Source organism: Paramormyrops kingsleyae, chromosome 25, assembly GCF_048594095.1.
Source record: "Paramormyrops kingsleyae isolate MSU_618 chromosome 25, PKINGS_0.4, whole genome shotgun sequence".
Classification (NCBI taxonomy): domain Eukaryota; kingdom Metazoa; phylum Chordata; class Actinopteri; order Osteoglossiformes; family Mormyridae; genus Paramormyrops; species Paramormyrops kingsleyae.
Window position 1 is genome coordinate 23,610,493 of NC_132821.1, and position 140,529 is coordinate 23,751,021.

General features: G+C 47.8%; 7 protein-coding genes across 22 annotated transcripts in view; 4 read left to right on the forward strand and 3 right to left on the reverse strand.

Moving 5' to 3' along the window:
- The first annotated feature begins 378 nt into the window (after positions 1 to 378).
- Positions 379 to 49,606, forward strand: cntln (centlein, centrosomal protein). Of its 5 annotated transcripts, none has more exons than XM_023799512.2 (27): positions 379 to 642; positions 1,236 to 1,323; positions 4,734 to 4,822; positions 7,420 to 7,504; positions 8,858 to 8,971; positions 9,576 to 9,755; positions 10,344 to 10,477; positions 11,671 to 11,833; positions 11,920 to 12,102; positions 17,215 to 17,310; positions 20,357 to 20,467; positions 22,084 to 22,187; positions 23,074 to 23,190; positions 26,940 to 27,040; positions 29,028 to 29,140; positions 29,990 to 30,480; positions 32,758 to 32,821; positions 33,326 to 33,389; positions 33,767 to 33,996; positions 36,306 to 36,446; positions 38,310 to 38,407; positions 41,024 to 41,150; positions 41,812 to 41,949; positions 42,033 to 42,218; positions 43,778 to 43,969; positions 44,375 to 44,455; positions 48,938 to 49,606. In XM_023799512.2, exons 2-27 carry the CDS (start codon positions 1,243 to 1,245, stop codon positions 49,046 to 49,048), a joined length of 3,594 nt encoding a protein of 1,197 aa, XP_023655280.2. In that variant the 5' UTR covers positions 379 to 642; positions 1,236 to 1,242; the 3' UTR covers positions 49,049 to 49,606. The 5 variants fall into 5 exon arrangements, with proteins under 5 accessions (XP_023655280.2, XP_023655279.2, XP_023655278.2 ...); XM_023799511.2 differs by having other exon boundaries at positions 379 to 638; positions 36,303 to 36,446; XM_023799510.2 differs by having other exon boundaries at positions 380 to 642; positions 36,303 to 36,446.
- A 4,692-nt stretch (positions 49,607 to 54,298) lies between these two features.
- On the forward strand, positions 54,299 to 73,265 carry sh3gl2a (SH3 domain containing GRB2 like 2a, endophilin A1). The gene is made up of 9 exons (XM_023799456.2): positions 54,299 to 54,504; positions 66,651 to 66,719; positions 67,371 to 67,443; positions 67,559 to 67,702; positions 68,011 to 68,144; positions 68,994 to 69,152; positions 69,638 to 69,744; positions 70,433 to 70,569; positions 70,933 to 73,265. The coding sequence occupies exons 1-9, from the start codon at positions 54,460 to 54,462 to the stop codon at positions 71,127 to 71,129; spliced, it is 1,065 nt and encodes a 354-aa protein (XP_023655224.1). The 5' UTR covers positions 54,299 to 54,459; the 3' UTR covers positions 71,130 to 73,265.
- Positions 73,266 to 87,660: 14,395 nt separating this feature from the next.
- foxe1 (forkhead box E1) lies at positions 87,661 to 89,817 on the forward strand. The gene has a single exon (XM_023799175.2). The coding sequence runs from the start codon at positions 88,268 to 88,270 to the stop codon at positions 89,336 to 89,338; it is 1,071 nt and encodes a 356-aa protein (XP_023654943.1). The 5' UTR covers positions 87,661 to 88,267; the 3' UTR covers positions 89,339 to 89,817.
- A 2,509-nt stretch (positions 89,818 to 92,326) lies between these two features.
- Positions 92,327 to 105,246, reverse strand: spag5 (sperm associated antigen 5). 5 transcript variants are annotated; one of them, XM_023799472.2, is made up of 26 exons: positions 103,241 to 105,246; positions 102,872 to 102,944; positions 102,645 to 102,747; positions 100,963 to 102,554; positions 100,589 to 100,778; positions 100,355 to 100,471; positions 100,122 to 100,214; positions 99,811 to 99,945; positions 99,269 to 99,388; positions 99,089 to 99,181; positions 98,836 to 98,970; positions 96,936 to 97,029; positions 96,273 to 96,420; positions 96,086 to 96,136; positions 95,675 to 95,849; positions 95,326 to 95,459; positions 94,882 to 95,050; positions 94,157 to 94,274; positions 93,954 to 94,043; positions 93,738 to 93,864; positions 93,488 to 93,620; positions 93,256 to 93,336; positions 93,001 to 93,150; positions 92,838 to 92,912; positions 92,652 to 92,732; positions 92,327 to 92,504 (listed from the first exon to the last, which is right to left on the reverse strand). In XM_023799472.2, exons 3-26 carry the CDS (start codon positions 102,744 to 102,746, stop codon positions 92,433 to 92,435), a joined length of 4,275 nt encoding a protein of 1,424 aa, XP_023655240.1. In that variant the 5' UTR covers position 102,747; positions 102,872 to 102,944; positions 103,241 to 105,246; the 3' UTR covers positions 92,327 to 92,432. The 5 variants fall into 5 exon arrangements, with proteins under 5 accessions (XP_023655240.1, XP_023655241.1, XP_023655237.1 ...); XM_023799473.2 differs by having other exon boundaries at positions 93,738 to 93,861; positions 94,157 to 94,277; XM_023799469.2 differs by having other exon boundaries at positions 94,157 to 94,277.
- Positions 105,247 to 105,573: 327 nt separating this feature from the next.
- On the reverse strand, positions 105,574 to 114,436 carry trmo (tRNA methyltransferase O). Of its 4 annotated transcripts, none has more exons than XM_023799282.2 (9): positions 114,232 to 114,436; positions 113,011 to 113,089; positions 110,501 to 110,904; positions 109,192 to 110,415; positions 108,624 to 108,772; positions 108,190 to 108,364; positions 107,348 to 107,505; positions 106,583 to 107,194; positions 105,574 to 106,270 (listed from the first exon to the last, which is right to left on the reverse strand). In XM_023799282.2, the coding sequence occupies exons 4-9, from the start codon at positions 109,275 to 109,277 to the stop codon at positions 106,056 to 106,058; spliced, it is 1,395 nt and encodes a 464-aa protein (XP_023655050.1). In that variant the 5' UTR covers positions 109,278 to 110,415; positions 110,501 to 110,904; positions 113,011 to 113,089; positions 114,232 to 114,436; the 3' UTR covers positions 105,574 to 106,055. The 4 variants fall into 4 exon arrangements, with proteins under 4 accessions (XP_023655050.1, XP_023655051.1, XP_023655049.1 ...); XM_023799283.2 differs by having other exon boundaries at positions 109,351 to 110,415; positions 112,999 to 113,089; XM_023799281.2 differs by having other exon boundaries at positions 112,999 to 113,089.
- Positions 114,437 to 118,990: 4,554 nt separating this feature from the next.
- anp32b (acidic (leucine-rich) nuclear phosphoprotein 32 family, member B) lies at positions 118,991 to 124,752 on the forward strand. Of its 4 annotated transcripts, none has more exons than XM_023799287.2 (7): positions 118,991 to 119,226; positions 122,110 to 122,259; positions 122,995 to 123,117; positions 123,465 to 123,663; positions 123,776 to 123,888; positions 124,010 to 124,076; positions 124,168 to 124,752. In XM_023799287.2, the coding sequence occupies exons 1-7, from the start codon at positions 119,173 to 119,175 to the stop codon at positions 124,245 to 124,247; spliced, it is 786 nt and encodes a 261-aa protein (XP_023655055.1). In that variant the 5' UTR covers positions 118,991 to 119,172; the 3' UTR covers positions 124,248 to 124,752. The 4 variants fall into 4 exon arrangements, with proteins under 4 accessions (XP_023655055.1, XP_023655056.1, XP_023655053.1 ...); XM_023799288.2 differs by having other exon boundaries at positions 118,993 to 119,226; positions 124,171 to 124,752; XM_023799285.2 differs by having other exon boundaries at positions 118,995 to 119,226; positions 123,776 to 123,906.
- Positions 124,753 to 127,522: 2,770 nt separating this feature from the next.
- Positions 127,523 to 140,529, reverse strand: part of coro2aa (coronin 2Aa) — a 24,505-nt gene continuing 11,498 nt past the window's right edge. For both annotated transcript variants that reach the window (XM_023799463.2, XM_023799465.2), the window contains exons 2-12: positions 136,456 to 136,656; positions 134,440 to 134,556; positions 133,974 to 134,123; positions 133,388 to 133,567; positions 131,721 to 131,837; positions 130,929 to 131,033; positions 130,720 to 130,816; positions 130,382 to 130,494; positions 129,727 to 129,817; positions 128,795 to 129,087; positions 127,523 to 128,262 (exon numbers count right to left, since the gene is read on the reverse strand). In XM_023799463.2, the coding sequence (XP_023655231.1) occupies positions 128,131 to 128,262; positions 128,795 to 129,087; positions 129,727 to 129,817; positions 130,382 to 130,494; positions 130,720 to 130,816; positions 130,929 to 131,033; positions 131,721 to 131,837; positions 133,388 to 133,567; positions 133,974 to 134,123; positions 134,440 to 134,556; positions 136,456 to 136,656 (1,596 nt within the window). In that variant the 3' untranslated portion in view covers positions 127,523 to 128,130. The remainder of the gene's footprint in view (positions 128,263 to 128,794; positions 129,088 to 129,726; positions 129,818 to 130,381; positions 130,495 to 130,719; positions 130,817 to 130,928; positions 131,034 to 131,720; positions 131,838 to 133,387; positions 133,568 to 133,973; positions 134,124 to 134,439; positions 134,557 to 136,455; positions 136,657 to 140,529) is intronic.

Genomic DNA, 140,529 nt, shown 5'->3' on the forward strand with positions numbered 1-140,529 from the left:
CATTTTATACAAAACATTCAACTGCACATAACTTAGAAATGAACGAACAAATGTATAATTAAGACACAAGAATGCAAATATGAACATATCAGTTTAGTTCTAAGTTCCTGTTTATTTTGTGGGCAGCGCGACTTCATATGCAATCCTTCTTTTTAATGAATTCATTATTTTTAGAACGACATTCTATAGGCCTACTAGCGGAAAGTATTTTTCTTTGCTATTGCAAACTCCTATGAGATTATTGGGACAACAACTTGAGTTTGTTTTACTAGCCAATTATTTTTAAGCAGCTTTTATTGGCATCTCAGCATTCGCCAATTCATCTAATGCCTCGCGCGCAGTAGCCTACAACAAATCACCGACATTCGCGAGCAACGCGTAGTTGCTACGCAGTCCGTCACTAGGGCCGTATGCCAGCTGGGCCGTAGTAAAATGTCGTGAAGTCGAACATATGTGAAAGGAAACGTTTTGCGGTAGAAACCAGCGCGCTGTTTAAAAAATACAGCGCGTACAGTTTATTATATAGCAACAAGCTAAACTGTAAAGTACGGTATGGGTTCCCTTTCACTGATACAACTTTGGAATAAGGTGGAAATCTTTAAGAATACCTATAGGTCTCTGTAAGGAGTTTCCAGCGTGTAGGTAATGCTACTGTTGATTGTCGTGAACGTTAAATCCACAATATATTTCCGTTTCTAAGGAAGCTAAGATGCTAGGTAGCTGGCTAACGAAAGTTGTATATGATATTTAAAATCACCAGCTACTCTTGAAGTATAAACGTACAGTTGCAACTAGTTGTAAGCCGGTTTACTGATATGACTTTCATGCGGACAAATTGTTTTCATTAGCTTTAACTGCAAATGTCGATCAGACACGGATTTATGGCATGCTGAAGGCAATTTGGCTATTATTTTACAACGAATGTTTTTTAAAAATATATAATTAGTAACATGAGCACCATATTTAAAAATACTTTTTTGTACAGTATAGATGAATTCCTGACTTTGTTTAATACAGCATAGAAATTGGAGCCAGATATAAAGAATTTTTCAAGCGCCTCTGTAGTACTTGGAGCTAGAGTTAGCTGGTTCTTTTATAAATCATCTAACTACCGGCGCTACCTAATATTAAATATATCTTATTTGGCTAATGGGGTGTAACAAGTGGTGTGACGTCACGTAAGGTATCAGTCTGTGTCAAAGTGAGCACTGTGTTCGGGCTCCCTGTATCCGCAGCGGCACCATGGCTGCGCAGGACAGCAGCCGTGTTTTCCTCCTGGAAGAGGAGATCCGGAGTCTCACCGAGGAGCTGGTGCAGTGTCAGGTAACCGCTCAGGTCTTAATGCCGGGATATGTGGGTGGGTTTGTGGGAACTTTGTTCACCGATCAGTGTGATGCCTGTATCCATGGTATCTGGTTGGGTTCTCTGACCACTTCATAATGTTCAATCTTACTTTTTGTGCCTCATGTGCAGGTAGCTCTTCACAAGCTGGTCAGTGGTCTCCAATCTTTTTTTTTTTTTACAGTGAGTTAATACCTTAATAATCTGGGGATCTACCTAGTGGTGGGGGTGGGGAGGGGTCCCGTCCCCCTCCCCCTCTTCCTCTTCAGTATATATTGCTAACAGTAAACTACTGCTGCAGGTCAGGGTTATTCGAATCACGGTCTTCGAGCCCTGCTGATTTTCCAGCCTTCTTTTGCCTGTGAGCCAGGTGGCCAATCAGAATAAGTAATTATTAAACTAACTACCTGGGAGAACTGAAAACAAGACCTGAATTTGGAATCAAGGTCCAAAGTTGAAGAGCCCTCCTCTACGTGCACTTGTATGTTGCTCCTCCTAAATTTTGGCTTGTTGTTTCTGGGGCCAGTCTTCCACCCCCCGCCCCCCCCACTGTAGTGACTTATGTTGGCCAGCAAACCTTGGAGCCCCACTTCAAAGTGGTTTGAGTTGTGGTGAACAACCACTGCTGGCCACGTCGCTTGCAGTGTTTCCAGGAGTTTTTCTATAATAGAGAGTGAGGTGCTGTGAATATAGCACGGCCTTACAGCAAAACCTAAAGCTGAGAGTCTTCCCAGACAAGAGCAACGGGCAGGGGACCACCTCCCACATTTGGCTGGAGCAGTCCGGGTGCCCAAGCCCTGAGTCGGTAAAGCCTGTCCCCCAGCGGTTGATCGAATCCAGGCTGGTAGAGTTGTGACCTCGGGTGTCCACTGGCTCCTCCTGGGTGGTGACTGAAAGCTCAGAAGTCGTCAGAATATTACCTCGTTTATCCCTCATCATCCAGTAGTTCTATTTGATAAGAGTCTTGGACTGATGTTAGGCGGACAGAGTCATTATTTCTGAAGAGATTATGGCATGTGCAGTAATTTTAGACAGTGTCACTTACAAACTGAAGTCAGTCATTTTTCTGGCACCACTGGAGTACTTTCAAGCACCTGGAGCCCAGCAGAGAGATAATGACTCTGCCAAGTGCAGAATTTGAACTGGTCACCTACTGGGCACGAGCACAGACTGCTGACTCAGTGAGCCACATATCGCTGTGTCACTTGTCAGTGTTTAACGTCATGTCTTGGTTTAATGTAATGCAGTATGACGTGGTGTGTGGCTCAGCGGGTGAGGACTCTGTGCCTGTGATCAGAAGGTCGCCGGTTCAAATCCCAGGGTCAGCTGAGTGATGTCACTGTTGGGCCCTTGAGCGAGGCCCTTAACCCCCCAATTGATCCAGGGACTGTCTGGACTCGATTTCTCTAAACGTATATTGCTTTGGGTAAAGGCATCATCTAAGTAAATAAAATATGAATAATTTAATATTAATGGTTAGATAGCAACACCTGAGTTTGGGTAAATGATTTAGTTGCAGTGTGTTGTACAGTCCTAAAGAGGGGACAGCGCTTTTTGTCCTGCGTATGATCCTGGGTGTAGCGGAAAGCTTTATGCCAGTGTGCCGTTTCTGATCCCAGTTCAATCCACAGCTTCGGAAGATGCTGGTTGCTGTGGGGAGGCAGTCTTCTCCGTATCCCGTGTGGTCGAGCTGGATCTGCCTCTTCCAGGAATGAATATTAATGAATTAATTATACCAATGAATCACTGATCTGACACTTTCTGAATAAATAGTTCAAAACGCGTGGGTTAATTTGTCGGCCTTGGAGTAAAGTGTGGGGTGGTGACTCATTATGTTAAAAAGGGGGTTTCTTGTCATTAAAAAGGTCCGCTGTACCTGGCCTGGGTCTGACAAGGTGTCACACTGTAGATACACAGCAGTTTTAGACTGCGTGTGTGAGTGCTGTGAAAAACACGAACGCGGTCGCTGGGAGCGAACACTGAGGTCTGCTGTTTCCTAAGTCGTCGCTAATGGCCATGTTTAGGCCTCACGAACGCGATTCTGAAATCTTCATTTCAGCCTATCTGCTCTCCGCTTTGTATGTTCAGCCCCTGTCCTGTCATCGTCTGCCTCAGCAATTTAGTAAATAATTGATTAGACACTTTTGAATGGGGCTTAGGATTCCTGCGCTAATTGGCGACCAGTAGGTCCCTATGGGACTGATGACTTTTATCTTATGATGAGGCGAACATAATTTAGCAGATGATTTAAAATTAAGTCGATTTGATATATTTCTCCTTTTGATTGCAGAAGCTGTAGCTTCAGATGTGTCTCATTAAATGCGATGCATCTTAAACATGTTTGAAAGACAATTTGAATTTGAAATGGGCAGAATTTCTCTGTCTCTCTAACAAAACGGGACCCATAAGTCCCATGTTACTGGCAAAGTCCTCGGATTCTTTTCTTTAAAAATTAGAATAGCTCATAAAAATTTCCACTAGTTCCTATCCAATAACTTTATTAACCAGGTAAATTTGAAATGTTCAAATTTTATTTTATCCACTATAGTGAGACATTTAAATTTATTCCATTGATTATTTTATGACATTGTACATTTGAAGACTATCTGAAGACTTTTTCTTTTTTTAAAAAAAGAAAAAAAAAAGCTTAAGTCTTGGGTCAAAGGTCATCTATGACTGTCATAGGAATCAGGAACAGGGGTGCCTGTTGACCTCATAATGTAAGAGGTTTGCCTGTAAAAACCTTAATGGGGCATTTCACCCCAAAACTGAAAAAAAGCTTTGTTTTAGAGACGCTTTGGTACTATCTATCCATCTAGGTTGTTCTGGTGGGAGTTGCCTAGTTTTGGAGATATCAGCCGTAGAAATATCGGGCTTCTTGAGTATAATGGGACTGAATGGCTTTCTCTCTGTGGTGATTAAAGCACCAAAGTGCAATTAAAGCACAAGCACGTAGTGATATGATTGATGTGTAGAATTTGCTAGAAGAAAGTAGTTCCTGCATTATACTGCTTACCACAAAGTCTGTGGATCATCTTGAGTAACTGGGTCGTGATTTTTGGTAAGAGATGTTGCTGTTGGATTTTTCAAATGTATTTTCTTGGTGCTTTAATCACCACAGAAAGAATGGCCATTCATTACCGTTTTAGTGGATAGAAGACAACTTTTCTACAGCCGATGTCTCCAAAACAGCAGAACAACTTAGATGTATAGATAGCACTAAAACCCCCCTAAAGCATATTTTTTTTCAGTTTTGGGGTGATCTGGCCCTTTAAGTCTGGTGAAAGTCTCATCTAAGACAAAATTTTGTAAATATTGGCCCAGAACTTTTTGCGGCCAGCTTAACTCGGGAATCAGGGAGGGTTTTAACTCATCTCTTCTTCCCTGTTCAGGCCGACAAAGACTTTGTGTGGTCTTTGTGGAAACGCCTCCAAGTCGCCAACCCAGAGCTGACGGAGGCGGTGAGCTTGGTGGTGGAGAGGTGAGTTTTACGCTAAATCCGCTGGAACGTTGCTTCAGAAGCTGTACTGTGCAGTAAAAGTAAAGTTAAATTCTGCTGACAAAAAAATTCATTTGCTATAGTGGCTCTTCCTTTCATCCGGTAACTTTTCCAATATTTGCCAACTATTATTGGTAGAATTTTGCAAACAAAATTTGTTTCACATTCTTATTTATAGCACATAAAATCAAATTGTGTTTCAGTGCTGGACTATTCCGCCAACAAATGGCCGACTGTAGCGTCTCAGTGAGCGAGGTGCTATGTATGGAGGCTGGGACGCATTTTTATCAAACACTTCTTGATAGATTGATCATTAGTGACAGCTAATGTGGATAAATGATCTGGCTTGCTCCCCTTAGCATCCCAGGTTAGCGGTAGCGCTTTAACGAAATCGCTACGGGATCAAGGCTGTGTGAAAACACATAACCTTCTGTTGGGGTTAAATGAGTTTAGCTGCCGACTGTAAATGTAATTATCTAGCGCTCGGCTCTTGTTTGTACTAGCCAGAGAGAGCGTATGCATTTTTAATCATCGCTCACGGAGGCACTGAAAGAGTGATGTACCACTCTACCTCCCCCGGAGCTGACAGGGCCCCTTCCAGCGCACGGCGATCCGCGGGGAGCCGTTTCGCGTCATGCCTGTAAAACGGAGCACCCGGCGACGTCAATAACACTTAGAGACCGGTGCGCATTTCAAGTGCCGCGGCAAACGTTTGCGAGGCCATGCGAGAGCAGTTAATTAGTCTTGCCTTATATTGCCAGACGTGGCAGTCGTTTGGGTTTAGAGTCGCATAAATTTGCCGGGAACTTGGTGAAATCGTGGGGGTTTTCTCCTCAGCCCTAGATGATGCACTGCAAGCCTTCCTCCAACTCAATGGTCCCATCAACTCTCAAACCATAAAAGGCTGCTAGATGTACCTTCAGATACACAAAATATAAGCACAGTGATGCCACCGACAGACATTTGTGTTTTTATACAGCCTAACTGCTGCCTTAAAGGGACGTGCAGTGCAGAGTGCACCTTTAAGATGTTTATTTTAACATGGGTGACATATCCAATTGGAGATTTTTGCAAACTGGGTGTGTTATGCTGATACCTGCAGCTGGTGGAACACAAAACCTCTTTTGTGATCCTCTATTAAGCTTAAAAGTCCATCTGGTAATTAAAAAAAAAAAAAAAACGTTGGTGTAATCTTCACTACAACAGAGGAGTTCCCTGTGAAAATGGCTTAAACGCTGCAGAGTCAGCGCGTGGCACTTACGAATTTTGTGGGGTTAAGGAAGAATCCGAGGCCGATGGAGACGCAAAGCCTCCTGATCCTCAGTCGAGGCATCCGGCCGTGGAAGGACTTTAATAAGAACTTTACCTTCTGCCGAGAAGCCAGTGATATCCTTGGTAGTGTCTTACTTAATGGGACAGTGTGTTCAGTTGAGGGCGACCTTTGACACAGGCGGGTGGTTTGGACGCCCGTAGAGGGAAGACACGTCGGCAAGTGGGGGATCTTGATCTGAGGCTTCCGAGATCCACGGCATCGCAACGGCGGTTTGCTGAACCTCATCGGACGTTTGTTACGATCGATTCCATATAAGACGCTAAAGCGATCCGCGGATTGATCTCCACTCAGTCGATCTCTATTGATCGCTTGTTATACGTCGTATTTAACGACGAGTCGCCTCCAATTAACCCAAAGCCTCAAGCCCTGACTAGTATAACGACTCCCTGTTCTGGCCGCCGCCAAAGTCTTTTAATTTTGATGCTTGTAAGTTCATAGGTGCTCTAGCTTGTGTGTTTTGTTTACAACGCTGTCTGCGGTTAAAAAAACAATAGTCTTTTTTTTAAAAAAAAAAAAAAACGCTTTTAAAGCATTCATTCCTGCATTCAAGCCTGAGCTTTTGCCTCAGGGAAAGGCTTCAGGGCAGGTCAGGGAACCTTAATCTGACTCACAAAACCGGCGTTGACGCAGTAACACTGAGCGGCCACCGGGGAACTCGAATGCGAGGCTGCATCAGCGTGTCAGAGCGCGAGACACTGACACGATAATTGCGGCCGTTCCAGCCAGAGAACAGACCTTAAGGAATCCTGATGATACTTGGGCCGATTGGAGCCCAGGTCGCCATTTTACACGACGGGGTGTGGAGCAGTGTTTGGGTTCAGGGAGACATTTGTGCGCTTTTTTCTGCTGGGATGACAAGGGCGGGGCCGGGGGGGTTCAGCTGACGTAAACAAAAACCGACGTAGTGCACTGGAGGGCAGATGTAGAGGATGAACTGTCGAAACATCATTTTGTGCAGAGATATGGAAATCCGGAAGCAGCCGCTAAGTCCGTTGGCGCGCGAATTCGTCGTGGGAAACTTTCGCTGTGCACCTGCTGAATGGGCTCCTCATCTCGCGTCTCGCCTGATGAGTTAATTCACTGTCGTCCGCCATATGCTCGATTATTCAGCGGCGTGCCTGTCAATGAGCTGCGATGTTAATACCTCAGAACGATGCCGGTCGTTAGACAATGCCAGCCCTCATTACGGGGCACTAATCACGCTCACCGAGGATCTCTCATTGTCTGTTTTTTTTTTTTATACTAGGGAGAAACAAAAAGCAGAAATGAAGGACCAGAAAGTCCTGCGCATCCTTCAGGTGAAAGACGCTAAGATACAGCAGCTGGAGGAGGTACGGTTCCGTTGGTGTGATGTCATACTCCGGTATTTTATTTTGCATACTGTTGAAGTATTATCAGTTTTCCATCAGGGGTGTATCCAGAGGGCGGGGCCACAGGTGTACTGTCTGAAAGCTGATTGGCCTGCAGTGTCCACTCCCTTGTCACTCACCAATTCAAAACATATCATTGGCTAAAAATTAGATTGGCTCCTCTGTATGAATTATGGCCCTTCTCATGCTCCCCACCTTAAAAGACTCTTGTAATCTCCCCTGGTTCTTCACAGTACAGATTCCCATTTAACTTGCGAGGATTCTGGGTCATTAATGGTGCCATCTGAACGGACCGTGTCAAGAACCTGGTCTGAATCTTGTTAACGTTCTCGATTCTCCATCGGGTCCTGTGCGCTGATATCTCGTACAGACGTTATCCAAACCAACACAAACGGGCATTAACTAGTTTCCCGGTTCTTCTGGGATATGGCGGTCCACCAGGTCTCGTCTCTCGTTCCCGTACTAACTTTTTCCCAGCCTTACTCTTTTGCCTTTTTCGTTATATAATTAGCTTTCATATTTCGAACTGCACAGGGAACACGTTACGCTAATTTTTCCATCCAGGATTGCATAGATTCTTCAGACCTTCTCTTACACTTCTGAGGTTTAAATTGTTCTTGCCTACCTCATTATCAGCGTTTGAATCCCCCCCCGGCCCCCCTACCTCCTGTATAAATCTTTATTAAAGCCACTTTTGCATGTTGAACGGAAACAGGAATAAATCCCATATCTGGAAGATTCGAGTGGTTTTTCTCCCCGTGTGGCAATTAATGTCGTTTCAGGGCTCAGTCTTCTTACTAAAGTATCAGTCTGGGTGGCGGAGAAGCCCAAAGTGCTGCCAATGTGAGCTTCTGCAGGTCGGTCGGCGCGGACAGCGCCCCCTACATGGCATGCGTGGAGCAGCTTTCAGGGGGCAAACTTTTTCCCCGTTTATATCAAGCTACTATAATATGAAAATGTATACTTTCCTACTTTACAAAAATAAAAATGATTTTATCTCGGAATCGATCCTTCAGGTGATGGTGCAATACTGAGGTCTCACATGGGCCCCTGCCGTAAGGTCATGTGACTTAATTCGCGCTTAGGTAGTCATGTGCCCATTTCAGCAGCATCTTGCTTGGAGTGGACATACTGGACTGGGCAGGGCCCTAAAGCCCTCCCAGTTCTCTCTCCCCCCCGCACCTTATTGATGACTTACCAGCGCCCCCTACAGTGACCCCGGGAGTTTACAGCGTTACGTTGAGAAACTGATAAAGCCAATCGTCCACTTGTGTTGACAGACGTCTGGCTAAACATCGCCCCTTCCCTCCCCAGCAAGCGAGCCGCCAGCAGCGCATGATCGACGACATCGCCCAGAGGAAGGTGTCCGCGGACCAGGAGCTGGGCGAGATCCGTCGGAAGCTCGGGGAGGCGACCCGGGAGCTCAAGGTCGGTGTCCAACTCCCAGCGATTCCACTCTGCCTTTAAGCAGCCGGCGGGGGAGGGATGACAGATCCCACAGGAAGATTAGGCCTCAGAGTCCGTGTAGGGGGCGGGGGAGGGGGGGGTTGTGCAGGGGGGGGGGGGACGTGGTTTGTTCTTGGCAGATTCGCGGAGAAACCTACATAAAAGCAGGGGACGGGGGCCGCGCAGCTCGCCGATGAATAGTTAATGACTGCGATGGAGGGGGGGGGCGCTCTGCGTGGATGTGGCCCCCGCTAATTACATTCTGATGGGACTCGCATTATTAATTGATAAAGGCGAGGACGGCTCGGAAGTGTCTTTGCGGGACGTGGCAAAATAACAGAGGACAGCATCAAAGGGGAAGATGGCTCTAATGGGCTCGTAGCGCGTGCCATCTCATTAGAGACGCCGCGAAGACCGGGACCAGACCTTTGGCCTGTATGGGTGGGGTGGGGGGGGGGGGGGCTTTGAGAGAACGGGGGTCACCTTGGCCATCGGGGGCCCGTCCAAAGGCCGCCGACGGTAAGCCACGTGAACACGGCCACTCGCGTTTCCCTTTGGACCCTGTGATCTCTATCGCCCCCTACAGGAGCTGAAGGAGGAGCGGGAGAAGGGCGACGAGGAGCAGCGGCGCACCATCAGGCTCCTGGAGGAGGCGAGGGGAGGTCTGGACACGCACTGCTCCGAGCTCTCAGCCGACCTGGACAGGCTGCGGCAAAAGGCGGCCCAGCGAGAGGAGGAGAAGTCTAGTGTGGAGTCCCGAGTCCAGGTGGGGGGTGGGGGGTGCACTGGGGGCAGTCAGCATTCACTGCAGGCCACACGGAAGCAGACAGCCCCCCCCTCCTCCCAGTCCCCGAACATCCTTAACAAACATTATCTAAATTGACTCACTTTTCAGAGCTCTTTTTAAAAATTAATCGTCTCTTTTGTAAAAGTGGGGCCATAATTGCTTTTTAACTTTGGTGCGAGTCCAGTTAATTTGCGCCGTGTGGGCTTACGGCCTGCGCGCGCTCACAGCCATTAACATCGCTAATTTGAGGGTCACGCAAGCGCTTCTTTTCACCGGCGGCTTGTCGTTTAAACCCACCTCCTCCTGCCGTCCATTTAGCGGATTCCACGTAGCCGGTTTGCTGAGGGGACTTTTCTCTTTCCTTCCTCGAAAATGCCCTGTGCCATCTGAACACCCGGGTCATTTCTGATTGGTTGATCACAGGATACATGTTCCCTGACACGTGTGAGCCATGTGTCTGTATCCCCGGCGTGTTTGTATATGCGTGTCCATGTCTCCAGTGTGTTTGGACGCGCGTGCGTGTCTGTGTCCCCGGTCTGTCTGGACGTGTGTTTGCCTTTTCTGCAGAGTCTGGAGCATGACCTCAGTGAGGCCAAGCTGCAGGCCGCAGACGCGCGGAGCCGTTGCGCAGAGCTGGCAGCGCGGCTCTCTGTCAGAGATGGCGACCTGGAGGAAAGAGACCGGCGCCTCCTACAGCTCGGGTGAGTGCGCTGCACCCCCTGTAGATAACAGTAACTGCACATTGTAGATTAAGACACTACAGCACAATTTTTTGTTTCACTCATTTCTTAATTTATAGATGTGCATCTGTAAATAATATATTTTTTGGCTCTTCCCTGCTTCTCATTAATGAAGAGCTTCTTCCTCGCTTTATGAGACTTCAGTCCTGCTTCTAGGAGCCTGATACAAACTGTCCTAGCAGTGCACTTCACACCTGCACTTAATGCTTCCCATTCCTTCTGAAGGTCACTTGATGTCATCCTATGATTCATGAGAAACTGTCAGATAAGTTAACGGTCAGTCGCTTCCACCCCCTACCTGGCTGGTTTCTGGTCGTTCCCAGAGTCTCCTGCTTCACCTTATTCTTCTGTGCTGCTGTCTTAGAAACTTTGAGGCCCGAAGCAACCTGCTGCTCAGCGTAGCCTCCTGCCAGCAGAACCAGGATCAAACCAGGATTTAAAAATGCAGATTTGTTTAAAAATGCTCTCAACTTATTATGTACCTAAAGTTAAGGAATTAAAAAACAGAAAAGTGTTAATAGTGGTTGTTAAATATATTAGATACTTTCCTCCAAATAGCCAGAAATCAGGATTCCTTTGCTTTATCATCTCCTGGCAGGTGAGTTTAGAGGCTGCTAACGTTGCCCAATTAGATACTCCGGCCTTGTGTAAATCTCCATGGAGATAAAGCCACCAGATGAGGCCGGTCTTTCTAAAGCGCTCAGGAGAGACCTCGAAAGTGCCGCCCGTGTGATAAGAATCCGCAAAGCGGAGCCTCTGGTCCAATCCACGGTTTTGGCGGTTGCCTGATTAAAGACGGTACCTATGGAGTGCATGATCTCGCATGTTGGTCATGTGACTCTGGCCTACGGTGATAGGAGTGGGGTCTGTTTGGGCCATTTCTGCATGTTGTTCTGGGGTGACTGTCTCCTATAGACACCCACCCTGTGATCAGGGACTACCTACGCCATACAGTACAGTGCTGTGTATATGAGGAAAACAGTCAGCAGGGGGCGTAGCGGTTAAAATGCTTTACACAGTTGGATCCTGCCATCAGAAGGCTATGCTATGGCTAAAATTATGCTACCGACAACAGGCTATATTAAATGAAAATGGAGATGGGGGGGGGGGAGGGTAGCCAGGCAGGATCTAAGGTCGCACCCCCGTGTGTGCAGGCGGGAGCTGCAGGAGGTGCAGGAGCTGTACCGGCAGAGCGAGGCCCACGCCACTGAGCAGGCCCAGCTCATCACGCAGCTGGAGGGGCTCCACCGCGACGCCCAGCGGCTGCTGAGGAGCCAGGAGGAGGCGCACGCCACCGACAGCGCCGCCCAGCGCAAGGTGACCCGCCGGGGCGGAGACGCTTGCTGTAAATAACACCATGGTTTGCTTTAGCCCGAAAGGCCTAAGTCTGTGTGTGTGCGCAGCTGTACGCCGAGCTGAGCTCCTGCTTCGAGGCGCTGAAGGCCAGCGAGGCGCAGCTGCGGCAGAGCCACGCCTCCTCAGCCGCGCAGCTGCGCCGCAGGGAGCAGGCGATCCGGCAGCTGCAGGCCCGGCTCTCCGCCGCCTCCGGGGGCCCCACCCGGCAGACCAACTCCCAGCTCCTCCAGGTCAGATCTGCCTCCCTGTCAATCCCAGCCTATTCTCCCCCCCCCCCCCCCCCCGGTTTGTATCTCTGTTCCATAACCGAATGGGTGCTGTTTCTAGTCCTCTGTTCTGCAGTAGAACTTTTTCGGAATCTCAGCCAACTCTGAAAATCGGACCCATCAGGGTGTAAAGGCTCTGCCTCATCGCTCCCCGCCCCCTCTCCTCCCCCCCACCCCCCCGCTTTAACTCAGTGGGTTTCCAAGCATGAAAAATTCATTTAAGGTGAAGGACAGCGTGCATGCCGGCACCTCCCGCGGTCACGCCGCGGCCCCCAGCAGGACGGCCCAAACACGGGCGGATCAACAATAAGCAGCTGCTCCTTTCAGGCCCTTTAGCTGCTGTTTGCCGCCATCGGCTGCGACGCAAAACACTCTGCGCGCAGGGCGCGTGTAGCGGGAAGCCGGACTTTCCTTCCTGAATTTTCTCTTGCACCGATTTCATGCATATTCTGCAATGACGTGTCATTTCGTCAGAGGCGAATTAAATAAAATAGCTTAATAGCCCGAATTCGGGAAGTGCCGGTCCAAACATGCCGAAAGAGTCGTTATGGTCACATGATCCATCAAGGAAATACCAAGTGGTCTGGTGATCTGTAAATGTCTGTTTCTTCGCCGTGAAGGATGACTACCTCTTAGCTGGTCGGAGCGGGAGACGCTTGGAGGCCTCATTTTGGCAGGGGGGGGGGCAGGGGGGTGTCGGCGAGCCTGTTGCTGCCTTAATATTAAATCCTGTTTATCGAACACGCGTATTCGTTCTCCCGCCTGCTTTGTTTCCTAACTTCCCCGTCCGCTGACATCAAAGCTGACATATCGGGTATCCCGAGGAACGGCGAGGTCACCGGAGCCCCCACGTCCATAATTGGGCGTCATGCAATTTTGGCATCATCTGCAATTCCGTATCAACCCCCCACGCCGCAGCACCTGCTAAATTCTAATGCCGTCTTGGCCGGGAAGGTTTATTTTAATTTTAAATGTCCGCAAGTTACCGGCAGCGATGATCAAAGCGGGTCCCAGGCTGGAAGAGCGCAGCGCCTCGCCTTCGAGTTTGAATACGAGGTAGAGGCGGCTTTGAACGCGCCGAGGTGCATCAAGGCCCACAACCGGTGTTTGCCGCGGTTCCACGCGGTGCGTCGACGTACATTCCGCCCGCCTTCTGCCAAGAGGAGCCGGGCTTTAACTCTTTACCGGAGGAGGCGTGAGGATCAGTGCTGTCTGATCCCTGCTGGATTTTTTCAAATTATTATTTTGAAAATAAAAGTTTAATGACTCAGTGTTCCTGCTTTTATCCTGCCGTTGTTGACATGTCTCCCATCTTGATCCCCCGCGGTAACCGTGCTGACAGGTAAGAGCCTCAGATCCGCGGCCCTTTAAGATCGCTCCTCTCGCGCCACATGTTGTGCCGCCGTCGGTCGTCCGGCATCCGCCAGCGATGTGTCACGGCTCTCTCGTGTTGCGATGCCCTTCGGAGGTCAGCAGCAGCAACGCCACCCCCGTATCGGTCGGCGGACTCAGCCGGGAACCAGGCCGAATCGGAGCCGTGAACTTCCTGAGTCCGTCCCGTGGAGGGATCCGCAAACAGAAGCCCTGATAATGATGTAACTGATGTAACCGTGAGATATTGAGGATCCAGAGACGAAGGGCTCTGGGTAGAGAAGGGAATCGATAAATAATGCAGGAGCTTTGCCGACATGATGCTGGGGCGCGATCTCCACCGGAGGGCCTTTTTCCACCCGCTAGCCGGCCCCTCGCTGAGAGGTCAGGGGTCCGACCCGGGTAGCTGAATCGTGCACACATATACACCGCCCCCCCCCCCCACCTCCCCCACGCACTCCTGCCTGCAGGCCGCCGCTTGGCGTGAAGCTAGCTGTCACGGCCTGGCGATAATGACACTCCTGAAGCCCGTTAGCATATCAGTGCGTCTTTAATCCTTGTTCTGGTTCGTCAACAAACTGAGGGGCGTCACTGTGGATTATTGCGTGGATTTGGTGCAGAAGTACATGGAGCATTTTAATGTAATTGTTTAGGAATGTTATTGATATATGGTGAAATAAGAAGAGATTGAATTGCAAAATGTGGAGTCCTCAAGCTTTTTATGATCAGTTTGAGGAGGGGATTGAAAATATATAGTTTATTTTTGGCAATTAATCAGTCCCTCCCCAGGGGAACCCCTGATTTAGGGAGGAGAAGAGACACCATAATAGCCTTAGTAAAACCCCCAGGTGTTAAAGTTTCTGTGTGTCAGGACAGGATGAACAGAACCAGGAATCGGATCTCCCCGCAGCTGCAGTCCACTTTGTCACATCGCCCCCCCCACAGCCCGTTATTAGTGTCAGCGAATCAGAAGCTGTCAGATGTATAATTGAGGTGACAGCTCCCTGCACGCTGCCTGTTACACGGCATTGGGGCTGTACGGCTGAGCGCATCCGTCAGACTCAGGACGGAACCTTCCGGAATATCGGAATCCAAGCGGCATTTCCGACACAGATGTCTCTTTGGCTTGAAACTTCTCTAGCAGCAGGTTTTGCACATTACTGAAAACTATCGGCAAATAGCAAAAATTTAACTTTAAAATGTAGGTAAATGTTTTTCCCATATTGTATTGTTTACATGTTTTTTCTATAGTATGTTGTTTACCTGTGTTTTCCCCCCATAGTATGTTGTTTGCATGTGATTTTTTCCCCTTAGCGTGTTGTTTTCATGTATGTTTTTCCATGGTCCGTTCTTTGTGCTTGTGTTTTTTTTCCCTAGTGTGTGAGGTTTGTAATCTCAATACAGTTGCACCTGTGCAAGTCACTATCTCACCCCTTGTTGATCACTGCTTGTTCCCTGCTAAAAAAATGTCTTATTGTGTATCATCTGTTGTGTCAAATGTTACAACTGTTATGTGTGTGCACTGCTCCTCTATGCTTTTTCAATTGCCCCTCGGGGACAAATAAAGTTTTTTGAATTTGAATTAGCTTTTCCCATTCGTGTCCGGGCCCCTGTAAGGATCGTACCATGCTGGCTCGTGCTTCTGATGCCCACGTCGAACTTTTTGGGAACGTCTTCCTTCCCCATTGGCTGGCAGTATTGATGACGGCTTTTTTTCCAAGTCAAATCGGCAAATCTGAACTAATCGGCCTGCAGTCATCCTTGAAAGAGGTCTCCGGCGTTTGGGATTTTTAACATTCTCTCAGGCTGCCTCATAAACGCAAGGCGTGTGACGCTGTATCCCGCCAAGAGGCAGGCTGCCTGCAACAACATTAATATTGTCTTAACTAACGCTCTATCTTCTGCGTGACCTTAAAATGTGTTTATTCGTAGTGGAAAGGCCTCGAACCCCACAGTGGGTTCTGTTGACGAGTGTTTTCCTTCATGTCATTCAGCCACTTGGGGGGGGGGGGGGGGGGGGCGTTCTCGTTAAATCACAGCTCTGCATGTGGTGTTTCATTGATACGGCCCATCCGTGTGCTGGTGGGACTCCGGGTCGACCGGACCAGCCCACACTACTGAACCGCTCCCGTTCCCTACTCCCCGAATCCAGGGGCCTTTCGCCTGGGGTGGGGGGTGGTTCCTGATACATACACATTAGCCACAGCGCACTCATTGACATTCAGCTGCAGGGTTCTGCAGCAGGCCCCACGGGCCTCTGGGGGGCGCCATCGCGGCCTCTGCCATATGTTCCCGCCACATATGCGCGTGTCTCTCTGCGCGTCTACAGGCCGCGAGATAAGCTCCCCGAAGAGCCTAATCGCGTTCAGTAATTACGGCATGGCTTTTTGCCTCCTCGGAAGAAGGGAGGGGATGAAACGCCCACCCCCCCATCAGATAATTTGTAAATTGCTTTACGTGGCAAATGCCGAACACTGGTCTGTTTTCGGGCCTCCAAAAATTATAAATAATTGTAACAGATGTGGCAATATGGCCGAGCTCCAGAAAACGAGGCCCCTGATAATTTGCCCCACCCCTTTGACAGGCCAATTTAATAAAATGTGAACAAAATCTTTCTGCTAATAATTTATCATCCCCTCTCCCCATTGGTTAAACTTAATTACCCTAGCAGTTAACAAGGTCACGCCCAGATGCCGGGGCGGGTTCGGGGACCGCGAGGTGATGACGGCCTGCCAGAGCCCAGGTGCAGCCGCCGGCTCGTCATGAGCTGATACTTTGCACCCCCAGCGTTTCCCGCGCCGCACCCGCCTGACTGGACCCCCCCCCCCCCCACCCCTGGGTTTGGGTGTCTGCACTTTACTATAGTACTTTTCTTGTTCTTCCATTTTTTCCTGGCTGTACATATGACCTTTACACTAATACAGTTACTGTGTTCATTTTTTATGAAGCTTCATTTGCCATTTGTACAAGAATGAGAACAGGTACATTGGAATATGTTACTTTTCACATATCCCATCTAGCTCTCCTTTTTCTTTATATATATATATGTGAGAGTTAAGCTTGGGGTTTAAACGCAGGGTTAACTGTGCATCCAGCGACCGAGAGCCATTTTTCAGGTAGTTAAGGATCTCATTCAGGCACCCAACAGAGATGCAGCTACTCTGCCGACCATGGGATTTAACCCGATCATAGACACATCCATGGGGTAGTCTGGCTGTAATTTCATATCCCTCTTGTTTATGTGATTTGTGTGGCCAGGGTCTAAAATAAAATGATCACCCCTCATTTGACCACTGATTCAGTTAAACAACAAAACTGATTCGAAAGTATTGAACCAAAAACCTTTCAGGTTTGTATTCAGAGGTTTCACTCTGTTTGTAGCGGGTGAAAGATCCACCATGTTTCTGGGACAGTGTTCTCTGCTGTGGATTCATCCTGATCCGAATCAGTCGGTCTTGGCATTGCCAAGAATCTGCTCCTCGATTGTGCTTGATGTTTTTTTTTCCATGCCTAATTTTTAATTACCTTTGAGTGAATTACCTATGATTATTCCCTGGAAGTCTTAATAAACCTCACTTAATAAGAACCTTTTACTGTTTGTAATAATTAATTAGCTGGAAGGTTTATAACGATGCGGTTACTGACTTGTGCATGATTTGATGAAGTACACTATGTGCGTGAAACAGGCTGGGTTCTGCCTTTCAGGAACTGCCAAAGGACCCACCTGCTCCCAGCAACCCAATGTCGTCCGCCAGCCCCAACCGGAACCAGGACACGCGGCCCCTCCCACAGAGACGCGAGGTGAGCCCGACTCGAGCACACCGTCGATCCTTAAGCATTGCCGATAACCTGAAAAAGTGAAGTGGAAAGAAATGGCATCACATGACCTACACCTGCGGCTGTGATTGGTGCAGTTTATGCTGAGGTCGTCAATCTTGGATTTGAGATTAGTTGTTACAGGAAGCTGAGTCAGTGTGCCAGTCGATAAAGTACCATCTCGTCTCATGTGGCGCATACATATGCATATTTTAAAATGTTGTTCCATAAGAACATCAGCTATCCTAATACCAGAGAGGTTCCTGGTTGGCCTATGAGGTGTGCAGAAGTCTTGTGTTCAGATGAGATGGGACTCTGTGTAGGGCTCTGGCAGGAAGTTGCCCAGTAATGGTGCCTCAGTGAGCTGGACCTTTCCACTGGAACCTGGAGCACGTGTGTGAACGGGACCTCAGCCAGCTCTAGCGAGCGTGGTCACCATGAACCCCGGCAGAACTCCAGGCTTGGACGACTCTCCTGCGGCTGACCGGTTTCTGAGCTTAACGTTCAGGGCTCAGCCCCAATGTGAGTGTGTCACGCGCTCCAATTCCGCCTCCTTGCTGGGGGCCAGTCCTGGTGCTGGCAGGGGTGACAGACCGAGCTGCCGGAATCTGCTGTTTTCGTAACCCTGTGCTGGGCAGTGGCCACAGATGCATCTGTGAACATTTCTGCTCATGGGGGGGGGGTATGGACAGCTTGCCCGACCTCCTGTTTATTTCATAATGTCCACGCTCACCTGGGATTCCCGCTCACGGCGGGTTCGCTGGTTCTGGATGGATGGACGTGTGCTTGGGTGTTTCTGGGAGCCGGCCCAGTATGTGTATTCACAAATTGACCGCAAAGGGCTGGGAGAGGCTGAGCCTGACACTCTCTGGCCCGGTCAGTGAGTCCAGTTCGTTCTGCAGGCAGGGTGCGCTCATTTTCGCCACACACTCACCCGGGACACTGACTGTGTCGGGTCTCTGTTATGAAGAGGCCCTTTGATGACAGGGTGACCACCTCCCCCTCCCCGGGGCAGGGCAGACCATTCTCCCTTAAATGGCTTTCTGTGGCGGCCTTTCAGATGCGGCAGCCTGCCGGGTTCAGGTCACCGCTCACCAGCTGCCAGGCCATGGCCCTGCATGGCCACACAGAACATGAAATAGCAGCAGCACCCCCCACCCCCCCAACGCATGCTCATGGATCGCTCAGCGGCCACCCGCTGCTGCGTCAGCATTTAACTCTCTCCCTCTGTTTTTTAAGGAACCTTCGCTTAGTCCTTCCGGCTTTCCCGCTCTTGATTTATGCTTTCCCCCTGTGCTGCGGCTCGGAAGTATTACCGAGCCTTCTGACACCCCCCCCCCAGTTTCATTTCCAAAAACATGTCTGTCAGAATATACAGCTACTCGGAGAGGGGGTTTATCATTGATTAAAGTTCTTCCGCTTTGTGACTACCCCCCCTCCTGTTCCCGTTTTTCAGTGTTCTTCCATGTGGGTTGGTAAAGGCTCCACCCTCATGTGCTGCTCTGTACTTCCCAGGTATGCTAAAGACGCATGATGAGACTGCAACGGTCATATACTCAGAACCATACAGTCTTTATGGATCCGCCTTTACAGAGTTACATTACTGAGGCCCCGCCTTTTACGGAGTCACATTCCTGTGGACCCGCCTTTTACGGCGTCACATTCCTGTGGACCCGCCTTTTACGGAGTCACATTCCTGTGGACCCACCTTTTACGGAGTCACATTCCTGTGGACCCGCCTTTTACGGAGTCACATTCCTGTGGACCCGCCTTTTACGGAGTCACATTCCTGTGGACCCACCTTTTACGGAGTCACATTCCTGTGGACCCGCCTTTTACGGCGTCACATTCCTGTGGACCCGCCTTTTACGGCGTCACATTCCTGTGGACCCGCCTTTTACGGAGTCACATTCCTGTGGACCCACCTTTTACGGAGTCACATTCCTGTGGACCCACCTTTTACAGAATCACATTCCCGAGGGCCAGCCTTTACAGAGTCACATTCCTGAGGACCCGCCTTTTACGGCGTCACATTCCTGAGGACCCGCCTTTACGGCGTCACATTCCTGAGGACCCGCCTTTACGGCGTCACATTCCTGAGGACCCACCTTTTACAGAATCACATTCCTGAGGACCCGCCTTTACGGAGTCACATTCCCGAGGACCCACCTTTTACAGAATCACATTCCCGAGGGCCAGCCTTTACAGAGTCACATTCCTGAGGACCCGCCTTTACGGAGTCACATTCCCGAGGACCCGCCTTTACGGAGTCACATTCCCGCGGGCCCGCCTTTACGGAGTCACATTCCTGTGGACCCGCCCTTTACGGAGTCACATTCCTGAGGACCCGCCTTTATGGAGCCACATTCCCGAGGCCCCACTGACAGGGACCCACATTCCGGAGGCCCTGCTTTTATGGATCCACATTACTAAGGTCCTGCCAATACAGATCCACATTCCCAGTGCCTTGCCTTTACGGATTCCACATTCCTAGTGCCTCGCCTTTACGGATCCACATTCCCAAGGCTATGCCTTTACGGATCCATATTCCCAGGGTCCCGCTTTTACGGATCCACATTCCCAAAGCCCCTTACCTTACGGATCCTCATTCCTGCAGCCGACTTCTCTGGCTCTTCCTCTCCCAGCAGCCTTCCAGTTGTCCTGTCAAGTGTAACCCGGCTCTTCCTGGAGCAATTAGGCCGCCCCCGGCTCTGCTTTGTAATGAGGCTTCTTGCATTTCTGAATCTGTAACCCTTTAGTCTTCCCTAATGGGACATCATTATTGTGAGGGAAACAATGTAAATGTAAATGAACACGCTCATTAGCAAGGCGCGCTGAGCACCGTTAGCGGCGACGTTAGCATTAGCACCGTAACACCCTGCTTCCTATTCCTTTGGTGATCTCTTAAGGTTCTTTTTTAAATTAATATAATTCATTATTAGGATTCTCTATTCCGCATGCTTTGATTCCACACGTTCTCCACGATACAACGTTGACTCCCATTCAAGCGTGTTACCGCTTGCCTTCCCAGGATGCACCTGTGCAGCATTCCAGGTCCCTGTCCCCGGCGAGCCAGCATTCCGAGCGAAGGGTCAGTCTGGAGTGCCGGATGCAGGAACTGGAGGAACTGCTGAGGTTGAAGGTGCGAGCGACTGGCCTGTCTGTGTCTGTCTGTCTGTCTGTGTGTGTGTTACTTAAAGCCCCCCACCTTCAGGCAGTGGGAACAACGGAGCTGAACTTCCAGCAGCAACACCCCCACAAACCCAGCCACTCTGACACCTCCTCTCAGACATGGCCCCTGATTTTTGCTCTTCCACATTTGACTTTTATTTTCACTGTGATCCTGTAATGGTTTTGACTGAACAGTGCTGTCAGTTTGTGAATTTATCGTTCGGTGGATCTGGGGTCTTTCCGCTCCCCCAGCTGCTGCATCCTCACCACGGCTCAGCGTGTTAATTCATGGATGCTGTCAGGGCTGGGTGTGTCCCTTCCAGTTTGCCCGCCGTGTCCCTTTAAGGAGACTCCCCTTTAAGACCTCCGTTAAACACGCGAGGACTGTGTGGGTTTTTCCCCTTTGCTCTCGCCAAGGCAGAAACACCAGAAACGCCGCGGCCGCATCCCTGGGCCCCTCTGGATCTCTGGATACGGTGGGTCGGCTTCGTTAGGCGAGTGGCGCCAGCGAGCCGGGGAACCTGAAAGGTCAGCGGAGCGGTGAAGTGCGTAACGCGCTGTCACGCTGCCGGGGGGCAGCGGGGGGGGCAGCGATCGCTCAGCCTTTCATTAGCGGGGGGTCTGTTTGCAGCCGCCGCGGGGTGCCCGCGCTAAATCCATACCCGTCACAGCGCTGGCCGGCGGCTCCACTCTCTGTCCTTGTTAATAATAACAGGTTGTGTGTGGGGGCCCCCGCCCCCCCCCCTGGCAGGGCCCTACGTCCGGGCAGTGCTAAGCAACCCCGCCCCCCCCAGCTTGGCCTGGCTGCCGGAGCAGATACCGGGGTCGTATTTAGCGACCCCCCCCCATTAAGATCAGCTGGGCAGTGGACCACGGGGGGGGGCGGCCTGTCAGGAAAATCCATACGCTCGCCCCGGGACCTACATCGTTTAGATAATACATGTGGAAAAAAATAAACTTCTTTTTAATATATTGACCAACAAAGCGAATAGGACCCGGGGCCCTCCATCCATGAGAGCGAGCCGCTGTGGGGATGGGGGGTCACCTGGGGGGGGGGCTGTGCTCTCCCCCTGTGGGCAGGGCATGTAAATACCTGCTGTAATTACGTCCCCGGTGTCAGGCGGGCTCCAGGACGGGCCTGTCAGAGCCTCGCTCTGGCATCAGGCGGGGGGGGGGTCATCTCCGGGGCTCTCTCCGCAAACCTTGTTCTTGTTATTTTTCCCTGTGTTGTCAGACTTGTCTTTTAACATTTCCTTGTGGCATAAAGCTTGTTAGGGCTGGATGGGGTGCTGTCTCTGTCACATGTACCAAACAGACTATATCACTGATATTTGTAAGATATGATATGATATTAAATGACAGTATTAATCTGAATTTGACTTTTAATTATTAAGTAGTGTATTTATTGGTGGATGATATTTGATAAACATTGACAGTGGTAGCTGATTTCAGTAATAGTGGCCTGATTAAAGTGGATTCTGCTAGTTACCGGTTAGCGTCAGTAGTCAGGAGGGCTCTTGTCTTTGGCTGAGACGCATAGGCATGCAGGTGACATGTCTGTACACCCCCAACCCCCCCCCCCCCCAGACAGAGGAGAACAAGGAGCTACGCAGAGCGCACGGCAAGCGGCAGCAGCGCCTCCGTCTGGTGAAGGAGCGGCTGCGGGAGGCGGAGGAGGACTCCCAGGGCTGGTGGGTGGCGACCCACACCGTGTCTGTGGTACCATCTTTCTCCCTGGAGGGAGCAGGTCACATGCTTCTCCACACATGAAACATGTTTATGGCCATTTGGGGGCGCTGTGGAGCTCAGTGTGTTAGAGACCCGTGCTCCTGTCCGGAAGGTCATGGGCTCACAGTCAGCTATCATCAAATCACCACTATGCACTTAACCCCAAAACTGCCCCCAAAGCTTCCTCTTACTTATAATGCTCGTGAACTAACTGGACAGCCGAACAGGTCCAGAGCGGGTCGTGAATTCGTCCTGGGACTGGTGGCTACTTAGGGGGCTGTTGTACCGTGACTGGTGTTAGTGTCCCCCCCACCCCTCTCCGCTGAGGGTCGGGCTCCGGCCGGCCCGCTCACACCGCACCCCCAGCCTCGTCAGCATTCGTCAGGACCATTCAGCAGCGGCTCTGTGAAACTCACCTGTCATTTATGATTATCTCACCCTAAAAGGGCCCAGAAGCAGCTCCTTTAGAAGGAGTTTTTAATCAGGTGGGGGAGGTTGGGGGGGGAGGGCAAGTAAATAAAATTAGCCAACATTAAAATATCTTCGCCCTGATCAAAGTTGCTCTAATAAACAGATTTTACACTCCTGCTCTGAATAGCAAAGGGGAAAGATGCGTGATATCACCCCCCCCCCCTTCTTGACAGATTTGTTTTCAGTAGTCGCTTCCATCAAATCAGAGATACCACTGCTAATTCTCTCTGTCTGTCTGTCTGTCTGTGTCCAGCTTTTTATATTATACTGAAGATGGTCATGATGGTTTTTGTTGAATCTTTGCTGGGGTGCTTCCTCCTGTCATTCTGTGTGGGTGGGTATACGTCAGCCCTAACGCCCCCCCCCCCCCCTCCCCAGGTCCCCGAGGAGGACCCAGCGGCCCGACCCGCAGCAGCTCCGTCAGGAGGACAGCGATGCTGTGTGGAAGGAGCTGGCCTTCTTCCGGCACCAAAACCAGCGTCTCCTGGCTGAGAAGTAAGCTTGGCTTTTTGGCCTTGCCTTGTGGACGCCCCCCCCCAATAAACTCAGTGGTCACCCTGTAGGAGTGCCGCACTCTTTCCCCTGTCCCTCATAACATTCTGTCAATCTCATTACCCCCGCCCCCCACATGTTTAACAATTACTCTTTAAGATTTAAAAAAAAAAAGATGAATGGCGGTCTGTCTGCTAGACTGTTCTCGGTGTGTCGAAGATCAGATGCTTCCTCCGTCGTCTTACACGCCGGTTGTCTTCCTCCTGTTAGAAAGTCGCAAGGATCGCTGGTGTCATCCGCTAATGCGCGGGTGTAAATAATGCATGTCTGTGCATCAATGCATAAAAGCGCATGCTAAACAGACAGTGGCAAACTGCGCCATCCCTGTCGCTCGCAGTAATGCGGGTTGCGTAACGTGCTGGGGGGGGGGGAGGGGCATTAATTACCATTCGCTGTGTCCGCTGTAGGTGTCACTCGGCTATGTTACCCCGAAAGGCCGTGGGGGGTGCAGTTGGGTTAATGTGGAGGGCGGCTGGCCCTGTTTGATCTGCCCGGCCCGTACGGGATTCCCTCTCTGTCCCGCTAATCCCACCTGAGCTCATTACGGCCTCGCCTCGCCTCTTCTCCCGGCGCTGGCGCTGTCCGAGCTAATTACGGCTGGCAGGCACGCTGCGGGCTCACGGCCACGGTGCCCCCCCCCCCCCAGAAGCCACGGGGGAGCCCCCCCCCCTCACGTCCGTCGGGGTTGCCGGTGATCCCTGGCCACGGCCGGGCGGTAAGCGAGCTCCGACTGGCGCCCTTTCATTTTCGGCAGGCCCCGCCGCTATCGTCTGGCAGGCGGGGGCCGTGGCACGCAAGACGTAATTAGGCTCCTCTTCCTTATCAAGCTGTTCCGTGGCCGGCAAAGTAAATTATTGTTGATGGCCGACAATTAAGGCTGGGTCTATTCGGCGTGGTAACGGGATGCGGGGATCCAGGGCGGCGGTAGCGGTCCATCCCGCTGGCCGCATTAAGATGGACAGCCGTCTGAAGGTCGCGTGCCGCGGCACCGCGCTCCGTCATTAGCGGTTAATCACCTCCTGCCGGAACGCGGTAGCAGGCGATGGCGCTGTCTGGCGGTAATGTCTCCGCGCAAAATATTCTCTCCAGTCGATTCGCGACCGCGTGCTGTGTCCACGTTTAACTGCAGCTCTTGAATTATGTCCCCGGTATTTTTCTTAAAATCGTGAAACGTATGCTAACTTCGTCATCTCCTGTTGTACCTGTCATAGCTGGTCTAATTTTATTTTATTTTGCTACCTCCATTATTACCCGCTAATTGCTATCATGCCAATTGACTTAATCGGGTGATTAAGAGCTTCCAACTTTGTGGAATATCTTCCAGTCGCCTGCTGCGTACTCGTTTAAGCGTTTAAAAAAAATATATATTTCAGGACGATGAGATATTGGAGTTTATCTGAAGCAGGTGTTTACCAGCCAGGGCTGATAAGGGCCCCCCTGACGAGGCTGTGAAGTTGGGAATTAATTAGTTAAATGGTTTTAAGTAAATAGAAATAGACCCGAAATTGGCATCTTTAAGTTTGAAATTTCATCCTTGCCACTTAGCGAAAAAATGAATATTGATTCAGCTTGAGACCATTTGGCTGTGACGATTACCCATCATCCTCTTTGGGCGGGCATCCACGCTTGTTAATTGTCATTAAAAGCCTTTTTCAGTGGTAGGAGCTGGAGTTATTTCGACCTTATGATCAGAGTAAACATGTCTCCTGGATCGGACCCTGCCTGCAGTGATATCAAAGGCTGAGAGAATCGGCCGTCACCAGGAAAAGCCCTTAATGCGATTTGCGGAGCATATCCCCTGCTACAAGTGACCATAAGAGACGCGGCAATCCCAGACTTTGACTTTAATGAAGTTTAATAAAGTTTACACTTTTGCAGTCGTTATTTTCCGTTTCATCTCGATCGGTAAAAATATTTGAAGTAATGAGGGTCTTTTACCCTCAGTCGAGGGCTCAAGACAAGACGGGGGCGATTTACCGACGTCTCAAAAATAACACCGCGCCCCTCCATTAATTATTTGATGAGTTCTTAGGAATAATTAATTTTGCGTATATTTTTTTTTTTTTTAGCTCTGCATTTAATGATTTCTCAAGTTTCACTCCAACTTCCTCTGAACATCTGCAGGGAGGTACAGTAACTGTGAACTAAAGACGAGTAAAGAAATAAAACAGAAATGCTCCGTGGTGTGAGACTTCATCTGTGACCTCTGACCTCCTCCACTGTGACGTTTAGTAGTAAATCCGGCCCGCTCCACCGGCGACGTTTGTGACGGTAAACTTTCCGATTCGGCAGTTTCGGAACACAACTTTAATGCATGTTTAAAAGTCATGGGAGTTTCAGAAGCGATGTGTTCCATATAATATATCGGGTGCCTTATGGGAATCATAAGAATACTGGGGGATGTTTTTGGCTGTTGTTTTTCTCTTTCTGGTACTTTCTCTGTGATAAATATCCCAGCAGCTCGTGGCCGACTCCCCTCGGAGCTCAGGTAACGCAGCGTAGATGTTGTGCACGCACGTACGTGACGTCCTGAGTAATTAGATTCGGCATCCCCGTCTTTCCTGTGGCGTGACCCCCCCCCGCCCGGTGTGGGCAGGAGGGGACCCTGACTGCTGTGTGTAATCCATTTATTTATGTGTTTCTGAAAATATTCAACCAGAAGGAGGCCCGGGGAGAGGAGGAACTATCCGGAGAGCCCAGACGGGCAGCGGATAGACATCTGTTATTCAAATTGAGCTGTTCGCTCAAGGAATCACAGGCCTGTGAAATGGTGAGCTGAGGAGGGGGGGGGTGCACCATCGCCGAAGCAATTATATGGGGGCAGGGTGAATAGCTCGTGGTCTGGGTTTAAATTGGGGAGGCATCTGGTCCGCAGAGGCCGGGTCACAGCTGTGGCATAGGCGCTGGCCTTCGGCGGCCATCTTGGACACAGAGCGCAGACGTCCTCACCAGGCCTGTCGTTCTGGAAAATGCGGCTCTGTTCTGGGAGACCCCCGCAGACTCGAGGTCGGCCGAAGGACAGGGGGTACCTCCTACCCACCCCCAAACCGCATGAGAGGGACTTTCCGGGACAGGAGGGTGACGGTCTGTGTGCGGCGTATTTGCACAGGGAAATGGGGAACCTTGGGTGAAGTGAGCAGGTGAGGGAAGAAGATGCCGGCCTGCAGGATGCGGAGGTTCGAGGCGTTTCACCCTTATCAGGAAAGATGGCGGATGGTATTTTTAACCACTTGAGGTGTTTTAAGTGTGACTTGTGGCAGCTGCAGACGCCGGCTAAGAAGGCTTGACACGTGAAAATTGCAGAAACCCTGTGAACGTGCTGCCAAATTATTATATGAATCCTTTTTTTAACATCGATACGCTGTTTAAAGTGACCGTGTTCGCACAGGTGAAGCGCATCCTTGGGATCGACGCGCTGATGGGGCCCGGAAGCCTCATCACGAGTCCCGCACACGGGAAGGGATTTGTGCCCGTGTCCAGAAGGTCACGGGTTCGAGTCCCGTGGCCAGCTGAGTAATCATATCGTTCCCCTGAGCGTGACCAACTGCAACTGCTCCAGCCGCTGACCCCAAAAAACATTTTTTCAGTCGCCAAGGTTTTTCGAATAAATTTAGGGTATTTCCTCACCGTTGTCATTTTGGACGCTGTGCCCTTTCTTCACTCAGCACCCGCTGCCGCTTTCCCTAACTCAGGGCCGAGCTGGAGGAGACACTGGACCTGCTCCGGGTGCAGTCGGCCGCGGACCGGACCTCCCTGCAGGAGCTGCGCCTCCGTCTGCACCAGGCGCACCAAGGTGAGCCCTGCCGACGACCATATGGCTTAGCTACGTAGCGTAGGGTCCGTCACATTCCCAGGGGCGCGACCCGGATGTCCCGGCTAAGTGGAGTTTAGCTGACATTTTCCCTGTGTTTGCTTTGTCCATCCCTGTTTTCATCGCGTGATCAGTGAGCTTTTCTGGAATATGCTCCTGCTTCCACGTTCTCCCTGAGGCTTTGGGGCGGCCGACCAGCGTTAGCAGCCATGCTAATGACAGACCGGAGGTTAGCGTCTCTTTTGAAGCCGGGTCACATGACGGCCGTGGTGGTGCTGTGTTGCAAAGCGAGGGGGACTCAGGAAGGCCTCTGACCCGGTGTGTGTGTGTGTGTGTGTGTGTGTGTGTGTGTGTGTGTGTGTGTGTGTGTGTGTGTGTGTGTGTGTGTGTGTGTGTGTGTGTGTGTGTGTGTGTGTGTGTGTGTGTGTGTGTGTGTGTGTGTGTGTGTGTGTGTTATAATCTGGGTCCTCGATTTTTAGCATTCAAAGCACGGAACTGAGCTCACGAGCTGCCCTCCTCTCGGCCGATTGGACGTGGCATGTCCAGAAGACAAAAGACAGGGCTAATTTAACGTAACAAACTCCTCAGCCGGTGAGCTGGCAGAGGAAGGTCCGCCTGCTCTGAGCCCCCGCCTGCCCTGGGCCCCCGCCTCCCCCCTTCACCACCAAAGGTCACCTGACCTGGGAAGCTGGCACATTAATATTTCACTTTTAAAGCTCATTCAACAAATTGGTACCTGCATCCTGCATGAAGATCCGCCGCGATACCCCCCCCCCCCCCCCCATGTTTTTTTACATGGGTCGAAATATTTCGGCAGATTTGTAAAGATTTTTTTAACCCTTCGAGGACCCTGCCAGGAGCGTGCTGCTCTATAAAGCTGCTCTCGCCGTAGGGCTTAATTTCACTGCATGTGGGGCGGCAGTATTTCCTGTGTTTATTTATCGTCTTTGGACACCTGAGTGTGAACCAGCTTAAAGCCGTAGAAAATCATCCCCTCGCTTCCGCACCTTGCTGTTTTGTTACGCTGGCGTTCCCCATTTAAGAAACGCCCAGTATACAATGGGCAGGTTGCCAGTTGTTTGTACTGGACCGATGTGAACTACCCGTGTACTGGAGTTGAGAGTGTCAGTGGTGTAAGTTGCTTGTAAGTCAAATGACAACGGTGCTGGGTGGGTCGTGACGCAGGTTTGTGGTCAGCTGACACCAAAGTGGAGCTGTGCCTTATTTGCTACATTGGAATGCTTTGGCTTTCTCGTATCCCATCATGCACTTGGCGACAGCGAAGCTTGGCATCTTAGTGTGGGGGCAGCTATTGATCTGGGATCCCTCATTCTCACTGGAGGCCCAGAAGGAAATGTGACAATTCTGATGAGGATGGGATTTAAACCAGCGACCTTCCGATCACGGGCTCAGAGACTTAACTTGCTGAGCCACAAAGCACCCCCCTCTGAAGGAGATTCTCCTCCTCTGATTGGGGGGGGGGGGGGGGGTTTGGAGTAAGCCTCCATGAGATTCCCCTGCATTCGCTCAACAGCATCTGGACGCCACAGATGTCAAAGATGCAGGACGCAAGCTTCAGAATGGAGATTTGCTCTTTGGCTGGAGGTGTTATGGCCGTAGAACCACATCACAAGGCCTACATAAGACTGAGCTCTGTGTTTACACACGCCTCGACTGATGGAAGCTTCCAGAAGACCCATTGGAACAGAATCATTAGGCAATTTTCTATACATCTACCTTTATTGCGGTTAAATGTTAAAGACCGACTTCTTTTACAAGTGTCAGTTGACAATTAAATTCCATTAGCCCCCCTCCCTCGGTCTACATGGGAAGCCCCCCCCCCCCCCCCACAAACCAAGACGTGAAAAGAACCGGCCAATTAGCACTAATTGAGCGGGCGGGAGCTGATTTTGCCATTCCTGGGGTGACGCGCTGCCTTTCTGTCGCAGATGCCCCGAGTCACAATAAGGCCTTTGTTCCCTGACAGAGGGGGATGGACAGGTCACCGGGTTTGAGGACAACGCTGCCAGCACCCCCTTTGGGAACTCGACAGAGAATGTGGTGGAACATTCGTTAAAAAAGGTACGGAATCGAGGGAGTGAAAACAGTGGGATTGTCTGTCTGTCTATCGTCTATCTGTGTTTCTATATATCTATATGTTCTTGTGACTTCTATCTGTGCCTGTCTATTGGTCACTTAATTGATTACCAGATTAACTAATTACCTTATTGAACTGCCACAGTCCTGTACTCAGTACGCAGTTTTAGAAGATGGATAATTAACAATAGTTGACAGAGTGTTTCTGCTTTTCACATGTAAAACTCTATGAGGGCGCAGTTTTTAAACGGCACCCCTAAACAAGTTGAAAGTATTTAAGCGAGGCGTCCGACGGAGCGTCTCAGTCTTCGACGCCATATGGATGCAGAACGCAGGCGGTCATCGCCTCTGCCCGCCCCCCGCCATCGCGGGGAAAGGTTACCGCTAATCTATTCTCGGAAAGAGGGGCGTAATTGAAATAATTCCCAATCTCGCCGGTACATAGGCATTTTTTTTTTAATTTATTATTATTATCATTGTGGCTCATCGGTGGTGCTCGCGGAGGGCAGTAATTTTGTTTGAAAGGTAACATGCGTGCAGGATGAGTGCTGAATTAGAGGCTTATAGTCTGGGGGGTGCACACACAGCGGGCACCGTTCACCGTCTCCCACAAAGACACAGAGCCGCGCTCTTTGTTTATGGAAATGACTGGCAAAGGGGGGGGGATCTCCACGAGGGTGTCAGGACAAATTGGCCCTGTGAATCAGGTCGTCAGAAATGCGCTGGCTTTTTCCCAGAAGCCTTTGTGCGCCGTGGCTTATGGAGGAGGGGATATCTGGGCAGGGACGCGTGGGTCTTTCATCCCGAGTCCGCAGTTCTCTGTCACGCCTGTAGGTGGAGCAGCTGGAGAGGAAGCTGGAGACACTGGAGAGGGAGGCGGCACGGCTGGGGGAGGCCAACCGGGAGCTGGAGGAGGCCAACTGGGAGCTGAAGGAGGCCAAGCGGGAGCTGGAGGAGGCCAAGCGGGGGCTGGAGGAGGCCAAGCGGGGGCTGCAGGAGTCTCTGGCCCATGCGCGGACGCAGGGTGCAGCGCGGCTGGAAGCAGCCCAGGCTCACAGCCTCGCCGAGCGGCAGCTTCTTGGGGCCCGTGTCCGCCAGCTGGAAGAGGAGCTCGGCGCCTCCCGCGGGCGAGAGGGACAGGCGTGGCGTGAGCGAGGCCGGGCGCGGCAGCAGCTGCTGGGGCTCCGCCGGGAGCTGGCTGTCCTGAGGGTGGCGCTGGCCCGCCGGGGGAGGGCGGTGGCAGCCTGGCCCCGGGGCGACCCTGTACCACTGGCCCCCATGGAGGGGGAGAGCAAGGACGGCTGGGAGGACACAAGCGCAGACAGGTTACCTCTTCGCTGGGTTCTGGGGGGGGGGGCATATGCAAAGTGTAACCAAGTGGCCCAGTGAACTGAATTACCTACTGTCTGTTTTGTATTCGAGATGGGGGGTGGGGGTGGGCAGTGTCAGATCCCCTGAAATACCCTGGGATGTCTTGCTCGCAGCTTATTGACTTGAATTTGCATGCAAATTTGCATGTGGAATTTGCATGCGGAATTAGCCGCTCGTCCTGCAGCGACACCGCTCCCCACGCCGTCACGCCGGCCCGGATCGACAGACCGGCAGCGCCGTTTGATTTACGGGCTGCTCTGCGTCTTCGTGGCCCCCCCCACTACATCTGACCAGATAGACCCCGCTCAGCTCCGTAACAGATGTCTACAAGCCGTTTAACATCCTTTAAATTAAGATCCATCTCCTGTAATTATTTCCATGCACGCCTTATGCAAAGCTGTTCAGCTAACATTTATGGGACGCTGTTTAAAGTCTTCTGGGCTCCCACACTTAGTACAGAGCGTCGTACACAGCTTACAGATCTGTCCTGACCTTTTCATATGTAATACATATAATCCGATCAGGGGCCAGCTCAGGCTGTCAGGGGCCCGCATTGGGACCCACCCAGACTGTCAGGGACCCACATTGGGACCCACCCAGGCTGTCAGGGGCCCACATTGGGACCCACCCAGACTGTCAGGGGCCCACATTGGGAACCACCCAGGCTAATAGGGGCCCACATTGGGACCCACCCAGACTGTCAGGGGCCCACATTGGGACCCACCCAGGCTATTAGGGGCCCACGTCGGCATCCACCCAGACTGTCAGGGGCCCACATTGGGACCTGCCTATACTGTCAGGGGCCCACATTGGGACCCACCCAGGCTATTAGGGGCCCACATTGGGACCCACCCAGTCTATTAGGGGCCCACATTGGGACCCACCCAGGCTATTAGGGGCCCATATTGGGACCCACCCTGTCTATTAGGGGCCCACATTGGGACCCACCCAGGCTATTAGGGGCCCATATTGGGACACACCCAGTCTATTAGGGGCCCATATTGGGACCCACCCTGTCTATTAGGGGCCCACATTGGGACCCACCCTGTCTATTAGGGGCCCACATTGGGACCCACCCTGTCTATTAGGGGCCCACATTGGGACCCACCCAGTCTATTAGGGGCCCACCCAGGCTATTAGGGGCCCATATTGGGACCCACCCAGTCTATTAGGGGCCCACATTGGGACCCACCCAGTCTATTAGGGGCCCATATTGGGACCCACCCAGGCTGTCAGGGGCCCACATTGGGACCCGCCCAGTCTATTAGGGGCCCACATTGGGACCCGCCCAGTCTATTAGGGGCCCACCCAGGCTATTAGGGGCCCACCCAGGCTATTAGGGGCCCATATTGGGACCCACCCAGGCTGTCAGGGGCCCACATTGGGACCCACCCAGGCTGTCAGGGGCCCACATTGGGACCCGCCCAGTCTATTAGGGGCCCACATTGGGACCCACCCAGGCTATTAGGGGCCCACATTGGGACCCACCCAGGCTATTAGGGGCACATATTGGGACCCACCCAGTCTATTAGGGGCCCACATTGGGACCCGCCCAGACTGTCAGGGGCTGCATTCAGACATCCCAGGCTGTCAGGGCCCTCAGATCAGCAGCTAATAAAGCTTCCCCACACAAAGGCCATAGATGTCAGCGGTTAAGCGTCAGTAAGGGGCGCGTGCCGTTCGTCACGGTAACGGGTCCGTACGGCACCGCCCGAGGTCCAGTCAGCATCATTAGCCGATTTTACTTGTCATGTGTCTCTCAGCCTCCCGTCGCTGATGGGGGGGGGGGGGGGGGGGGGCTCATCTTAAAATCACATGCTGCTTCTTTCTTTAAAAGCCCCCACCCAAGGATTTGTGCTTTTGCAGACAGTCTTGCAGTTTTGCAGGGGGGGGGGGGGGGGCAACCAAGGACTGTTTTAAAGTTATGCATCTGCCATGTGCTGCAGGAGTATTGCTTGGCAGTGCTGTGCTGTCGGAATGCTGATTTACACTCTGATCGTGTGGCTAATATTTTTATTGGACTTGAACGATTCCGATGCTTAACACACACATGAGAAGGTTTGGCTGGCTCTTAATTGATGACTTAGGGTACAACAGCCAGACACCGCCTTGTAAGTTACTGTCTCTGGCCGCCACGCCACCTGCAGGCAAAGCACTGTAAGTGCAGTGAACGGGTCGTGATACCGGCAGGCAGTCATCTCGCTGACCCCCCGCATCTGTCCCCTCGACAGTGACACGGAGGAGAAGTACTCGGATAGCCTGGACAGCACCCAACCCCCCCCACGACAGAGGAAGGTCAGTGATGGGATGGTTGTCCTACTGCAGTGAAACCCTTACGGAGTGTGAGGCGCGTGCGGGCGTTCCGGGTGAGCGGCCACGCTAAGTGCTAAGTGCAGCTTTGACGTCGGAATAGTTAACAGCTGCAGGCAGGAAAGTGGTAATAGCTTAAGCAGCTGGGACCGCGCTGCCTTGCAGGGAGCTCATTCCTAAATGGCCTCTTCCTCGATATGACCCGCACGTGTTTCGAAGTGCCCTTGACTTGACTGAGCTGTAAAATGACTCTCTGCTTCAGAGATTACTGCTCTGACGGGAAGTGGCTGGTATTTGACAGGACGCGGGATGTGTGTTGTTTCGGAGGAGTTGGAGCCTGTCGGTTTGATGACGCCTTCGTTGGTTAATTATTACGAAAACCGCAAAGTAGGCCGGGTGCCTTCAGATCAGACTAACAGTGATCTAAACAGCCCCCCCCCCCCCACCTCAGCACGCTGTATCCCATTTTGTACCGTGTGGCTTCCACAGCACCCCAGCTACACCTACTCCTCCACCGAGGGTCCCGACAGGAACCAGACCGGCAAGCGGGCAGGTGAGGCTCCGCCTCCATCACCGGGGAAGGCCCGCCCTCTCCCATTTCCTATGTGACAGGCCTCTTCGGCGCGGATAGCGATTTCACATCCGAAACTCTGTCGGATCATTAGAAAAGCAGACACCAAACCTAGATGGCTGTATTATTTAAGCTGTAGATGTGATGTAGCCAGCAGCCTGCTATTTAAAACATGTTGATCAAGAATAATGGCAATAAAAATAAAGCACATGTGAATTGGGGTTTTCTCCACTGCAGCCTTCTTGACAGCGTGGATGAAGTATTGATTAAGCGCACGATCGGGCAGACAGGCTCCCGGTTAATAATGCAGTCGCTCCACAGTGATCAAAACGCAAAGCTGCCGTCTCTGTCCGCGGCAGGAGGGGAAGCACCCCAGCGGAAGAGCCGGAGGGCCCGGGGGCAGGCGGGATCATCCGGGCCGGCGCTCCGGCGTCGCGTCCTCTCGCTGCAGCAGCAGGTCGCCGCCCTGCTGGCCGGGCGGAGAGCGGCGCAGAAGTCGGCGCGGGAGCTGAGGGAGGCCAACGAGAAGATGGCGTCGCAGCTGCAGTCGCACACGCAGAGGGCGCAGGTCGGCAAGCAGGCAGTGCAGGTAGCTAAGGGGGTCTCCATATGAGGTTTATTCTTTATATTTTTCTTTGTGGCTCTTGCAACACTTCAGCTCTCTTGCCCTTATCAGACTTAATAAGGCTGCGGCTGACAGCCCTGCCCTCGTGGGGGGGGGGGGCTGCCACGGGCTCTGTCTCTGCACCAGCACCCCTCTGGCACTCCAATTACACACAGTCACAGCCTAAGTTACTCATGCTCCCGCCTACACTTTCACTGTCATGTGGGGGGGAGGGGGGGGGCATCTTTACCTTCAGCCACCACCAGGGGGCGTCCTAAGTTTTTTTTTTTTTCTTCAGAACAACCCTCTTTAAGTATTTATGGAAGACAAGGTTGTAAAAGTCTTCAAGTAACAGTCCCCTCATCTTTGCCTGAGTAGTGTCCGAGCTCATGGTGATTGTGTTATGGTGGCACGCTGACAGGAGACTCAGATTGGCTCCCTGATGAGTCACTGCCCCCCACCGTCTCTGTAAAGAAAAAAAAACAGGTACAGATTAAATGATCCTTTATTTGCCATTTGCACAAGTAAAATTGAATGTGCCTTTTTGTGTATTCTATTTTTTTTTCCACTGTTAGACCTAGAGCAGTGCCTGGGGTCTCCGCTCTGGGTCAGGCTTTATATCTGCCACCCCCGGGGCTCCCTGTCTTGCTGTATGGTCACTATCCAGTGACCTGAGATGAAGGCTGGACTCCTTCGGTACTGTGTCTCTTCGGAGAATCCTTGGGTACCGCTGGTTTGACTTTGTGTTGCAGGTTCGAGTCCCGGCTTCAGGAGAATAGTCACATTTCTGATGGGCCCTTGAGCAAGACCCTCACCCCCCCTCCCCAAAATGCTGCAGGTCAGGTTGGGGAGCATAAGCTGATGCAGTGCGTTGCCGCACCCACCACACAGCGAAACTCCTCGGGATCCAGCGACCCCCCCCCCAGGCAGATACAGGGTCCAGTCCCACACGACCTCAGATTCGAGGCCTGGATCATGACCTACTTGCACTCCCATGGAGGGTAGCTGTTTGTACGGCTGATTGATGGATGTCTGTTCTTATGTTTGACTAATGACATTATTTCATTAAAGACCACCCTTTGTGGTTTCTGGCGGGTCCTTCATGTTATAATTCTCGTAAGAGCGCGACTGGCTTTCTTCCCCCCGCCTATGACAGCCCCCATCATCAGCGCAGTGGTCACCGCCGCCGCGGGCCAGAACAAAAGGGGCCTTGTTCGGCGGGCGAGTTCGGCAGTGTGCGCAAACAGGTGCCAGGCCTTAAGTGCCTGATTAAAAGTGTCTGAAAGTGCGTGCAGTTCCATAAATTGCTGGCAGCCCTTCTTTGATCGTGACCCTCTAATGGCACCCGGCGCCTTTTCTCGCCGTCTCCGAGCCGCAGAAATTAGGCTTTGTTCGTCCTTATTTGATTATTTGACAGGCTCGCTGAAGGGCACCAAATTAAAGGATGGGACCATCGGGAAATTAGCGCCGATTAACAGGCACTTCGGCATGCCGCGCGAGGCCCCGGGGACCGCGGCGGCTGCGGAACGGGGACCGGGGCGTCGGCGGTGGCCCCGCCCCCCTCCGACATGCCTCATGAATATTAATCGAGTCAGGGGCAGGGGTATTCTTGGGCCTATGAGTGCCACAGACCCAGCCATGCCAGTTTGGGCTCTGCTGAAGGCCACGGTGATCTCCAGGCGCAGATCTGCGCGCAGTCTGGGTCTGGAGGAGTTGGGGGAACGGTGTGGGAGCAGCGCCTCCGTTAATGATGAGTTTGGCAGCGGCGGTGAGAAAAATGATCTTTGAAATCGATAAAAAGCTGCACAGACACAGGCCAGGCAGGGAGCCAGCATTGCCACTCGTCTGAAGCTCACAGCTCATGTTCTCATCCAGAGCGTCACACCCTGAGCTTTTTAAATGACGGGATGCTTCAATACAGCGTTTTCCATACTTATTTTTTCTAGGTAATATGGCCGCAAAACGCCAACCCTCATGTGAGGGGGGGGAGGGGTTAAAATGACCTCCCCCCCTCATGCTCTGGCTCCCCTGCAAGTGGCACAAAGTGTTTTTTTTATATTCCCCAAAAACACGTGAAGGACACATGGCTCTTTGAGCAGTGTGGCCCATTCAGGGTGTACCCCAGCCGTTCCGCCCGTAACTTTCAATCTGGGAATCGCTGTCTTTCCATCACAGTAAGTAATGCATTGAAAAACTGTTCAAGATTAAATCCTCGCCGCCATGAGCCACCATTTACCTACAGGTGGGGGAATGAGTCTTCAGCCCAGAGACATTCTCTTCCCTCTGGACAGAAGCTGACCGCTGACCTGGCAGCCCTAGAGCAGCAGAAGGCATCCTTGGAGCAGGCGATGCAGCAATCAAGGCAGCTGCAGCCCCCCGGCCCTGTGGAGAAGAACCTGGATGCAGAAGTGAAGCAGCTTCAGATGAGGCTCAAGGTCAGCGAGCAGCACAGCACCGGCGGGGGGTCCGGCCGCCCGGCCGGCAGAATCCCGCCATAAACGCTCACAGCCACTAACGCAGCTAAAAGGACGTAATGCCTGTTATTTGCCACCGGGGCTCCTTTCGACGTGCCAGTTAGCATGTAACGCGTGAAAGCGTGTCGCTTAGAGAGGGGGCGTAATTGCGGCACGGTCGACCGGAGACGCCAGCCGCCTGCCCGCCCCCCGGCGAGTCACCTTGGCTGACACATCAGGCGCTAACATGCTTGCTAAGCAGCCACTCGCTGACGGGGTATCATCAGCGACGAGTGCTGCCAGGGCGCCCTGAAGGTCGTGGGTTCGCATCCCCCTGTGCGGCATCCCTTGTTCTTAGTGCGGTGCATGATGCGTCAGTAGGATGCCTGGCTGTGCAAATCGGCGAGAGATGTAAACCTCCTCTAGCAATTGAAAGCAGGGTTAGACAATTCATGGAGGAACTGGGAGTTCTGGGCCGCAATGGTGACGTCACTCTGCCAACCTTGGCATGTGACCCAATGACATTCCGATCCTAGACACGGCACCTTAACACACTGAGCCACACACCGCTCTGGCCTAAATCTTGTGACGACTGTACTCCAGCTGTCCTGGGAATGAGGCCCTGGAGACCATAGGTTCGATTCCTAGCTGCTCCTGGTTGGGGAGTGACTGAGGGCCCGGGGAGGGTGGTGCAGTTTGGTTTCAATAATTTGTTGCAGAATTACTGAGTAGTTACTCTCTTTTTCCCGTGCTTGAGCGACGGCCCTCTTAAAACAAGGATCCTTGTCGCCCTGTACCAGCGGGCTGTGGGCTCTCACCTCCCTGCCAGCGTGTGCAGCCTATAAAACTGCCGGTTTCCTCTCAGGATGTACCGTCTGCCCCAGAGCGCTTCCTCCATTGCAAACCATTTCCAGCAGATGAAGTTAATGCGAGACACACGGCCCAGCAAAACTGCTTGCGGTGGAACAGTTTGTTTCTCTAAAGTAGAACCGTATGTGAGGCCCTGGATGGTTCTGCGACGGCGTTCTGCACTAGCGAGGGCCCCGCTGCCTGTGTACACCCGACCCGCATGGTCGCATGCTTAGTCTAACATTTTAATTCCCGAATGGTCACAGGTTCCAGGCTCCTGGTTCTGACAGTCGGGTGTGGAGCGGTTCTCTTCCCAGTTAACGTGATTTCAGCTCTTGCTGAGTGTTGGACTCCATCACCATGTCTGGAAGCCTCCCCGTGATTTGCAGAGGCCGCTGTTTGTGTGTGTGTGTGTGTGTGTGTGTGTGTGTGTGTGTGTGTGTTTGTGTGTTTGTGATTATGTTTATATTACCAAATGTACCCACAATATTATAAAAGCCTGCTATTTTGACATTGTGAGGACCATTTTCCAGACCCCCTGTGTGTGGTCCACGTACACCTTACCAAACGTCTCCACAATGTGATGAATCTCAGTTTTCTAAAAATCTGAGTGCAATCAAAAAACAAAAAATGCCAAAAGTCTCGTATTTTGTTTGGTTACTTATGGTTAAGGTTAGGCCTGGGTCATCATTGTTGGGATTAGGGTTTTACTCATAGAAATGAATGGATGGTCCTCACAAAGATATAATTACAAACCTGTGTGTGTGTGTGTGTGTGTGTCTGTCTGTGTGCTCGTGTGTGTGTGTGTGTGCGTGCGTGTCTGTGTGCTCGTGTGTATGTGCTTACACGTCTGTCTGTCTCTGTGTGTGTGTCTGTCTGTGTGTGTGTCTGTGTGTCTGTCTGTGTGTGTGTGTGTGTGTGTGTGCTCCAAAAAGCAGCCTGCTTCTAATTCCTAATCTCCACTTTTTTTTCCCCTTCCTCTTAATTACTCTTCAGAGCTCGTGTTCCGAAGTGGCCAAGCTCGGCTCAGCCAATCGGGCGCTGAGGGCGGAGCTTCAGGAGAAGGAGGAGCGAACGAAGGAGCTCCAGGAGAAGTATGAGGCGTCTCCCCCTGCCGCACAAACACGCACGCGGGTCACACACCGGTCAATCACACAACCACGGCATTGCACCCCCGCACGCACGCACACTCACGTCGCCATCCACATCGCCCCCCCCCCCCGCTGCCCGCCTCGCTTCTGTTTTTGGCCACGTAGCCGTGGAGACGGTGCAGTTTGTCGAGACCGCGCAGCCCATAGAGTTCAGGGGAAGATCAAGGAGGAAATTATTGATTGGTTTCTGCTCTTTGCTGCAGGAAGTTCGGCCAGGAGGGAGGGCATGTGGTCGGACCCCGGCGAGCTTGCAGCTTAGCCCTGCCCCTCTGCAGCTCTGTGCATCTGCGTCTAGAGCTTTATGTTTTTTTAACGCTGTTTTATTCTGCACCGAGGCATAGCAGGCTGTGCCTAACCGTCGGTCTCACCTCATCACGTCCCGGCGTTCACCGCCAACCATAACACGGCCCACCCACGCCTTCCCTCCGTCTCGCCCGTTGTTCTTTCCGTCTGCCGAAAGGAGACCGGCACCATGCCGTCATTAGGGGCGGGCGTCTGCTGATGGACTGCAGATGTGGTCGCAGCACGGTCTCGATGTGGTCAAAGCGTGGTCGCAGCACGGTCTCCATGCAGTCGAGGCACTGTCGCAGCACGGTCTCCATGCAGTCGAGGCACTGTCGCAGCACGGTCTCCATGCAGTCGAGGCACTGTCGCAGCACGGTCTCGTTGCGGTCCCAGCATGGTCTCAATGTGGTCGCAGCACAGTGGCGATGCAGTCGAGGCACGGTTGCAGAGCGGTCGCAGCACGGTCTTGATGCGGTCGAGGCACAATTGCAGTACGGTCTTGGTGCTGTCGCAGCACAGTCTCAGTGCAGTCAAGGTTCACTCAGGGCCGTTCTCTATAGGTCGCCGTCAGTGCTGATTCTTACTGCTGAACAGTATATTTTTATACAAGTAAAGTATATACAAACAAAAAAAAAACTATATATATATAGTATAAAATAAGAAATACACAGAATGGAGAGCACGCTCCTTTAAAATGAATTTCAAAGCACGGCAGGGTAGCTCCAGCGATATCCCAAGCCCAGACCGTGCTTTATTTATGAACAAGGCGCTTTGATCTCCTGTCAGTTGTCTGTCAGTGGCATGCATGTTTAAACCTTCTTTGTTTCCGTGTGATGGCTAACAAGGTTAGCCGCAGAGCCCGCTGCCCGCGTTTCGTCGTGAGCGTGTGCGGGATGCCGATTCGATCCGGGCTCGAAAACAAACACGCACTTGACGCAGGTTCGTTTAGAACAGAAAAAAATTGCTGCATTGTTACTCTTTTGTGGAATTTGTTGCCATCTGAATTTTTTTTTCTCTGTGTTCATTAGCGGTCCAGCACAGGGGTACCTGGACTCAACTGCGGATCTAGAGGCTGAGGAGTTTCAGCCTCCTAATAATGATGAAATCCGCCGGGCCCCCAGGCCCCTGTCAACCTTGGTCATGTGACACCCAAGGGGTGGATTTCTGCCCATTTTAAAATCTTACTTCTTTGCACATTGGTACTGGGAGTCTTTCCGGAGTTAAAATAAAGCAGCAAGGTTTCGGTTCATCGGCATAAACATGCATTTACAATAAAATTTGCACCTCAAATTAAGGATTTCTTTAAAAAAAAAAACAGCCATGAAATCAGTCAATTTTCCCCCTTTTAAAAAAAACATGCAAACTGCCCTTGTCATTTAATATTCCCCAATATCGCGGGAATGCTAACGACGACCGCGGCGGCGGATGTAAAGTGGCCCTCGGAACATGCTAAACACGTGCCGCTCTGTGCGGCAACATCGAATTTCCTCCTTATGATAATTTCACTCCGGCACTCGGGAATAATCTCTTGAGCTTGGGAAAATCTTCCACCCCTCTGTCTTTTCCCTGGTGGGGGGGGGTCGGAGATGGCACACAGAGCCTGTCGTCGAGGTTAAATTAAATCCCAGAACGGTCGCATTCGCCATGCGGTAATACAACTGACACATGTTGGGTATTACCTCCAACGGTCCCGTTCCAACAGGACTCTGTAGGGCTTTACGTTTCAGTCTCACTCCCGGTGCCTAATTGGTCGAGTCCATAGTTAATTATGTGCTTTTTTTCCCCACAAGTGGGGGTTGGAGGTAAATCTTGCCCCCTCCACCCCCTACCCAAGAAGTTGTGATTTCTTCCTCAGACCAGTGTCTCTCAACCCGGTCCTTGGGGGCCATTAGACAGTCCACATTTTTGCACCCTCCCCGCTCTCTGCCAGACAGTCCACATTTTTGCACCCTCCCCGCTCTCTGCCAGACAGTCCACATTTTTGCTCCCTCCCCACTCTCTGCCAGACAGTCCACATTTTTGCACCCTCCCCGCTCTCTGCCAGACAGTCCACATTTTTGCACCCTCCCCGCTCTCTGCCAGACAGTCCACAATTTTGTGGCAGGGACGGAGCAAAAGCATGAACTGTCTGGGGGTCCACCAGGACTGGGTTGGGAAACTCTAAGAGTATGAGTACAGAGTTAAATTCTCAGTTATGATGAGGACGCTGATGTATTCTTAAGGGTTACCAGTGGCCATAATGTGACCTGTGCCCCCCCCCCCCCCCCCACACAGGATTTTACACCTAGAGCGAGACGTCAGCATGAAGAAACAGCTGGTGGAGGACCTGAGGACCAGGATGAAGATCTTGCAGGATAGCGAGAGGAGTCGCAAGGAGGCCGTGGAGGACCTGGAAAGGAGAGTATGTCAAGACAGCGCCCCCTTTGGGCTAGTATTGGGGGTGGCAGACAGCTCTTGTTGGTTCACCAGGCTGAGATTTGGGGAGTTGGCCCGGGTTCGAGAAGATGACAGGCAGGTAGCTCCCTTAGGTGTATGGGCTGTGCAGTAAACATGCTGCTTGTTCATCATTAATGACATTTGCGCTGGAATGCGTCACTGAGCGGGTTTATATTATGGTGACAGGACAGGGTGCGGGGCAGGGCGATTAGCAGTTAGCACTGCTAATTAACTGCTGGACTTGGCGCGAGAACCTGACCCATCAGCCCGAGTGCTCAGCGTGAAACCGGACGTCTGCGAGCAGCCAGGGGCGGCGTTAAATTGGGGAGTGTACAAAGTTGAGCCAACACCGATCGGACTTCGCCCCGCACACATGGTCGAAAGCAGGAATATCTGTGTCCGTGTGGTGCAGAAGCCCCTGTCAGCCACCAGTGTTAAACAGAGAACGCAGAGGTGCATTATGGGAGTGGCTTTCATAACCCTGTCAAATGGGCTAATTTTGCAATTCTACGCGACGGTTTTTTTTCGTGATTTGTTACAAACAGTCTATATTGACAGTACCTCTCCCACTCTTCCCTCTCTCCTCCATCCTTTGCTCCACCTCTTCCCACGGTGTGTACGACAAGGTGAAAACACTCTCTGATGAGGCAGCCAACAGGAAGGCGTTCGTTGACTCCCTGAAGCGGCGGCTCAGCGTGACCACTAAAGAAAAGAGCGAGCATGAACTGTCCAATCAGAAGCTCCGCACGGACCTGGACAGGAAGGTATGTGTGTAGGCGGCGCGCTCAAATGAGAGATGGGCCCGTCTGTGTCTGGCATGATGACAGTGTGGGGCGCGGGGGTTTAGGAGCGACGGGCGGAGGCCCTGCAGGCGCAGCTGGCGGAGCGCGAGCGGGCCCTGGCTGAGCTGGAGGAGGCGGCAGAGAGCCACATGCGTGGGCTGGCCAAGCAGAGTACCGAGGCCCTGGAGGGGCTGCAGAGGGAGCTGGGCCTGGCCCATGCGCAGCTGGAGCAGCTCTGCATCTTCGTCAAGGTGGGTCCATTAGCCGCACGTAGCATAGCATGGCATGGCTTAGCATAACATGGTGTGGCATAGTGTAGCATGTTGTATCATAGCAAGGCTTAGTGTAGCGTAGCATGGCGTAGCGTAGCATGGCGTAGTGTAGCGTAGCATGGTTTAGTGTAGCGTAGCATGGCGTAGTGTAGCGTAGCATGGTTTAGTGTAGCGTAGCATGGTTTAGTGTAGCGTAGCATGGAGTAGTGTAGGGTAGCGTAACAGCCTTTCCTCAGAAACACCACAGAGGTCCACCATGAATACACACTGTGGTGTTGCAAAGTGCAGATACTTCAGTGCCTGCTGATTGGGACGCGTTGAACCTCGTGTATGGATGGGGCGGGGTAGCGGTGGTGAAGGGGCGGTTAATTAAGCAAATGTTATGGGGCGTATCCCAGAACGTTCACCGGCAAAGTGTATGACGGCCGCCAGTGGCTTGGCTCACTGGGATTGTGATGTTTCTCCTACTCTGAGGGCACAGGTCATGGTAAGAGACACTCTGGCCGTCATTTGCACTTACTCCCATCGTTCTTTCTCTCTTCATCTTTTCATTTTCTGTTTTCCATCTCCAGTTTGTCCCCATACTCACCCTCCAAAGTTCACGCACAGAAATCCCATCGCAGAAACCCCAGCCTTAATAAACCCCACCCCCCCCCCCATACCAACCTAATTCTGAAAAGACCGGGCTGACTCTTTCTGATCCGACCATACCAAGTAAATTACAGGGACGGCTGCACCGATTAGCGTCGTTGCCGAGGGATACCGGGACCCCGATGTTTCCCGATGGTCCGGCCCAAGGTCGTCTTCTCTTCAGAGTTATACCGAATGATACGGAGGATTATTGCGGCGATCAATAACGGCAGAATGAAGCAGGGGGGAGTTTGCTTTATTGACTTTCTCACGTGCAGTGGCAGCGTTAACATTTAATTGTCCTTTTGTACGTAGAGCGGACGCTTATTGTACTGCGGCCGGTCCGAGTCCGAGCGCTGGGCCCCACGCCTTCCCGCTCGCATGGGCGCCGTTTTAAAGGCTCCTCTTGGCTTAATTATTTATAATGTTGTGGAGAGACGGTGCAGATGTGAGCTATACAAACACAAATAACATTTTTCCCCCCTTCCCAACAAGCGTCTCTCATGTGTAATTCTGCATCGGTTCAGCAGAGGTTTAAAACTTTGGACGCTTAATTTGCAGAGTAAAACTTCAGGTTTCATCCGGGAGGAGAGGCGGGGGTTAGTGCAGCTAACAGTGCCCCCCCAGGTAAAAAGGAACATTCGAAACACTGTTGAGTTTATAAAAAGCTGCCCTACAGCATAATGACCGTAACTTTCAGTATATGGGCGTTGTGTGTTGGTTTATAAGTGTATTCTTATATACTGTCTATATACAATCTATATACATATTTAGATAATCTTCTGCATGATGACCATGATGTCTTTTGTTATGTTGAGCTTATGTGTTTGCTTATATTCTGTATGCATATGCATGTTCTGATTCTTTATGAATATTTGATATATTATTTTTGTTTTGCTCTTTACCAGATGCTGGCAAGTGAAATTCAGAAGGATGTCCAGGACGTGAAGTCTCAGCTGCGAGAAGCGAAGAGGAGGAAGAGGAGGATGAGGAAGGGTCTGAGAGCGAGCAGACCGGCGCTGATCCGAGCGCGCTCCATCGCCGCCAACATCCTCAACGTGTCCGGCGCAGATCTGGAGGACATCCTGGACACGGATGAGGTGGGCTGTCTGGGCGGCTCGAGCGCTGCCTGTCTATCGCAGACACAGGTGATCTTGTAGCCAAGAAGTGCAGGTTCTGGTATGATACGGCCATGGTGGTCAAGCTTCTTTTACATGAAGCTGACGTGTTGTTCTGCTTAAACCACCACCCTTAATGAGCCTTAGTGATGTCAGTGATCTTCCTGTCTGTAAGAAGGGACTCAGATGACCAGCATCCCCTGGTACACAGCAGAAACTGGGGAACAGTGTAGCTCTCTGTGCAAAGCATGTTGGGAAGCGTGGTCCTCCAGTGCTCGTTCCATTCTTACCTGGAGAGCAGGAGTGAAATAGCAAGGCAGGGTAATCATGGCAGTCCGGTAACCGCTCTCTCTGTCGCATTTGTCATTTGCGATTGGTGCTTCGCAGGAGGACACTGATGAAGTCAGAAGGGACATGAAGAGAGAGCAGGACTGGCTGGAACACATCACCAAGATCCTGCAGCATCAGGTCAGGCCCCCGCCGTCTTTCCAGTAGCGGGGGGAGGTTACGGCCGGCCTCCTGGCCCTTCCATCTCCTCGCAAGTTAACAAAAAGGATCTTAGCGCAACAGCTGCTGCGTTTTATTAGACGCTTGAGGAATGAAGATGGAGTGAGCTAATGTGGTCCGGTCACGGTGAGCCGTGGCCGTTCTGACTGGATACCTGTTTGTGTACGCGCACGTGAGGACATGTTGCCGTGTTGGAGACCAGCCACAGACGGAGGCTCGTCTGGGGTTTGGAGGGGGCTCAGGTTTCCGTTAACAGTGACCTTTCCCAGAATGCAGTGCCGTGCAACCATGCACCAAATGGCAAGAGGTCACACATTTCCTGGGGGAGGGTCAGAGATAGCTATACCTGTGCATTTCCAGCCAGGTGGAAGGTGGTGAACCTCTGGCTGATTATGAGGTGGGGGGGGGCAGTTTAGAACAGCCCCCTCCCCCGCACATCTGGGTAGCTGGGGGGGGGGGGGCATCCACCTGTGTACGGGGGGGTCTTTGACAGCCAAAGAGCTCCACCTGGCCACAAGGCCAACTGAAATCTGCGGTGAGAGCAGGGAACACAGACTCCACGGTGCCGGGGATTTTGGGGGGGGGGGGGTTAGTCCCAGCCCGGGATGTGCCAGAGGCGACGCGTGCCCCCGGTGACCTTTCCCCTTGCTACCCCCCGTCTCCAGTCAATCTCTGTTTTCCTGTCGGGCGGACAGGTCCCGCGCGGCGGCCCTCAGAGGCTCCCGGCAGCTTGTTAGCTGCAGCCGGCCATCGATCGGCCGGCCTGTCGATGCCGGGGAATGAGGGAGCGTCCTCCGAGGGCCCCGCCGACGGATTCCTATCGACGTTCGGCCGGCGGGAGGCCAGGAGGGCTGCTCGCCGCATGACAGGCTGGCGGCCGGCGCCCATCCCGGAGGGGGCCGGCGGGTTCCACACGCCCCCCCCTCCCCCCACCTTAATAAACATGCCGTCTGCGGGGACAAGGGCCACTTCTGTGTGTGATTAAGGCCAGTTTATTGGCAGGTGTGGGCTTGTTTCTGGGGGGTTTTTCTGTACGGAATCGGGGGTGGGGGGTTGGGGGGGGGGGGGGGAGGGGGTAGCCAGGATTCACTGTCACATTCGGTTCCCCGCCTTGACGTCGACGGCTTGCAGATGTAGAAGATTAACGGCTCAGGATCGTGCCGGTGATTTATTGCTCTCATTTAGTGATATCAAACGTCCGTGGGGGGGGGGGTGGATCTCTCACCTCGTAGATGGGTATCAGCCCACTGTCCGCTGGTCGAATGCCTCCCCTGGTAGTCCAGGTCACTGCTTTACCCGTCATGTGGTGATGATGCGGTTCTGGTCCAGTAAAGTGGCCCTTTGTCATGTGATGTTTGCTTCAAAACATGGGCAGCTTTTACGAGTTGACGAGCCAGCCGGGCTCAGTGAGGAGCAGCGCCCCCCCCCCCCCGCATTCCAGTTCCTCTTCCTTCCCAACTCCTCATCGCACTTGTATCCGTCCGTCTTTATTGCAGCCTCTGCTTTCTTCCCTCCTGTCACGGCTGGCCTTCTGTTCCCGTTCATCCTTAATGGTCTCTGCCAGAGTGGGGGGAGGGGGTAGCGCTGTCAATACCGAGCCAATCAGTCGAGCCACGGACTGGGGGGTTCGTTTGCAGACTCCTGCCTGCTCAGTGTGTGTGAGCGGGATGGGGCTGCCGTTTGGGTCCTGTTAGGGGTCCACCGACACCCCGCCTGTTCCTGATCATTCTTCTCTTGCTCATCCTCCCAGGTTCCTTAAGTAACATCCAGCATCCCCTCGTCCCACATCAGTCCTAAAACCTGCATGATAAACTGCCTTAATTGAAGCAGTGCTCTGTTAGCCCGCCTCCCCACCCCCAAGATGGACCCTTGAACCTTTTGAGTGAATAAGCAGGTGGTCCTTATTGGAAGCACGCTGTGGCGTTTTTGGTCAGGCACCCACCTGGACAGCCATACTGTGTCATCATTGGTCATTAGCCCTCTGACGGGTCCTTCCAGCAGTGTGCCGGGCCTGTGACTCGTGGTGCTAATTCCCCAGCAGTGCTGCTTTAATTGCCTAGGATTATTTGCAGGATCCTGATTATCAGCCAGGGGCGTATTTAGTCGTCTTTATGAAATCCACGTGGGCGGTTAGATGTAACGTGTGGCGTCATCTCCCTCCCCATCACCCTCTTTTCGGGGCACTCTGTTTGCTCACGGCAGCATCCGTACAGTGATTCACTCTCTGCTTTCTGTGCCACTGAAGCTGCTCGACCAGAAATGTGCGTCCATAGATCCTGGAGGGAGACCGTACTCCCGCTCTCCTCTGATCGTACCGCCTTGCGCGCTTTCTCTCGTACCGTGGGCCTGATTCAGAGACATGGTCACCTGCCCACCGCAGAGGCTACGGAAGATGCCCTTAAACATCCGTACAGGTTTACATCTGGAGGGCTGAGGCCTTCTCGTTTAGATTCTGGTCCATTTCACCCCGGAAGGATCGATGAGTGAAGGATCTTCCGATTGATCTCACCTGCCTTCGAAATTGTTTCTCACGTCTTGTATGTTTATCCATGATTTTTAAATCAATAAGTACAGAGATCGCAGCCCTACAGCATTCCTCATCTGAGATGTAGCGTACTGAGGTCAGACCTAACAGTGCAGCTTAAAAATAATAATAATATCAACCAAAACCTTTAATCGCCGTGTGTAAAGTCCCAGGTGTCCAATTTTTCCCCTATAACTCTCCTGTGGTCCGGAGCTGGGAGTTAGAGGCGTCTCCACGCCTGCTTTGTAATTGCGATGAGGCAGAGTAGATTATCCTTCTGCTGGCTCCTCTCTGATTTTGGCCAGCTGGCCCCCGGGGGGGGAGGGGGTAGTGTTGCCGTTTTTGGAAGCCGATACTCGGTTCACCCGTCAGAACTGTTAGCCCTCCAGCAGGAAGGTTCAAACATGCATGTTTCAGTCCACATGAAATAACGACCTTGTCATCGAAAACGAAAGTGCATGTTAAATAGCCACCGTTATATGATCGTCGGGAGCCTGCGCCAGTGTCCTGCAGAATGTTCTGGAAGTTCTCTCTAGATCCCTCCACCGCTTTAAACGGCGTAACTGGAAGCATAGCCTGGTGAGGCCAATCTGCTCTGTAGGTGTGAGTTTTCCCGAGCAGGGAGACGGCAGACTGTGTAATAAAGCACAGTCTATGAAGGCGGGTCTCTTTGTTTATTTTTGGCCACTGCCTGTAGGAGCGCCTCCGGCGCCATGACAGCGGCGTTGTTAAAGATGTCCCGGGGACACCTTTACTCTGAGCACGTCGCCCCCACCCCCGAGGCAAGACCCAATCGTTAGACGCACTAACAAGAGTGCAGAGAAAGCTGCCCTAAACGACACCTGGAGGACAGATCTCAGCAGCGTCTGTTACGCCATGCCGGAACTGGAATCTTGTTAGATGGCTCGGCCCGCGTTTCACTACCCCCCCCACCCCACCCCCTTCCAGTCACACGGAATCACGGGGAGCCCCCACCACCCAGACACACTGTGACGCCCGCCAAAGGCTCATCTTTGCTTCCATTTACATTCAGCTCCTGCAATTTGTCACTATTGAGCATGCTGGGGAAATGCTCTAATAGCTTTGAAAACGTGATGAATGGCATTGGAGGAGAGCCACATACTGGAAGCTGAAGGAAAAAGTGCATGTGTGGGGCTGTGGGCGTGTCCCCTGTTGTGGCTCCTCCCCCTTTCCCAAGCCCCGCCCCAGTGTGCCTGTCAGTGATGGTAGCAGATGGCCTGATATTGTGCTGTTTACTGGACAGGCGTATCTCTGGTATTGCAGGATGGCTGTCTCCTCCATTTCGAGATCCTGGGGGGGGGGGGGGGGATTTCCCTACCACTGTCGCCAAGGGCTCTGGGTAAAGATCCTTTGCCCCACAGAGCAGTGGACGGCTTCAGGCAGGACCTTCCGCTCGCTGCCATCTACAGCATCTGCAGCCAACTTAAAGTAGCCTCCAGCACAAAGGCTCGATCGCGTGGCAGCCTGAATATTTATACGTCACGTATCTCTTTGATCCCTGCCGCCGATTAGCATAACGTCCTCGTCGCAGAAATACAGAATTAGCTGGAGCGTATAGGTGAATGCGCCCCCCCGCCCCCCAGAACCGTCAGTGCCCAGCATCGAGGCGTCTTCCCAGATACCTGAGTTTGCACTTTCCGGATCCGGGAGCCAGACCGGGCTGGGCTGGGAACGCACACTCGCCAGGGTGCCGCAAGGCGGTGGGGGTTGTGGACCCCCCATCCCCCAATGCCGCCGGGCGTCGGAGCGCGAACCTCGCTTGGCTTCAGCATTCGTGTCTGGCCCCCGAAATGGTCTTCGGCCGGGGGGGGGGGGGGGCATGAACTCTGAGGACTCACCACAGCATGGGTGCCGGCTTATAAGCGTGTGACTGTTTGATCTCTGCGCTGTTCCTCCAGATCCCTTCCGCGGCCCCCCTAATGGACGCCGTGCTCGCCAAGATGAAGGAACAGAAAGTGCTGACAGAAGAGCTGGCTTCTCTGAAGGAAGGCGTCAGCGGATCTGCCTGACAGTGGGCGGGCGCGGGGCCCCCGTCCCCCCCTCCTCGCCACACACCGATTTCTGTGAGGGCGCCCCGCACGCCGCCACAGCAGAGGGAGGCCGTAAATGAGCTCTGCCCCGCGCCCCGCCTGGCCCCCGCTGTGCCGCGCGTTAGCCATGCGCTAAATTGGCGATTCGGCACCGGCGGACCCGGCCTCGCACTGCGGACCGAGCGCTCAGCTGAATTCGAAGGGTTTGGCTTTTTTACTCTTTTTATTTTTTAATAAAACATCTGAAAAGGGAGAAATGATAAAATAAGCAGTATGTTTTGTGCTATTTAATACATTTTACTTAAAATGCAGCATGTCACAACTTAATTTTCTTATGTATTTAAAGGAAAAGATCTTATTTTTATGCATGTCATTGTTTTCAGTTTTTGATTTTTCTGATTTTAAAACCTAAGTGGTCATTTTTACACATTTCTTATCAGTAATCGGACCTCAGATTCATCTAATAACTTGGAAAATGTCCTTTTTGATGCATTATGTTCAAATAAACAAAATGCTTCCCCTGGATCATTCATGCCATTATGCGTCTGATGCTGAATTACTCTCCTCTGCGCAGTTACAGCTGCGAAAACCGGGCCGATGCTCATGACCAGGGTTTAATGTTCATTGGGGTCTAATGTGATTTTGCTCCGGCAAGCGGGGTCTGTCATTTGTCAGTGGGATTGCTCTTTAGACCTATGAGGAAATAAATGATTTAATTTGTTTTTGAGTATTAATCACGCCCCTAAACGTGCGGGTTGCCAGGTCATGCCTCTGCATGTGACCCCTCAGCTCTCTCAGGAGGGAGACAGCCTGCTTCAGGACAATCTTAGCCAGAGATGAGGCTAATCAGCTCTGCGAAAGAGGGCAAAAGCAGCCCCCTCAGCCTACACTCTCCCCCATGCATGCCCCCCCAGCTCTGCAGTGACACCCCCAATCCAGCGGATTACATCCAGTGCTTCCCATAGTTGATTCACCTAATGTGACTCGGTGACGACGTCTGACTTCTCGTTAACCGGGACGACGCCGGCGTTTGGGTGTGATGAAGATGAGAAGTGGAGGTCATCCAGGGTGGGGGATTGGCCGATGGACGAGGAGCCAGAGCGGAGATGTGATGGAGCTCACAAAGATGATTTCTTAAAAGTAAGATATCTTTATAAATGTCCAATCCGATACACACCAGTGCCTAATACTGCCTTTTAACTGTGGTACTCTAGGTGTAATTTCAGTAAGTATCATTTTAATATGTCAGTGAATTTCACTCCCGACAGCTTGTTCCACGCTAAAAACCGTCTAAAAATCTTAAACGCTATCGAATGGCTCTACCCCCCCCCCCCTGCAGTATGATCGATGATCATCACGTACCTTTAATAGTTTTATTTGTGAGCTTAAAGCTTTTTATCTGGGACCCTGTTGTCCTTCGACATCAATGTGCTTTGAGACTATCTACACATTCTTTTGGTGATTTTTCTTCTTCTCCTTTTTCTTATTTGATTTCACTGTTTCTCTGTTTTTTTCATGTACAATTAACAAGCCCGTGTAAAATTATTCGTTCAGGAATTAACAAGAATAACTCAACTTTTTATCTCATCAGATTTATGCTAATGATGTCTCCCCCCTTTATCTTTTTATAATAAAGGATTAGCTCAAGACTGTCTTTCCTGCAACTCGGGGACCAATTTACCCAGGATCCTGGAGAAGCATGCCCTGGTGGTTAATTATCATTAATTAACATAGTTTGCATCTTTTCTTTCTTGAATACCCCTGGGCTGGCTATTGTCAATATTTGTCCCACATAAAATTGGGCTTTGGACTTACTGTCCTCAAGCGTGGGTCTGCTAATGACAAACATTAATAAATTGGGGCTTTGTAGGGGCAGCAGATTGGGAGGGGGGGTGCTGGTCATTGGTTGGGGGAGCCGGGGGCCATTCCCTCGTTCAAAAAAAAAAAAAAAGGCGACGTTTCTCGCCCTCTCAACATCCGACCGGCGCCGACACTATTTATGTGACATATTCAAATGCATGCGGCCCCCCCGGGTTTAATTAACCTGGTCCTTTCCCTCTTCACAGTGCAGATGTTAGGGGCACTGAACGAACACTTCAGATCCGTTGTGATAGCAAATATAATTCCACATGCTCTATAGGAATGGAGAATGAGACCAACCCCCCCCCCCCCCTTTCCACTTTCCACCACAACTATCTCATTAAAAAGGTCTCCTTTGGGAATTACTTTGATCCGGAGATCCCAACACGAAGTTTCTGCCTGGTCTTTATTCTTTAAGATGCCATGATCACGGTGTCATTGTTGGTTTTTTTTTATCCGTCTCCCGGATTCAAGCACTGCTGCCGGGCTTTTGAGATGCGAGGTCAAGAGTTGAGGCCCTCTGCGATCAATTGGAGCTGCATGTGGCTCTGGGGAGTCGGGGGGGGGGGGATTCAAAAGGAAGCTGGGAGTCGGATGTGGCTGTACGCGCCCGGATATTTTTGTTTGTTTGACAGCGTGACCGGGAAGAAGCTCTGGGACCGTGAGATCGCCAGCGTTCCTTCATGGACGCCTCTGGCGAAATTCGGCCCTCGTCCGTTTCACAGTTTTTGGATAAGTCTTCTCGTTTCCATCGGAAAGTGCCGGAAACCCACAAAGCCTGGCAGAGACCCAGGCCTGTGTTGCACTGGCGTTCTGCGGTTTTCCCTCCTCGGTGGTCAGAACGCGGAAGGTCGAGCCGAGGTGACCCGCGATTCTCAGTCCGATACTCATTACCGCCAGAGTGCTAACGGCCTCCAGTTCAGAGCTCCGCCAAGCTCTCCCCAAGTCCTGGGGATGCCGTAATGAGCGCCAAGCATCACGTGCTGGTTCCCCCGTAGCCGCCGTTCTCGCGGAACCCTCATTGAGCTTGGGCCCGGCGGCCTGACGACGGCGCCTGATGAAACCTGTTTAGGTGTGCTCCATTGTGCTGCAAAGTCTGGATAATTCATGGCGAGATCAGGAGGGGATTGGGGTGCCGTGCCCACGCCCCGCTGCAGGGCCCGGCGTCGGGTGGCGTGCTGCGGCGGTGACCTCTGGCGCTCATTACCCCGTCCAGGCTCGAGGGTTCAGAGAGCCGGTCTGCAGCTCCCCAAGGCCAACCATCCTAAGGTGATCCTGCTGAAATATTCATCCGACCAAAGGCCCCGGGGCCAACAGGGGGCTTTCTCACTGCTGACAGGAGGGTGGTGCTGGGACTGAAAGGGTGGAACCTGGATGGATGGATTGATGGATGGATGGATGGATGGATGGGGCCTTTGTGTGCTTGAAAATGGCATTTCATCGTCTCTCTCTCTCTTCACACTTGCCATCATGCCCTCCAGGTAAGATGGCGTCGTTCTGGAGGAGCTTATGAGGAATGCATGAGTGCGAATACGCTGCATGAGTGCATTGAACACGCAAAATTTTGATTTATGCTGCAGATTGAGAGTTCAGATTTCAGCTAATCAAGCAGATAAATCCCCAGGCTGTTTTGCACCTGTTGTCTTCTGTTCAATATTAAATAGGTTAGTCACCGTCTTGTTTTTACTTTTACATTCACGGGATCTTGTGCCACAAGATGGCGCTCTGCATTACAATTTGATTTGATTCTTTCCTACGGTAATAGATTGTGGCTTTCAAACTACGCAGCCTAAACAAAACTGTTACAGTGCCGAAATGAGGATCCAGAATAAAGATGATTTAAAATCCTCGGTTCAATATTAAATCAGATGTTAACAAATTGGCATTTATCCTCTAACATGACGACTTACAGAACGTGAAACAAATCAACAGGAATAAGGGGTTCAGATTCCAATGCATTTCCTGTTCTTACCGCAAGATGGGGCAATATACAAAGCTTTCATTTGTTCAAGAATTCAATTTATAAAACTGATGTAGATCTTTTTATTAACATGCAAATTCTGTGTTTAAATAATTTGTATTCCCTAAATTTCATGTGTGCTATCTGGTTTCAACATAGAAATACGCAATGATTTTATTGGTAATAAAATATAAATGATATGTGGCTCCAGTAGAGTTAAAGTCTTTAAAGACGCTTCTGCTCATTGCTGTAATTTTGAATCCATTATTTTTTGTGCATTTAAATTTGTTTAGATCAGTTCCATGTAGATCGTCTTTTCTAAGCTGTCGAAATTTTCTTGCATAGTATGTGTTTACAAATGTGCAATTTTTCCCAGTAGGGGGCAGCATTTGTTCAGAAATTGCAGAGTCTCCAGTTCGATGTAAGTTACGTTCAGAGTTTTTGAGGCAATTGTAGTCATCTACACTTTAAACTTTGGGCCTATTGAAAAGTAACCACTTTATTGATAGAAAACAGTAGGTTAAATATTATCCCTTCACAAGTAAAACAATGCCTAGTAATTGTTTCAGGTTGAACAAAACTCGTAAAGCAATGAAATTAGTGTAGATTTTTATCATTTTTATTCTTAAAAATCGCACCCCACACTTATCTGGTATATTTTCTGATTTTTCTGCCGATTTCGAGAAAAGTGACAACGGATGAGTGCAAAACTGAATGCAAAGCCTAGCATTTGCGTATTGCATTAATTAAATGAGATTTGACCATGAGTAGTGTCCTCGGCAAGGAATTTAGCGAGAAAAATCTAAACGAAGCTTTGGGAAAGTGAAGGCTAGTATGGCTGCAAAAAGTGCAGCCAAATTATGCATGTGCTGGAAAAAGGATAGTCAGATAATAAAAATAGCAACAGAGAATGATAAGCAGCGCTTCCAGTGTGAGCTGGAAGTAGAACCTGGACAGCGACCTGCCTGGTCGCTGTCCACGGTACTGAAACACAGTATATTAGGCTATGTAAACCCAGCTTTAAGGGTGATATTCGGAGTTGAGATTTTAGTAATAGTACTATTGTATTAAATTAATATACTTCCGATTCATTAATTATAACTGCATTTCTCGATTGAACATTTTATATTTAATATGCTTGCGTCTAAATGACGTTGATGCGGCTGATTTATACAAATGCCGGGGTCCAGATTACCGTCAGCCGTTGTATTACGCATACGTTTTGGTCTCGTACACGATGTCCTCATTTCCCTAGATTCAACGCAGAAATCCTGAAATGCTAAATAAAGACATTCTACTAATATCCCCCGTGTTTAAAGCATACCGGCGCGAATTAAGCACTCACCGAGCCCGGCGTCACTGCGTCTCCTTTAAGAGGCTGGACCCGGAGGGGGGGGTGGTTAGGTCCACGTCATCGGCGTGCAAAGGCTGCCGGTGACATTCAGTAACCCGGTCACAGAAGCAGGCAGCGCCGTGCATGGAGATCCCCGCAAGCTGAAACGCACCGCCAAGGCTTCACTGCATCCGCGGGGACGACACGAAACACGGGGCACATCCCTGTCTCAGCACCATGTCTGTAGCCGGGCTGAAGAAGCAGTTCCACAAAGCCACTCAGGTATGTGCGCGCTATGGGGCTTATATATGTGCGTGAAACGTGCGGGGAATACAGGCAATCAGTTTCGGATGACATCGCTCGCTGGCATGTTATTAACTGACTGGAAAATTCGGGCAGCGGCCATTTAAATCGAATATCTTAACGACAACCTTATTAATCGGTTATTTGTAATATCTTTTATTATTACATAGGCTATGTCGCCGTCCCGTGTCTCGGCGAATGATGTAATACGTATTTTAACGTTATATTCTCCTGGCATGTTAGATCTCTATTATATTATTATTATTATTATAACGTTGAATTAAACTACGGAATTATAAATGAGGATGCGTCACGATCGACATAATTGGTGTAATGAAAATGTCACAAGAAACGAAGCTTTCTACCCTTCAGATGACATTCAGTAACTGAAAAAGTAATGAAATACTATAACATCGGCAGGCATGGAAAACGTGTAAAATTATACAGGCACTTCTTGTGAACTGACTCCATTCGGTATAAAGAGCTGTTTTTAACCTAAGCAGAAGGGCAAGTTATGTGCTATTTGCGTCTGTCGCAACAGCAAGTCCCACTTCTGCGGTTTGCGGTTGTTGTTTATTATTCTGCTATGCGGTTTTTTTTTTTTTAGATATTAAACTAACTGCTCCCAAACTGCGCAGATCCGTTTTGTTGTTATAGCCTACATCTATGCTGCGGTGTTTGTGTTTTTGTAGTTGTTTTTCTCCTCCTTGGAGGAGCAGGCTTATTTGGGACACCGTGTCCATATTATCAAACAGCCTAGGTCATTAAGTATGCTGATAATCGATATATAGAATATCCAGTATGTTTTTGTTGTATTGAATTTGTTAAATGGAAATCGGGACAAATTACAGCAGACATCAATAGGAAGCTATTGTATAGTAGTCTATTTATTTATTGCATGGTGTTAAATAATTAAATAGACACAAATCAGACGTCACACCGCCAAACGTGACGTAGAGCCTGGGCGAATTACAAGTCCCAAGCATACATGTGAAGAAGGACACGGCGACTTGAAATTCGAACCGAGCAGCATTCATTTAAGACAAGTCAGCCTGGTTTTCGCCCTGCGTCCATCCTGTCCGGCGGAATGCGCTGTCATTTCGCTGCTGAATCCCGGGGGTCGGTGATTCTGCTTCGTTTTTTACAGACGAATTCAGAGAGATGCAGGCGCAGAGGGGTGCACGTGCTGTCACGACGGCGGCAGCGGGTTGCACCGTCGCAATTGATACGGAGGGTGATATTTAAAACGGGCTGCCGCCGTTGCGTGCATCGGTGGCGCCTCATGAGTGCATCGACGCTGAGTGGTGGACATGACGATAACGGCCTGCAAGAGACCCCCATCCCCCACACACGTTTCTCTCGGCAGTCACCCCAGACTGTCATTAAATCGAAAACAGTATACACTGTGCCATCTTGAAGACCTGGGTGCAGTTCCAGTCCTTGTCTGTCTGTAGGCCCCCGACTCCTTGGTGACAGAAGGGTTCACGCTGTCCCTGAAGCTGTTAATCCCACACAAATCTCAGCTGTCCAGCAGGACACTGTAATCTGCTAACACTCTAGGGCTGCATTGAACAGTGGAGACAATGTGTGTGTGTTAGGAGGGGGTGAAGCTTAAATTTGTTTTTTTTTTTCTGGTGGGTGTTTTAAAGGACTAAATCTTGGCTCATGTGATCTTTCTGTACAGAAACACCCACCATGTTTATTCTCCTAAAGCTGTATTTTGACTTTTCGAGTGTAGAAGTTTCTTGCTTTGATGTTCTTCATCTTGATAGTGACCTACCCTCAGAATGGGCATCAGGATGAGACGCTGACTCTAATGCATCCCAGAATGCACCGCCGATTTTACAGTGGAAACAATAAGACACTCCGGAACTCACTGGTTAGTCATCTGGGTTGACAGCAGCGAATCTTCCCACTTTGAGCCTATCTGCATTTCTCACTGAAACGTTTGTGAGTCGTGTGTGTAGAGCATGTTGTGTTACTGGGAAAGAGATATCCTCGGTGTTCTGCCAAGCTGGGCCATAAAATCCGGTCGACCGTATCACAGCAGTATGGCGGACTCTCCCCTGTCCAGGCCTGTCGTGATAAAGGAGTAATTTCAGACAGGCAGGAGCCTAATAAATCGCTGTTATTGCAAAACGCACGTCGTGGGAAGGGGCACCCTGCGATCCGAAGGTCGGCCGGGAATCGACGCGTGACGCAAACTGGGAAGCGACTGTATTGCCTCCCAGTCTAGCCAGAGTATCCGATGGTGACCTTTGCTCTGTGTTTGCTTAGCATAGGTCTCTGTATCTAAGGTGTTCGAGGCTGAGAATTCCTCTGTCTGTTTACTTGTGAGCTGTGTGGATGTTGCACTGACGCCATGGAAACACTGGAAGCCCTTCGCACGCCGAGTGTCCCTGGATAAAGTCTCTCAGCAGGTGAAGCTCAGAGCCTGACATGGTGCTCATGTTTTTAACATAACAACGACTCACCTTTACCGCCCTCTGCCCCGGGTGCGAGGCTCCCCGTCACCTATCTCCAGCCAGACTCTCCTGTGGCCTCGCTTGCTGGTCTCTGCTTATGCCTACAGACGTCACCATCACTGGAGCAGTTTATATACCACAGTGATAATGGTACAGTCCAAGTCGCCTCCTGCTTGGCAGGTTGGTACGCTCCAAAGCAGTGGCATCATCCTTTTTTCATTTTCATTTTTTATTTATGGTTTAAAAACAAAGCAGATAATGGAATTAGGAAAGAGCGTTTTCATCAGATTTTGCAGGGCTGCAAGGATTGCGAGACAGGAACTGCTACACAATGTATCAATTTAATTGAAGCGAAACAAAGTGTCTCCAATTTGTATTGTCAGAAAGCTATGGGTGCAAATTTGATAACATGGTGATACGCTAAATGATTGAAAGGTGACTGACTGATTATAAATGAATGTAGAATGAATTTTTATTCTGAATGATTACATGATTAAAGGGAATTAGCAAGAATGTGAAAATACAGATCTGTGTCTCTCCCTGATCTGAAAGTGCGATCATGAAATAGCTTTCTTTACAAAGGGTTTCATCTTTCAAACTGTGTACTGTACATAAATATATTCTCCTATCACATGGCTGTCAGGGACAAGGCGTATAATGTCCTTTATCTCTGCTAGGCCAAAGATTACGGCTGAGTGATGCGGTTTTCATCTCTGACTATATCTTTCCGGCTGTACGTCCTAAGATGAAGTGTCTTGGGTGCAGTGCGATCCAAGAGGCAGCAAACTGGATTTTGTGGCTTTGAGAATGTGAAGCATACCCCGGAAACCCTAACCCCAAAACCCGTCCCCGGAAATCCCGCACACGTTCTCCCAAGGTGAGCCCGTGATGATTGGAGTTTTTGGTCCCCTGTTCACCTAACAGGTGCTCGTATCAGATTCCAGCTCTCGCCTTGCTCTGGCAGCCGACATAACAGAATCGGCAGCCTCTGAGTGGACCTGAGAGGTGCTCTCTCGCCTCATGGATTTTGGCGTGTAATCCTGCCTGGGGGGTTCGCTCTCAGGACCAAGACACAGAACTTCTCAGCCGGTAGCCACAAGAGAGGCACTTATAGACCTGAAAACTGACAGTGCTTTGCCCAGGTGGCTGAACTGGTGGATGATTCTTTTGTGAGTTTTGAGGTCTAAGGGTTTGTCATAGCAGAGCTTGACAAACTTGAATGTTCTTCTCCATTCCTACCCCCAGAACACTGTCTCCCGCACTGCTGTGCTTGTTACTCCTGATGTGTCGGTGTTTGAAGGCAAAATGGAGCGACATCTATTATCGTGACCCTGGAGACACTTGCATAAACCATTGCCAGACGCGCAGTCTGCCTCAGCGAGCACGACTCCAGCTGGCCGCCTTCCGAGTTCAGCACACCGCCACAGGTTCAAATAGAACCTGCTGTATTTGCATATTTCATTTATGGTGTCGTTTTCTGCGGGACTGTCATGGAAAGGCAGAAGTGCTGCTTTTTTGACTCTGCTCTCGGGGAAATTTACAGCAGAACCGTCATGTGTCCAATCCACTCGCACACAGCCGCCGATGCCCAACCTCAATTTGCCACTCGTCACATAATCATGGCTCTAAATGCTCTCAGTGGAAGTTTACAGGTCCTATCACTTCCTGATTGGTTGGCAGGCTGCTAACTTCTTCCTGATTGGTTGACTTCTTGTATATAGCTTCTCTGACTATATCAGAATCTACTGCAAATGAAGGTACTGGAGGGATGTCCTTTTATGGTTTGGGGAACCTGAACTCTACTGATTCATCTTCTATCTCTGAGGTTTTTTTTCTGGTTTTGCCATCATCTCTCACACTGTCTCCATCGGCCAGCATAAGGAGCGATTGATATGGACTCGTAATATAGATGCATCTCTCACGAAGCCTTCGAACACACATTGTGGTCTGGACTGAACGATAATGGGGGGTGGCCCTGTGCCCGACCCCCACAGTCTTCTGCACCAGTTCTCCCAGGAGCCATGGTTGATTGTTTTCCAAGGCAGCGCTCCAGGACACCCATTCGCTTCCCACTTCCCGGTCTGCTTTAACGCCCATCGTGAGCCAAAAAGCACCTCCTCAGGGACTCATTAGTTGCCTGGAAGAGGATTCCACAAGCCCATAATCTTAATTTGAATTAACGCTCAGCCTTTAAATACTTCCTGCTAAGTGAATATCAGCTCTTTCAGTAGGTATGTAACATAGTAGTATTAAATAGTGACATAGATGTTGTATAGATACCATATACTAGATCTTTCGGACTTAAGAGCACACATCTAGGTTACTATTCATCTTAGAGGCTCAAAGATTTCTACCTGCCGGTATCTCTGTCATTAAATAGGAAATATGTAAATAAATGTATGGGAAGTATCACCTTTTTAGCAGATATCTCGCATAATGGCCTCCCGCACTCGGGTGAGGCAGTCAGGCTTTTAGATTCGCAGCTCGCGGCAGCATTACGCTGCCATTCCATTATGCTGCACTGTTTGGCCGCGTGAGGCAGCCTCAGGGTGGATTCCTGAAAGCCGCGATGCCGCGTGCAGGTAACGCTGCCGCAGCCCCGCGGGTACGTCGCATAGGGGCAGGGCGATCGTATTATGGGCTGGCAGACAGGCTCCCGTGTCCCCGCACAGGCCTCGGCGAAGGAGAGTCGATTTATTTGACCCATTTAAGCAAAGCCTGAAATGCACGACTGTCGCAACAACCTGCGCGCTCCTAGAGATTTTTAGTGTGTAAGTTTCACAAATACAATGGACATTTAAGCTTTGGGGAGAAGCCCTAAGAGTTGGGTGTAGGATGATTTGAGAGTTCAGCCTGTGGTTATTGTTTACAGTAAACATCAGCTGAGGGTTGGCTCGCCCTGCCGTAGCGCTGCTATAAGCTAACAGTGGGCGGAAACTTCTAGAAAACCTGTGGTGGAGTGACACGCAGGTCTGGTGAAGAGGCTGAAAAGCGTCTGGTGTCTGAGCTGTGTCCCTCCTCATACTGAGGCCTGCCGTGTTTCGCTGGACATATGTGGGGGAGGTTGCGGCTTCAAATCTACCAGATTCGCCTTTTCCGGACCTTTCCGTTCTCCATGTTGGGCAGCCAAGCTTTTGAGAACGGGGCAAAGATGAACTATAAGCAGTATGTGTGGGCTAATCAGCCGGCCTCCAGACACCCGACTCGCCGGGAACGGCGACAGTAACGGACACCGAAGACCAGACGGCGTGTGTTGGCGTGGCCACACTCTTGACCTTGACCGAGTGCATCATCATCGCACCAGCTGGTCATCTTATTACCCGGACTGACCATCCAAGGTGGGGGGTCTCACCAAGGAGGCCTCTGTGACTATCGCAGCACAGCAACACTCCAACCAAGTATTTTAAAAACAGGGAGTATTCATCGCTGTATCTTTCATGATTCTGATCAATGGCCGATACCTAGTTCACTACCAGTCTTGATAAAACACCCTGTTACTTTGTATTACACTTACCGATAATATCACCAATTTATACAGATTTTCTCACTCGAGGAGGAGGGTCACCGGGACTAACCCAGCAACCTTCTGTTGAACAATACGTGGTGCTTTCTCTGTTTGGGGCTGATGTCGCTCCCTTTTCATTGGACGGGAGCTTAGTGAAGATTATTCCCCATTCCCCTCGCCTGCTCAGCCAATAGCGCGCTCTCAGGACAGGAGGAAGATGCCCATATATGGCATAGACCAAGACAGAAACAAAAGATACGCGGGTTACACAAACAGTACCCTCTGGGCCTTTCACTCTGCATTTTTATTACCCATGGCACTATCGGGGATCCCCATAAATTCTTCAGGTCAGCCCAGGGTTCCTCGAAGGCTGTTTGTCACATGAACCAAGTCTGCACGGATACAATGTTTTAATTTTAAACCTTGAGCAGTGTGTTAAAGGGTTTTCAGCTCCTGGTTGTTGACACTGTGTATAAATAAACCCCCCCCCCCCCCCCCCACCATCATGAAGATCGTTCTGCGGAGCCACGTTATGATTCTGCTCTCCTCTTAACACCCCGACGAGCACAGAATCAACAGCCCTTTTAATTGGATGGCAACTCTGACCGCGGAGAGTGGCTGACATTTTCGCGCAGCCCCCCGTTGTCGCATCGCTGGTGGCCTCTCTGCTCCTAGTGGTCGGCGTGTGAACTGTGCTTCCTGAGTCCAGCGCTCGTGGACCAGAGGAGAGGCTGAAAGAGACGTTGTCTGGCCCCTGTATATGGAGGCATATGGAGGAGATCAGAATTCAAAGTCTGATGACTACTGAATGTCCATCGCTATTGCACCACTGTAAAGTCAAAATATCGTACGTTGAACCATTGTTAAGTGAGGAGCTTCTTGTATACTGATTTATTTAATATAAGTTGATCAAACTGTGGTAAACAATATTAGAGCTTTGTTAGGGGTTACCGTTGGTGCTTTGGGTTAGCATGCTGTGCCTGTGATCGGATGGTCGCTGGTTCTCATCCCAGGATTGGCAGAGTAATTTTAGCTGAACGCAACCCTTAACCCCTACTTGGTTCAAGGCCTGTCTTAGATTGAAATTACTTTGAATCACAGCATCTGCTTAATAAATAAAATGTAATGTAAACGTAACCCAGTTGAGGGTGGTTAGAAAACAGCCAAGCTTCAAACAAACAGCAGATGTCTTATTTGCCCCCCAGGAGCACAGAAAGACTGCCTTCAGATTCCCCTAAATGCAATGGAGTCTTTGGCTGCCCAGCCCCCCACCACCACACCCCCGACAAATGAGGGCCAGCAGCTGTTAAGAAAAGACATTAATGATACTGTAGAGGGAGAATCGTTTGCCAGGGGCCTTGGCGGAAAATCAAGTCCGCTGCAGTTCACTGGAAAATGCCCAGCATGCGGAGGAAAGTGAAGGAGGGAATGGGAGGAAGCTGTCCGTCACGTTCCTGTCACGGCAGGTACCGTCAGGCGGTTACCGAGACACCCGTGTAGATAATGTGGGGTCTGTGTACGGCTCTCCTTCGTAAATGGGCTGGTTAGTATGAGCCGCAGAGTTCTTCTACGCTATAGTGATTCAGCCAGTTTTCTCTCCGAGCTCTACCGCACTGAGGGTAGTTGAGAGCCAGCCAGAGGTGGGGGGGGGAGGATTTCCGCGGTGTGTATAGCGAGCCTTCAACGGTTCCCCCAGGTGACTTCATTTTATATGCAGATAACCATCACCTCCCCCCCCAGGGAAGGACATGAGAAAGGTCAGGCATTCAGGCAGGACGGCTCACGGGTCCTCGGCCCTCGCTGAGCGACATGCTGCTCTCCTGGATGAGTGTCACGCGCCCGTGTGAACATGCCCTGTCAAACACATAGTATCCCTGCCAGGAATACAAATCGCATGGTACGGCGTAGGCAATCTGCTGCTTTTGCCTGCCGCACTTTGTAGTCAGAGCAGGTCTGAGATCAGCTTCACACCGAACAGAGTAAGATTTCAGTCTCTCGCCACAATGAAGTGACCCAGATAGAGGGAAGTTACATTTACATTGCGGGTAAACAGGGTTCTGTATTTAAAGTATATGTGGTTCTAAGTATGTTAGTAGGTAAACAGAAAGGAGAGATTTTTTTGTATGAGGACTGAACGTCTCTGTGTTAGGCTACTGTAAATTATTAATCACGAAATGGTGACCCATCCCTGTCGCTCCCCTGCCGTTAACATGAAGCCACTCGCATGACATGAATCCTGGAGGTTAAAGGTCACCTATCATTCAACTGCTGTGTCCCCCACCCCCCCCCCCCCCCGGTTCCCTGGTGTCAGTGAGTCATGGAGCAGTTGAACCACATCTTCTTGCCGGCATCAAAGGCTGATTCCAAGGCTATTTTTAGCGCGCCAGAAGACCTCGCTTGAACAGCTCCGGCCGAGGGTGATTCCTCTCCCACGTCGAGCATCTGGGCATACGCAGCCCAACCAACATGGCCGCCTATGTACGTCTGACTCGCTGTGAGGTTCCGAAGCACATCAGTTACATTAAAACCAGTTTCGTTTGCGTCAGGAGGAGGTGAACCCTCCTCAGAGGCGGTGAGGGTGAGATGTCCGGGTCCACATTAGAATACACTGGCCAGCCTCCTCCCTGCCTTCCGTCCAATCAGATCCCTCTTTACTTTCCAGCAGCATGCAGGAATCCCACATAGGCCGGACCGCCACCGCTGCCTTACGTAAGAGCTCGGGGATTAGGGACACCGCATGTCCGTGTCACGCAGCTCTGCTGATGATGCATTCGCTCTTCTCCTGTTTTTCTTGCTGATACCTTACGAGTCATCAGAACGTCACTGATTCCGGAGGTATTTTGAGACTGTTTACCATGGCGTTGCTTGTTTACAATGTATAGTATAAGAAACGGTTGAGTTTTGGTTTGGGATGATGGGTTTCCTCTTACCAGATATGGGATGGTCTTAAATAATATGGACTAAGTGTATGGATTGGATATTTCTCATATTTCCGGTTCTAGCTGTAAATCCATACAGCCCTTCATTATCTGACATTCAAGAGTCTCGTTTCCCCCTGAATCCAGACTGATTAATTTTTTGGATTTTTAATATTTATCCCAAGATGTGACAACCGAAAATAAATCGCCCTGTTGAAAAGGGCCGTGAGAGAAGCGACTTTCAGTAAATCTTGTCATATTATGATGACTGATGACTCACTTCTTCTGTGCGCTGAATTTCTCGGTCCTGCAATGTTTTTTGCAGAGACATTTAAAGCAAAAGTGCTTGTGAATATTGTGTTTCTCCACTATCCAGTAAAACATGATATGATGTTTTAGTACTAAGAAACAGATACTAGCTCTCAGGATGTATAAAACTCTCCATCCCACATTAGCCAACAACATATAAAAGTAAATTGTATTCTTTTCTTTTAAAATCTGTAACATTTACGTGTCATTTGTTACCCACAGAGTATAGCTATTTCCAGACTTCATTGTCTGTGCTTTTTACTTTTTATAAACCTCCAATTGGTTCCAGAGGAGAGGTGTAACAAAGATTAGAGTGGGCAAAGTCACACTATGCGCCGTGACGGCGCCAGGCGGTGAAAACCTCGGGGAATGGTGGCCGCCTCAGTCACACTCAGCCGTGCTGGAAGAGCGCCGCCCCAAGGGCTTATGCAAGCACTTCCTGCCGCATTTTTTGGAAAAGCGGGGTGCCCCCGCTGTGAGCCCCATCTGACGCTGCTGAGTGCAGGAGAGGGGGGAGGGAGGTGGACTGGCTTGCAGTAGGGATTTTGAGGCCGCGATATTCGGCTCCCCATCACTGCAAGCCCCCATCTCCCTGCTCATTACACAGTAATCATATCCCTAGTTCGCCCGCTAGCTAACTGGCATAGTTAGTTGTGATATTTACGCCCAGGCTGCACACTTCTGGATCAGGACTGGAGAATTGGGGGGGGGGGGGGGTTGTATGGGTAAATGGCCAGGAGCAGATGAAGGCGGTGCGGACCAGGCAGCTGCGTGACTCACACTATGTTCTCCTGCCCGTGTGGCACTGCTATATGGGCGCAGGCGTTTACTGCTTCCAGAACATTCTTGTTACCCCTCCCGTCGCCCTTCAGAGTACAAGGCTAAAATGCGTTCCCCTCTTCAGCTGGGTTGTCTTCTTCTGGAATGGACAAAAGGCGATTAAAGGCAGGATTAAGAGGTTTTCTGCTCTAGGAAGCAAATGTAATTCTGAAACGCTGCCTTTTCTGAAGTTACGGGGCTGCGTTTCTGACAGGTAATGAAGCTCAGCTTCAGGGAACACTGTCCAGACTCATTACACGGACACACTAAATCATTAAATAGCTCGAATGGCCCTTACTTCACTGTAAAGTTTTCCAAAACTGCAGTGCAATTCAGTCTGTGAAGAAACGACTCTGCACTGTGCAACCCAAAGATGCTGCTTTTCTAAAGCACACATGAATTTACCATGTATTCTTATTCAGCCACATCTTGGGAGAGAATGTAGTAATATAAAGCCACCAATGAAGGAATTTAAATTCTAAAAGATTCTGCCACTAGTAAAGACATCAGCTTTGACTTGGGCTTAATTCCCCTATTCCTCATATTCTCTGAATGGTTTATGCTTCTGTCAATCTAACACTTGTCCTGTTGGAGGACTCTGAACAATTGTGTGCCGGCCACTAAAACATCTTGTTGTTGTATGTGTAATGGAGCATATCCATTTTGATTGGCCACTTAGAGAATGAAGGCGGAGACACGTAGAAGCAGAGGACAATGACCCATGGATTCAAGTCTTCTGCTGTTAAATCAAGGCTACCTCATTATCCAGGGGCTCCTGGTTGGTTCTTTAACTTGGGGACTGGAACCCATTGCCTTAATTCATAAAGCACTGCTTTGGAACATCACTGTTAGGGCTTCAGAGGTATAGTGTACCCTAAAAAAGCCCCAGATACTCAACCTAAACTGTTCCAGACACAACAGGTACTTTAGAAAGCGAAAATATTTCTGTTGTTTTGGAGCAAAGCATCACATGAACAAATGTTGAGCCAAATGATGCAAAACTGTCAGTAACAAAATCCAGCTTATTAGCGCTGGATGTGAATCTGCCCTGTTTCACATAAACCCTGGATTACCAAAGACAAGCGTAGACCCCCAGAGGGCCCCCCCCCCCCCCCCCAGTAGTTAATCTTTCCATCCCATGCCAGCGAGCTCCTCACTATGGGGAAAGCTGAGTGGTGCCTTGAAATGGAACAGTCCTCACTGCGTTATCTGAAGTCCCCAGAGAGGAGTCGTTCTTAACCTGTGATTTACAGATGCACATGGTAACAGGCTTCTGACACAGATTAAAATAAAGGACTAGCAGGGCCAGTGGGCAAAATACTGCAGTATGAGGCCTGTTTCGTAGCAGCGAGATGGATTATTGGCAGTCTTCTGTCACAACGTTCATCTTGTTCATGAGTGATCCTCTTAGTCACTCCTTGACATCATCCTTTGAGAGATCTCAGGGGCGAGTACAACGATTTTATGTGAAGACACTGCTTTGGTCCATTGAATTGCTCTTGGATGAGAATATATTCTAGCTGCATGGATAGATAAATGGATATAGGATAGTTTTCTGGGTTACTAACCAAACACTTTTGGTGGTTATGTGTACCATGATCTAGTTTCACCACATGAGAAAGTGGAAAGTGGACATCCATCCCGGGAACAAAATAAAAAGCCTCTCTGCTAACCTGCTTTTGGGCAGAAATACCTCTAAGGTTTCTACGTGGGTTAATACCAGTTCAATTTGAGCTACTTCCATTGACCTCAGTGCCTCTTGCCATTGGGTTCCTGGTTCAGTCAGCCTAGCTACCATGTCAGAATGCATTAACTCCCAAAACGGGCCGACGGAAGCTGCCAGGCCAGTCTGACCTCCAGACAGTACCAAAGTCATCCAAGTTCCAAGATCACATCCTTAACATCATATTCCCTTTTGGGATAAATTGACCTTAATTCTGCTCTGGGGCCTCTCTGGGACGGGACAGCCGACAACATCAGAGAGTTAATATCTCCAGGGTGCTGAATAAGAGCACCGGGATAAATTTTAGGATTTAAAATGTGCAGGTTCCATAGTGCTTCCTGGTCATTTGAGTCCTGACTTCCTATGTTTTTTTTTTGACAATCCAGAAAGTGAGTGAGAAGGTTGGAGGAGCAGAAGGGACCAAACTGGATGATGAATTCATGGACATGGAAAAGGTAGGAGCTCTTCAGCTTATTTTCAGCTCATGGGAGTTTTACTTACACAAAAATGATCTGAGGACAGAAGGAAAATTTATTGGTTCAGAGAGATAACCAATCAGGTTGTAGAGGGTGGTGGGTCCAAGCAACTAGAGGAGACGGGACCAAGACATCTGATTGGTTGGACCCACCTCTTGGCTTGACTGGTTATCTCTCTGTACCAATCATTTTTCCTTCTGTTCTTAAGAACATTTTTGTGCAAGTAAAACTCCCATGAGATCACCTTTGCAGAAGACAGTCATGGTGAGCAGGGAGTTATGGGTTCTCCAGAGTGAGTCTGGTGCCTGTTCAATGTCTCTTTACTCTAAAAGGCACCTTAACCAAAGTGAGGGTTAAGTCTCAGTTCTTATATGAGAATGACACATTTGGGACACTGTCACTTTTGATCTCACCTTACTTACTCATACATTTATACTGTAAAACTAAACAATAAAGGCCAGCACATTTCTCAGATCCATGTTATGCTGCTGGGTGATTTCTCCTTCTGAAAAGTCCATCAGGCCGTAGTGACATACTTTCTGTTGAAATTTATTTTGGATTTGAGGACATTATGGGGACATTAACACGTCAAAATGTGTCACACATTCTCTCTCTTGTCCTTGGCTGTAGAAAGTGGACGTCACTGCTAGGGCAGTGTTAGATATAATGACCAAGACAACAGAATACCTGCAACCCAATCCAGGTAAGCCTTGTCAGATGGTCAACGCAAAGGACCCATAAACCTATGCAGCACAGTAGCGTATGTTCTCTTTGGGAACTATAGACATAATTGATTCTACCTGTCTGCCTCCTCACAGCGTCCAGAGCCAAGATGAGCATGATCAACTCCATGTCCAAGATCAGGGGTCAGGAGAAGGGCCCGGGGTACACGCAGGCTGAAACTGTGCTTGGCGAGTCCATGCTCAAGTTTGGCAGGGAGCTGGGCGAGGATTCCAACTTTGGTATAATGATGAATGGCTTAGATTTAACTTAACTTCCATATCAGAATTAGTAACTCAGATGGACATTACAGACCCATTCATAGACAACATTAACAGTAAATGGTATAAGTCAACTGCGAAACTCTGCTTTCAACCTATGTCCTACTTAGATACTGAAGATTTTAATTAATGGAAAACATTGTTTCATCATCCAATGCCAATGGAAGAAAATGTAGAAATATTTTAGTCTGGAAGCATCTCTGCGGGCGTGAACTGTGGTGGATGACCTCGTTCTGCTCAGGGTGTCAGTGTCCATTTCTTTTCCCCAGGGCTGGTTCTCTTAGACACTGGTGAGGCCATGAAAGAGCTGGGGGAGGTGAAGGACTCCCTGGACATAGAAGTGAAGCAAAACTTCATTGACCCACTGCAGAACCTCTACGACAAAGACCTGAAGGAGATACAGGTGTGGACCAACAAGGCAATAAGGCTGCTGCTCCTGGGTCTTTTAATGTGTCAACATTAACATGTCTACAAATTCAACATAAAAATATTTTAATTAAGAATAAAAATGATCAGTGTAGCACCGTTGTCTCACATTTCCAGGGTTGGGGCATGAATCCCTAGCCCTACTCTGTGTGTGAGACACCTGCCTGTCCTCTCCACAATACATATGTTTCCTCTTGGGCTATCTGGCATTTCTAACTCGCCTGCAGTGTGTCACAATGTGTGTCAGTGTATGCATGGATGTCTCCTGCAATGAACCGCACATTCAGTCCCAGTCTTGTGCCCTGTACCATACATGTAACCCCCACCCCTCCTCCAGAAATTGACAGTTGCCAATTAGGCACTTAGAAAAATTACGGGTTTTAACCCCCCCCCCTCCCCTCCCCTCAGCAAAACCTATTAAGGAGGACTACTGTGGGTAACCCCTCCCCCCCCAAACACCCAAATTTACTTCTGGTTACGGCCCTGTCCTGTATTACCTGACATGAACTCCAGCCACTCCCCCAGTCTGGTCCAAAATAACTAGTTCAAGGATGGTTACTTTTGAAGTAAGATGATTGTCAACAGCATAATTTAGAAGGTAAGGTACATGAATTCATTAAGATTATTGAACTAATTGTCCAATTTTCAGATGGTTCCTCTGCAAAAATGCTACTCAGTGAAGGCTAATAGACCAGAGCAGGGAATCTTACCAGCTAAATATAAGTATGAACTGAACCCTGGGGCCAACGAGACACTTGACCAACAGGAGCACATGTTGGGCTCAGACTTAGCCAGAGCCCACACTGACATGTCCCTGTCATTGCAGCACCACCTGAAGAAGCTGGAGGGTCGGCGACTCGACTTTGACTACAAGAAGAAGAGACAGGGCAAAGTGCAGGAAGATGAGATCAAGCAAGCACTGGAGAAGTTTGACGACTCCAAAGAGATCGCCGAGCAGAGCATGTTCAATTTGCTCGAAAGCGATGTAAGGATGAACTATTTTGGCCTTGTGATGCCCTAGCCTGCCATCTTCTTGTTTGGCACCTTTCCTACTTGTCAAAAGGCCATGTTTTGTATCCATTAAAGTCTCTTCCCTTTCAGCTGAAACCATGGCAACCATGGCCCTCGCCTTGTGCACTGGTGTGAAGTGATGATGTATGTCCTTATCACACCTTGTCAAGCAAAGCTCTGATTGTCTGAAGGTCTGTTCTGAAGAGTTTAGGAGAGATTTTATACTGTTCGTGATGCTTGAAATCTTCCACATTTTGACCTGCCGGTGCTACATTCTTTTAACAAGACCTAGAACCTAAGGATGCTGCGATTGCGTCAGCTGACAGGGTTGAGTCACATGACAAATGCAGCATGGAGAGATGCTTTCCCACATTGCCCAGGGTATTGGACCTTGGCATGAAGTGAGAACACAGTCAGACGAACGTAACATTCCACCTGTACTTCTTGTATTTATAATAGCAGATCGAGCAAGTCAGCCAGCTGGCCGCACTGGTGCAGGCCCAGCTGGACTACCACAGACAGGCCTCTGAGATCCTGCAGCAGCTCAATGGCAAGATCGAGAACAGGTCCGTCCTTTAATGACCCTCCTGAAAGCATGGCCAAGTCCAGGGAGTCCTTCCACTGTGCCCCAGTCGCCCCATATTACTAAGAATGTCCTGATCCACTTTTTTTGGTACCCAGATTCTATCTGATCCATTCCGTTTTAATATATGGCAATTCCGAGTCTGGATCCGATCTTTTAACAAACATGTATATATACATACCCATACAGAAGGTGTTGGTGGATTCTTTGTATTTATAATTCTTACAGTAGTCTTCCGTATCATCTTTCGGCAAGTGCCGAATTATTTGTTGTAATAGCATTCTGCTGTTACCTCCTCTTGAGAGGATGGCTTTGCAAACATTGCTGGTAGCTGTTGGACTGCTTTGAGTCGCCAGTTTGAAGAATTTCCACGTAGCTGACACCTCGATAGTTTGCAGTTGCAAGCCATGTGCCTCAGGCTTACTGTAGTGTGTGACAGAACCTTATAATCTGCACAACTGATGTAAATTTGGCAGAGAGGGTAAATTAAATAGAACGGGCTTTGGATCGGACTGTGGTAGCCGATACACATCAATTAAATAAACGCCTGGATCGGCTCAAAAAGCTACTAAGAGAGACAATTAAGCATAGATAATGAGTCTTGGAGAGTGGTAGATGACTCCTACTGGCTGAGGAACCTTGTTGTCGTGTCTGTTTCACATTGCCTGAAGGATAAGAGATGCTTCTGCTAAGCCCAGGAAAGAGTATGTTCCCAAGCCCCGTACCAGCATGGACTTCTACACCAGCGAGAACCAAAATGGAGGCCCAGGCTACCAAGGCTCCGCCAAGTCTCCACGGAGGTCTCCAGGTAGATCTGTGTTTTACAAGAATACTTATCACCTGACAGTTTTAGTTGCGCGCGTCGCACTTTTATTTATCTCTATGCTGAATATTTACAAAATATCGAATCCCAGAGTGCACAACTAAATTGTAACCCTTCAGATTACTGTAAATCGCTTTGGATAAAAGCATTGGGTAAATGTACAATAAAAAGGGCAGGTATAGTATTCACAAGAGCATTTTCCTTCCAACTTTGAACTACTTTAAGTATTATTTGAATAATTCATCTGCAGCACCTGTCATACTCTTCTGTATTTCTGGGACGTGTCTTCCGTCATCATCGTCCTCTTAACCCTGCCGTCCTCCCCCCCGTCTCCCTTTGGTTACTCAGCCCCCATGGACCAGCCCTGCTGCCGTGCCCTGTACGACTTCGACCCGGAGAACGAGGGGGAGCTGGGCTTCAAGGAGGGTGACATCATCACCCTGACCAACAAGATCGACGACAACTGGTACGAGGGCATGCTGCACGGCCAATCCGGCTTCTTTCCCGTCAACTACGTGGACATCCTGGTGGCACTTCCACACTAATCTCTCTCCGGCACGGTGACCTGGCTCACCAACAGGGCAGCTGTGAAGAAGTTAACACCTTCTGCATACAGCACAGAATATTAAAGATAAAACATAATCACACCTCACCATCAAATTAGTGTACATGTGCAGTGCATACATTCATTTCTTTTCGTTACCATTTCTCTCCCCAAAAGACTTCCACGATGCCCCCACCCCACTTTTCCCCGCCTTTACTCGTGTTCATTTGTTTGCACCATGCGGATCACCAGTGTATCCTCTCTTCACATGATCAAAAATGATACCAGGAACTTCCAGGCTTTGAAAGGAGACATTGGGGTGTCGAAACTACAGGATTCAAGTCTGAGAAATGCTTTTCTGAGATCGATACATTTGTGTCTATAAATATGAACCAAAAAAAATGTAAGGGTATTCAATTTAGCTCTTGCATGCTCGATAATCCCGCTGATAATGATCCCCACCGCGTTTTGCTTGTTTACTTTACATCATTGCAGTCTGTTATTTGCACATGGAACATAATTGCACCTGTTCTACAGAGCGTTATCACGTCTGTGTCCCGTGTATTAATATGCTCTACCTTCATTCCTGAAATGACGCCCCGCATCATTCCTGAGTTCTAAGCACATTCCACATGATGCAGGGGCTGGAACCTGACCGGAATTCAGTCAGGACTGATTGGAATGTAAGTCCCACTCCCACCTGCATGGCAGAGACTCTGGAGCTGTTGCCCATGAAATTGCAACGAGTTAGGAAAAGAGTAGGTGCTTTTATGTGAAGATCCTTATCAAAAGGTAAAATTTACACTGCTTTGCAAAAGGTGTCAGTACCACGTGTGTGTTTCTGTGCATTTCTCCTGACCACGCGTATTCGTACGGGACAGTGATAGCGTACTGTGAATATTAATTTTTCAGACATGGAACGAGATACTAATTATATTAAAATTTGTAAGTGATGTGCAAAATTTCAAGAAACACTGTCTTAAAGCAAATAACAAAACACGTCGATGGTTAAAAACGATCTATTTGTGAAACTGATCTATGTATTGTATTGTAAAGATATCAGATTTTTGATTATTGACGTAACTATGTACCCTGCAGCCGAAAAAAACAATGGTTTTCTTTCACTGGCTGCGTGTTAGTTGAGCCAAATACTAGTTTTACAATCATCCAGCATTCAAAGTTTTGGGTTATTCTCAAAGTAAACTGTCAAAAAGGACCATTGTATATGTAAGGGACATACAATCAGGGGTACCATAAAGGGTGGGGGGGGGGTCAGAGATTAAGACGATTAGGACTGAGTGACAAGGGCCGTAAAAAAAATTGGAACATGATTGTATTGGTCTGGGTTGGGGGCCTAATTTCATATGTTTTCAACTCTAGTGGTGCCTCTGCATACAAAAAAAATCAAGGATTGAGCAATGTACAAAAAGCATTAGCAGCTGAATCACGACGTCACCTGTTCTGTGTCTCTCTTGATGATCAATGCTTGATACTCCTGGGTAAATTCAAGCATCTTGGAAAAACATTTACTGTATATTGGCTTCCGACACGTACTCTACTCTTTGAGCATGTAAATCAACTTCTAAAATGGGTTAATCATTAAAAATCGTTTTGTTTAGAAGAGCTGGGGGATTGTGGTCACATGATGCAGGGGAGGTGGTTAATTATGATTATTTCGCTCCCTGCTTCTCTCAGGTATTCGTTTGCTTTATCATTTTGGACATCTCTTAGTAAAAAGGAAATAAATGGAAAAGATCGGAAGGGTGTGTAGTACTGATGGTAAAAAATGAGAAAGCAAACGTCCAGGTGTAGCTGGAAATGACATCAGATCTGAGTTTGATATTCTCCTACCTGAGGTTATGTTTTTTTTCCCCATTTTTTTAACTTTCAGTATTTTTGCCCTCAATGAGGATTGTACAGCTGTTTTCACCCCCTGTCCGCATGAGCGCATTCACCATATTTTATTTATAGAAGTGCATTTGTAGACGTGTATTCTCTCTCTTTCCCTTGTCCTTGGATTAGTATTTTATTTATTTTTGTATTTTTTCCTCTCAGTCCTAAAGTGAAAGAAAATATATTGCTTGATGTGACAAATATGTGTATGTTACTTAATGAAATAAACACCAAGGCAGAGCTACGTGATGTGACACATCGACTCTTCATTGGCACTCCATGTCAAACGTAGTAAAATGAAGTAGGATCAAGTTGGGATGTGCAATACCAATAATTTTGTTTTCAATCCAGTTTGAACCTATATCAAAGTTGGCTGATCCCAATCCCCATATTCTTAAGTCTTTTGTGTGCATTAAATGCAAATAGTCCATCCCTCCATATTCTGTACCTGCCTGTCCTATTCAGGCTTGTGGGGGGCTGGAGCCTATCCCAGAAGCCAGGGGCGTCTGCTAGGGAACTAAATGAAAATAGTCCAAAGCAATTTTGGGAAAATATCACAATGCAATAATTAAAATTTTTGCAATATTTTTTCATACAGGGGCAGCACAGTACCGTGGTTGTTAGCACTGTTGCCTCCCAACTCTGGGACCAGTGTTCGAGTCTCCATGATGGCTCCATGAGTGTGGAGTTTGCATGTTCTCCCCGTGTCATTGTGGGGCTACCTTGTTCTCTGCCTTGCGCCCATAGACTGCAGACCCCCTGCGACCTTGAATAGGATTAGCAGTTACAGAAAATAGATCTTATTATGTAGATCTTTTGTTGTTCTAAAACAACAAAAAAGAAATTTCCCCACAATAAACCATAGCCAAACAGAACTTATCACTTTTGTTAAGTTTCTCACAAACACACCAAACTGTAAATGAATGAGTCTAATAGGAAGGAGGAAAATTATTATGAATGGCTCAAAGCGCAAGTAGACCTTATGTAAAAGCAGCGGCAGTAAGCTTTAACTGATTGTTTTACATATACAAGATAATCATTAAAACTGCAAAGCTTTTTAAGTTTTGTTTCCTAAGACTGAGTAAAAAAATGTTTACCGTATTTTAGATATAAGCCTGTAGCCCAACACTAGCGTACGGCCCAAATATACATGCATTATTAGGTAGACCACCTCATTCTGCTAACAACCAAAAAACTGATTCATGCAACTCCATTCATAAATACCCAAAATTCATTTGAAATACCGGAATAGTGCTGTATGAAGTACTGTATTTCGGACAGTACTTTGGCGAATATTACATTTTGCGTCGTTACCGTCTTGTGATTTTACATAACTCCACACGAAGTTACACATTCCTTTCCGTCGGTTTCCCGCGCTACCAACTGCACGCGCACGTACCGTCCCTCTCCCACAGCTCGCGTGAAGCCGTAGTTCTCAGTCTGGAGCAGAAAGAGCAGGCGGAAGGAGAAGTAGTTCCTATCCTAACATATTGACCTGGTAATAGTTCATATCCGGCTCCCTATAATAATTTAAATATTTAAAACATTTAAAGACCAGGTAAAAATCAGTATTTTAACGTTAGAATCGATGTTAAAAAATGAACCATGGTGATCGAAAGAATCGATATTTCTGTATTTATCCGCACATCTTTAGGGCTAAGTAACTGCAATACATTGGAGAACATCCTTCAGTTTGGTGTTTCGGAAATATTAACAATTCCTTAAGAAAGAAAAAGTAACATTCATTTTATGCTGTTTAAAATAGTTGGCAATATACACTGTTTTAAAAAAGAAACCATAAGATTATGGGAAAATAAATAATTAACGAAGCTCTGTGAGAATTATCTGACCTCCGGGCGAGGTGAATCATTCTGGAGAAGCATTTTGCTCAGAAATTAACCAAATGACGGCAGTCTACCATATATCTTGGTCGAAAAGGTAGGCTTCTAATAGTTTAGCTGTACACCTGGATAAAGTAGTTTACCTGAACGCTTGTTAACTTACAAGTTAAAATAAAGGAGGACGCTGCAACGATTTAACGAAACGCTAAGCGGTGCTGTTACCCACCAGAATGATCTTAGGTGTTAAATGATCTTGGTCTATTTATTGACAACCATTTTTCCTGTAGTAGTATCTATCCATTTTTTCAGTTACTTATCCTGGATAGGATCTCGGGTGGACCTGGACCCGATTCCAGGCAGCATATGGCAGGGGACACAGTCATAAACTATGGGCGAATTAGAGACAAACATCGCGAGGGCGGTTCGGATAATTAGGTTTATAGCCAAAACATGTATTATAATTAAGACATGTATTAAGTGCATTTAACATGTGGGTTTATGAATCTGTTGTACTTAGATTCCTTTCTCTAAATTCTTTAAATGCACACACAAACAAAATGTCCATCCTCAGTTTAGAACATGATTTTTTTTTGCTGTGTATTTATCGGCTACTATGCTGTATAAAATAGCTAATTTCGAATAGGAGAAAATGTTTTTTTTTTGCATTAGAGTGCACGGAAAGACAGTTTAATGAATAATTTTTTTTATTCAATATTCCGAATCTCTAGTTGTGATGCGTGTTACACCCACGGATTCAGCAGTGCCTTCAGTTAATATAATTCGTACACATTTTGTTCTGGCTGTAAGAGACTTTCGTAAACTTAAAAACAATAATATAATCAATGCACAGCGCCATAGGATATACTGGTGGCGCCTAATCTTGTAATAGGAACAACAGGCAGTCCTAGGTCACGGGAGGTTGGATCACTTTGGGACGATGTCATAGAGAAGATCCGTGTAATTGATCATCTCGGGGTATATTAGCTCGTTTTCACCATTTCCTACTGTACAATGTATATGTGTTGAGTCTTGGTAGACAATCCCTGGAGTGAACAGAGCTGCCAAAAAAATGGGTAACCTGACAGGGTGAGGAGAGACATGGAGATTAAGTGTTACTAATACCACAATGCCTTTCTGATTCTATACTGTGTTTCGACATGAACATTTGTGTTGACAGCATGGTGTAAAGTTGAAGGGGGGAAAAGGGTGTTTTGTCAAGCTGAGAAAACGATAAGCCTGCACTTGGCTTTGTACTGTGAACTCAATGTACAAGTCGTTCTTATATCTGTAAAAAGAAACATTCACTGTTCATGTCTTTTCTGTGAAATGTTTTATCTGCGGCTCCTTGGTGCAGACAGGGGGAACATTCTGCCTGTTAAATCGCAGCCGTCGAAAAAGGTCCCAGGTTTATAGATGTCAGAGGGATTATGATGAACAGAAATTGAAGCATGGAATACATCTTAAAAGCAAGGATTCGTTTAATGATGTTTTCCAGAGACCACTGATCTTTTCTGTGCTATTGTTGTGTTTATGTATTCTCTCATGCTAAAGTAATATGTTGACCATTTAATTGCTCTTTTAGCTGCTGGAAAGCTTATGGGTAAATTTGCTTTGGTGAAGAGGTGACATTATGATGGTTGTGGTCCATTGTGGACATGTGGCTCAGAGGGCTAAGCCTCTGTGCCTGTGATCGGATTGGCGCCAGTCCAGCCTCAGCATGTCTGTGGGTCGGTCCTTGAGCAAGACCCTTAACCCCTCAGCTCCCTGGGTGCTGCTGTGGATGGCTGCCCTTCGAGGCCAGCTTGCTCTCATCTACAGAGCATGTTGGGGGAGGCGTGAAAAGAATTTCTCTATGAGGATCAATAACAAGTATCTATAATAATAATAATAGTAATATCTAGTAGGAAGAGTAAAACGCTTGGTGTGATTAACCTCTGTATAAATTGATAATGCAATATGACCAAAACGGCGTAAAATCTTTAAATTGTATCATTGAGAATGTCTGATTCTTGAGAAATGGTCAGAGGAGCATTGTTTGTATTCTGTCTTTTCGCTTCCAGTGTCCTCCTTAGAGTATATAGACTCTATGTCTTAGTCCACTTCGGAGAGTGTATCTGTCGTTTGTTTTGCAGTGAGTGTAGTCACCCTGGATTTATGGTAGCCAATGGATGACTAATACATAGAACGTTTATTTCCATGACAACCACATCATGTGATGGGCGTGTGTGTTTTGTCCTCCTCCCTGAGTTCATGTTCTCACACTTGACGCGAAAGCTGTTCTGTCGGTTTTCCATGAGGTTGCAGTGTTGAGTATATGTCTTATCTAAAGTCATCGAAACTTGGAGCTGCCTGAAACCCCTGCAGAGGTGTCCTCTAAACAGAAACGGTGATGTTTATGAGGCTGCGTTTGGCAATTGCCGCTTTTATGAGCACAGTCATGCATGTATAAATGCCACAGGAAAGACAGGAAAGGCAGCCATTTCCCCAATCAATGAATATCAATCCTATGGGTTAATATACAGTTTAGGCTCAGAGCCAGTAGTGGACTTGGCAGATGATTGAGTGCAAGATTTTATTTTTTAAACCCCTTCAGGGTAAACTTGTCAAGATCAAGATTCAAAGAGTGACCATCACCACTTTAGTGCCAGTACGGTCACTAGGCACCATGAAGTGGGCAGCCAGGCAGCCAGCCATTAAAAGTCCTTTTAAATTTCAGCCTTTCTGTGCCAAAAACCTACCATGCCAGTGTCATCAAAACTTTAGCATGAGCTCGTTGTTCACAAACTTTTGAAATGAAGCCATTTGTGTTGCCGGAACACTGGTAAAATCTCGCCAAGCATTTCATGCTTTTACCTCGAACAGTGACAGCGATTTGTCTGTTGGCGGAATTGCAGGCGTCCGGCTGGGTAGCTCCATGTGCGATTTCTGGCAGTAGGGTTGCTATGGTGACAGAACATAGTTTCCTAGAAAAGGAGGCAAATGTCAGGCGAGCTTCGCTCATTACTTTCTGCTTGTGATATCATAATTGGGACATTTGCAGCGATTCTGTTAGCTAAGAATGATTTGGTTGAATTAATCTAAGAACCCATAAAACTATGGAAATCTAAAGTTTGAAATGGTCTGGACTTGAGAGATGAGTGCAGGTGGGACTCAGAAGGAGTAGTGCCATGTCCCCCCATCCCCACGTGTAACGAACATCCAGGGAATGCCACACCCTCCCGCACACCTCCACCGGTCACGGTCTAACACTTGGTTGACTTGCGGCACCCGTTCTCTGACTCTTCCCCCACGGGCTGTATTGCAGAGGGCAGGCGGGGACATGGTCCCGGGGCCAGCCGCTGCAAAGCACCGCTAGCTAGCAGCCCGGTTTTGTCTCTCCCTGACTCACTCATCACAGCCCCATGTCGTTGCCTCTTCTTGTTGCCTCATTTTTCATCTCTGAATGGTGCAACCATGTGCCCCTCACTTTAACCAACAGGCGCCATGAAACGCTCAACTCAGGTCTGAAGCTTCTGCAAAGTTTTTATTTAACCCCTGCTCCCCTTATGGACCCCTGCATGGCGTCACTGTCCCTCAGAGAGCCAGCTGTCGGAGTTGTACGTGGGCCGGGCCGTGTCATTGCCTGCCTCTTCCCGCCCCCTCCGCATAGTTTTCCTTTTGAGCACCAAGGCCCGGCTCTCAACACCAGCCCGGGCTCCATAATGCCCCGTCTGTCAGCACCTGAGAAAGACAATAATTAGAGATGATAAATGAAGCAGAAAGACGGGTCAAACGACTATTGAATCATAGATACCAGTGGCAGGCGAGGAGGAGAGCTCCTTTCTGCTGTCACAAGGGCTGTTTTTTCAAACACACACACACACACACACACACACACATTGACTACTGTGTGTGTGTTAGAATGCGTAGATACTAACACCCTATGCACCTGGCTACCAGCCAAATCAGTGGGCTTGGCTCCCCTCTGTACAAATCAGAACATGTGTCTGCCCCCCCCGTCCCCCCTATCCTCATGCTGGAAGTCAGGCAGGTTAGAAGCTGGGGCGTTATGACTGGGGGAAAGTAGTGGCCTTTGTGTTGGACATCAAGGAAATTAGTGATCACCTGGAGGTTGTGAGAAAGTAAATGTGTCTATGACAATTTGCAGTAGCTCCAGGGCGGCAATCCAAGTCTTTGTGTGTGTGTGTGTGTGTGTGTGTGTGTGTGTGTATTCATACTGTGAACTGTTTTTGTTATATGTTACCTACCGATGATGGCGTTCACTTTTATGTACCTCATTGGAAATTATTTAGCAATAGACAGTGGCTTACCACACCTCAAAATCTGTAATTAGTTTTATTGGTTGCTTATTTCATTACTGAAATAAAAAAAAAAACTTATATAGAGGAACCAGAAAGTAGGGTTAGATTTGGACCAGAGTTGGCAACAGATCTTATGGGCATTCAGGAGAGGTCCTGGGGTACACGCCGATTCAGGGCTTCATGTCGAGTCGGCCAATGAGGATGCAAATTACTCCATCGTATATTTGTTGAGCAAATCCATTTGTTGATTCAAATATAGTGCCATGCATACATCAACAAGTGAGGCGAGGAATGCAAAGAAGGGAACGCACAGAAAACAAACGGGGACCTCACCACGCACTTGGAAATCGCGGCGTGCTGCTCTGATTTGATACCCACGATGCATTGCTTCCAAGCACGCAAGTTGACCAAGTCTATTACTGGTTCTCACAGCTGTTTATGGGCGGTCTGGTGCTTGCCTGCCTAAATTTGTCCTTTTGTGCTCTTCACTAGCATAGCTACTTCCACGGAATGTTTTGTTTTCATTGAGCGCATATGCAATGAAAATCCAGCAATTTCCAGTGCTAATTTGTGTTCCTTTCATTAAGTAAGCAGATCTGTCTGGAGGATTTATAGCTTTGAAAGTGGTCCAAATTGTGATTTTATTATTGTTGTTCATATTGTTGTTGTTATCATTAGCTGTAGCATATTTGTCATTGTTATAATTGAAATCTGTGCTGCTTGTGTTGGCCCCCGTCCGCTGTCGGTTAGGCAGTTTTGCAGTTCCCCTGCATTTTATTTTCCTGACGCATGAAGCTACGCATCACTTCTCGTCTTTGGGGCTCTCCATTTCATTCACTGGCCCATCTGCGCCCTTAGAGCGGAGTTTACCCCTGCAGCGCTGTGCGTCTTCGTCTAGTACCGGTGAAAAAGTATTGCGTTACGGCACCTCTCACACAGTAATCCCCGCCAAGCAATCACACCCTGGGCTCCCATTGTGTGGCAGACAGCGTCCTCCCTGCATGACTGACTCCCTGGCTTCTGACATGACACGGCGGTGACCCCCACCCCCACCCAAACACTCGTCTGACTTTTCCACGTGAACAAATTAAAGGTTACTTTAGGCACCCTGGTTAGTCAAATCCTGCCTGAAGTAACCACCCTGCCCACCTCAGGCTTTCACCTCCATGGCGTTTATGTAAAGCCTGAGGTGGACGTGGCACCTGGGAGGGGGAGATGGGGGGTGTTGGCAGAGTCACTCCTTGCCCTCACAGACTGGGAGAGCTGGGCAACAGGTAGTGCAGTGCTTTATGATGCACTTATCTGGATGGTTGTTGGCTCAAGTCCCAGGGGTGGTTCGGCTGTTGTACCCTTGAGCAAAGTACTTACCGTAATGCCTTCAATAAAATACCCACCTTTGCTTTTGCTTTCAAAATAATTGATCTTTTGCAACTGCAAACAGCTTCTTTTCTAGGTGTATTTATCTAAAAGGCTTAGGTTTTGTAACCTACACGTATAGTTGCATTGGTACCTTAGTGGTAATTCGTGGTTTATTATGAAGTACCATGCTGAAGGGGGCAGTAGCGCTGCCGTCTCTGGGAGCTGACCCGGCACGTTTTGGTTCACTGCCCAGCTCCTATGCCGAGTCTAGGAGCCCTGGAGCTTCACAGAGGCGCCCAGCCCATTGGCATCCATCAGTCTGCGGTCTCCAAATGCCATTCACAGTCATTGCTAAAACCTGCCCTCCTTCTGGGGCACACAGTTCACGTTTTATTTAACAGCAAGGTGGGGTTCAGTCTGTCAGAGACTTCTAGGGGAATTCCCAGCTTGGGGTATTACCCCCCCCTCCCCAGCACACAATGGTGGGCCGATCTGAATAGGTCTGCTCCGCACACCTGCATGCTCTTTAGGGTCGTCGTGGAGAGGAAGGCCTGTTCATTAGCAGCTTAGCGCCATTGTGAGACTGGTTCCTCTTCCGTGTTGGAGCCCCGGCTCCCTCACAATGGCCCAGCCTTTCACGCTGTCCCAAAGCCCTGAGCAGATGTCCTGGGCGCCAGGGAACGGGGGTGGGGGTTCTGTGTTTACCGTGTGCCGATCAAGCGCACCTTGGGGCGGGGTGGGGGGGTAACCCTATGGATCCATGGAACAAAAAGAGGATTCTGGTGCATTCGGGACGATGCCAGTAACGCAAGGAACGGCGCAGGGAGCGACGCGGCATGTGACGGGCCGCATTTTTGAACACAAGATGTGGCATGCATCGACGTTTCAGTTAAGCGCAGATAATCCGTAAGTGTCAGTGATTGAGGAGGTACAAATCCCAAAGAGGCGTGCAGGTGGCATTGCAGAGGCACACATGCCATAGTCTTTTTAAAAAAAAATTTTTGTTTGTAGCATTTTTTATTTTGTTTTCCCCTCCCAGGTGTCCTGTGCCATTCCCAGGTGGGCAGGGGAGGGCAGTGAGTCTCCACTGCGACAGAGCCACGCAGTATAGCAACTGGCAGTGTTATTAATCTGCCTGCCCGGCGGACGGGACGTTCAGCGGAGCATTCAGTAATGTCCTCGGAAGGAAGCGAAAATAAAAGTGGACTTTTTGTGTTACCGGCACGCGATGTCAGTCCTCCACAATGGACCAAGCATAGCAATCTACCAGATGCTTTCACTGTCAAAATATTTCAAACTCTTAGTATATTCTGAATACAAGAATATATATAACATCAGGTTTTAGGTAATAGGTTTTGACAGGCGTTAGCCTTTTAAAATTATAAGCACTTAAAATTTCAAGTGAAATTTTATGTGGACCTCCTGTTTTTATATTGCATATCCTGAATATGTTTTAAACATTTTATGGAAAATGCCCTTTTTATATTTGTCGGTCCACCATCCATCTGCTTATCCAGCAAAGTATCTTTGTGAGCTTGAAGTAGGGCGCATACAATTGGGGATTTGATATTTAGTCTGTTGGAAGAGTATGTGCTTTTAAGAGTAACTTTCTGTCTCTCCTGACGGCAGCTCAACGCCCATGAAATCTCTGAATAGCAGCTTCGCTGCTCCATTTACCAGGTATATACCTGCTTCCATTTGTCATCAAGATGAGCCTGAGCGAATACCGACATGTTGGGCGACCTACAGAGATCTCCACTGACACCACTCAGCAGCTGCCTGTGTGTTAATCTCGGGCATGAGCTATCTGGTATCTACAGGCATTGATGTCGCGGGCGGCGTGAGTCACGCCGGGCCTCCCTGCCAGCGGGAGGCCCCGTTCGCACCCCACCATTCGTTGCAATGTGCACGGCCCTCACCCCTGCCCTCGGCACTCACTGAATGCTGCACGGAAAGCCGTGTTTCCCCTAATTAAGGCCCATTATGAGGATGTTTGGATGTGTGTCGCAGCTGTGGGGGAGGGTTATGGTTAGGTAAAGTGCCCCCGAGCTTTCCGTTGTCGGCTGCCAGGGCATGGGGTGTGACTGAGCTGAATGATGGGGAAACATCTATCTACCTTCGACTGGAGAGGGGTTACTGCTCTTGGGTCCTTGTTCCTGTACATAGAGAGCTGCTGTCTAATGCCACCGATTCTGTGGCCGTTGAAAAGCCTCCATGTTTGCCCAGTAAATAAAAGTGAAGGAAAAAGAAATAGCTGTGCAAATACCTTAAGTGCTTATGGTCAGAGTTATTAACCTGTGAAATTTCGGTTTTTGGTTATATAAATTGAAATGATCATCGCAGTTCTCTATGCCTTTATCTTTAGCATGAAGAGCAAGGATTGTGAGGGAGCTTCCATTTACAGGCGCATCCCTCTCTCCCTGTTTTTTTTTTGGGCAGCTGTAGAATCCTACATAAGGTAGAAGGAAAATGTAAGCAGTTGTTGACCCAGACGTTTATGTGCAATTGAGAGGCAAAGTTGCAGCCGGAGAGGCAGAGGCGGCAAACAGATCAGAAGCCATGCAAAAGCTGCAGCCGCAACCCGCCGTTGCAAGAACTGCAAGCGGCCGCATGCAGTGTTAAAAAGTTCTGCATATTCCCTTTCAGCAAGTCCGACATTTCACTACACGGGCAGGATGGGGAGGGAGGAGGCACAGGAAGGTAAAAGGTGTGGGCAGCTTTCCTGGGGGAGGAAAAGATACCTGAAAGCCAGGTAGCATAAGCCATGTGACCAGGGCTTTGGCTGCTGCAGCTTTTCCAATAGTGGCGTGACATTTATTTTTTAGGTGTTTCCATTTTCACAAGGGCTGCTACTAGACTTTTAAGTGTAGAGTCTTATGCTACCAAACTGGCCAATAAAACTGAAATGCAAAAAGATAAAGCTTTTGTGATTGGCTGAACAATTGTAGGCAGGGCATAAGGAAAGCATGGGTTGAGGTCACTGTGCCCCCACCCCAGAGCCAGCCATTATCATACATATTTCATATAAAGATTAGTCTCAGAAACGAATACGTTCTTAAAGGACCTCATTTCTATGAGTTTTTGGGATGAAGGGGGTTAATAGTTACAGATGAATCTCTCCTCCCATCCCATAGTACCAGCACATAACTATTTATATGATTTATTCATCCATTATTCAAAGCTGATTTATTACATCATAATTTGAAAAAAGTGAACATGAATGGGTCTTCAAAGAATCTACCAATCAAATCAAAATATATTTAAGACTGTTCTGATTTTCCAAGTCATTACTATATATTGGCCAGCAATCCATATGCTATTCCTTTCTGTTCTGACAGCCAGCAATCCATACGCTATTGCTTTCTGTCCAGTGGGGTCACGCTTTCCACTGATGAATCTCTAGATATTCATGTAAATACCGGCCAGTGCAGGTGATTGATAATCAGCACAGCGCAGCAGGGGGTGCAGAGACAGGGGCGCCGTTGAGCCATCATACCCAGTGCGAGTGCCGGTACCCACATGGGGGGCAATTAACGGCAGGCCGGCAGCAGCGTGGAGCTGCAGTTATGTAAACGGCGCGGGTCCTGGAACCTGGAGATTTTGCATGCAGCACGAGGCCCTCGGCAGACATGCAAACAAGGCCGTCGACGCGCAGGGTGCGGTACGTGAACACAAACGCAGACGCGGCATACTGATGAGCTCTTACAGCTAATTAAAAGGCAGGCATGTATTTTTCCTCAAATTGCGGCATACTGTGTATGATAGGATGGATGTAATATTAACCAAATCCTGCTACCGTTTGTTTTTGTCAGCTTATAGAAATGTTTGTAAGCACCACATCCTTCCCTTGGTGGTTTCTTACCCCTATAACCCACTGTGCGGATTGTGGTTAAGAATCCATGGGGGGGGGCGGGCTTTACCGTTGAAGTAGTTCTCAGTGCTTGATGGGTTATTAAGAATGAGGGTGGTCATTGTCTAGTCCCACCTCCATTGTGGTGGGGTTTGTTTCGCCTGTCTGCGGCCCTGCTGTGAGGCGATTGCTTCAGATCTTTCACGGTCGACACCACACACGGTGACGGTCCTGCCCGCACACGCCCAGACACCCCAGACCTATCCCAGCTGTTCGGAGGCGCGGGGGTTAAATGGAACCTGTCTGCCGTGTCCCCCCCCCCCCCCCGCTCATTTGGCTCCCTTTGTTTACAGAGAGCCGTCTCCCCGGCTGTGTGGGCCCCGAGGCCCAGAGATTACTCCTCATTTGCCTCTGAGCTGTGCCGATGCGCAGCTGCATGTATTCTAAAGGCCCTCATTTGCGTCTCCTGTCTGCGCAGACGCCATTTTTCAGCTTTAGGGTTTGGAGGTGCCTCTCAACGGCAATTTGTAGGGTCAGCATAGACCCTGGGGGGGGGGGAATAAGTCCTCCCATCTATGTGTGAGTGCCCTATTGCAGGGATCACCCTTCACATGCATTTAGAGATTCATGTACAGCTTACTTATGTAAATACTGACTTTGAACCTCCACCTGTCACTTAACTGCCAATCGTTCTCTCTATATTTATGATTGCTTGTCTTGTCTCTTTATACTAGTGTCCTGTTTCAACTAAACATTTCACGGCAAATTGTATAGACTATAACTTTGTATGTGACAAATGACACATTGACTGATTGATTGATTAATTGTAGTTTAAACCACATCTTTGGGCTGCAGGAGGATTGTGAGACATGAACAGCAGGGGAAAACATACAGACAGGGGTGGGATTTGAACACTTGACCATGAAAGCAAGAAGCCATGGCACCAGAGAGGAGAATTTTTTTCTTGGAAAAAATGCCTGAGGTATTAGTCACCAGTGTGTTACCTGCTGAGTCATGTGACCTCGCCGCTGTCAGTGCACGTCTGTCACATTCCTGTCACGATCGTGTGTGCCGCACAATAGCGCCGCATTCCGCACTGACATGGCGACAATCTTGAGCCGGGGAAGCCACCCTCCAGCTGCCTTTTGTTCGGGCTCGTCGTTAGACGCAAACCCCACCGGTGACATTTAACATTAATACGGGCAGATTAGAGTCGTGAAAGACCCGGGCAGGTGTACATCATGGGTGAAATCGTGTGAGGGTCACACTGCAGGAGCATGAAAGTGACACAGCCCTCCGGCGAGAGATCAGGCTCCGGGTCAGATGGATGATGGATGGTGTGTTTGCATACTGAGAGTGCTCCCCTTATCCTGCCCGCTCGTACCTGGAACCTGTGGTCTTTGCATGTCCTATAAACAAACTCCTGCTTTACATACGGTTTCACTTGAGGGCCTTGGGTCCAAGAGCTGGGCCGCATTTGGGAACATCATCCAGGTTTCTTGCACCTTCGCTGTACCGGTCGAAGCCCCTTCGACACTCTCCATTTGAGACAAAGTGAACCAGGTCGCCCCCGCAGAAGATGGCTTCCTAGACCGACCCCTGTGTCACCTAATTGGTCGGCCAGCACTTCAGCTCCAGATCTTACATGGACATCAGTAGCTGTTACTCAAGGTCAATACAGCGACACTTGGACACTGTGTCCCTAAAGGAGTTTGGCAATCTGCAACTCGTTTCGTTCTAGCCCTCGGCTGAACACACGTGTACACGGCGTCTGGCGTCCGTCAAAAATGGGTCACTTTTCAAATAACGAAGCTGACTGAATCTAGATTTAGCATAGTTTAATTTAAAATGAGCTATCTACTTCTGAAAAGTGTGAATGTTCCCTGAGCCAAGGTTTCTTACAGCTGGTCAGTGATTTCAGCATTCATACAAAATGTTTGTGTATTGCTTTATAAATGGCAGAAGTTTCCCTGTGCCAGTATGTAATCAGTTGTTTCAATGCCTTTGTATGATGGGTCTCTATCTAAATTCTATGTATCTCTCTATACATATATTTCAATAACAGTTTGTTTTCATCACGGACATCAGTGCAAGAGCAGGTACCTGTGAACTCATGAGAAATCTTGAATCTCTGTCCTCTTTGGGTTCCCCCCTCCATTGTAAGCAACAAGCTTCTCAACAAGCTGTTGGTTCAGCAGACCCTCCTTTCAAAACAATCCCCCACCTGACCAAGATGTCTGCCTGTGCTGGTCACTGCAGTTTCCTAGTCACAAAAGGACTTTTCTTGTCAGTGCACACGTTTGGGGTGGGGGGTGGGGGGGGGGGACTAGCTTCTTACAGGATTCCTGTTCTTGGGTGGTGGTTGCGTTGTTTTCAGAAATACAATTTTTCCCAATTGTTGAGACCTGTGAATCAGACTTTTAAAAATAGCTTGCAGGCTTGGTCGAACCCAAGTCAGGCGAAACACTTAAGCCTTCAGATGACGTGGACAAACAGGCCGTGTGAATGCAGCCATCCCCAGTTGCCGGCAGCAGCCTTTTCTCCAGTGCCCACGCTGGCCGAGAGCCACACTTTGCATGCAGTTAGCACAGAGTCCAGCAGCTCGGGACCCCATTTACATCTTTGTGTCCGGGCTGGTCCACACAACCCTGGCCTCTAAACAAACAGGCAAAAACGAGGCGTGGTTAAAACCACCGCTAAAGAGAATCATTAGTCCTAAAATGTGCTTTTCTCTCCAATGTAACTGATTTTCTTCCTGAGGTTACACAAATGTGCTCACCGCTGGTGGCCTGAAAAGTAGCCAGCGATTCCAACTATGAGTACAAGATGTTGAAAAAGACCTATAAGACCTATAATTTTTGTTTAGTAGAAATGATGCTGGCTGTGTAAATTGTTTTCCAACTGCACTGCACAGCATATATTGGGGGTACACAACTTAATAATTTCATTGAAAAGCAGGTGGATCGTCGGGGCTGAGAGTGACTGAGCCCTTGCCCCCTTTGCCCGAATGATTGCCCTCTTTTTGAGACTCTAAGTGGTTCATTTTTGATAACCGACGTTCACACAAAATGTACTCTTCATAAACAGCTAATTGTGTTAGGGATACACAGTCAGTTCTTGGCTCACGGAAATCTGTTCTATAAACCCTTGCGTATGTCGAATTTTGCTTCACATATCGTTCAGGATACCATACAGCAAAAAAAACACACAAGCCAAAAATATCCTAGCAATACATACTAACGAACTCATTAAACAAATGATCAGATTGGGTTTTAATATATTTTCAATGTGTGCTTCTGTAACCTCTCTATATCTCAGATTTTGCAGATTTTTTTTTTGCAGCTCTCCGGATTTACGTAAATTAAGAGCCGCCTGCATTTAAACTTGCATCTTTAATCTTGAGTAAACTGAAAAACGTCAAATAGCTAAAATGAAAAAAAGTTCTGCAGCCAATGAAAGTGCCCGAGATGTATGCAGGCCGCGCCTCTTTTCTCCGTCTGCCCCTTTAACCATGCAGCATGTCACTAGGGGCGTGGCCGACTCTCCACAGGTAGAGTAGATCTCAGGTATCTTGCTCCAGCTCCTCAGTCTCGCCTGACGACACCCCTCTTTACACGTTGCTGTTATTTGTCCTAGAGATTCTTTTTCCGGAGCTTTCTCATTCCCCAGAAGACATTATCAATGGTATGTGGTGGGGGGGGCCTGGCCTAGGGTCTGACCCGAACCTTCCGTGGGATCAGAGACGCGCATGTGGGTAATTATGAAGCTCCCTTTCGCTTGACACATAAATTTATAGTTACGGCTGCTCTACGTATGTTGTGCCGCCGGGGTGAATTAAGGAGGTGGTGAGTTGCGAGAGAGACACACACGCACGCACACATACACGCGAGAAGAGATGCCGGTGGTTAAAGTGGAGAAAGACCCATCCCCGGATGCCTCGGAGGTCTCCCTGTCGGCCATCCACGCCTCCCCCGAGGAGCCCCAGCGAGGTCGTCGCCGGAAACGGCCGCTACAGCGGGGCAAGCCCCCCTACAGCTACATTGCCCTCATCTCCATGGCAATTGCCAATGCCCCGGACCGCAGGCTCACGCTTGGAGGCATCTACAAGTTCATCACAGAGCGCTTCCCCTTCTACCGCGACAACTCCAAGAAATGGCAGAACTCCATCCGCCATAACTTGACGCTTAACGACTGCTTCATTAAGATCCCGCGGGAGCCCGGACGGCCCGGCAAGGGCAACTACTGGACTCTGGACCCTAACGCCGAGGACATGTTCGAGAGCGGCAGTTTCCTGCGCCGGAGGAAACGCTTCAAGCGGTGCGACTTCACCACCTACTCGGCGTACGTCCCTGAGCCCCCAGCTTTTGCCTCCATGCAGATCTCCAGAGCGGCTTATGGTGGCCCCGTCTATTCGAACATGACTGTGAGTCCGCCATACAGCCAACAGGTGGCACCCTCGTGCTACCCCTCCTCCCCGGCAGCTTTTGGCACTGGCCAGTCTCGGATGTTCAGCATCAACACCATCATCGGGCACCATGGGGGCCTTGGTTCAGGAGGGGACCTTGTCCAGCAGCCCGGCCGAAGTTTCAGCCCCGACTTGGGCTCTGTGGGCAGCTCGTGCAGCCTGAGCAATGTGGATTTCCAGACACAGTCCTGCGGTGGGGCCGTGCTGTCGCGCTCCGCCAGTCACATGGCGTTCCCATACTCTGTCCAAAACGGACACCTGTCCATGCAAAGTGCATATCCGCAAGGCAGTAGCCAGATCTACGGCACCACCAGTCGCCTGGGAATTCCCAGTTCTCCCAGTGTCACCAGTGATACGATGGACCCCTATGGGAGGATGTCACCTGGTCAGCTGTCCTCTTTAGCACCATATAACAACACTAGCACCATACCCAGTGCCAGTAGTTACCTGAGACCCCCAACGTACACGGGTAACATGGAGAGGTTTGTGTCTGCAGTGTGATGTCTGGGAAGATAATTGCCTGGCCTTGGGAAGCCAGTTTAGTGAATTTGTTTTGTTTTTTTTGGAGATGTGGCATGTATGTTACGTAATGGTGATGGAACATTCTGGAGGGGGGAATCTGTTTATTTTGTTTGCCGTGTAACCGCCGACATGAAATGTGCTCCCAGGTTTCAAATTGTACATTCCCAGCGACAAAGGCGTGAAGCAAGCAAGAAGTTAGAAACTGGTTTTCGAATACCAGTAAATCTAAAAAAAATTGTCCTTGTATACTCCAAACATGGTGGAGCTCTGGATTCTGAGATCGTGTAAGTCTGTAAAAGCGAGAAGGTTTCAATATCCTCTCAAGCGCTGCTGTTTGATCAAGTTGGGCTCGTCAGTCAGATTCTGGAGGTGTTTTCTGGTGTTTGGTTGTATAACAATATGTTTTTTTGTACCGAAATTAGGTCTGAGATGTTTATATTAAACTTGTATGAAAGTGATTCAGCAGTTTTGAATTTAGGTTTTCTGTACATATTTATATTTTTCAAAGCTTTGTAAATTATTTTGATGCCTATCTTTAAACATATTTTCAGAAAATTCGTCCATAGAAAACTTTTGTTTTGAAAGATTTCTGTTCTGTTATTATTGTGTATGATCATGTAATGATTCCCAAAAAGTGAATTAGCTCCAGAAATCCAGAAACCTTTGAATAACCATAAAAAGCTTTACGCCTCACTTTGCATGAACGTCCTCTTCACATGGTGGCAGTTGTGCTTTTTTCAGTATTATTTATCATGAAAGTTCCAGAAATCCACAAGTGTATTCTGTAAGGATATAATTGCGGTTATTGACAAAAGCAGATTTATATTTTGAAACTTTATTTTGCTGTTATCCAGACCAGCATTGCACTCTGCTCAGTATTATAACTGTTCATTCCTTTTTTTTCAATAACCATTTACTAAAACAATTGGCTACAACTTTCGCATAAGCTGCAGGAAAATAAATTTGAATAACATTTGAGACTTAATTTTAGGCGGACATGGTCCATAGATGTGGCAGAAAATGGCCTGTAGTTTCTCCATTTCATAAAGATAGTCATTTTTAAGATATTCCGAGGTTACGTGAGCTAATTATTACCGTTTCGTGTTTTAGGCAAAGCACTTTATTCAGCCGGCCGTGACATGCTTTGTACCTCTTACATCACTTACTGAGGGGGACGGCTGGAGTCCCTCCCAGGCAGAATAGGGCATAGGGGTACACCCTGGATGGGATGCTAGACCCTCACTTCCAGACAGCAGTTAATCCAGCCACATTCCCCATTTCAGCACTAACATTAGTTAACCCACTTGGGAAAATGAAGATAAGCTTGTTTATTCTTGCGCTTTCACAATCGCACATCATGTCTGTTAAATAAATGTATATTTCGATGTTATACATTAGAGTAAATGACATTAAATGCAGATTTAGGCGACTTTTCGATCATGGGTGAGGAGACCTGACCTGCTCCCCCATGAGCAACAACATTCAGGGCCACCCCTGAACTGAAGCAGCAGCTCAGACCCGCCTCATTGCATCAGAGCACAGCTGAACAGAATAGCAGCACCCAGGGTGGGTGGGCAGAGCCCAAATGGGGCCATCGTCCTTAATCATGGAATATTGTGTGGAGGGTCTTAGAGCCCAGCCGCTACTCTGCATTCAGCACGCTTAAGGTGAATTATAAGGGAAATATGAAAAGAAAAAAAAAAACTCATGTATTAAATCAGTTTACAATTAAATATAAACTTATGTACTTCTACAGGGCACTACATAAGTTTTACAAATATTCTCAGAATACGTAAAATTCTAATGTATGTGACAAAGTTTCACATAAGTCTACTTAACCAATTGAAGGTCAGCTTATTAATTTTATGTTTAGGCAGCCACAATTACTGCTTTTAAATGCAGGCGGCTCTTTATTAATTGAAGCAATATTTTTTAAAAAAAGTACCAGATTTTAGCAGGACTTGACACATACAATCATTAGTTACTGTTGAAGGTGAATATAGGTTAATAATCGTATAACATGAAACAATTCTCAAGCCAGGACACATGGAACAAAGACATGTATTCAGTACAAAATTTGCTTCTTTTCACATTTTTATTTTGACGAAAAAGAGCATCAAGAATATTTTAATGTCCGACCTGCTGCATAAACCGCATGCTATTTGAAATGCCATGACACCTTTATGGAGCAACTTTAGTCTACCAAAACATTCCCAAAATAGGAGATTTAGATAGTAGGGGGCAAAATTAGGTACATTTAACATGTTTCTGCAAGGTACAACAGCAAAAAAACACTGCATGAGAGCACCAGCACTGCATGAGAGCACATTAAAAACACTGATGCCTGGGAGCCTCTCAGCATTAATGAAACTAAATTCCCCATCAAGGTAAAAATACCATATAAAGCAAGGCGCCCCCTATTGTTACTCAGCAGAATGGCACAGACCGACAGCATAAACCACAGTACTGACAAAGACTGACATGTAACACAGACACCAATAATGGCAAGATGTGCTTTTAAATGTAACTTAAATGTATCAGCACCACCCAGTGGAAAACTAAACCTCCATATTTGGGGAATGTTAACAGCAAACAGAAGAAACAAATCTTTAATTCAAAGTAAGTGCTGATTGCTGGAGGGGGGGGTGCAGTGGTCAGCAGTGTAGCCTCACACCTCTGTGACCTGGGTTCAGGTCTCCCCCATGTGTGTGGTTTGCATGTTGTCACCCCCCCCCCCCCCAGTCCAAAAACATGCTGAGGCTAATTGCATATACCAAATTGCCCATAGGTGTGCGTTGTGTGAGTGTGCCCTGTGATGGGTTGGCACCCCACCCTGGGTGTGTGAGTGTGCCCTGTGATGGGTTGGCACCCCACCCTGGGTGTGTGAGTGTGCCCTGTGATGGGTTGGCACCCCACCCTGGTTTGCTCCCAGGATGTTCCCAAAATAATTCAAAACTCCTCACTGGATTTATTTTACAGTTAAGTTTATTAAGTTTTAGTATATAAAACAACACATAAGACCATTTCAGAAGTAACTTTCATAATTGTGGTTTTACATAAAAGGATTCCACAATTATCCAAGGTATTCCGCAAGTCTTTGCAATTCCTGGCAACCCTGCACCACAGCTGGAACAGAGGAGAGTGTCTGTGGAGACACAGAGACATGGTCGGATCATAACTAGATATGCCCACTGGACATCCAGCAGATGTACAGATACACATTGCTGAGAGCTGAAGCAACAGAGTCAGGTCCGGCCCAAACTGGCCCCAAGCTTCAGCCGCCGGTCCCTACCTTTCTCACGGTCTCTATCATCTCATCCAGTAGCTGCAGCTCCCGTTCCACTTTCCTCTGGTTGGTTTCATGGACCAGCCGCTGAAAGGGATCCGGCAGGATCATTAGTGAACAAGGCCAGCAGGGACCCAGTGGATGAGTTTGTGGACCAACCAGCAACCCCCATGCCCCCGATCCTACACTCACGTGTCTCTTGGCTCGTTCCACGAGTTTAAATCTGCTGTCCTCAGACTCTGCAAGGCAATTCTTAAGCCTCTCCACCTTCGGGTAAAATAACCACATCCAGTTAGGCTCACACACACAGAAAGGTGATCAGCCGTGGACCGCTACCTCCATCTGAGAGCCCCACCTCACTCCGCAACAGGATCTTCTCGTTAAGACCCTCGAGGTTGGGTGCCGACTGGCCACTAGCCTTGGCAAGCTCCTCCCTCAAGGTCTGCGCCTCCAGCTGGGTCCGCTGCAGGGAGAGCTGCAGCCCTGAGACCTCCCTACGCAGCTCCTGCGGGAGGCCAGGGCCCAGACCGGACACCGTGTCAGCCAGCTAACAGCACGCCATTAACGTCTTGTAACTCACCAACGGGTTAATCTGGGAAATGCGTCTTACAGTATTTTCGGCCCGGTGCATATTCAGGAGCTCCTGGCTTTGGTCCATCTCCACGCAAAGCTGCTTCAGCGCTTTCTCGTCCTACGCGAGAAGGGAGATGGTATTTCGAACCATCGCCATTTTCCCGGTCATTCCACCCACGAAGGATCATGCAGGCTTACACCAGATGAATGCTACCAAATTACACAGTCGAGTCAAAGAACCCAAACTCTCCCCCTTGTCCCCAATTCACCTGGGCCCTCTGTTGCAGTGCCACTGCATTATGGTCCACCTGTGCCTGAAGGCGGCTGTTCTGCTCCTTCAGGTCGGAGACTTCACACTCGTGATTGTGAGAGAGTGCCTGCAGCTCCCTCTGTAGGCAGGCACTGGAACAAATGCCACAAACGCAATATTCATAGATGTAACTGTGGCTCATATTTAATACCACGTCATGAACCAAAGGATGTGCATTTACGGTCACCCTCCAACCCACAGACACCTACACAGTCTGCTGCAGCTCGGCTTGCTTGGCGTCCTGCAGCTCCCGCAGCTGTCCAGCGGAGGCACCGAGCTCAGACATGGCCTCCCCCAACCCTGAGAGCAACTCCAGCACATTGTTCTGATCCTCTTCTGGTGGGAGAGCCAAAATAAGCTTGCTGAGCTCTCAGCAGAGCCAACCACACTACAGATGGGGGGCGAAGAGGGGCGGAGCCTCGTACCTTCCTCCTTCTTTGGAGTGGTGGGACTGATGCGAGTGAATGCGCTACTTCTGCTGCCCATCTCCTCCTGCATGCTCCCCCCTGCGGCAGCTGAAGCACAGTGTACCACGTTAACCCCAAAGCAACTAACACAGGGGTGTAAAAACACCTGGGCGGGCCTTCCTCAGATCCCGCAGACACTGCACCGCTCCTCTTCCTCCTACCGGTCTCACAGTGCGGCATCTCGTCGGCAGAGATGGCATCCATGACCGTGTCCAGGAAGGACGTGCCGACGCGGCGTGGCATCGCGGCTGACTGGTCCTTGGGGGCTCCATCCGTCTTCTCCTTGTAGAGAAGGGGAGAAGATCCAGGATGGCAGCACAGTCTTTGAATGATGAACCGTGGGATCAAATGTATCCTAGGAGGGACTTACACCCTGTTCATCAGGATTACATCAATTAGTGAATTAACTGTTAACTAAATAACTGCTTCTCTTAGAGAATTCCAGCTACATAAGTGCACAAAACTCCATGTGATGAACATACATGATCTATGTAAACTGAGCCTTCAAACCAGCATCTGTATGTCAGTGGTGCAGAAGGGACACGAAGCCCAGGCAGATTCTGAGGGCCCAGCACTTTAAAGGGGCCCTTTATATAATGTTAGGGAGATGGTGAGGGACATTTCTCAGGGGCCCCAGAATTTCCAGCTTCACCCCTGCATGCAGCGTTCAGGTATTTCCGCTCTGCCAGCTCATCACTCACTGGGGGGAGAAACCTGCCTAAACAGGGTAAGATTTATTCAAATAAATGAGCTTAATAGCTCCGCTGGGCCAAAAACCCACAGCACTGCGGGAAACCAGGAGCAGAACTGGGAACCACGTATTAATATGTAGACAAAAGAGCCATTCCCACAAGAGCATGCAGGCGGAATGAGCAGGCGGCCTCACCCCATCGGAGAGCGCCCCCTGCAGGCTGGTGGTGAGACCTCTCACTCGGTGGTGCAGAAGAGCCACTTCCACAGAGGCCTGGACCAGCTGCTCGCCCATACCCAGCAGCATGCGGCGTGCCCTTTCCTGGGTGCTGTCCAGCTCCTCCTGAATGGAGTCACGTTCCCTCCTGTAGGGGGAGCAGGTGAGCGGCACAGAGCACACCCATCAAACTTCCATTCCTGTTTTTTTTTTTTTTGTACATGAATCTCAGTTTTTTTATTTCTGGTATTCCCACCGTTATATAATTGAAGTAGCTGTTTGGGGGGGGGAGGCACAAATATACACTTAATGAGTGAAAAGCAAGCACACCTCCCCCAGCAATAGTTCAGTCTGGTATCTACAGCATGCTACGGATGCCCAGAAGGCTCCAAAAAGACAAAAGGCAGAGCTGGAAGCGCTCACTGGAGGTGAGTGAGGGCTTGCTTCAGGTCCTCGCACTCCAGATTCCTCTCCCTCAGGCCCTGCAGGTGCGAGCGGAGCAGGCCCTCGGTCTCCGCCACCTGCTCCCGGGACAGCTCATTCTCAGCCTGCAGGAACTGCCCCGCCACGGCAGCGGGTGCGAACAGAGCGTCAGCGTTAACTGCCACGCAGGTCAAATGTGCCACCCCCACCCAGTGTGAGAGGTGCCATTTGGAAGGGCGAGGCAGAGACGCCCCTCTAAGTCAGGGGGCCAGGTGGTGACCGTTTAAATGCATCATTAAAAATTTAAAACATAGCGCTACAGGTTTGGATGAGCAGGGGGCGCCCTCACTTCATTCATCTCCCTGGCAGTGCCCAGCTGCATCTTGGTCTCCTGGTGATGCCGCAGCTGCTGGACGTGGCCCTCAGCCTGCCTCTGCAGCTCCTCCAGCTGCTGGTCTCGCTCGGCCAGGGCCTGACCCAGTGCCTTAATCTGGTCCTGAGACTGGCCAAGATCTGCCTCCAAGCTGGGGGCGAGGGGGTACAGGCCGTTAGAGCGGGACAAAACTCAGGATGCTGGTCTTGTAGGTCTGCTTTAAGTGTAAATCCTGATTTTACAGCTGGCATATTCACAAAACACTGACTTTCTGATTTCCAGGCAAATCTAAACTCCAAACCAGACATTTCTGAGGTAGTTGCCCATCTAGATACAGGGAAACATTGGTTAGTAAATATCTATTGAGGGTGGCAGAGAGGTACTGACCTGTGGATGCATTCAGTGGCCTCTCTCACTTCTTCAGACGCCTGCTGTGACCTGTGAACACACGCCAGAGATGACAAAGAGCAGCCAGATTGGGAGCGGCAGGCAGGCTGGCCCGCCCTGACGGCACCGGGCTGAGCCCATGCCAGAGGGGTCACCATGCGGAGATCTACAGCCTGAGGTAACGCACTTGTGGGTCTCGTCGGCCAAGGCCTGCTGCAGGAAGGCGTAGGAGGCCTGGATGGACGACACGGAGGCGGACATCTCCGTATTCTTCATCCGCAGCCCGTCGCGCTCTTCCTCTGCCTCGTTCAGCCGTTGCCGCAGCACGGACATCTCTGAGGAAAAAGCACATGGGGACCAGGAGAGGCAAACATTTGCATTTTTAATCACTTGGGACGAAAGCAACAGCTTGCTTTCTGTGGAGAAGAGGAAGCCAAGTCTAAATCAAAGTATCATTCAATTTTTATTCCAAATACAATACCGATTGTCTTAAGATAAACGCACAATATCCCACACTGAACTGAGTTGCCTGTTTATTAAACCTACTGGTAAAGTATTAGTGCATCAGCTGTAGAATTCTAGCTTGCCACATGGAAGGCTCGGACCCTATTCCCAGCCTAAGTAGATCCTCATTGGAAGTGGTATGTGGTTCTGCAGGTTAGAACCCGTGACAGGAAGGTCGCCGGTTCAAATCCCAAGGCTGGCAGAATGATGTCACTGTTGGGCCTTTGTAAGGACCTTAATCCCCAATTGCTACAGGGACTCTCTCACCCTGCTTTCGGAAATCTATGTCACTTTGGATAAACGAGTCTGCCAAATACATAAAACACTGTTGTTCCCACACACCCACCTGAGTTCCTGATGGCCATCTGCAGATTGAGATCCCCAATCTGCTGGTTAGCTTCCTGGAAGTCCGATACCATCCGGGCCAATTCAACTTCCATCTGAAACAGTCACAGGGCATTTTAAAAATGGGGTCGACCTGATGGTTGTTTGGTGACAGGAGAGCAGTAACAAAAGGTCACTAAGAGCTAGAGCTTAGATCGGGCCCAAAAAATTAAACCCGATCCTACCCGAGCCCGTGCACCTTGTGTCCGAGCCCGACCCGGTCCGACACATTAACTGTAATTATGAGCCCGAGCCCGATTTAAACCCGACTATTTTTTAATACGTGAGCCGTTGTAACAGACGTTCTCAACTACAATTCTAAGTTGTTTGAACTACAGAAATTAGTTTAGATTTATCTTAATGAAAAATGCAACAAGGACGAAGCATGTAAACTGCATTGTTTGTTTATTCAGAATGGATCGCAAATAGATCCGAATGAAAAAAAAACGTGAACAATGATAAACACAGAAAATGAACAAGTAATTAACTTTGGATGGCATATTTAATAAATATGATAAGTTTTAGAATATTTTTAAACAAAATAGGTAATAGCGGAACTGTTGTTCTGATGTCCGCAATTATTGAGACACGTTTAGAAGAAAAGCACGTTTTCACTTATCCAGTTCGCTTGCTGCTGGAACCAGTTTGAGTGCTCGGCATCGAACTTTAAGTAAAGGGTTAAGAAAAAGGTTAAATCCTTCCGTAAGCAGCCAACGAGGTATGTGTTAATTAAGTTTTAGTTAAGTTTGTTGTATTTAGCCATGTAAATGTAAATGCTAACTGAGGTTCGTGTTAACTGTATATGAATTCTCTAAGCTGTCTTTATTGTTATTTATGTTTATATTTCATTTGAATTTCAATGTTTGTTAGCTAATATTGTAAGTAAATGTGCTTGATTTTGTGTTTCCGTATCTGTATTTAGTTCTCACGTCTGCCATGATGGTGATAATAACGAAGCCACTGTCTTTCGAATAAACCGTCGGCTCAGTTAAATGCAAAGGACTCTTGTGCTCGTGTCTTACGGGAGGGAGCTACATTTATAATTATGGCATAGCTCTCCACCCAATTAGGCTAATTAAGTAATGATTTAAAAAAAAACACCACACACAAATGCTTGATCATGGCCCCGCCCAGCCCGGCCCGGCCCGGCCCGGCCCGAAGATAGTGGCAGGAAATATCGGCCCGACCCGGCCCACGGGTCGGGTCGGGTCAAGTCTGGGCTCGGCCTCGGGCAGAGAATCTAAACTCTACTAAGAGCCCGTTTTCACCAGTATGGTGTCAGTGCGGGGCCTTTTCCCAGTCCAGAACTGGTTCTGTGCTTTTCCACCGCAGAAAACTGGCCCTGGGCCAGAAGAAACGGCTCCGGCATGGCACCATGAAAATGCTGTTCTCAGAACCATCTGATCGGGTCCAAATAAACAACCATATTAACTGCCATATTAACAACTGTAAAAGCATCGTAAAAAGGAATCTTTCGGCAATGCTAATTAGGTCACATCTCAGTCAAATCAATGGTTTCAAAGAAAATATATATATACCCATTGTCTTGAAAGCATTCACCATGAATTATTAATACTGCTTGATGTCATTGCTGAAAGAAAACCTGCATACGCAACTTATAGCATCTTAAAAGCAAAGCAAATCATTTTCTTATGGTCTGCAATGACGTTTCACCAGGGAACCAATAAGATACAGCCCAGTACTGGCTCCGCATTGGTGGAAACACGGTATAAGAAGCAGGGGGACGACAGCTCAAGCACAGAGCATGATCCTTCCGATCACTTCCCTTGAATGGTTCTGGCAGACAGCAGGAGTGTCGTTCTCGAATGGAGAAAGGGGGCCCTTGGGCTATACCTCCCTACCCTGATTTTCTCCGCCACCGCCTGGTCCCGCTCCATCCCCCGCGTCTCCGCCTCCCCAAGGGCAGTGGCAGTCCTCTCCCACATCCTCTGCACGATCGGGCCAGCCCTCTGCAGTAGACGTCGAGCTTGACACAACTGCGGGGAGACACGTAAACAAACCGAATGGTTTACACCAGCTCCCAGCCTGCAGCTCACCCAGAGTCTGTCAGGAGAAATCGCATTCTGACCACAACCTGTCGCCGTCTAAACTAACCTCTTCCTGCAGAGAGTTTTGGCTACATATGGAAGACTCCAGAAGTTCATTTGCGGCTTGAAGGGAGTCCACATATTCCTTGTTTAATGAAGCCTAGAGCAAAGAAGGGAGAGAAAATTATATCCGAGGTGTTCAGCTAGAGGTGGGTGTGGCCTGAGTCCGCACAGAAGAGCGGCCCACCTGCTCCAGGTAGGACTTGGTGAGCGCCTCCTTCACCTCCAGGTGAGATCCCAGGTTCTGCTCGAGTGCCGCTATCCTGAAGGCACAGCGAGCCCTCAGCTGCTCTGTCACATCGAAGGCCTGTGTTTGGGGTTAAAGGTTAACAGGGAAATCATCAGAGCATGTGACTGCCCCCCCCCACCCAGCCAATTAACACTGAACCACTCATTTTGTTTCTATACAGGCTGGAGCCATTTTCCACCAGGAAAAACCCCCAGAGGCCACTTAGCAGTGGTAACGACAAGAAAAACACCACCGAAAAATACAAATTTATCATTTAGCCAAACTCAAGAAAACCATATTAATAGTCATAGGATGCTGCTCATTTTCAGGATGTTTAACAATATATTCGGTACAGAAATATGCTGGTTTTGTTTTCAAGCAGCTGAGCTCTTAAAGTTAAGGAAGGTCATTAAAGGTCGGGGGGGGTCATTTTTTTTCTAGAGCCAGGTGTAGTGCTGGGGGGTTTCAAACCGTCACCCGCCCAGAAAGCGAGCGCATACCGCTGCCTTGGCCTGCAGCGCCTCCTCCATCCGCTGCCTCATCTGCTCACGCTCCTGCAGGCAGCCGCTGGCCTTTTCGCCCGTCCTCCGCAGTGCCTCCCTGCACCGCCCGTACAGCGCCCTCATCTGGACCATCTGCATAAAGCCAGCAGGGCCAACCACTCATCACCGACCCATTGGCTAGCTCAGATAAAACTCGTTATGATGCGATCAAATCACATCACTGCCCTCTCCGAGCCAACGAGAGTGAAGCATGTCCGCATCTTATCAATGAAGCGGTCTATGATGCATAGACTCGCCGAATAACCTGCCTGTTTACAGACGTCGTCATGTTCGTCGCTGGCAACATGAGCGATTTCATTCAGCCTAGTCAGAGCATCTTCAGTTTCTGTGCTGGCAGCAACCTGTCAATGAAAACACAGAAAAAGAAAGGATAAGATGAAAGGAGGCCGTTAAATGAGTAAATACACGACATGTACTAGCAGGAATCTTGTAGAAACTTGTTATGCATCCTCAGCCCTATTGATCCGGCCCAGAAACTCACCACGGCGGCCTTGACATCCTGCATACCGTGGAGAAGATTCTTCAGAGCCTCCTGGTCCAACTCAAGAGCCCTGATCTTCTCCAGAGCTTTAATATACAGCTCTTTGTACATCACCACCTGGCCGCACAGTGCACAGCAGTCAGTGCTAATCAATAAATGACTAAGTAGGCAATTAAATGATTAAACCAAAACTCAGTACACCCTAAATCCGGAGAGGACTTGCATCCCTCCTACCTGGTTCAGCTCAGTATGGTCCGTCTGGATGAACTTCTCCCGGAGTTCAGAGGGTCCCGGTCCACGAGACTGGTTCTGAGCTCTGATACAGGACAGCTGCTGAGATAGAGCCTCCACCATTATGAGCGTGGAGGTCAGCCGCTGCTCCAGCTCCTGCCTGGAGGCTGAGGCCAGGCTTCCAGGGGAAAGGCTGACGACGAGCAATACAGGCCAACCAGTCAAACAAACGATAAATGACCGAAAGTAGCATAACCGCTAATAAAAAAAATAATCTAAAAGCTCCCAACCCTTATGGATTCATCAAAAGTAATTCAGCTGAACCAAATTAAGTGCTTAGAGCAACATGACTTTTCTCAAAACAAAAGCAAACTCACTTCCACAGCAAGGAGTCTGTGCTGGTACTGGCTTCAGCCACAGAGAACTCCCTCTTCCGCTCGAAGATGCCAGAGGTGTTGACGCTCTGCTCGATCAGCCGGACCGGGCTGGTCCAGGTGCCGACGCTGTGGCACTCTGCAGGGGCCGCACCCACACAGAGGTTCCCCGACGTGCGGATGAGCAAATCCGCCATCTGCAGGAGCTGCTGCTGCAGGGGCACGGTCCTGCCGGGAAAGGGGTCTGCAGGGACCCCCACAGCGGCCTCCTGGACGGCGGGCTGAGACAGCTCCAAGTTCAGTGCGGTGGAGTTCAGCCGAGGTGGTGGCATGGGACTCTCCAGGTTCTCAGTCCACAGGCAGCTCATTCGACCACCCAGGAGGCTATTGTGCTTCTCAAGAGCAGCTGGGGTACATTCTTCATGCTGTCCTGGAAGGGCGATACCACCTGCCGGCACACGGCCCAAAAACTCATCCTGAGGCTGGGCGGGATTCTGCGTCTGCTCCCTCAAGCAAGCGCTCCGTGAGAGAGCAGAGTGAAGGATCTTTGGGGAGGAGTGTGTGAAAGGGTCCTCAGAGCCTTCCTGGGAGTGCAGAATAGAGAGGCCACTGTCGCTGGATGTCCCAGCGCCGGCTTGGGCTGCTCCATCCTCCTGCAGGTCCCTTGGAAACATGGGACCTCCATCCACCTGGAGTTTCTTACCCACAAATGGCGTAGAACTCCCCGCAGTTAAACCAACTGCATCGTCCTCCACACTTTGCCAAAGAGAAGAATTTAATACCGGACTGGCCACCAGCGTCAAAATGACGTGTGGCAGGGACTGGTCAGTGATTCTAGAAAGTTCAGGCTGCTGATGCTCATCTCGCACCGTCAGATCGGATTCCCCAGAAACTTCCTGATCAACTGGAGCACAAGAGTGTTCATCTGCATCAGTGTCCTTTAAACTCTCATAGAAGAGCTCTGGAATATTCTGACAACCAACTTGGACCATGTTCTCAGCATTTGTGTCTGACCCCATCGAAATACAAGATGTTTCAGAACCAGGTAGCTCATTTCCCAAAATGCTACTTTCCTTCTCCAAACAGTAAGCATGGTCTTTATGCCTACAGCTGGACTGTGGGACCGAGCCTTCCAAATCCTCAACAGCATTGCTCTCATTTCCACAGAACACAAAACTTCGGCCAACTTGATCTTCAGGCAAAGGCAAAACAGTCTCCTCTGAAAGTCTGGAGGCATTTGTGATCTCAATGTCAGCTCCAGTGCACACGAAGGATTTCAGTGTGATGTGACCCACTCCATCGCCACACTGCTGGCCAACAGCATCTTCATCAGCGATTGGAACTGCGTCACTACTCACATGGTCAAATCGTTCGTCCAGAGAAGCTCCGGTCTTCTTTCTCTCACCATCCGGTTGTTTCTCATTTTCTTTTTTCACGATCTCCATACTGCACAAAACACCTGAACTACACTCGGCCATTTCTAAATCCGCTACATTCTCCTTCATGTGCTCCATGTCATCTGGCAGAATTACAGCGGCAGGTGAACGGCGAGCGCAGACAGGACGCGGCTCCGACTTACATCTTGTCATTTCACCCTTTATGGAGGAACAAATCAGTGCAACAGTTTATAAACTACTTACTCACCCCTTAAGTAGAAATTAGATTAAATAAGCAAACTCGTGTACCCTGACTGCAATTCGAGCCCAACGTTGGTTCCCGTGGGAGTGTTGCAGCCCCAAAAGCTCATTCTGCAGGCTTCTCAGCGGCGACCTGTTAGCAGACTGCATTCTGTGCAAACACGTCAGTGCAATGGGGTCATCAGCTTAAATCGCCCTAACACAGTCTGCTTCCAAAGGATGCTTATTTACAGTTACACGGCGCATTCATCAAGGCACGGAAGTCGCACACTTACAGCGCTATGTTTTAGTTAGTCCTCTTCTGGATGATATCCTGCTGTCGTACGTGTGTAGATACGGAGCAAATTCCTAAATGATGAAAATGTGATTCTCTCTGACTGCTTTCCATTAAGCGAGCTACTGGCAATGAAAATGATTTCTTTATTAGTCTGACGGGAGCAGCTTAGGGGACAGTACGGACTACAGGGACCCGCTCATTGCTGTCAACAGCAAGGCGGGACAAATGCAGCTCCTAGACAGGGACATTTCTAAACAACCGCGCTCAGCTATACACAAGACACAAAGGTTACACTCAAAGAGTGATGGTAGTTTTACTATACGATGTAAAACGGCAGTTTTAGCAATAGTAAACTCATTTTACTCACCAAACTTTAACCGCCTGCTCCTAATTCAAACCCAAGATGCTCTTCTCTCATTGGATAGTACAAGTAATCGTCATGACGTCTTGCGTCATTGCGTACGCACGCATGCATGCATGTAGTCAATGCTAGCGCAAGCTCAGTAGTCTGTGTCAGGTGTTGCCGTTCCTTGAGCTTTTTATCCGCTGTGTAAATGTTCTTCTTAAGTATTCTTCAAAGCGTCGAGAGCATATGGCAGAAACTCATAAATTCCCTTTTCCCCCATTTTCACCGGAAATGTAGTTTTATTCTCTTAAAACACTGCGATTTTTTCAGACTGATTGGAAGACTTACTTCCCATTCGCACGTAGTCAGTTTTGTCGTTTTTGTGTTTATCAAATGTATAAATATCTGATAAGTAGCTTAGATAAGTGGATTTATGTCGGTTTATTCTTATAATTTTATGCATCGTAAGAGCAATTTAAAATATCAAGTTGACTAAATTTATTGCCTTCAGTTCCACTGTGTGACGTGCGGCTAGCAGGCAGCATAAGGACAAAACAATTTACAGCATATTGAGAGTGCAATACCGTAAACATGTACGATTGGAGGTCAGACAGATTATTCATGTTAAGACTAAATGTGGTTTTATGTCATAGACTTCAAATGCTAGATCTCAATATTCTGAAAGAAGAAACTGCTGATTAACCATTTTCACACACATTTTGTGTGCACAATGTCAGAAACTGGTATTTCCTTTTCATAATAATCATTAATGTTAGCTTTTCCACATCAGTATCAGAAAATACGGATTTAAAAAGGAATGATTGTAGGATCACTGCTCTACTTTTGTGCCTTCTATAGTCAGTTGGCTGAGCTGGGGGGCTTCCACGTGCCTCTGCTTTCCGCCTGTCTCTGCAGGCCTGCCGTGCTGCGTTGGCGGTTGAGGCAGCTCAGGGGGATGGCAGCCACGCTGCTGCGGCGGTGTGTCACTCTCTCCTGCAGCCTCTTCTGTGTTAAGGCCTCACAGGCACCATCCAAGGACAGCTTCCTACCCTTCAGCACCTGCTCTGGTGGAGGGGGTGTCTGACACAGGTGCTGCGACCCAGGGAGCGCTCGGGCCTCTGGCCTGTAGGAAGGGCTTAGCTGTACCTGTAGCGCCTCCCGCAGGCTAACCATGTCTACCCTCCAGCCCACGGCAGCAGATCTGGTGTTGATTCGGTCTGGTTTTGCGATCCTCGTCTTCCTTTTCTCAGTGAGCTCAGGCAACCCCTTGGATGGTAGCTGGTAAAAAGCTTGCCTTTTTTCCCAGAGATCGGCAGGGATGGTCTTATATGGCAGATCTTTCCAGAATATTTGGCTTTTCTTCTCGAGTGAGCGCCCACTGATGTTTCTGCTATGAGTCATCCTGTCTGAGGGTTTCTGCTTGTGTCTTCCACTGCGGGGGTCAGAAAGGAACACGTTCGCAACAGACGTGTCCCTGGTGAAGCCGTACTTCTTCGTAGCGTCCAGGAGCAGGCCATAGATCGTGATGTTGCCCCCATCGGCAGCGTGGCGCAGCGCCGTCCGGCCCTCAAGGTCAACGTGATTCAGGTCTGAGTCGAGAGCCTGGATGAGCAGCGTGGCAAGTGGCAGTCTCCCGTACAGGGCGGCGTACATGAGCGCGGAGCGGCCCCGTTGGTCACAGAGCCCCGCCCTTGCCCCATGAATGAGCAGCATCCTGGCCACGCCCACAGCCCGCAGCTCCCCGTCGTGCAAAGCGCAAAGCATGAGGGGGGTTCTCCCAGCAGTGTCCCTCGCATCGACGTCTATCCCTGACTCGACCAGCCTCCTAGCCAAGCGAAAGTCCGCTTTCAGGATTGCGTCATGGATATGCATTTCGCTTGTGCTCTCTGCCCGAACTCTTCTGTGATTTTCAGATCTGGTTAAAAATTGCCAGGATCCTTCACCAACACCCCCCAGCCAGAAAGATTCTCTGTGTCTTGGGTAGCAAAGCCTGTTAACGAGTTTTCCCGTATCGCCTCGGAAGACTTTGTTCCAAAGGAACCCAGTACTTCCTTATAAACTAAGCTTTGCACCATTCACACATGCACACATTGCTGAAACCCAATCCGCAGTTGCTATTGGAAAGGGGCGTGGCCAGGGCTGTAAATCTTGCTTTGAAAACCCATAACACTTAACGATGCAAAACAAAACAGGCCATTATCCTTCGTAAAAGGTGATGTAAGCGGTTTCACCCCTTCCTGAAAATGACCAGATTGCCGCTTTTGTGTCGAGTGTATCAGTATGCTGAAGACTATCAGTGGCAGAGAAGGAAAATTCCAGAAAAGGTGTCAAGGACGACTGACTGAAGGACCACACAAGTTTAAACACCATGACCTTTAATAACAGCATTCAGGAAGCTAAACATGGGAGCATGCCGAGACGGATCTTATTTTGTTATTTAAAACCAGGCATCAACAGGCACTCCAACAGAGCAACCACAAATGTTCAAATATTTAATGGGGGGTTAAATTGAAACCTCAGAGCCCCCCCCCCCCCAATATCTGGATGAAATAAGCACATACAAATGGGACTTTATTTGTTGCGATAATATATAATTTATCTTCTTTCATGTTTTAGCGTTTTTAAACATAATTTTTTCTATAGTATTTCAACCACAAGTAAAAACTGTCATATACCTAAGTCAGTTTTAGCAATGCAAATCAGGATTAGACAATTTGTCACAACGTCTTATTTACCACAATTTGTATATTTGGGAAGATATTTATTTTAAATAATAAACTTACAAAAGCCTCTATGCTTAAATTAAGTACATGCAGCCCAGAGCCGTATCAGGGTTCTAAGCTGGTTCTGTTGGCTGGACCCTGAGCACCTCAGCGAAATCCGGGCCGAACCAGCAGGTGATGTGGGCCGTGTCCAGGGAAAAGTAGAAGAGCTTGTCCTGGCAGCAGGTACGACGGTACACGGAGCGCGGGTCGGCAGAGAGCACCCCCCGGATAGCGGCCATCGCCTCCTCCGGACCCGAAAGGAACCGGAAACTGGGTTTCCCACAAACTAGACAATAAAAAGCAAGAGTCCATGAGTGACTGTAAATGCAGACACTAGATTTCAATGAACTCAGCCATGTGTCACATTTCAGTCACTTGGGCAAACAATTCGACTTAAAAGCTTTATTATTTAAAGCACAATAAGACCCTGAATTGAATCAACATCAGTCTTAAGTCATTTTCTGTAAAATGCTGCCCTCTGCTGGACAAATCTAAAAATAATACCAACTGGCAGATATCCTTACTAAAGACAGATTTTATTGTGACTAATTCCGCAGTATGATTGGACTGCACAACTTCATTGGGAGTGTAAGTGTACCTGATTGGCCGGGGGGTTGAAATGCCCGCAGGTCTGCCTCAGCATACGGTGTAAAGCGAACCACCAGACTGTTCACTGGGGGTTCCCTGATCCAGGAAGCTATGGTGCTATAGGAGTCCTTGCTGAAACACACCTTGGCACTGTACTTCTCATCCTCACAAGGCTCGACTTTTGAGCAGCCTGGCACCAGGTCGCCGTCTTCCACAGAATCCTGGATGGAGTCTTTCTGACTGACATAGCTCTTAACCACCTGCAGCATCGAAGTCAGGTCCCCCCCCTCTACAAAGCAACCATCAGCAGATGCTCTCTGGACATTTTGATCATCACCTTTCCCAGCCCAGGAATCATCATCTGAAGGGGCTGCGTTTTGATCAGAGTCAATCCGCAGCTCCTGCTCCATATCTCCACAGTTGTCCTTAGCCTGCTTGATGGCCGCGTCTCTCTGTTCATCGGAAGATGGCACAGTCCCTCCTGGCCGGTCATCAGTACCACACTCTCCTGTATGCCAATCTCGTCTGCTCAGTGGACAGTCATAATCTGGGATATAGGGCTTGATATCCAGAACAGGAGTGCCATCAATCATGTCAATCCCAGAAAGATGAAGTGTATCACCTAGAAAAAAAAAAGAATTGAAAGCGAACTGTTTATGAACAGAGCACCATCTAGTGGAGGCAAAAAATACTGCAAATGGTTCATGCAGTGTCATTTTGTCTATCACTGCTAACAGGTCACCCTCAGTCCCCATACTCAGCTTATCCACATCACCTGCGACCTTGTCCAGCTTGGCGAGAGTCAGCCCCAGCGCGTTGGGCCTATGAGGACTGCGAGAGGAGTACAGCCCCACCTTCTGGCCGTCCATCCTGGGGGGCTTCACCTTGCCCTTATGGCTCAGGTGTCCGTTTTTATGGAAAAGGAAGATGATCCTGGAAATTGATGATAAGGAACAAAGAACAAAAAAAAAACTAAATTCACTAATATACATGTATGACTGCTCTCTGAGTATTATAAAGCAGACAATACAAATCAGCCCAGCAGTCATATATTGTTAATGTGTAATTATTCTATGGACCAGCCAAAGTGTGATTCTCACTTAATCTCAATTAAGGTCCAAATAAACAGGCACCTCCCACTGAGATTTCCCCTCCTTGCTGCCATTGGCTTATTTTTCCTACTGTCAACAACCCCTCCACCTATGAACAAACTTATAACTACACTGATTCATCAAGGTCTCCTATACCAACAGGTACAAATGCCACTGAAGTGATTTCAATGTCATAAACAGAAAAAATGCAATTCATCACAATCCCCATTGAATTTAGCTGGAAAGAAAAATTCAATATATATTTACCATGTTTACAGTAAATTATGCAACTGTATATGAAAATACAATTTGACCTGTGTCCTCTTAAAATTGTCATTAATCCTCTCTACTATTTTTGGTGAAGTGGATTCAGCAATCAATATTTAAGTCTATTTAAGAAACAACACAGACTGCATTCTGGTTTTAAATGCTGCCCCTATTGGTCAAGTCAGGTAAAGACTGGAACAAAGGAGCAGGACAGAGAAGACTTGCAATTTAGAGTTAAGGGGAAAATGAACTTCCTTACCACACATGTGAGTATTGCTCCAGGCCGGTCAGTGCATGCTCAGGGTTGCTGAACACAGTCCGCCGTATCTGCAGGGTCGCTCGAGATGGGCCGCACACCGTCGGCTGTCGCGGGGTGCCGTTTTTGGCCAAGAAGCAGGACTGGATGAACGCAATTGGAACAGTCTGGATGTTTCCTGGGGGTCATGTGTTTTTGACACCGACAGATGCATGACGACAAGCACATACAGGACGCATCAGACTTTATGCAAGCAGCTACAGCCACGTTATATACTAAATTTGATTGTAAATTAGAAGCTCATAGTGTATGTACCACCTGTACTCAAAGCTGCACTTAATAAAAGGATAAAAACGCTAAAAATATGGTGACTCATAAATAATCTTTAATTTATACAAAAATAGCAAAATGTAGAAAGGCATAGGGTGGCAACAGACCTTGCTCTAGGGAAAGTCCTTTGACCTCATTCTGCTTCTGCGAGCTTTTCATATTCATTTTCGCCCCCTTCTGGTCGTACGCGGCCAAAGCAGATTGCAGAGTTGTTAAATGTTTCTTGTGAACGAGAATAGCAGTATCCATCTTTTGCCTAAAATACGTGAATTTCAGTAAAGGATAGGTTAATCAGTTTAGTACTACATATACCACAAGTAATCGTCAAATTTTAAGTTTATTTTGCAGCATTATGTCCAACTGGTGTGGGTTAGAATCGTTTCGATGCTGCAGCTATAATAATTTGTTCAAGCGTCAGCTAGTATTCATCAAAAAGTGCGTAGCTTACCTAAGGTCTTATTTTAAGAAATTATTAATCACCTTTAGCTTTTATTGCACCACAGCAAGCAAAACCACTAAGCTGACAAAAACATTAATAGTAGATTATTGTGATTCATGGAGTGACATTAAGTGAAATTGCGTAACATCGAGCGAATGAAGCTAGATTTCATTTCACCACAAAAATGAACAGCAAAACGAGCCAAATGACACTACGGGGATTTCTGATAGTAATACCTCAGGTTTTTTATTTCCTTCCTCATCACCGAGATTTGCTGATTGAGTTTTATCGTACGTTGGTTACAGCTGCACAGACTAGACATTTTGCCTTGAAAACAAAGCTTTTCTGACAATATCAATATTACAAAATTATTTAATTATGCCTTGAACACGTACAATAAACCACAATCTCATATATTCAGCCTTGCCACCGTGCAGAAAACTCACTAAACACGCCGTTGTGCTATTAGAAAGAATATCTGTCGCGGAATTAATACGTGACATCAAACCGCGTGAACTATCTGAGACGCCATTGGCTGTTTGAAACCGTACTTTGAAAACCCGGATGTGCACGTACTACGTGCCCGAACGTATATAAAAGATAGTTTGTTAATTTAATCTGAATTTTTAAATCGCAGATTGAAATGTGCGCACGTAATGCTGTATTCTAGAGCTTTCGGTACATCGATAGTATGTATTTTAGTCGTTGGGTTTTTCTTGTAACGTTCAACATGTGGTACAGATACCTTGCACAACTAGTACTTTGCCCTAATACACCGGAAACGTATAAAAAATTACCCTTTCTTTGCTGAGAATATTTAACGTGTAAAACTACACGCTTTGAATTTTGAGAGACCATTGTAATGATATGTTAATTTAAAAAGTTTGATAACGTTTTTAAATAGCAAATGATAAAATGTCGTAGTATGTTAAATGGACAGTAGAGGGAAGTGGTGAGCAAGTAAAGGATTTTCTGCAGTCTCGGTAATGTTAAAGTCCATTGGATAGTTAGAATTTTTCTTTATTTAATAAACCATTCCTTCTTGTACAAAACTGGCACAATTGGTATTTTTTTAAAATGCGATGAAACACTAATACATGCATTTTGTCTTTTTTTAACTAAAATGATAGCATGTTTTTCATATGTTATGCTTTAAAAACAACTTTACCCAAAAATAAATATAAACTTCACTTTTTAGAATTGTAACATTTATTGTGAAACGAAATTATTAAGATCTTTTTATGATAATCTATATACTCTGAATACAAAGGCTTAACATTACAAAGCTCTCAATCAAATACTCCTTTGGGCACGTTGTTGCTGAGAAGGTCTGACGAGACCTGTGGTTCTTCAGGATACACTGCTTGGGAGGTTCTCCTCCATGGTGGGAAGGATAAACTTCAGTGTGGGAGATGCCTGGTTATTGTCTGCCTTGTTGTCCGACAGGTCTTCATTTGTGCCTGCAAAGACAAATGCGAGTAAGCCGGCCCTGCCCTGGTTTGCAGTGATTAACACTGCTCAAACAGCACCCTCTATTGCACCTACCCAGATCAGGAAGCAGGAGCTCCTTAGGCTGGGGTATGTCCTCCTCTTCATCAGGCCCCAGGTCCTCTATCAGCACCTGCTCCACCAGCTGGCTGGTCTTGGGCTCTGTGTCTTGCTTTTCCACTTCAGAAAGGACAGGAACTATCTCTACCTCAGGGTGAATGAGAACAGGGGCAAACGAAAGGGGCATCAGGGAGAATGTGAGAGGTGGAGGAGGTTCCTGGTAGGTTGGTTCTGGCACACTGGCTGCCTGCGGAGGGGGCAGTTCTTCCACACTCGTGGGCTCTGGGTGAACATCATCCTGGGCTGGCTCATGCTCGGCCTTGGGGTCAGCCTTTCTCGGCCGGCCTATTTTGCCCTGGCCGCTCTTGTCGCGTGCAACTCTCGGCCGCTTGCTTTGCACCCTGCGATCAAAGGTTGAAAAGATATTAATGTGGTAAACATGGCAGCCCGCATTTTGAAAACTGTTCAGGCCACCACTAATATAGTAATCAAAAGACTGGACCGGTGACATAAAAAGTGCTGAGTTTAAATTCCGTCTGGATTGTGCTGTCACAGCTTTCAGCCTTGGGAATTACAGAATCAGAAGAGCTTCCAGAAAAATCCAGCTTTGCAGAATAACCTCTGGGATCACAACATGACACTCACCATCATTACAGCTTCAATAATTAAAATAAATAGCTTTAAAATTTGAGAATGACTTTAAAGTATATCTGCACAGGTTTAACATCTTAATTTTTCAAAAGATCGAACAGATTTACCTTTTATCTTTCCAGCACTATTATATCTAACAATGATCTAGTGTGACAATGGCTCTTCAGCTCCATTTGCTTTGAATAGTGATTCAATAAGTATCACAGTGATTCCAGACTGAGGGGAGCTAAATTTTTTTGTTTTTAAATAACAACCTTTTGTTGTAAACTGTGAACTGTCACAGAAAATCCATGCAACCTCATACCCGTCCCTGCCCCTGTGCATGTGTCACTGATCAAGCAGCTTTAATCTCCATTAATGCCATCTGAATGTTAACTTCAGTCCTCAGAAATTATGTACATGTATATCCACTAAGGCACTAGGGTAAACCACAGCAACTCTCAGAAAAAAGGGTAAAAATTTGTACCTTTGCTTGTCACTGGGCCTGTAACCTCAAGGGACTGCCAATTGTACCCTTGGCTGTAAGTAATTGTACCTTTTAAGGTACAGAAATGGACTCTGAGGAACATTTTTGTACCATTGATGGTACATTAATGCTGTTTGTATCTTTGGGATGTTCCTCGGAGTTCATTTCTGTACCTTAAAGGGTACAATTACAAAGGTACAGTCTCAGTGACTAGCAAAGGTACAAACACAGGATAGCAAACTCAGAACTGTAGGAAATTGTTAGGGCAGTGTGCCGTACAGCCCGACTTACACGCCTGAGGCTATCCAGTGTCACTGCATGTAAAGCAGGAGTTAGTGTTTACAGGGCATACAAAGACCACAAGTTTCCCTGTGCAAACGGGCAGTTTGGACACAGGATGTACCACATATCTCACAACAGGGGGAAATCACTGCCCACATTCCGTTTAATTACTGTTTAAGGATGAAAAGAAACAAGATAGTCACTCTCTTGTTAGACAACCTGAAAATGAAAATATATTTTTAAGTTATTTTCTGGAGTGCCCCAGTACTGTCCAGCTCGAAACAGGAGCCATATTGTACCAAGAACCTGGATTTGATTCCTTCTATGATGCATTGAAATTGGGAGAAACTTATTTTAAAATCCTATTTATAAATTATGTGCTTCACATTTTAGGTTTTCTTGGATAAATGCATAATCCTAATAGTAATGCAATATATTAAGTCTTGAGACAATGTAGTAATTTTACTGTAGTATTGTTGTGAAGGATGTACGATGTTGAAAGTGCCGCTTGTAAAATGGCCCGCTTTACCTAATTTACCCGAAGCTGAGAGCAGGGTTTCTGGGACAGCACTTTCTGTTAGATACGTCCGCAAAAGTTTGTTTATCAGTCATAATTTAGATACTTGGGCCAGTTATTTCAGAACCAAAGAGGCTCTTCCGGAGGTTTAATTCGACGTGGCACCGAGTAACGATGTAGACCGCGGCAGTCAGCTTCCACCCGCCAAGGAGGATGTGAGTTCTGCTGCCTGCAGAGCACTGACTCAGCTTTGCCAGCAGGACAGAAGATCGGCTGTCTGTAATGTCATTTACTGTGTTTCATTATGTCACCATCCCGACCCCGCCTTATGACCTAAATTTACACTGCCATTTGGCAGTTAACACCGACTAACTATTGTCGTCTGGTACAGATCCGATAGAATAATGAGCAACGTATTTTACAGCACGTACCGAGTCATGTCCTCAATTAAAGTTTGTCTTGACTCTTGCCAGATTTATTTTTCACACGCTATATTTGAACTATCTGTCTTTAGATGGCTCAGAGACGTTGACAGTAGCAGCCCGCGAATCAGAATTGCGTTAGATCGAATGACTTTACCCATGAACCCACTGGTAAGTTGCTTTTTCTTCAGCCTCTGCCTTCCTTTTTCTCAGCAGGTCTCTGTCCCTCAGTCTGTGTCTTATATTACCTGCAATCCAAGACACACCATGCGTCATTATTATTATGGATAAATTAATGCTAATCAATCGTCGGGAATGAGAAATAAATCAAAAAGACAATAACATGCCAAAATGAAATGTAAGAAGGACAATAGTAGATCACATAAAATACGATCAATATTTGATATTGTAGTTTAAAATTACCCAAGCCATTATTACCGTTACTTCATTTTTTTCATTTTTATGTGGATCACTTGTTTAATACTGAAACAAAATTATGTAAGTCCATGTATCAGTTCATAGCCAAACACAGTTCATTAAAACAAAAATGCACGAACTCAATTTGCGGTCCAGTGTTGCATAATTTTGATATGTGGTGACTGTAGTACTCTACGTTACACACTAGTGCAATAATAATGCATGCAATATATGAGTCTTATGTTTATACAGCTGCCTACTATAGACAAAAACGATATCCCACATTAATAAACCAAAGACTGATCATCTGCATTAGTGACCAATATTGTGGAAATATTTAGAGATTGCAGAACTTCATTCAGCTGTTGCTCCATGCAGTTACGTATTTAATCGTCCAATGTATGATATTTGTAACATTTTTGATTGTTTGTAAACATTACCGCCAATATCGTGCAGTAATTTTGAAAGCGTAATGCCAGAAATGCAGGTGTTTCCACAGTTTTGGCCACTAGTGTACATCTGATGTTGATTTTCAGTGCAGGACGATACTTGACAGCTAGCAATGCTTAGAACCAAGTGAAGCGTACAGCCATGTTTCAATGGCGGGAAGTAACAAAGCCATACAACAAAATATTATCAAAGACCATTTTTAGGGTTTTTAGCTATTTGCTGCAGACGTTATACGTATACATATTATATACTACAAAGCTGTCACGGTACGCGTATTTATTTGCCCCAGGCTTCATGTAAACTACAGACTACAGAATGTAAAAAGTTGATGAAGATAATGTATAGTTAAAACACTTGCATAGCGACACGAAAGCACATTCTTTGAATCGTACAATCATGTATATGAAAAACTGCGGCAGAGATCGATTTACTCAGGTAAATGCTTTCTGCTGCTTTAATTACGCCCAGTATCCTGTGACAGTGTGTGCTGCTGTATTTGCAAACCCAGAGTTCACACTCATACCTTGCTTGTCACCTGCTTCGTTAGATTCCATTTGCGTGCCACCTTTTTCCAGAGTCTCCATATTGTAAATATAAAACAAAATTGATGTTAAGGAGAGAAAAAAATCCGAAATAAAAAAAAAACGTCCGGGAAGTTTTAACGCCAATTCTGCCTATTCGCAACTCCCGCCCCTTGAAATAATTATCTAGTTAACTATTAACATAGTGCTTTAAGAGTTCAGCGGCTTTGCCTTATCGTATTTGTGAAGGTGGGGAACTTGGCACATGGCAAGGAAAAGCAGGGCATGCTTTAAGCGCAGATAGGGGGTCCTCCTCTCAATGAAAGTTTTTTTTAAGCAATATTACACGCCCACCCAGAGCAGCTCACAAAGCATGGTCTTGGTAAGTCTCCGGGGGTGGTATTCAAAATGTAATGGCTGTTTGCAGTGGCATGATATGAAATAACCGTGCTGCATATGGTGGCTTTGCTCGACATTTAGTGACGCTTTTTCTATGCGTGTGGACAGAACATACATAAGAAAGTGACTCGGTCAGGGAGAAGGGATGGTCCCCTCTTCGTGTTCTTTTTGCTGTTCTCCCAGCGACACATCTTTTACCTGCATAAAATTATTACATTTCTGACTCTTATTACACATTAAAGTAGATTATAACTTATTTATAACTTGATAGATTCTCTCTTTTGCTGCGGTACTAGCTTGACTGTATTGAGTAGATATGAAATATTTAACTGGATGAACATTCATTTGCACTTGAAATTCTTAAATCCGGGTATACTTTTAATTAATTAATTAATTAATATTCTCTCCCTGTTATTTCACCATGTTATAAACTATTAACGAAATACGTGGTAGCTATAAACGTCTTTCAGAATACATCATAAAATTTCTAAAATACTAAAATAATCTGTTGACTTTTTAAAGAATGACAGATAAGAAATATAACGTTCATTTTGAATATGGCGCCAGTGAGAATATTTTGGGCTTGCCCCCCCCCCCCCCCCCCTTCCCATCATGAATTGTAGTTATCTTATCTCTTACGGAGGGCGCTCTTCGTTTTCAGGGTGTGCTCTCAATCTCCACTTCACACATTGTAAGCAAAAAAAGAAAAAAATATATATAATGATGATGCTGTCTCTATTTCTGCCTGTGTCGCGGCTGTGAAGGGACCGCGTTCTGCCAGGATGAGCCACTGAGAGACGGCGTTGTATTTCCATTATCTGGAATTATTTGATGATGAAAGCACATCTCTTTGTACATAGGGCAAAAAAATGTCTTCGTTCCTTGAATTCCTAAACAGCAGACGGCAGTGAGATTACAGTATATGGACTAAATCCGCCCCACTACCCTATTTCCAGGTCCCGTGGGGTGACACTTAAACACTTCATAAAGTAAACTCTTTATTAAGGGGCACTAGTGCATTTTTATCCAATTATAAAAGCAGGAAACCAGCCAGCCAGCTTAAACATTAAGGTCGCATTTTTGTCTGAGCTGTTTTACTAAACAAATGGCCTCCATGCCTTCTGCTTTGTGTGTGTGTCTGCATACTTTTTCCATCCTTCTATACTTTAATTATTCTAATGTTTTCATTGTATGATTACATGTCCCAAGGCTATATTTGCTAGAAATATTGATATTATGCACTCAACACTCTGGTCTAATGAAGCCTTAAAAACTAAAATGGAAATAAACTTCTTGCTTTATTTCCAACAGGATAAGAAGTGAAAAAAAATGGAAAATGGAGACACCATATAATAAATCTTCCCACTTATCCTGGGTCTGGACCCTCTCAGGCATGACAGGGTACAAGGCTGGGGGCCACTCTGATAGGATCCCAGCCCATTGCAGGGCACATATACAGTCACATTCTCACACACAGTCATATGCTGCGGGCGATTCAGACACACCGATTAGCCTCACTGCATGTACTTGGACTGCAGGAGGAACCTGGAGCACCCAGTGGGAAGCCATGTGACACAGAAAAAACGTGCAAGCTCCGCACACACAAAAAAGCAGGATTCAACCCCCCCAGCCCTGGAAGTGTGAGGCCCAGTGTTGTCCACTGAGGCACCAGCCACGTCCCATTGAAATGACATCACCATCCACGCCATGCATTTCGGAAGTACACTTCATTGACATACATGATATGGTAGACACACAGTTGCTTGCACTATTGAATATTATCGTTGATTACTTTGTCTTCCCCCTCTGGCATGCTTAGTTACAGTCTAAAACCTGCAGAACATGAAACGTATGTGGGACATGCAAGCTTTGAATTGAGATGAACAAACAAATGTAACATAGTATAACATTACATTATGTAACCCATCATCTTTCATACAAATGTATCGAGGCATTGTAATCTTTTACCGACAGAAAGAGACAAGTTGATCTATTGTTTTACATTTAAACACTGAAACATGGCAGTGATTATTTCACGATGAAAACTGCTACTCCAGCACACCATATCTAAGGCGCGACGTCTGAGAACAAAATATAATGACACCCAGTAAAATGTATATTTCCTGGCTTATATTCTTTACCACATTAAAGTATTGTAGAGCCACAATAAATGAATGCTGTGATTTCTGCTTTTGGTGCTTCTGATATGTCCAACACAAATATGTAGCACAGAAAAGACATTTGCAATGTCTGGAATGCATGGCCTACTTTTGTTTTTATTGAAAAAAAAACATGAAGGATGAAAGTGTGTCGATGGCAGTAAAAACTGCCACAGCAAAGCTGTCCATTGTAAGCCCATACTCCCTATGACATCTGTGTCTGGACGTGTCTGCAACGGAGACATCACATTTCCTGACAAAAAAAAAAACCATGACAGTAGTTGTACTGTACTTTGTAAATAGTGTAAAACAAAAAATCATAGTGCCCTCTAGTGGTTACAGCCCCACACTGGCTGAACTATTTAAGTACAGTAAGGTCAATTTACAAACTAAAAAGATTATCTTATTTCCCGCAGGGTTAATGTATTAGTAATGAATTACAGTCTTAGGTCTGGAACTCTGTTTTAATTATATGTATTAGTTTTATACAAATTCTTAATTCATTCACACGATGCATTTCATTGTAACAAAAAAGTCAATACTTACAAATGGTTTGAAAATCAAATGGCTTACATTTAAGTAATATCTGTATGTTAAACTCCTGACAATAACAAAATGTATAGCAAGTTTAATGGCAATTATATGTAGATATGATTTAATTGTTATATAACATTAATATTGCAAGTTACAATACACTCACAAATCCAACAATAAAATATATTCAGAAATATGACTTGTACACTTAACCTGGAACATAAAAATAATAATTAGTCTTTCCAGTTAACTTGTAATAATCATTGAAGTACAATTAATGGCTTATCCAAAACTACAAACAAGCCCTAAGGAAAAATAATTAAAGGATAGATTTATGCATCGTTATATTTTGAACAAAATGAATGCAGCATTTTTGTGCCAGTTTCAATGTCAGAGTCTAATTATGCAATAGACACATAGAAGCATTAAAACTGTTTTAAGGACAAAACTCCAGAAGAAGAAATGAAAGAACCTAAAGGTAAAGCGTGACAAGGCAAACACTAAAAACGTCACCAGAATTCGTCTGGCATGCAGCATGATAGCCAGCAACTCACACTCATCTCAATCTGAACAGTGACACCTCCAAGTTACCCGACAAAGACTTAACTGCCCTCCATCAGCACTGGGGTATCAGTCAATTGTTCTGGCACGCTGCCCACTGGTGTTACTTGATGTCACAAAGACCAAGACTTTCCCACAGGATCCATAGCACAGAGAATGTTAAAGATTCACATATCCCTGGTTTAAAGTCTCTTGCATGATTAACGTTGAAAAAGGTAACCTATCAAATCATATTTTGAGAAAATCCCCACTGATAAAACTCTTTTAGACAAACTTGCATTTTATTTAAAGTGGTATTTTAAGCTATTTGTAAATACTTATTAGTTAACAGAGGCATATGTATTAATAACCCATGGGCTTCTGGCATTACTAACTGATGTAAAAATAAAGCATATTTTGTTAATGTAAAGGATAGCCTGAAATATACAGAGTTTTATATCGTGAGACAAGGTACAACGTGATAAAAAACTATCCTACTATTTCTGGCTTTGAGGGTGACACACCTTTGCTTACTGAATATTTTTTAAGCAGGGACAGATTTGACTCACTATGCGGCCATACACTGTATAACACGGGATTCATTTCCAAAGTTTAGTTAGGAATGCCACATACAAAAAATATTTTCCATTTATAAATAAAAATACATTACTAAATAAATCAATTAGCGTTTATTTATGCACAATTCTGAATGATCAATGCTTTTATGTAAGACACATGACGCCGTTCCTTAACACCTTCTCAAGAAATTCCATTGTTAATGTAATAAGAAGTATTTATGCGAATGCACCTTAAAACAATTACTTAAGGTGAATATATAGAATAAATCTGCATGAAAACATCTGCGTTTTCATGTGGAATATACGAAGGCTTCTTATTTTATTTTCATTTTGCCTCCTACCACAATAAACTTCAAACGCAAAACAATCATCACTATACCACCGCGACCTCTATATGAAAACGTACGTGGAAACTTTTCAATTTACATAATACATGACTTCCTTCAGTAAATTACATGAATGGATGGCCTCATGAGAGCGTCGTGCTCAGTGACTGCATTGCCTGTTTAACTGCAGTGGGCGTTTCTGAACGCAGATGGCGGTATTGAGTATATATTTGTTTCAGTCCCGTTTCCCTCCATGGTCTCTCCTCTCCCTGAGTAACTTGGCGTTTGGTTCAGTTCATTATACAGTCCCATTTTCTCCCTCCATTAGGGGCATCTCTCTGCCTTTTGGACTGAGTGAAAATTCCACCAAGAAGCAAGAAGAGGAAAAAACACCTTTAAAGGGGAAAATGGACATGAAAAAGAGGATTCACTTGGAGCTTAGAAACAGGACACCATCTGATGTAAGTGCTTTTTTTGCTTGAAGAACCTCAAACCTTAGTTACTTAGCTTAGCTAGCTACTTTTTTGCTTTCCTAGTGACCTGTGCAGCTAGCAGGCTAGCTAACAGGCTAATGGTGACCACATGGGTTTAATGTTTTTCCAAATGTTACAAAGGCGGAAAAATGCGAGCCATCCGCGCGTCCAGCCTCATGTTTCCGAGCTCGGGGCTGACGATCAAGTATTGAAAACAAACATCCTATGTGGCCAAGTACTTTCGAAAGGCTTATTCTTTATCTACCATGCATTTATTATAGCCCCTTAACCGCTCCGCAGTTGCTCGCTTCGTCGTTGTGTGCACCGGCCAGGTCGTCTTAATAAAAATATATAAATCCAACTTCTGCATGGAGGAATCGGAGGACGATTTTACCACGATGCGTGGGACACGGGAAGGTTTATTTTATTTTGAGACCTTGGTAGCCATGTTTATACTCGCGAATGTGGGGCGCCTTTATTACAAAGCACTTTTCTTTTAATAAATGAAACCCCGCAAGGTAGCGAATCTGGAGTGCTGGTCACACCAACTATTACTTTAAATTTCGATAAGTAATGGTTAACTATCCTGCGTTACTAGTTCGGACTGGCCACAAAAATCACCGAGACGGGCGGAGTCGTCAAAGTGCTTTTGCCTTTTTTGTTGTGAGCCTCCATGTAGATATAAAAACTACCTACGATAATATTTCGGCGGACTAGTAACTCACGTTAATTCGCCCCTTCTTTTAACCCCCCGAAGCCGCCTAGTCTGCCTTTAGCAGTTAGTTGGGTTAACTTTACATGCAGAGTGGCGGATGAGGCTGCTTCTCCATTTAATCCGTGTTTACATGTCGCACCGATCGTATTAAAAAACTAATGTGCACGTTGGCGATCCGGCTCGGCCACCCCCCTCCGTGTTTTATTTTTTTAAAGCGCCACGCCGTGTTGCCGGCGTCTTCGGCGTTTGCCGCCGGCCGCAGCAGCCTCGTCCCACCGGCTGAGGTAGCCACTTTTTCGGCTTCCCGCCATATTCGGCGAAGAGCCCCCTTCAGCTGCGTATCTGCTACGACGTACGGAAAATGTCGTGTTTATCGCCCCACAACTCCATCTGAAACACTGAGTATGTCCAACAACATTTAGATGCTTTTATTTGATTATTTTTCCCCACTAGCTCGCGGGCGAGCCCGGTCGGCTGTGTGGACCGACTGTATCCAGTCACCTTCTATAGCCCTCGGACATGCAATAAAATACCGGCATGCGCGTCAAAATGTAAACTTTTCTCAACGTTCGGGACATTTTAAGCTTGATTTTTAAAAAAATTCCGGAGCAGAATAAGCGGTTCTCGTGGCCGCGCGCGGAGGGCTCGCGCGCCGTGCCTTGCTCGGCGCCATGTTGTCCCCCCCGCCGTCTTTGAAGCGCTGGAGAAAGGAAACTCTCCATCTTTGTCTCACTGATTTCCGCTCCGAGCGTTTCCTCCGCCGCTCGGCCACAAGAACCGCCGACGGTTCGCTCTACCGCGTCTATCGACGGGCGATGGCTCTTCATCTTTCCCCCGTAGTAAAAAGAAAAGCGTCGTTTGCTAAGAAAAATAATGTATATTAAAGTCGGTTTTTATGACGACGCGCCGCCGCGTCACCCCTCTCTGCTGCCGGTGCTTAATGGCGGGCTGACTCGTGCTCTGCAGCGCCTTAGCCGCGCGGCGCCCCTTAAAAGGGCAATGGCTATGCTAGGCTAGGCTATGCTAACTGTCCGCGAGCGAAAATCGCAGCGTTTGTCAGTCACCCCCGGCGGCGTCTAATATTAAAGGCGCCTTTTTGCTGCATTTCCCTGTGACTCTTCCTCTGAAATACATGCGTAGCCCGTAATCACAAGGCACAATTCCCCCTCCATTTTGGTTCTGTAAATTAAAAAAAAAAAAAAAAACCTAAGTGATTGTGGTAAAGCTGGGTGGCCAGATACTTAGTAATCTTTATAACTTAAAACGGGTTATTCTCGGGTGTTTTTAAAATAAAATTTGGCCGCACTTTTTAGCGCGAAGCCGGTACTCAAAAACATACCCTAGGCCTAAAAATGTGGATAACTGGCTGAATTAAAGTCGAGTTACAACCTGAATGGGGATGATTATTAAACTGCAGGTGTGCTACTCGCAAGGGGTGCAAAAAAAAGTAAGGGCTGTATTCGCATGGCGGAACGACGCGCATCCCGCTCCTTCGGCTCATTGTCCTTGATTTTTTTTTTTAAAGCGCACCCCGTCACTATCTCATTCTTCACGACCTTTGGAGGATGCAGAAATAGAAATAGTGCTGTCAGAAAATGCATATCCCTGTAGATACTGGAATGACTGGGAGAAGTTTCGGTGGAGTTTTGCGGCTCTGTGCGTCCACGTCATCGGGCTCCCATTGACCACAGGCTGTTTCTCAGAACAGGGCTCATTCCATAAGAAATGTGAGCTGTGGGTCTGCAAGTAAAGCAAACAAGGCTACTTTTGTGTAGACATTTTGTTTTAATCGTATGCCACTTGATTTTGCGTAGATTCCCCCCAATGTGTCTATTAAAATATTTTTGTCTGAAGTATTTTGTGATTTATGTATGTTGCATGTATTAGGGTGAGTACTGTTAAAATGGGACACCTGGTGAAATGGAACAGTTAAACTTTGTGGTTATGTGTGAAACTTTTTCTATTCTATATAGTGTTCAAGGAGCATTAATCCATTTAGAATAGTATTGAGTTGGGGTTTAAGATATTGAAGATTGTGTAATTTTTTCCAGAAAGCAAATTTTCAGAAATTGTCGCATTTTAACAATACTCTCACCTTATCTGTACCATATACTTTCCGACATGGGAAGTTGAATGAATTTATATGTGTTTTATAGGTACGAGAACTTGTCCTCGACAACTGCAGGTCCAATGAAGGGAAAATCGAAGGCCTCACTTCAGAATTCGTCAATCTTGAATTTCTTAGCTTGATCAACGTGGGCTTAATCTCAGTCTCCAACCTTCCCAAGCTTGGCAAGCTAAAAAAAGTAAGCATGGCTTTTTTTTTTTCCCCTCAGCATGTTGATATAACCTAGAATACTGATGGAACATATACATTTTTATAAACGAGGAGGACAGTGAGGTGGTGCAGCGGTTAGCACTGTTGCCTCACACCTCTGGGACCAGGGTTCGAGTCTCTGCCAGTCCACCCTGTGTGGACTTTGCATGCTCTACCCGTGGGTTTTCTCCAGGTACTCTGGTCCCCCCCCCCCCCCATAGTCCAAAAAGATGCTATTTTGAATCTGAGTTACCAAATTGTCCTTTGGTGAGCATGGTGTATGCACCATGTGATGGGTTGGTACCCTATCCTGGGTGGTTCCCGGCCTTGAGCTCATAGCTTCTGGGATAGGCTCCGCCCCCCACGACCCTGAATAGAAGCGTGTACAGAAAATGGATGGATGGATGGAGAGGACAGTCATTCTGCCTTAGTTTTATTGTGTGTATGCAGGAGGCATTACCCATTTTTTATGGATATTATGTATAACAGCATGAATTGGCTAATTTTTCCTCCCTTTAAAAGTCTTGTGCTTTAACACATTTTGTTTTCAATGTGCACATATTGAATATTTAAATCTGCTTAACCAAAGTCTCTTTATGAATTTCTGATATACTTGTGTACCATCCTTTCATTAATTATCGATAAAATCTTCCATAACAATGGTAATGTATTCGCAGTGTTTTTTGATATGTTTTATAAGTTTAAATTTCCGATTTTCTTTCAGTTGGAGCTCAGTGACAACAGAATTTCTGGCGGCCTTGACGTTTTAGCAGAAAAACTCCCGAACCTCACGCACCTAAACCTAAGTGGAAACAAGCTGAAAGACATCAGCACATTGGAACCACTGGTAAGCCTGTCTTCTCACAGCAAAGGAATTTATCATAATGCCTCTGTTTTGCACTGTACTTGTAAATGATCAGCAATGTAAGACTTTTAAGGGAATAACTCTGTAAAAATGTACTAAGCCATTTTCATATTTGTTTCCTGTAATCCACCCTTGGTGATAACTCATTTATGGTACATGAGATTGTGTTTTTAATCTGTAGCACTACAGTTATGATTCATGGTTTTTTTTCCTGTGTGCAGTCGTAATGGTCGTAATATGAAGTTGAAGATTGTTCTGTGTTCCATACAACTGTCATAGCGATCCTTTATTTCTGCCCTGCATACTTAATTGTTCTGGCGTTTCACTAGAAAAAACTGGACAACCTGAAGAGCCTCGACCTTTTCAACTGTGAAGTGACGAACCTCAATGACTACCGGGAGAGCGTCTTCAAGCTCCTTCCACAGCTCACGTACTTGGATGGATATGACATGGATGACCACGAAGCCTCTGACTCAGATGGAGAGGTGGATGGAGATGGAGTAGATGAAGAAGATGATGATGACGAAGGTGCGAATGGATGTCTTCTGTAAAAATGAAGCCTTTAAAAGCATTTGATCGTGTTCACAGCTAGGGACGGTGCCGGTAACTCTATCCTGATTGCTTTCTTTCATGCTTACAGAAGGAGAGGAGGAAGAAGACGAAGATGGGGAAGATGGTGAAGAGGATTTTGATGAAGAGGATGACGACGACGATGATGACGATGAAGTTGAAGGCGAAGAAGATGAGGAGGATGTAAGTGGAGAAGATGAGGTATGAAGTCCTTCCCTGTTCCTTAAGATGTTGTTGAAGTACAGCTGACTGAATTGCTGTTGAATTGAAAGGATTTTTTATCAAGTTGTACTTGTTTGTCTAGGAGGAAGACTTTGGTCAGGATGGAGAACTTGATGATGAGGATGACGAAGAGGATGATGATGATGAGGGTAGGTCTCAGTTTCCTCTGAAATGTAGTCACTACCCTCCAGTCAAATGGGGGGGGGGGACTCTGTGAACTGACGCTTGTTGTTTTTCCAGAAGAAGAGGAAGGTAGAAAAGGCGAGAAGAGAAAGAGGGAGGCTGAGGACGAAGATGACGACGAGGAAGATGATGATTAAAAGCAAATGGCCTACCAGTTACCAACCCCTTACCCCCCTTCCACCAAGGTTTTTTATTTTTTTGCTCCATTTCCCCCCTCCTCCCCCCACGCCTCCTCCAGAGCTCTGCTCCCGTAAAGGACTGGATTGTGCTGGGTGGACTGGGCCTCAAGAGGTACGCCCAGGGAGTCGCTACCAGAACCACTCTGGTATTATTTCATTCAGCATTCCACTATTTCAGTGTCAACCTATTTTTTTTTGGATTCACTTAAGAACTTCGGGGGCTGGTATCTAGTTTGGGTTTTGCGCTTTTAATATTTTTGTTTGAGTTTTTTTTTTTTTTTTTCGTTGTTTGTTTTTTATTTTTTTCCCCCCTCCACCCCAGTAAGATTATTGCTATAGCAACAAACGGTGATGGGGGGGCCATAGTTTAAATGGCCCCCTGTTGCTGAAATCATGGTTGTAGCTACATTTTTACTTTCTGTATGTCAGACACAAACTTTGTAAATAAAATCTTAACATTTTGCGCCTTGCCGTCCTGTGCAGTGCTTTTCCCATTATGACGTCGGAGGTGGACTGGGCTTTTCTCCAGTATGGATGTTATTGTATGAAAGTGATGAGCCTGTACTGAGATGGACACTGGCAGCTGTTGTGATAAGGGCACCTCGTGTTCAGGCCATATGCCTGAAGATGCTGTGTTGCAATGAATCCACTTTGCAGTGATGCTCGCTCAGAATACCTTCAGCCACTGTCCTTTATTTTTCCTTTGGCTGAAAAGAGTTGACCAGCTGTCATGATTTTTTTTCCCCCTAACTACCATGAGAACCTGAAATAGCTGTAGGTGGCTTCTGTTACTGTGCATGAAATGCGGTGGTATTCCAGGGAAGTTCCTGGTAGACTAATTTCAAACAATCATTTCATTTCAATACTTTTTTTTTAATGCTTATCTTCCATAGTACTGAAATCGTAGCTGAAGTACATTTGTTCCTGGGTATAGTGAAACTGAGAAGTTATGTCACTGGTTAGTGGCTTGTATACTGATGGAACATCAGAAAAGTGACCAATCCAATGCCTTGAAAGTGCTGAGATGGGTCAGCGTAGTGTTCCCTTACTGGTATAGAGGAACACAACAGCCAGAACACTTGTTTCTTCCATGTCAGGTAGTATTAAGCATGTTTATGACACAAAAAAGGAAACTGAATCAGATTTATTTTATATACTTTCTGTATTTCTTTGAATACAAAAAATACATGACATTAGGTAATTATAGCAATATGTATTTCAGTAGTGTATTGTGTACCTATCCTGAAAGATACGTCACAATATTAAAAATGTACAAATTGCCGTTTCAAATTTAGGCACAATTAGTCTCACTGCCAAGCAGCAACATTCTGTTTGGAAAAGTAATGTACAGGACGAGACAGAGGAACGGGCAACTGCAGCGGAGCCGTAACCCACTTCAGCAGATAATGCGGGCTGGTGAAGTCGGTGCCGCACGGAAATGGGTACAATCCAGTCATGGGCGTAAATTACCCCCCCAAGAAATCAGAACCAGCTAATACAACCTCCCCCCCCCCCCCCCCCCCCAATAATCATGCTTCCTGCGTAATAGGTGGAGACCTCAACCCCCCCCCCCCCCAAATGTTCCAGCCAAAGTTACGCCCTTGAATCCAGTCACTAAGCTGCTACGGAGACGCTACGATTTATTTGGCTTTGACTTCAGGTCCGGCGATGATTTCCTTCACCACGCTCTTCATACTTATAATCAGAAGCATTTCTAATGAGTCCTAGCCTAAGCACCATTTTATGGGCTTATATCAGTCTGGCTTGTCAGATTCACACAAACTACTCCCTGGGCGAAATAATTACCCTCTCACCATCCCCATTCGCGCAATGATCACAACAAGACTGCCGTTTCCAAATGGCTATTAAATCTTTCCATCTTTCGATTTAGGTCTATGCTCTTCAGAAGTAGTGACGACCTCTTAAAAGTTTAAGATTTCAAAAATATTTTACATCTGAAGACTACAAGTAGTGAACACGTACCTTTTAAACTCATGGTTACAGTGCTGACAGAAACCAGTGTACAGCAGTATAGAAAAAGACGTTACACGTTCATTATATTGGCATTAGAATCAGGTTACTCTTGTATGATTTTGTTGTATTATCTATTCATATATATTTATATATACACATTGACAAACTCGGGAAAGTAAACTCATTCTGCAGGCGCCAATTTTTTATCTATGATCCAGTATTCCCTAAATATTAAACACCAGAAGCACTTACATTGCATAATGTACTAAGTATCAGTTTAACTAATGTACTTTAGTGCGAGTGTGTGCAGTGGGCGCCGTAACTGTGGTGGAAATCCAGCACTAATCCTGATCAAAGTTTATGAGATTGATTTAAAACCCAAGATGAGCACAGTATTAAGATTTTATGACCGTCAGCCGAAAACCGTGCTATTTATAAATGCGCCTCCAGCTGCGTCCCTGCACTGTTGCCTTGACCACTTATGAGAAATTCAGACTCAAGACAATTACATTTACAGTTATCATTGCGGGAAATGTTCATTTACAAGAAATATTCCTTAGGCGCGCCTCATTCTAAGATCTATTCCATGTCTTAAAACATTTCTGCCCAACTCAGTGAGGCGCAACTATACTTGTGGAATAAAATTATGCAGGCACGTGGCTTTCTAATATAACATCATAATTTTTGTTTCCCAGTTTCCGATCACTGCATCGCGAGGAATACAGGATGTATCCGTCGGTGCAACACAGTGGCAGGCCCTCCTCTAAAATGAAGACTATTAAAGATTAAAGTTTGTGCATGAAAAGTGCAGACAACCAGCAATGAGTAGCACTGGTACCGTAGTTCCCCACCCCTGCACACCCTGTGCAAAACACAGCTGTTGTATCGATTAGCACCCACCTTAAGGGCGAGCGCGCGGGTAACGAATGGTCACCTCACTCCGCAATTATTCATAGTCAAACCTAGCAAACAGCCCTTCTAGACCCTGTGCCGTCTGATTATTTAATTAACAACGTCTGCTAATTGTTGTCATCACCCTGAGAAAGTCCGGGGCAATGACGCAAAGTTGTCGCTCCTGGGATTTTTTTTTTTTAGCAGAACATAAAAGATATGACAGAATGTGATATTTGTCTCCTGACAATGATCATTTTTTTTGGCTGACTTTTAGCCCAGACAACAGAAAACAATGACGATAATAATAATAATAAATAAATGCCTTAAAAGAAAAACTATTTGCAAAATAAAAAGGAGACAAAGCACCCGATGAACACAGGTCTAGATTACACCAGATATTCATTTGAGCCGAGTTTATATGACAAAAATGGTGCGGGGGGGGGGGGGGGGGGGGGGGGGGGGGGAAATCAGCTTCTTTAAATGCTCAAGAGCAGAAGACTATTCTACCCGTCGTCATTAACAACCTAATAAAATCATAAGGCAGTATCAACATTCATACACCAACATACAGTAATTAAAATTCATGGGTAATAATAAAAAAAAATTAAAAAATCAGTGGGTCACCTGAATCAATCACAAGGATGTCCGATTCTCCCTTGGGAAGTTCCCAAAAATGGAATTCGGCGAGAGATAATCATTTATTACTGACAGGCATAAAGAAAATGATTAAAAAAAACAAGACATAAACGGCAACTTCGTGGCTCAAAAATGGACACGGAGTTGAGCGCGATATTGTCATGTGGCGCGTAGAAAAAGGTACGATATTCACACCAAACTCCTGGGCAGGCTTCCTGCAGGCCCCTAGTAGGTACCCCCTTTGAGGGAGTCTGAAGCACAAAGCAGCGGGGGGGTGCAGTAGGGGGTGGTGGCAGTGCCGAGGGTTTGGGGCCCGTCCGTCCGGGGGCCGCCTCCTTCAGTACACGCCTCTTGAGTTCCTCATGTTCTTGATCTCCAGCTCCAGCTGCTTAATCCGCACGTCCCTCTGGCACAGCATCTCCCTGAGGCGCCGAATCTCATCCTGCTGCCGGTAGAAGGTCTGCAGGAGCTGTGGAGCACAGACACACACACAGACACACACACACACACACACACACACACACACAGACACAGACAGACACACACACACACAGACAAACACAGACAGACAGAGACACACACACACAGACACACAGACACAGACGCACACACACAGACACAACACGGCCATTCAATCCACGGTCCATCCGCGGCCCTCAAACCAAACCCTCCACGACAGCAGCGCCCACATCCGCGGCTCTTACTGCTCATGCTGACAGGTTTCTTTGTACGCTCCTGCTCCGCCTTGGCCCGGCCCGGCACTATCGCAGACTACAGCAAGCTCACACTCCTACCTAAAAGCTAACTCTGTGTGCACGTTGCATTATTTATTATGAAACCTTAAACCCCATATTGCCCCCATGATAGTCTGTAAGGAAATGAACAAAACTACATCTACTGTGTCTTTAAGTTACCATAACTCAGTTAAAGAATAACATAAAGTAAGGTTTAAACCCCCCCCCCCCCCCCCCCATCACCATCTTCCTGACCATATCAAGTACCTCATTCTCAGTTTTGGGAGGTGAACACAGCAGTGGTTCCCGTCCGTTAGTCACCGATGTCACACCCTTATCCTGGACGCTGTCCCCTTGCCAAGACTTCAGGTCGTTGAAGATCTTGGGCTCCCTGCTCTCTTTGGTTTCCAGCGTCTCCTGCACATGGGCCAGCTGCATCTGGCCGGGGCGCGTCTGGGAGCGTTTGGCTTCCAGGACGCTGATCGGGGCTTTCGCCTCTACGGAGTCCAAGTACGAGTCGTGTAATTTGGAGCCTGGCTTCAATGACATGAGCAAGGGGCCTGGAAAAGAGCAAAAGTGGTGGGGGGGGGGGGGGTAAGGAATATGTTATATGTACAATGGTTTTTGTTAAAATTTTGCCAGAACAAAAGCTAGGTCAACAACAGAAGCTCAACGCTAAAGAGACATGATTCTACATTAAAAAAAAAAATAGAGTTTGAGGTAGCAGAAAGCAGGCATGAAGAACTACCAATTCACCAAGTCATGGGGGAAAATGGATGGCGGCTCCCCCCACCAAACTGCTGAGGAATCTTTGGCTCCAGTAGCTCTACTGATAAACCGTGCCTCAGAGTAATTAATTAGTCTTTCGTTAACCTCTGCAAAGTGGATAATAAATGCGATTAGGACACCTATACATGGCTGGAAGATATCCAAAGATGGAGGTAATTTGTCTGGGACAAACAGAGGCACCACGCTGTAAATCATACCGGCAACAAACTGTGGGGTTTTGCTGGATGCAAACCCTAAGAAAGGCTCACGGATACTGAAAAGCCTCAGACTTCTGAGGAATTCTGGGAACGCAGAACAAAGAGATACTACAGGGAATGTAAGGCTACATTATTCTATATGGAAAGTTGCAATGTTGGACTTTGAATGGTGTTTAGGGACCGTAACAGGAACCCTCTGTATGAGGTTCTGACCTTTATCCAGGCCGGAGAACCAGTCCGATGCCGACATGGCGGGCTCGTTGCTGGCAGTCATGGGGTAGATGTCTTCCTGGTATGATTCCGACTGCAAGTGGCGCAAAGAGCAAAAGGTGTCAAGTATCTACAGCACCCAACCCAAGCGCCCATGTCCTGGAACCTTCCAGCCCACTGGGTACAGAATAAGAACAAGCCACACGCCTCAGATCCAGGAGACTACAAGCTTTCATCACTTGTATCTGGTGCTGGGAGGATTGTGGCCTCCAAGCATGTGACGGCTGTGATTATCGTGAGCCGTCAATCATGCAGTGGAGCATCCCATTTTTTATTGGCCGCTTTATTATTTCCCGTCATATTCGACCAATGATTGACAGCCAGTGATCTTCATTCACATTCAGCCTTATTTCTCCCATCAATTTAACCAGATCTGACACCTCCCTGTGGCCTGCTCATCAGAATTTTCATTATTTCAACCCCCCCCCCCTTTATAAATTAAGTGTGTTCCCTGGTGGCCCCCAAGGCCATCCAGCAAAATATAATGAATGTAACGCATATTTTGATTCCCAGTTTTAATTGCCTCTGTCAGAACACAACTGTTCTCCAGACCAGCATTCCACCCCAGTGTTGGTTCCAGTTCGGTTCTGGATCTTACCCTGCGGGGGACGATCATGGAGAGGGGCTCTATCAGGCCCTTGATTGTCACCAGCCGGTAGAACCTGAACACCTCGCAGGAGCAGACGTCCAAGCCCCTCTTCGGCATGATCCCTGAGGGGAGGAAATGGGAACCTCGTCTCTGATGGACAAAAAATATCACACAGACGAGCGAAGCACAGAGAATCCGTAACAGCCAAGGAGATTCAGCTATATGTTGGTGTGGTACTGAGGGCCACAGTTCTAGAAGGTTTGAGCAAACATCAATGGCATGTTCTATCCACGTTGGGGAAGCAACAGAGAGGCATGGTGAGAAGGTTAGCCGCGAACCCAGCTTACCCATTCCCTTCTGAGGTAGCAGTGAGCGGTACTCCGTTAGAAACTGCATGTAGGGCTTCTCTGAGCTGACTTCGTAGTATCTGATGTTGCCGTCGCCCTGAAAGAAACCGTTGGCGTCTCATAATTCATAGTCGACTTCCCCCAAAGCGACGCGTATCGTTTCGCCCCATTATCTGGACTCCTTGCTACTTTGGGGGGGGAGGACTTACTTTTCCTGCCACATAAAGCATGTGGGTGTCAGGGTCATAGAACGGAAACAGCACACCAGACGAGCCGTCGAGATCCTCCTGTAACAGAGGCACAGAGAGGTCCTCCTGTAGGCGGGGCACACACACACACACACACACACACACACACACACACACACACACACACACACACACACACGCACACGCACACGCACACGCACACGCACACACAGACGCACACGCACAGACACACGCACACACAGACGCACACACACACAGAAACCAACATGCCGTTATTGAAAATCAGCAACATGTGCCTTATTGCAGAAACTCTGCAATACTTTACATCAAGAGCAAAAAATCACCCATATTACTAGATTCGAGATTTTTAATTGTCACGTGCATGAATGTACTGCTACACCAGCAGTGAAATTAAATGTCGTTCCTCCAGACCGTGCAACAAACAAGGTAGAAGAATAACGAAATAAAAACAATTTAACAAAATGAGCGGTAAGAATATTGAAAGTTTAAAAAAATCTAAGAATTTTTTGAAGTGCAGATTGCAGTTATGGTTATGTTAATTAGTAGCGGTAATTCTAATTGCTTGTATCTCAGTGTGAGCCCATTTATCTTCAGAAATTAAAATATCCCTTTATTTTTACTGAAACGGGTTTTTCCCTAAAAAAAATATTGAGCCGACAATGACATCTAGATAGCTGTTACAGAATAGCGACGGAACGTCAGTGCATTGGAAATGTCATTCCACTGTATCACCACTTGGGGGCAGTAACACACGAGCGTTGCTCATTTTACCTGATCCCAGAGAGCTATTTGCCTGTGGTTCCACCGAGAATTTCCGGTTGAAATAAGCATCTTCAGATTCCCTAGAAATAACACTTTGTTGGCTTTATGTGACTTGCAGTTAGCCTCCTGAAAACACAGAAGAGATAAGATTAGAAAGAAGTAAAGAGACATTGCAATTAGATAAAATATGACAAATGCAAAATTTATGTTTTGCTAAAAAAAACCTATATATATAGATTTTCGGTATTTTTTTCCTTCATTAAATATGGGGGGGGGAGGGGGGGGGAAATTCACACATTTCTGACACACACTCCTGGATCTTCAAACCCAAGGCCTTGAGCCATTGCAGCGTGGTGACAGGATGACACCATGAGTCAGACATGCTGGCCCAGTCACTGGCAAACTATGGCCCGTCGACGACTTTTGAGGAGGTGTTAGTTTTGCATGTGTGGTGCTGGAGGGGCCCAGGGCAGTAGATTATCCACGCTCTGCTACAAGAAGACCCTCGCAGTGCTAGCTCCACTAACCGCTACTTCTACGCAAAATAATCCTCCCCTATCTTATCAACAAAGGCCTCGTGACAAGGGCCAGACTTTGGGCAAGACACCGTTCCAATTCCTTCGTGTAAGAAGCATCTGTGAGAAATTGTGAGAAATATTACAAATATATTACACATTAAAACCTGCTGAAAGTGTTTACATCTAAAACTCCCATAATCCAAAGGGGGCAATCGGCAGTCAAATCAATTTCAAACGGACCAATAGGGCTGCGTCTTATTAACGAGTGCACCATGAATCTGATTTTTTCACACGGGCATATGACTAGGCCACCATGACAATAATACATCTAGCCTCTAGCATCTAGCCGGTGTAATAATTGTGGTGCAGTACTCATGCACTTTACTCAACTGTACATACCCCTGTTACCACTGCACCACTTTCTGTCATTGCATCTGTCACTTGCACCTTAACCACATGGCACTTTAATCAGTATTACTCATACTGTGAACATTCTGTGGACTTCTTTTTTATCTTACCCAAACTTTACCTACTTTTTATATTTATTTTATTATTACATTACACTATATTTTATTTTATATTTCATTTTTATTTGATTCTACCATTTATATTCTATTCTATTCTTTTAAATTACCTACTTTGTTTTAGTTAATTACTAGACTTAGTTTTCTCTCTTCCCTAATGTTGCTTTTCTTATATGCATCTGCTGGTTTCTTTGCTTCAACACTATCTCGCTGTACTTGTATAGAGACAATAAAGACATCTATCTATCTATCTATCTATCTATCTATCTATCTATCTATCTATCTATCCATTGTATTTATATAGCCCTTTTACAAGATTTCAAAGTTGCTTATTTTATTCTGATCAATAAGTATAGAATAGAATAAAAGTACGTGTTATTTAGTTCTAATGTTACCCATGCTGCTCTTGTTTACTACCACTACTAGAGCAGCGTTTCCCAACCTTGTCTGTGTGGAACCGGATAGGGAGTTGGGAGGGAGCAAAGACTGTCTGAAAGGGATCTGCTAGGGAGCAAAAACGTGGACCGGGTTGGGAAACACTAAATACGAGATTGAGCAAAGATAGATGACTAGATGACTGCGGGGACCAGCGGCACTTAATCCCCCAGCCAGACACGGAACACACGGAACACACCTGCAGGAGAGCCCCGGTACGCGGGTCGATGATCCGGATCTTCCTGTCCTTGCAGGAGGTGGCCAGTCGGCTGCCGTCCGTGTTGAAGGACATGGAGAGCACCATGTCGGTGTGCAGGCTGATGGTCTTCACCGGGTTCTTGATCACCTGCTCCGGAGAATCTAGGTTCCACACCATTATCTGTACGTTGGGGCGAAGCGGATGGTAGAGGGGAGGGAAGGGGGGGGGGGTCACACGGGGATACAAGACGCCCTTTCAGCCCATGTAGATGCCCATGCAGGGCAAGATGGGTCTTGTTCAATCATGCTTTTCAATGCAAAGAAACAGCCAAAGTAAGCTATAATCATATTTTCAGGGCTTGGTTCTGTGAGTGGTTCTGTAGTTAGATTCTTCAGAACGCTACATAATCTGAGCTTTAGTAAAATACCCAGCTGTAAAAATGTGAAAATGCTAAGTCCTTTAGGTTGAGAGATAGGCAGCTATGGATGGAGACAGATGGCTGTGTTCTCTAATAGCCCCATCGATTCTAGAACCAACATCTCAGAAAAACAGCGACTACTGGCTGCCCTGAATGGCACCTTGGTACCTTGTAGTCGTAGGCGGAGCTGAAGAGCACGTTGCTGGCCGTCGGGTGCCACTCGATGAGCCCCACCCTGCGCGAGTGGCCCTGCAGATCCTTCCGGGGAACGGTGATGTTCTTCAGCAAGCCGTGCTTAGGAATGTCCCAGATCTTCACCTATTAAACGCGGCAAAGGTCGAGTCGGTGCAAACAGCCGCAGAGTCAAAGGTCTTATTTACGCCTACGCAACTGAGCAGAAAAACTGTCTATTCGAGGCGCCCTATATGACAGGGCAAGAAGGGTCATCATAATCACTGGCCTGACTAACAGTCTCGTTATGAGATAAATCTCTGGGTTAAGCTCTGGGTTGCTAGCACTGACTCAGATTTGTGACTACTGCACTACAGGGGTGATTGCAAAGGCAGAAAGTTTGTTATGGTCGGCCAACAGTCACTCAAGCCTTGTGTTTACGATCGGACGTTTCTTGACTTACCGTGGCGTCCTCGGAGCAGGACGCGACGCACAGGTCATCGAAGGGATTCCATTTGATGTCCATGACGTTTCCCCTGTGCCCAGACACTTTGGGGTGATGGGGGTCCACCTTCCCAGTCTGAGGAACAGAAAGAGTGGGATCAGGGGGTCACGCCCTGTGACCTCACGCCCCTCAAAGGCTCATCTACTCAGAAAAGCACCAAAAGCAGCCCCGCTCCAGGTCAGAGGTCAGCCAGCTCTGTCCTGGATTTGGTCCCACTCAAACCATTCTTCTCTTAACTAGATCACGATCTGGGTATTTGGTTTGTACAGGAACAGGATGGGACCCCCCCCCCCCATCCCGGTTCATCACGGGCGGCGAGACGAAATGGAACAGACCTGAGAATGACATCACCCACGTTACGGAACAGGCCTGCGATTCGGACGGGCTCGACAGGCCGTAAATTTACAGCACGCTGGCATTTTTTTCACATAGCTGACGCCCTTGCGTGTGCAACAGAGTTCTGAATAAATACAGACTGAAAATGCTGCCGGCAGTTCTGGAGCAGCTACCATTCCCTATCAAGTTACCAAAATTGCCCGTGAACAAGAAACCACAACAAATCACACGAAATCTGCCCGTCCTCTTGCATCAACGTAAACCGCCAGCCACATCAGAGCTTTCATTCTCTGGCTATTTTTATTTTTTCCTCAGTTTAGCTTTTATTTACTTTTATCGGGTTTGACTTGACATCTTTATCTGATTCCTTTTGTATCTCATCTTGGTTTAAGGTCATCAAGCTCCTGTTCTGCTCTTCCAGCAAAGCAAAACAAGTTGGGGCAGGAGATTGAACATACCAGCAAAATACTGACTTCAGGCTGCGGGAGCAAGTCGGCACACGGGCCTGACTCCTCTGCAAGTGGCACAAAGAGGGCGCTCTGCATTTTGGCGGCTAAAGAGCGACATTCGTGGTGACGGTTACGGCCGCGCCGAACGAGATATTTGTATTGGCCGTTTCGCCAGGTCCTGCCAAACGCGACTCCGCCATAGTCACCTGGCGGGAGTCAGTGACCTCTACTGTAATCTCACGACACCGCATGGCGTCATCGTTGGCACACACGGTGGCGGGAAAGGGGCGCTCCGGGCACGACGCGATGGGTGATGTCATTCAGGAAAGCCAGCGGCTTTGAAGAGCAACGAGAAGCTCTTTCACAACCGTCACAGGTGGGTTAGTGGGCAGGGGCGGCCATAAATTCACCAGACGAGGGGATGAGTTGGATGGTGACGCGTAACAGAACAATGGTGTGGTTATTCCACAATCACAACTAACAGATCTCTGGTGGTGGGGGGGGGGATTAAAAAAAAGGAACCATTCCTGAAGAGGTATGTAATTCCTGAGTAACACAGTTGATGTATCCAAAACACAGCTTAAAAGCCTAACACAAAAAGCAGGAGCAGAGCTTCGTTGAGTCATACAGTTGCTTAATAAATTGCGAGGACATGATGGAGGGGCCATCTATTTAAGGCTTTGCCCGCCCCCCCCCCCTCAATCAGGAGGACCAAGAAACATTCTGACTGTATAACGACCATGAGCAAAATATTTCTGATATGAGACATTTTTCCCCACTGTTGACGAAAGATGTAAACCTACAGGGGAATTTCACAAGTGCCAGAGAGAGACATTTACCTTATTTAGTGGACAATTTCTCCTAAAACTTTTTTTTTTCTTTTTTTAAACAGAAAGTCCTTGTGCAAATGGAGTTAAGAGCCTTGCTCATGGACCCAAAGGTGAAATCACTCTGCTGACCCTGAGATTCAAACCAATGACCTTCCGATCGCGGCAGCAGTGTCACAACCCACTGAGCCACGCACTACCCCTGCACGTTCTAAGCGCTAACCGTGAGAGAATCTTAAAACACCCAGAGCTGTGATCTATATCACCGGATGTTTCTGTGTAACTCGGAACCTCTCACAAAGAGAGGGAATTTTGTAGGTTATCACATCCATGACGGGAATAAGACGAACGCTCCCCCTTACGTGGTGTACGGAGAGGACGAGAAAGGCTCCGCCTCCGGCACATTCGGTGACCACGGCGATGAAGCGCGGGTTGATGGCGCAGAAGTGGTTGTCGTGGACGCTCCGGGTGATAGGCACGCCGTCGTAGCAGTTCTCCTTGGTGGCGGCCTTGCCGAACACGTGCCGGAACTTGGAGCTGCGGTACTGGGGGCGCCATGTCATCTGGATGGCGGGACAGGAAGAGGGTCAGGTGAGGACTCAACCCCAAAACGGGAAAGCGCCCAAATATAGTCACAAAGAACACTAATAAGAGTCCCTCCCATTGGACAGCTCAGGAAATGACATCATCACCTGGGAATCCCTCACTACATTTGTCGCTCATCTCTGACCATATATTCTGATAGGACGTTCTTGTCCTCTTCTCAAATGCAGAGCAGGAGAAAACACAAGGACAAGTGAGACGGTAGTAAGACTGGCCAAATAGGCACACAATAAGCCGTCAGTGTTGCCCCCTTGTCTTGTCAAACTCTTGCTGTGCCTGGGTTTTCCTGACACATCACAAGCCCAACTCAATAGCGGGCAGTGTCGCGTAACACGTCTGCAACACTGTCTCTCGGATACCCTAGAACCGCTATCCTAGCAGACCCTCACAGAACATTAACTCTGCGGTGGAATTCGGAAGACGGAATGGAATAGATCTTTGTGGTTCTCACGATGGAGGCCTCCGAGAAGCCATCTCGAACCTGAGGACAAGTTAGATTTGCTATGATGTTCCTCCAGTTTTCTAAATAGCATGGTAGCTAGAAAATGTGTGACTTTTATATACAAACTGACATCACCCAGCAACTGGGAAATACTGCAAAACAGAAACTCTGACATCACTGTCTCGGTGCAATCAGAATTTTGTCAATCAGTCTCAGCTGGAAGCTTGAACAAAAGAAGCTCATCACATTTCACTTTAAAATCTTTCTACACTTACAAATCCGTATCCGAGTTAAAAAAAACACATTGAGGCGGCACTGACAGTCAGAAATGTGCTGAAGATCCATCAGTTGAAAAGTTTTTAGTCTGGAGCATGAGTGGATGGTGTAATTATACAGTACTGTGCAAAAGTCTAAGGCAGTCAATGAAAATGATCTTTAAATAATATTCATCTTGGTGTAAAACTGGTATTATGTCTGTCAAAGTGTGTCAGCTTAGTCACTTCTAAAGCTCTCCTGAAGTCACCCCAATATTTGCAACAGTCCAAGACAGTAAGTTATTTAACTTACTGAGGTAATTAAATCAGAATGTGGTGAAATTTAGCGAGTATAAAGAATGGCTGATGTGCCCCTGAGGAGAGGTTTGGGAACTGAAGCGGTGTTCATCTAGCCGTCTAACTAGATATCAGTAATGTTTTGGAGAACACACTTTTCTTGAGGGGGCACAAATAATGTAGTAGTACATGCTTTCTTAATGCATTAATTAACCAGTAACTAAGTGTTAGTTACGTACTGATCCCATGTTCGTTTATTATTAATCAATCATGACAGTTCATGTTTTTCATACAGGAACTATATTAATTCATGATTTGTTATTGAGTAGTAACTGAGTAACTAAGTTTGCTGTGCCCCCTCAGGTAAAGTGCACCCGAAATTCTTGGTACTCTTAATTCACATATTGTTGTAATGTAAATTTTTATTTTTTATTTTTTTTTGGAGCAAATACAGACACTTCCCCAGTTACAATGGTCTGTGTTACAATACTTCTTATACTTTACGATGGCTAAATGTCTTTCACTTTCAGTACATTATTCAATGAATGACATGAGATACAAGTGAATATTCAACAACTGAAGCATCCTTTTGAATGGTACAACTGGCTCTATGTGGAATTTCCTCGATTCTCTTCCAGCCAAATGCCGGACAACTACACCCCCCGATACTGCAGAGCCCCCGGAGATGGACAAACCCAGCCCTCATCACATAAACAAATGTGTGTAAAATTTGTGAGAAATTTCAATAATTCCTCCTGCTAGAAGGAGAAGCCGCACAGTAGGACTTCATGGCCGGGGGGGTCAATGACAGCGTGAGGAATCCGAAAAATTCACCCGGCTTATGGCCACTGATGCAAAACCATGGGCTTGTTACCAGAATATTCTACCAAAGTGTTAAACAGAAGACTGTAAAATTCGGCATGGCATCATTCTCAGCAAGATATCATCATGGAGATAAATGACAGACGGCAAACAGAAGGCTTCAGTAGCAAAGGGAGACGCGACATGAGCATCATACGAGGCTGTGCTAAAATAGATTGTATGTAGAGTCATATCACCAACAATCCTTGCTGCATCTATTACATGAACTAATTACTTTCCTGCTTGTTTTTCCACATAGTTCTGTGGCACAAACACCGTGAGTAAAATATGCTTCACTTGGAAGGTCTAATGCAGCCTGAGATGAAGCCAAAGTTTACTGCCAGCGACCAACATACCCACAGAACCACACGCTGGGAACCCCCCCATGGATCAGCGCGCTAGGAGCCCACCAATAGAACAGCGTGCCTGGAGCCCCCCCACGGAACTGCGTGCGGGGAGCCCCCCATGGGTCGGCATGCCGGGAGCGCCTCCATCGAACCACGATTGGACCCCCCCAATAGGACTGCGCACCAGGAGCCCGCCACGGAACCGCATGCAGGGAGCCCCCCCCCACCGTGAAGACGCACTGCTCTCAATAAACTTCTGACTGTACTGAGAAATGTGTGTCAGACCACTAAACCTGGGGGGTTGGGTGCAAGTGTAAGCGAGACAGCGACCTGGTGTGGGTGGAGTGGGGGGGGCTTTGTTGTCTAAGCACTGGACCTGAAACTGGAACCCAGGGATTGCCAGGTGCCCCCGAATTTCGTCCTGCTGTCCCATCTGATGCGCACGACCCGCTTGGGACAGGGGGGCTTCTCCATGTCACCCGACACCCCTCTGGACATCCTGATGTGGGTGAGGGGGGGTACTTTATGGAGGTGCTGAAGGATAGTGGGGGGGGGGGGGTGGAGTCACAGACTGGATTGTCCTTAGTCTCAATCCATCAGTACATCACGCAGAGGGTGTCCTGTTTGTCAAGGCAGGCAGGACGGAGGGGGTGGGGGGGGCCAGAATGCCATCACAATCAAGTGATACCTGTAACCCGAGTATCGATCAGTAAAGAATGCCAACACACACCCCCCCCCCCCCCCCAACAAGTGTCTCTCCACCCTCAAAAGAACTGAAAGCATGGAACGTTCCGGACCGCTACCCCAATCACGCCTCGCCTGCCCACATTCCACCCACAAGTTTCAAGCTAATTTCCCCGAGATATCCCAGTCTGATATCCCAGCCTGCCATCTTCTGCAAAGTGCTACCATAAAAACAGCCAGCATTCAGCCTTCTTGAAATTCCTCCTGAAATGTCCTTTCAGCACAGAGTTTCCCTAAAATACGACAGTCCCTGATTGGCTGATACCCGATGAGGAAATCCCTTCAAGACAGCGACTGCCCTGCGAGGCTCACAGGACAGCCTCGGCCAAAACGCTGACGGGCAGCGTCCGCCTCTGAGCTGGCCGTCGATACATGCCGTCTTTCTGCTTCGGAGTCAGCAGAGCTGTTATCGGTCACTGTGGGCAAACTTTGTTTGTGTCTAGTTATTTTTTTTATCCATTTGGAGGCGCCACAAACACACATGGCTGTCTCCGTAGCGCTCCCTGAAAACCCACCGGAGTACAAGCGTGTGGGTCCTGTTCCAGCTTGTCCTGTGCTCACGGGGAGATTGAGACACGTTCACGCTGAAGTCTTAGGTAATCAGCCACCGGCCCCCCCCCCCCCCCACCTGTTTTCGGACCCCCGGGCGGAACCTATCACTAACACTCGCTTTATTTGCCATGCAAATGCTTTTAGCCAAAGTGATGCCCAAACTCAGCGATTCCCCGGATTGACAGAATAACGTCAAACAGGAACATCGCCCAAGTACGCCAATTAATATAGATCTAAAACAAGCCACGCAGGTTTGGGGTCCCTGGGTTCAGAGTCCAAGCTCAGTGGTGACAGAGCAAATCTGTTCTCAGGATCAAAACCGGTGTCCCTAACCGT

What these genes read in the sequence shown, in the direction of transcription:
- cntln (XM_023799511.2), top strand. Translation starts at nt 1,243, where the DNA reads ATGGCTGCGCAGGACAGCAGCCGTGTTTTCCTCCTGGAAGAGGAGATC. An exon ending in ACAGCGCCGCCCAGCGCAAG is followed by an intron (nt 11,834 to 11,919) that starts GTGACCCGCCGG and finishes GTGTGTGCGCAG; the next exon opens with CTGTACGCCGAGCTGAGCTC. An exon ending in TGGAACATTCGTTAAAAAAG is followed by an intron (nt 29,141 to 29,989) that starts GTACGGAATCGA and finishes TCACGCCTGTAG; the next exon opens with GTGGAGCAGCTGGAGAGGAA.
- foxe1 (XM_023799175.2), top strand. Translation starts at nt 88,268, where the DNA reads ATGCCGGTGGTTAAAGTGGAGAAAGACCCATCCCCGGATGCCTCGGAG.
- trmo (XM_023799282.2), bottom strand. Translation starts at nt 109,277, where the DNA reads ATGTCTAGTCTGTGCAGCTGTAACCAACGTACGATAAAACTCAATCAG. An exon ending in CAAGCTGGACAAGGTCGCAG is followed by an intron (nt 107,195 to 107,347) that starts GTGATGTGGATA and finishes TTTTTTTTCTAG; the next exon opens with GTGATACACTTCATCTTTCT. An exon ending in TCAACCCCCCGGCCAATCAG is followed by an intron (nt 106,271 to 106,582) that starts GTACACTTACAC and finishes TTTATTGTCTAG; the next exon opens with TTTGTGGGAAACCCAGTTTC.
- sh3gl2a (XM_023799456.2), top strand. Translation starts at nt 54,460, where the DNA reads ATGTCTGTAGCCGGGCTGAAGAAGCAGTTCCACAAAGCCACTCAG. An exon ending in AGTTCCACAAAGCCACTCAG is followed by an intron (nt 54,505 to 66,650) that starts GTATGTGCGCGC and finishes TTGACAATCCAG; the next exon opens with AAAGTGAGTGAGAAGGTTGG. An exon ending in GGGCGAGGATTCCAACTTTG is followed by an intron (nt 67,703 to 68,010) that starts GTATAATGATGA and finishes TCTTTTCCCCAG; the next exon opens with GGCTGGTTCTCTTAGACACT.
- spag5 (XM_023799469.2), bottom strand. Translation starts at nt 102,746, where the DNA reads ATGCAGTCTGCTAACAGGTCGCCGCTGAGAAGCCTGCAGAATGAGCTT. An exon ending in AGGATGTCAAGGCCGCCGTG is followed by an intron (nt 100,215 to 100,354) that starts GTGAGTTTCTGG and finishes TTTCATTGACAG; the next exon opens with GTTGCTGCCAGCACAGAAAC. An exon ending in CGCTGCAGGCCAAGGCAGCG is followed by an intron (nt 99,389 to 99,810) that starts GTATGCGCTCGC and finishes CCCCAAACACAG; the next exon opens with GCCTTCGATGTGACAGAGCA.
- anp32b (XM_023799285.2), top strand. Translation starts at nt 119,173, where the DNA reads ATGGACATGAAAAAGAGGATTCACTTGGAGCTTAGAAACAGGACACCA. An exon ending in AGAAGATGATGATGACGAAG is followed by an intron (nt 123,664 to 123,775) that starts GTGCGAATGGAT and finishes TCATGCTTACAG; the next exon opens with AAGGAGAGGAGGAAGAAGAC. An exon ending in AGAGGATGATGATGATGAGG is followed by an intron (nt 124,077 to 124,167) that starts GTAGGTCTCAGT and finishes TTGTTTTTCCAG; the next exon opens with AAGAAGAGGAAGGTAGAAAA.